At 56.7% G+C, this 107,259-nt stretch overlaps 4 protein-coding genes, 1 long non-coding RNA gene and 7 other non-coding genes across 15 annotated transcripts; 8 read left to right on the forward strand and 4 right to left on the reverse strand.

The window, feature by feature from the left end:
* Window positions 1-1,364: 1,364 nt before the first annotated feature.
* Window positions 1,365-29,573, reverse strand: AACS (acetoacetyl-CoA synthetase). 2 transcript variants are annotated; one of them, XM_037160981.2, is made up of 18 exons: window positions 29,331-29,571; window positions 23,354-23,457; window positions 22,066-22,186; window positions 20,992-21,105; window positions 18,020-18,117; window positions 15,802-15,916; window positions 15,570-15,651; window positions 13,914-14,061; window positions 11,835-11,915; window positions 11,191-11,315; window positions 10,176-10,240; window positions 9,922-10,044; window positions 9,391-9,504; window positions 8,665-8,790; window positions 6,475-6,544; window positions 5,927-5,985; window positions 5,017-5,219; window positions 1,365-2,709 (listed from the first exon to the last, which is right to left on the reverse strand). In XM_037160981.2, exons 1-18 carry the CDS (start codon window positions 29,464-29,466, stop codon window positions 2,572-2,574), a joined length of 2,022 nt encoding a protein of 673 aa, XP_037016876.1. In that variant the 5' UTR covers window positions 29,467-29,571; the 3' UTR covers window positions 1,365-2,571. The 2 variants fall into 2 exon arrangements, with proteins under 2 accessions (XP_037016876.1, XP_053525868.1); XM_053669893.1 differs by lacking the exons at window positions 5,017-5,219; window positions 9,922-10,044; window positions 10,176-10,240; window positions 11,191-11,315 and having other exon boundaries at window positions 29,331-29,573.
* Window positions 29,574-32,738: 3,165 nt separating this feature from the next.
* LOC119060773 (uncharacterized) lies at window positions 32,739-35,966 on the forward strand. The gene is made up of 3 exons (XR_005084657.2): window positions 32,739-33,306; window positions 33,859-33,994; window positions 35,208-35,966. It is a non-coding gene; the product is annotated as an uncharacterized LOC119060773 (long non-coding RNA).
* Window positions 35,967-38,753: 2,787 nt separating this feature from the next.
* Window positions 38,754-55,385, reverse strand: BRI3BP (BRI3 binding protein). Its single transcript, XM_037161055.2, has 3 exons — window positions 55,047-55,385; window positions 51,098-51,200; window positions 38,754-43,493 (listed from the first exon to the last, which is right to left on the reverse strand). The coding sequence occupies exons 1-3, from the start codon at window positions 55,245-55,247 to the stop codon at window positions 43,072-43,074; spliced, it is 726 nt and encodes a 241-aa protein (XP_037016950.2). The 5' UTR covers window positions 55,248-55,385; the 3' UTR covers window positions 38,754-43,071.
* Window positions 55,386-58,004: 2,619 nt separating this feature from the next.
* Window positions 58,005-76,671, forward strand: DHX37 (DEAH-box helicase 37). 3 transcript variants are annotated; one of them, XM_037161075.2, is made up of 27 exons: window positions 58,005-58,213; window positions 59,450-59,616; window positions 60,307-60,419; window positions 61,665-62,016; window positions 62,391-62,539; window positions 63,515-63,607; window positions 64,913-65,009; window positions 65,852-65,965; window positions 66,672-66,773; window positions 66,953-67,067; window positions 67,892-67,987; window positions 68,158-68,240; window positions 68,862-69,006; window positions 69,578-69,654; window positions 69,918-70,150; window positions 70,854-70,965; window positions 71,940-72,046; window positions 72,141-72,329; window positions 73,158-73,282; window positions 73,374-73,490; window positions 74,151-74,323; window positions 74,997-75,111; window positions 75,260-75,397; window positions 75,575-75,669; window positions 75,760-75,833; window positions 75,929-76,026; window positions 76,180-76,671. In XM_037161075.2, the coding sequence occupies exons 1-27, from the start codon at window positions 58,108-58,110 to the stop codon at window positions 76,263-76,265; spliced, it is 3,471 nt and encodes a 1,156-aa protein (XP_037016970.2). In that variant the 5' UTR covers window positions 58,005-58,107; the 3' UTR covers window positions 76,266-76,671. The 3 variants fall into 3 exon arrangements, with proteins under 3 accessions (XP_037016970.2, XP_037016971.2, XP_037016972.2); XM_037161076.2 differs by having other exon boundaries at window positions 61,668-62,016; XM_037161077.2 differs by lacking the exon at window positions 76,180-76,671 and having other exon boundaries at window positions 74,997-75,158; window positions 75,929-76,013.
* Window positions 76,672-77,558: 887 nt separating this feature from the next.
* On the reverse strand, window positions 77,559-77,630 carry TRNAA-UGC (transfer RNA alanine (anticodon UGC)). The gene has a single exon. It is a non-coding gene; the product is annotated as a tRNA-Ala (tRNA).
* A 215-nt stretch (window positions 77,631-77,845) lies between these two features.
* On the forward strand, window positions 77,846-77,917 carry TRNAD-GUC (transfer RNA aspartic acid (anticodon GUC)). The gene has a single exon. It is a non-coding gene; the product is annotated as a tRNA-Asp (tRNA).
* A 1,601-nt stretch (window positions 77,918-79,518) lies between these two features.
* Window positions 79,519-79,591, forward strand: TRNAF-GAA (transfer RNA phenylalanine (anticodon GAA)). The gene has a single exon. It is a non-coding gene; the product is annotated as a tRNA-Phe (tRNA).
* Window positions 79,592-80,033: 442 nt separating this feature from the next.
* Window positions 80,034-80,105, reverse strand: TRNAA-UGC (transfer RNA alanine (anticodon UGC)). Its single transcript has one exon. It is a non-coding gene; the product is annotated as a tRNA-Ala (tRNA).
* Window positions 80,106-80,334: 229 nt separating this feature from the next.
* TRNAD-GUC (transfer RNA aspartic acid (anticodon GUC)) lies at window positions 80,335-80,406 on the forward strand. Its single transcript has one exon. It is a non-coding gene; the product is annotated as a tRNA-Asp (tRNA).
* Window positions 80,407-83,526: 3,120 nt separating this feature from the next.
* On the forward strand, window positions 83,527-83,598 carry TRNAA-UGC (transfer RNA alanine (anticodon UGC)). The gene has a single exon. It is a non-coding gene; the product is annotated as a tRNA-Ala (tRNA).
* A 5,863-nt stretch (window positions 83,599-89,461) lies between these two features.
* UBC (ubiquitin C) lies at window positions 89,462-91,695 on the forward strand. Its single transcript, XM_037161152.2, is given in 4 exon segments — window positions 89,462-89,568; window positions 90,479-91,159; window positions 91,161-91,388; window positions 91,390-91,695. Coding segments are annotated over 3 exon segments (1,146 nt in total). The 5' UTR covers window positions 89,462-89,568; window positions 90,479-90,481; the 3' UTR covers window positions 91,630-91,695.
* A 2,610-nt stretch (window positions 91,696-94,305) lies between these two features.
* On the forward strand, window positions 94,306-94,412 carry LOC119060848 (U6 spliceosomal RNA). Its single transcript, XR_005084678.2, has one exon. It is a non-coding gene; the product is annotated as a U6 spliceosomal RNA (small nuclear RNA).
* The last annotated feature ends 12,847 nt before the right edge of the window (window positions 94,413-107,259 follow it).

A 107,259-nucleotide genomic window follows, 5' to 3' on the forward strand; every position in this document is an offset into this window, starting at 1 on the left:
AACCCGGCCTATTAATGGGGATGTGTAGGCGTGGTCGGCCTGGACATCTTGCCAGAACTAAAGGGCACCACACATACGCCTTAACAACTCCTCAGTCGACGTGAAAGGGTCCAGGCCTGGCCCCGGGAAGAGGACTGGCAGGCCAGTTAGTCCCATGGGGAGGATGAGTCGGGCCTGGGGGGCAGTCACCAACCAGGGTTCTTCCTGCTCAGGGTTCACACCTCCCCGACGACCACTCTGGTGCCCCGCGATGTCCACATCCCAACACCCAGAACCTGTGAACATGTCCAGTCACGGAGCAGGGGAGCGGGGGTTCCGGCTGCAGACAAAACTGAACTTGCTGGTCTGTAGATGGTGAAACTGGGAGACTAACCCGCATTCTTCGCCTGGGCCAGTGTCATCACGGGGTCCTAGTACATGGTCGGGGAGGGAGGATCAGACACCACGGGATGGAGGAAGGGGCCGGCAGCCAGGACGCAGGTGGCTGGAAAAGGCAAGGAGTCGATTCCCTCAGAACCTCTGGAAGGCACACAGCCCTGTTGGCCCTGTGGCTTTAGCCCAGTGAGACCCCTGTGGGCAGCTTCTACTCTCCAGGACTGTTAACAACTTGTGTGGGTTTAGACCACTATATTTGTGGTGTTTCGTTATAGCAGCAGCAGGAGACTAATACAAACAGGGAGTAAGTACTGTCTTAAAATACTCTGGCTGCTAGACTCCCTTGCAGCTAGGGGTGCTCTGTGGCCCGCTCTGGCCATGATGCAGAAGCAGGGGGGCACTAGGTGGGGTTTCCAGAAAAGACGTTGTTTTGCTAATAAAAAAGGGACAGAGGGGGATGGGCTTTTGTCCTCCCACCCAGCCCTTCTTCTGCCTGGAACACGTGGGACAGCAGAGGTAGGAGACAGAAGAGACCGGGCACTGTAGCAGCAACTCCGGGACAACGGTTGGCCTTCAGCTTCCTGGGACATGAGAAAAATCAATCCTATTGGGCTGAGCCTGGATTCTGTGATGTGCAGCCAGACACAACCCAAGGGACACGTGACTCTGGCAATGACGAGATAAGTGCTGTTGCCCAGAAACCAGCCACAAGGGAGCCCAGGTGAAGACATTACCGCCCTCTGGGGTGTGGCTTCCCACTGAGAAGCACTCTTGGGTCACTTGGTTACCAGGGACCCAGGAAATGCCCCAACCATTTGGACCTACCATCTCCCCCAGAGTACGGCACCCGGCTGGCCCACCAGCACAGCCAGCTTCCTGCCTGTGGAGCCAGGTGCCCCTCCAGAGAATGCATGTCAGCAAGCTGCGTGTGTGGTATGCACGCACACACACGCACACGCATTTTTGTTTACGGCATTAAATTCCTCATAGCAATTTCCCCATATGTTGTTTTATTTTTTTAAAGATTTTATTTATTTATTTATTTTTAGAGAGGAGAAGGGAGGAAGAGAAACATCAATGTGTGGTTGCCTCTCACATGCCCCCTACTGGGGACCTGGTCCACAACCCAGGCATGTGCCCTGACTGGGAATTGAACTAGCGACCCTTTGGTTTGCAATACAGTACTCAATCTACTAAGTCACACCAGCCTGGGCCCCAGGCTCACTTCAAAAAAGGATTTCATTGTGCTCCATTTTAAAAAATACAAAAACGAACATTAGGATTATAGGAATATGCTGAACGGAAGAGAACATACAATCCACTGGCTGTCAAACCCGTGACGTGGCTGTAACACCTTTCCCAGGTGCAGAGCCCTGGTGCGGAGAAGCTGCCTCCGAGGATCCATGGTGACCGCCGCTGGGGGGCGGGGAGGCTGCCAGCTCCCCGAGAGCAGCACCGCCCACAGGGTGGACATCCAGTTCTCCAAACACCCACACACCAGACGACTCACAGGAGAGGTTTCTAACCAGTCAGAGTCCACTGAGCAAGGCGCTCCTGTTACAGCAGGAGACCCACTCGCTCTCCCAAGGGCAATCGCTGTTCTCGGGCAGTGCCCACCGTTCCGCTGGGCAGACACGTGGCTCCACCAGGAATGGCACGTGTCCCGTCACCACACAGAGCACAGGGCGGGGGGTGGTCACATTGGGCCACGCCCTTGTGACAAGCGAGGAGCAAGGGAGGACGGCAGGCCCTGAGGGACAGTGGCCGGAGCCAGAGACCAGAGTAAAGGAAGGAGCCGATTTGCACCTTAAAGGTGCATAGTAGGCCCACAGAGGGGGCACTGAGGGCAAGATGGCCCCTTGTGCTGTGCTATTGCCAGAGGCCAGGCAGCGCCGTACACATGACCCGGCGTCTTCCGAGGCCACACACACACAGGCAGCCGCCAGCCCCTCTGTGCATGCATGCCGGAGCACATGTGCAAGGACATGCTCACACACACTGCCACACACACACACACACACACACACGTGTGCCCTGTCAGCCTCCAGGTCAGGATGGTGTGCTGCGTGCGGCAGCCCGGGCACCCCCACAAGGACCAGAGGCACGGGGCAAGCCCCCTGGAGAGCGCCGGGGCGTCTCAGGACCTTCCCGCGCACACCGGCACTGCGGCACTGACGCGCAGGGCGGGGAGGCGCATCAGAAGCCCTGCAGCTCGGGGACGTGCCGGTACAGATCCAGGGTCTCGGGGTTCGAGAAGGCCCCGCGGTGCTCCACAGCCTTCCCGGCGATGACCTGCTTTACGGCCACCTCCACCTTCTTGCCGTTGAGAGTGTACTGCCGGGGCAGGGAGAGTAGACAGAGAAACGTGTGAACCCGGAGGGGATGCACCCTCTGCTCTGTGCCCAGGCGCAGCCCACTGCTGGGGCCTGGGGACCAGTTCCTGCCCTGAACTCCTTTCTCAAACGCAAAATGGGGGTGACGGCACCTCCCCCAGGGCTGGAAGGGAGGGAGCACAGCTCTCAGGCATGCCTCGAAGCGTTTTGTCCTGATTTTACTATCTGCATTTACCTTGCTAGACTTTTGTAGGATAAAGACTTGTCATGACTTTGTCACTGACCGGCAACCGGAAACCCGGCTTCCTCCAAGATCCCCTCCGAACCCCTGTGACATGTTCTCAGAAGCGTTTGTCTGAGTGGGCGGGCGCGTGACTTTCTCTCGTCACACGGGGGCATTGGTGTATTTAGGGACCAGGAAGCTTCTAGAAAAACAGAGCCCTTTAATAAAGCCACTGGAACCCTGGTCCCTCCTCACCAGCAATATGCATATTTTTAACCGGTGGTGTAATTAAAACTCATTCGTTTGAAACATTCAGTCCAAGTGTGAACTAATTAAGGATCTGAGCGCTGGCTTCCGAGGGGCTGCCCATCACTGTGACGTCCTCAGCCCGCCGCCCGGGCGCAAGCGTCTCAGGTGCTCTCTTTGGGTCTGAGCTCCACCCAGAAGCTACAAGAACAGCTCGTGGGAACTAATAACTTATATCCTCCATCAGCGGACAAAATACACACAACGATGTTTTGGGGGAAATGCTGGTATTGTTTCCTCCAGGGAGAGGGGCTAGGGAGAGGCAGCAGCTCCTGAGAGAGTGGGGGGGGGGCAGGTGACTAAACTATGGCCCAGGACAAGGACACACTGGGTCGGGGAAGTCCTATCAGCCTGGCCGTGCCTCAGGGTCCCAGAGCCGGTCCCCTCAGCTGTGACCAACTCCAAGTCCCTGTGGCTGGGCCAGACCCTCCCCAGCTCAGCAACACACAGAGCAAATCCCCTCCCACGTGCTCCATTATCTCAGACCACGGGGGTCTGAAAACACCTGTAAGATTTCAGGTGACCTTCAGCATGACTTCCAGACCCAGCAGACAGTGGCTGGGGGAGGGCAGCTCGGAGCTGACCGGGCCCAGTGAGCTGACCACAGCGAGCTGAGGACGGAGACACAGCCCACAAAGCAGGTCCCTCGGAAGCCGCCCGCGTTCTCACCAGTAGACACCGTCTCAGAGAAACCACACTGCCAGCACCCGGTTGGCTCACGGCGGAGGAAAGCCGAGCGCACAAAACCGAAGTCCCCCGACTGCACCCGCCGCGGACAAAGGCCCCTCACTCAAGGAAGCCTGGACCCCCTCGGAGAGGCGGGAAGGGCTACGGACTCCAGGGGCTCCTCTCCCCAGAGAGCCAGCGAGTCGTGACCACAGGAAAAAGGAATGTGTGGGCACCGTCTAAAAAGCAGCAACCAGCCGTGAACATGTGGCCAGGGGAGCAAGGCCTCCGTGAGCACCGGCACACCATGGACCGGAGGGGGGGAGCACACCCCCAGTGCCCCCCAAAACTGAGACATGGTTTTGAAAATTTTGCTAAGCTTCAAGGCAGACAGAACTATCTCAGTGGCTCTAGAAGCTTCAGGGTCAAGGGCAGTGCGTCCCTCAGTGATTCCCAAGAGCCACGTCTGGAGTGAGGCCCGCCTGGAATTGCACCTCACATGGGCAGCTCGGAGCACGGCGCCACCTGCTGGCCCCGGTGAGCAGCCACTCCACAGGCTGGAGGGACAGCCCAGCTCATCTGTGTAGTGCTGTGTGCATGTGTGCACACGTGTGCACACACACACATACAGGGCACTTCCTTCTCTCAGCTGGCAGGTCGTTGTCCTGTGAGCAGAGCACAAGGAAGCTGCGGTCCCCTGGGCCCTCCCTTACCCTGGAACCCGAGCAAAGGCCACCAAGGACGCAGGGCCCGCAGGGCCCACAGGGCCTTTGCGTGGGTGCAAATGTTCCCACAGCAGAACCTACAGTGAAGAGGCAGGAGCCACCCACTGCGTCCAGCGGCTCTTTAAAGAGTTAGGTCAGCCTTCCCATCAACGACTTTGAGGCACACCACAACCGCACCAGGGCCAGACTGCCCTGTCCACCCCTCCCCTCCCACAGCAGCAGGAAGCCCTTTATAATGCAACTGAGTAAAGGTTTTAAAAAAGGGAGGGCAAGAAAAATGGGGCTTGTTGCCAGGCAACAGAGAGCACCGTAAGCAAAGCACAAGGGAGCCCGAGGTGAGGGGCCGGGTGTGGGGGCCGGGGGAGAGGAGGAGCCCACTGGGCCCTACCGGGATGCCTTCGGTCTCCAGGATGAGGCTGGGCACGTGCCGGGTGGACAGACCGACGCGGATGGCGTCCTGGATGCGCTTCACCAGGTCCGGCCCGAAGCTGTGCCCGGAGGCCATCTTCAGAAAGAGGACCACCCTCTCCTCCCCGTCCTTGTTGTGCTGGGGGACGCAGAGGCTGTCCGCCACCTCCACGAAGGCTTCCACTGCGGAGACAAGGGGAGGACATGCTCCTGCCGTCCAGCCTCAGCCCGTCCAACCCAGAGGAATGGAGGGGAGGCCTGTCTGCCCTCCCAGGAAGAGCGTCGGGGAGAGGGGGACAGGTGGAAGGTGACCCCCACCGGGAAGGCAGAGAGCTTCAGCTGGAGCTGGATGGACGTTCCACAAGGGGCTGCATGAGGCCCTTCCTGCACCAGTTCATTTAAACACACAAAGGAAGCGTGAACCCAGGGCAGGGCTGGTGGGAGGAGCGTAGACGCCAGGGCTGCAGCTGACTCGTGGCCTGAGCTGGGCACTTTGAAGGCCACGGGCAAGTCCACTGTGCAGCGGTGAGGCCCACAGGCCCGCACTGCACCCAGGGTCCTGCATGGTGCTGTGTGGCCTCCTGCCACCTGCGGCGCCTCCGTCTCTTCTCGTAAAGAGCAGACAGAATCGACCCACCTCCCAGGGCTCACCGAGAGCATGAAAAGGGACGGGGACGGGCCACATGACCTTAAGAATCCCCTCCTGGGGCTTCATGAGCTCCACGTGGACAAGGCGTGTCCTGACAGACGTGCTCACGAATGTCTGACTCACAGAGGGGCGTAGAGGCCCGTGTTCTGCCAAAGCCTTCGGAAAGCAGGCCCCGGGCTCCCCCAGGGCCCCCGCCCTTCCTGGGCGGCCTGACAATAACTGGGAGAGGGGGACCACGTACCGATGTTGTAGATCTCCGAGCTGCCGAACCGCACTCCGTTGGGGTTGAGCGTGCCGTCGCTGCAGAGACGAGGTCGTGAACACGGGGCAGCGCCCGAGCAACGCATGTTGCCGAGGGGGCCCCGGGGTGGCATCACCCCCTTTCCACCCGGCAACACTGGCACCCATCGCAGAAGGCTCATGTCCCCACTCGTGATCCCGACCAGCCACCCCGTCTCTGAACTCGAGACCAGAGGCCGAGGCAGAGCCCTTCACATGGACACACCTGTCACCTCCCTGTGACAGGGTCCCACCTGCACCTGGGTCCCTCCCTCCCAGCTGTGCTGTGGGCCCCCAAAACCCACAAACCCCCACTCTGTCCCGAAAGAGCTGTCACCCCTGGGGACGGTCACTGGCTTTGCCTTTGGCACGGCCCCCCCTCATGCCCTTGGCCCAGTTCGGGGCACAGAAACCTAAACAGGCCTTGGGAACTGACACAGGAAGTGCCCCCACGCCCCCCGGGGCCTCTGGAAGGGGGTCCAGGGAAGCGAAGCGGACCGTGCCCCTCACCTCCGGCCCAGCATGACGATGCCCCCGGTCTTGGGGTTGATCTGGCAGTAGTCACCGTGCGTCCAAACACCTGCAGGGGCAAAGGGGCAAAGCGCTCGGTCACCCTGGGAGACGGGGTCCTGGCAGCGGCCAGGCAGATGCCCACCGCAGACACAGCAGCAACAGGACGCTCATCAGTTGAGCACCACGAGGGCCACCAGCACACACAGCCGAGGGGGGGTCTCGTTTGGTATGGGGCGGGGCACGCACCGGAGCAGAAGTGACCCAGACAGCCCCGCCCACGAGGAGCACCCGGGCCAGCGGGGGCCTCCGTACACGGGCTCGGCGTGTGCCCGCTCCAGAAACGCGCCTCCTTCAGCCCCCAGCAGGGCCACGGGGACTCACGGGGGTGCCAGGCCAGACCCCACTGTGCAGATGGGAGGTGGGGTCTGCGGGCCAGTGGGGCTTTGGGGGAGGGCCCTCTGAGTGCCCTGTGGGGAGAAGGTGGTCTGGAGGGGCTGGGCTGAACCGGGACCAGCACGGCCAGAGCAGAGCCAGGCGAGGCAACTGCAGGCCCCGCACTGGAGGCTGGACCCATGGCACCGCCTCGTGGACAGAGGGCTGGGGGCAGGAGCAGCCCGGGGGACATGGAGGGCAGGGGGAGAGGGGCGAATCCGAGACGATGCTGACACGAAGCCATCCTGAGCCACCCCCACATGGCCCTTGTCCTGGACTCAGCACAGCTGGCACACCCACGAGGCCAGCCCCGCCTCGGATTGGACCCCACCCTACAGCGAACCTCCAGGGGAAGCCGTGCCTCACGCAGGAACCACCCAGGAGGAATTACGGCAGCCAGACCCCTGCCCTGCCCCACGAGCAAGGCTCCGTGGGCTCTGCAGCCATGTGACATCCTCAGCCACAGCGGCAGCCGGTCCACCCTGGGGTCACCCTGTCCTCACCCTGTCCACAATGCCATCAGCTGGTCTGCCTTTCTCTCTCCACAGCTGTTCCTATCTCCCACCCACCCCCAGAAAGTATCTGAGGAAACCACCCTCAGAGCCGACCCCACGAGGGGACTGCGTGGAGGACTGGAACCCTGCACAGGGGCGAGAGGACCGCAGCAACAAGGCAGTGACTTCAGCGCTGAGCTTCCTGGCAGCCAAGGCAAAAATGGAAAGAAAAAGTCACAAAGTATTTGTTTTCTCTAAAAAGGCCTATTTCAAGAAAAAGACTTATTCCGAAATCAACCCTAAGAGAACTTAATACATGAGCCGCGCCTGCCTAATGAAAAGTGACAGTTTCTGCAGAGCAGAGTCACAGAAGATGAAGACAGTCCTCAGGCGGGGCCCTGATCCTCGTGGCCTCTCTTTCTAAAACCGGAGCCCCTCCGTGAATGCACATATATTTCTCACTGTGCCTTCGTCGGTCTGGACAGTGCGGCGGGCACGCCGGGGCAGCCAGTCACACCCGGGGGCCGGGCAGCACCAGACACGATGGCTTCCGGGCAGGATTTGCAAACACGTAAGGCTGAGAGAAAATGGGAGGGACCCCGGCACACATGACTGCATGGGTCACCAGCCACATTCTGGTTTTGAGCATGTGGCGTATGAAAACCTATCACCCTGCTGGACAGTGCGAGAGCAACTGCTCCGTACAAGCCGCTCTGGGGCACAGGCTCGCTGACCCACGGACTCTGCGGCAGCCACGCTCGAGCTTGCTCATGGGAGGAGGGGCAGGGGCTGGGTCAGAGCTCTAAAGCGGAGTCCCCTGCCCTGGGGCTCGGCACCCACGGGGTGAGAGGGAAGGGCCTGGCTGGGAGCCGTCCAGTCCCACCACAAAGCGCTCTGCCCCCGACGTCTCTGAAGGAACCGGGTGACGGGCCAAGCGGCAGAAAGGCAGAGTCCCGGGCCAGACCCCTCGCTCTCACAGGCAGACGCAGCCCTGAGCCTGACAGCGGCCTTCCGGCCCCCCCCCACAGGCACACAGGTGTCTGGTCCCCCCACGGGCCGAAGGGGCTCTGGTTAGGATGAAACTAAGCCCAATCACGGCTTCCTATGACGGCCTTGAGCTAAAGTGACAAGGTGCCCCGGAGATCACGGTCACCCCACGGGCAGGATGAGCTGTGGGGGCCTCTCCAGACTTCAACAGGGAGTTGGAACTGGCCGCAGACGGCCCCACCCCCACACCCTGCTGGCCCGCGCCCCCGCGCACCTGGGAACCTGGAGAAGTAGGCCTTCCTGTACTTGCTGCCGCCCGGGTCGTTCCAGAAGTGCGTGGGCTGGCAGGGGAACGGCTTGGTGCACACCAGCTCGCCGCTCTCTCCCCACACGGCCTTTCCTGGTTTGGGAGGGGTTCAAAGGTCAGCGGCAAACACACCTCGGCCACCGGGCGTGGCCCTACTGTGGTCATTCCCTCTTCCTCCCGCCAGCAGGGGACCCATCACCTCCCTCCCCGTTCACGCCACGGGTGAGGGTCACGGCGGTGGAGGCAGAAAGAGGGCAAGTCCCTGAGCCTGTACAGTGCACATGCCACATGCCAGGCCCTGTTTGACCCTGGGGACACAAACAGGCTTTGCTCTTTTACAGCCGCCAGCCGAGACTGACTGACACCGAAGCTTGTCCTGAGCCAACAGAGAGGGCAGCAGGGGTCCTCGGTCAGGGCGGCAGGCCGGTGAGGCCACAGGGGTGCCTCGGCAGCACCGTGAGGCTCGGAGCCCGGGGGACACCTGCCCGCCCACCACTCCCAAGCACCCAGCTCTCTGTCTCCACTCCAGCCCAGTGCCCCCTCCTCAGGGGGCAGGCTGCAGGGGCTGGGGCCAGGGCGACCAGGGGCGTCGGTACACAAGACAGGGGCACAGGCACTGAGCAAAGGCGCACATCCACATCCTCCCAGCCGCCACGCACCCCCGGGTGCAGGCGGAGACGCGGTGGAGCGTACCTTCCTCGTCCCACGCCTCCACGGCCATGGCCAGGTTGCGGGCCTGGATCTCGCCCCTGTGCACAGGCAGGGAAGGGTTCTGGCCCATGAAGCAGGACACGATGTCGGTGCCGCCTGTGACAATGGCAGGAGGAGGCTCAGAGCTCGGAACCCAGACAGACTGCTTCTGCTTTCGTTCCTGAGCAAGGAGAGCGCCCCCAAGGGCAGGCACCCCCTGCTCTTTCAGGCAAACCCTGAAACTCCAGGGGGGAGGGGGCGGGGATTTAGACACTGGCACAGGCCTCACTTTCCATATCCTGGGGAGTGTTTGTGACCGAGGGCCCTGCTGGAGGACATGAAAGCCGAACACCTCCCATGGCCACACCAGAAGTCAAGACCCGGTTCACAGGAAATGGGCGCCTCACCCACCCGACCCACCCACAGGCATCGTGCAGCTGGAGGGCACGCACGTTCACGGGGACAACCGGGACCTGCCCTCGCCCCCGCCAAGTCCTGCGGGGCCCCCCCGGCACCTGTGCACAGCAGCCGTACCTGAGATGGAGCCCAGGAGGACGCTGCTCTTCACGCACCGGTACACGTAGTCGTAGCTCTGGGCCTTCAGCGGGGAGCCCGTGGACAGGACGGTGCGCAGTGTCTGCAGGCTGTGGGTGTCCACTGGGGCGAAGGGTCGGAAACATGAGCCCCGCGGGCACCCCAGGCGGGCCTGCCTTCAGGCGGGCGGTGTGTGCGGGGGGTGTGGCTCCCCTGGCCTGTGGCTGGGGACCAGCGCTGTGGGGCACACTCACCGGGCCTCATGTTCCTGTCTTCCAGAATAGCCAGCCACTTGGCACTCGTCCCAAGGATGGTGATGCTGAGGACACAGGAAGGACAGAAATCACCAGAAACGCCTCAGGTCCTTCCCAAGGCGAGTGGCCCGCTGCTGGTGAGCGCGTGTCACTTTTCTGAGTTGGACCGACTCTCAGCACGTGGCTGGGGGCGAGCCCAGGCCCTTCGGCTCCCGGCGCCCGGCATGCAGCGCCCGGCATGCAGCGCAGGCTCCTGAACAGTGGGCTCCTGAACAGCGGGCCCAGCTTCAAACAGCCGCTTCCACACAGGCCCCCGGTGCCCCAGGAAGGGCTGCTCCCTCACGGGGGACCAAAGGAGGCCGTGACACCACAGCCCTCGGATTCAAGACCCACACGCTCCTCTGGAGGTGAAGTGGGGTGACTGAGGGTCTTGGGGGCGGCGGCGCCATCCCTGGGATGCTTGACCCATCCAGTTCCTCGAATGTACTAACGCTTTCACCACACAAAGTTCTCAAGTGCCTACAGCTGCAGCCGCGCACACACACACACACACACACTCCCCATCCCGCCGCCGCCGGCACTGAGACAGCCGCACGGTGTTTCCTGGGGAGAGCGCTTTGTCGCGTTCTGTGTCCTTCCCCACGGCAGCCTCACCCGGCAGGCTGCCTTCCTAAGGGAGAGGGGTTCTGCTGGGGGCTCAGCAGAGGCTGGACAGCCAGGTGCCTCCCCGCCCTGCCGCCCAGGCAGTAAGACCTCCAACCGCCACCCCTGGCTGCAGGGTCAAGTGGCAGGTTCCAGCAGGGGCAGCGACACCGCTTTCCACTGGCTTCTGCCTCTGCTCCTCAGCATTCCCGTCGCTGACCCAGACGGGCTGGGCGGCGGGGCAGTCGGGAGGGCTCCAGGGCCCTGTGGAGATGCTGGCCAGCACTGGGGGGCCACTCGCAACAGGCCGGGCTCTCCTCCTGGCCGTCGGGCGCAGACAAGAAGGGGCGGGCAGCCCCAGCACGACACCTACCCGACCCTGTCGACCAGGTCCCAGAGCACGTTGGCCGTGGGCAGCAGCGGGGAGCCGTCGTACAGGACCACGGCCGCGCCCGTGGCCAGAGCGGACACCAGCCAGTTCCACATCATCCAGCCGACCTGCAGCGGACAGAGGGAGGTGCAGGGCGTCAACCCAGCCCCGTGGTCACAGGCTCCTGGCATCAGCATGTGGACGTCTTGGGGGCCGCTGTTCTCCCTCCCGCCCCAGACACCTGTCTTTCAGTGAATCCCCAGCGTCACGTCTCTCCCGGGACACCTGCCGCAAGCTCCTGCCCCGCTGGCTGGCGGCAGAGTTCGGTCATGTGATTCGGGCCCCTCGCCTCCAGAGGCTGCACTGTGCTCCTGGCTTCTCCAGACTCCCCTGGGCCCTGGGCCCTGGAGAGGTGGCGGGGGTGGCCGGGGAGGACCAGCCAGCTCAAGCTGCTCCAAGTGCAGCCAGAGGTCACGGGTGCTGCTTGCTGTTAACACGTGCCACCGGGAGAGGCCGAGAGGCCAGGAAAGACCACAGCGGAGCCCAGAGCCCCGCCTCCCTGGAGGAACACAGCCACTGAGGAGGGCGCAGAGGCAGGGGCCCCACCAAGCACAGCCCCGCCCCCGGTGCCCCTGGCGCCCACTCACCGTGGTGTAATACAAGATGGTGTCACTGCTGGTCATGTCCCCGTGCAGGAGGTGCTCCTTCAGGTGCTGGATGAGGGTGCCCTGGGGAGGAGAGGCCCGTGAGCCCTCCGGCTGCGGCAGTGGCTCTCACCCCCGGCCCTGAGGCTGGACTTCCGACGCCCCTCCTTGGCCCTGAGGGACCCAAGCCCACCCTTCAGTCAGGCCTGCAGACGGCAGCGCCTCATCCACAGCAATGGAGCCCCGGGGTTAGGAAATTCCGGGGATGAAGCTAGACCCACAGTTAGAACCGGCCTTTACAACAAGGGACCCTTGTCGGACCCAATAGGAAGGGAAAAGCAAGCCCACTGCAGGACCGATCCCTTTAAAGGCCCAACGCAAGCCATCCTGCCCCACAAATTCTGTAATTCAAGAGGCAGAGCCCCCACTGCAGAGCCCGCTCCAGACAGCTGCCCTTGGGACCTGCCGTGTAGGGCAGTGCAGAGACTGCTGGGAGGGACAGGCCCCCGCTGAGCACCCCAATGCCACCTGCAGCCCCCGGGGCCTCCGGGGTGCTTATGGAGAGTGCGTGGTCGGGTGAGCCAGGACGGACCCCCACTGGGCAGGCACTGGCTTCCGTACAAAGTCCCCAACACACCGTCCTCCCTGGGGGACAGAGAAGGGTTCAGGGACCCTCTGTCTACAGTAATGAGTCACACTAGAACCAGCAGCAGAGCCCGGGGCCCCAACTACCTGACCCTGCCCCAAATCCTTCCCCTTTTCATGTTTACTTAGCATCAGCGTTTGGCCGACACCTGTATCTCCCCCACCCGCTCTGCTCAGGCCTGGCCTTCTGCAGCCCAGGCCGTCTGACCCCGCCCTCCTCAGGGGCACGAAACAAGCCGGGCAGCTGCGATCTCAGAAGCTCTGCGTGGGGGCCACGACTCACAGGAGCAGTTCTCCGCTGGCCCCGTCTGGGGCAGGGACATGCGTGCAGCGTGCTGTCATGGGTCTCAAGCAGGAAGAATCGCTTCAAAGAAGGAAAAGGGGAGCTGCTTCCCGAGAAGCTTCACAGACTTGGAAAGAGAACCAGCAAACCTGGCGCAACCCACCCCTGCCCCGGGAAACCAGGGACCGGCCACCAACCACCGCCACAGCCTTCACCGGCCACTTTCAGGTCTCCGGCCCAGACGGCTCGAAAGCCTGCCCGCTGCTCAGTCGCCTCTGGGGGCACGGGAGCCCGGTGAAGACGGAGTAACTGCGTCCCGATTTTCCCATGCTCTAAGCACACCGGGCACGAAGATTTTATGAGCAGACGGTATCATATCTAACACGTTCTTCTGTCCCTGTCCTAAAAAGTGACGTTTCCAACGCAAAAAGCACTGAGAATGGAAGTGCAGCCATTCTCAGTTTCTCCCGAATGTCTGTGCTTCTGCCACACTCGGCCCCTGCCTGCAGCCTCTGACACGGCACCTCCACGGCCGCGCCCCGGACCCCGCCCAGGCGGCCAGGACGCCCCTCTGCTGGGGGCATGGGCCCCGCCAGCTGCGCTGAGCCACACCTCAGAGCCGGAGGCACACGCCTGGCCCAGCAACGAGGTCACTCGCTCCCACAGAAAGCTCCCCCAAAACAAGCCTTCGGCCCGACGCCCCCCTCCCCCTGCCCAGGGTGTCGAGAGAAGCCTCCGTTTCTGCCAAAGCTCCACAGCTCGTTCCCAAACAGCACAGCTCAGCAAGCGAGGGACGGGGGCTGTTAGAGCGCGGGGGGTGGGGGGGGACCCCATGCGGGCAGGACTCTTCTTGGTGGGGGCAGGGGGTATGGGGCGCAGGAGAAACAGCTAGGACAAGGTGTGACCAAGACGCTGCGGGACTCTCCCTCCTGCCCGCCAGGCCAGCAGAGAGAGCCGGGGGCTGGCTGTGGAGGGCACTGCCCAGCTGGCCGGTGCACAGGCCCGGGGCCATCCGAGAAGCAGCTCCACGGGCCTACAGGGCCACCCCGCCCTGTGGTGATGACCCCACAGTGGCACTGGGAACGCGGCACTCTACCACCGGCCCAGCCCGGATCTCCGGGCAGCACCCCGGTGCCACGTGGGCGGAGACCTACCCCGGCGGAGTGCACCATGCACTTGGGCGCCCCGGTCGTGCCCGAGGAGAACACAATGCAGAGCGGATGGCGGAAGGGCAGCTGCTCGAACTCCAGCTGGGGCTCTCGGTCCCCTTTCCCGGTGGCGAGGAAGTCATCCAGAAACACACTGCGGGCAGAAGGCGGGGGGTCAAACTGTGGGCACCCCCTCCTGGCTCAGACATGGTCCTCGCTGCCTCCGTCTGGCTGGGCCCCAGCCTGGGCTCCAGGGAACGAGCCGAGTGGCAGCCAGGGGTCGGGAGGTCTCCCCCCCAAACTCAGGCAGACTGAGGGGAAGCCCAGTGGAAACCAAGTCGCTTTAACAGTCCCATGGCCAGGGCGGGGCTGTCCCTTCCTCCAGCGCTTCAGGAAATAAACGGAGGCAGGGCTCTGAGAGCCGCCATGGTGCTGCCGGCACTCCCCCGCTGCGTGACTGACACCGGCTGTCACACACCCAGGTTGCCAGGGTTCCCAGGGGACAAGTCCCAGCCCCCAGGCCTGCACATCCCAACACAGGTGCTCCTGGGGACCCAACCCACTCCTGCCTGCAGCTGTCACCCTCTGTCACCATCACTGAGAGCTGACAAAAGCACTCTGCTCACAGCTGGACTGTGAGAAAAAGGACTGTTATCACCCCATTTTACAGATGGGTAAACCAAGGCACGGAGAGGCTGATCACCTGCACGAGGCTACACAGTGATACCTGAACCTGAGTGGTCTAGCTCAAGACCACGGCCCTGGGACCACTGCCCTGGGACCACGGTCCCTTCGCCTGCGGCACCCTTTGGCCACCGTGACCCTGGCACCCACAGCTGTCCCCAAGCCCTGCTCATCTCCCCGAGTCAGCTCAGGAGCCTCGTCGCCCAGACTCTACGAACAAGCAATGACACCCCCTTCTCTCGACAACCTGGAACTCCCTGCCCCCCAACAAGCCAGCCACGCAGGAGCCCGGCTGCACCTGTGTAACCGCCCCCTTCTCGGCCTCCAGGGGCTGCTCCCACAGCGGGGACAACGGGCTGGAGGGGAGGGCTTCCCGGCAAAGCAAACCAGACTCGACTTGGGGGCTCTCCCCACGGCTGTCCCAAGACCGAGGTCAGCAGTGGGACTCTGAGCAGGCGCAGTCCGCCTCCCCCATGTCCGTTAAAGACCGAGGTGCCCACAGCTCTACTCGGGGCTCGAGGCGGGTGGTGTATCAGCTTGTAAGTGTGAGGAAAGGGAAGGAAGACGCCATCCGCAAAGAGGACAAAAGTAGGTTCCAAAAGGAAAATGCAACGCACAGGCATTGACACATATATACACGTGTGTGCAGACATGTGTGCATGCCGATGTGTGTGGACATGTGTGTGCGTGTACACACATGTTAGTTACTTAGGTCACCGATCCCAGGAGTGGGGCCTGGCGTCCCCCCGAAAGGGATGCAGACAGCAGGAGAGGGTTCCTGGGACTGTCCCTGTTCTCACACTAACCCGCTCTGGGGCCTTGTGGGGCTCAGGCTGGGGCCTCGGGCGCCCGTCTACCAAACACCAATCTGCACGACAACCGCCTGCACGGCTGCCACAGAAAGTGAGAGAAGCCCCCGAACCCCAGGGGGGGCGGTGGGCCCCACCCGGGCCCAGGGTCAGCACGAGGCCGACTCACCTGTTTGGGATCTTGGAAATGTCTATCTCCTCTCGGGAGGTGACGTAAGGGATCACCACCACTTTTTCCAGGTCTGGCAGTCCTGAGGGAGAGGGGGGAGAACACGCCCGTCACAGCCTCCGGGCGCCAGGGCCACGCAGCGGCGTGTCCGTCTATCCCGTGGGCTTGTGCAGCCTGCAGCTGGCACGGCCCTTGGTGTCGCCAGGCCGGCGGGGACGGGGCAGCCACACACCTCTCACGACCCACTGCAGCTTGTCCAGGTGGGCGTGCTCCTTGCCGTTGTACACCACGGCCTCCACGGAGAACATGAGCTTCGGCTGGATCTGGGAAAACCGGTCCAGGACACCCTGGGAGCGGAGGGAGACATTCGTCACGGGTCACCCAAAAGGCGCCCCTCCACAGCCACGGGCCCACTGCCCCGTTCCTGTGTCTCCGTCACCTGGAGGCCAATAAACACAGTCGAGCAAAGCACGACATGCGCCCAAGGTTACCATCACTTTAAGGAAGGAGTCGGCAGGAAAAGAGGGCAAATCCGAGTTTCTCAAAGGGGAGAGCTCGGCGCGGCCGCACTGCCACGCAGGCCCCCCCACCTCCACCACACGCAGTGGGGGGCCCGCCTTCCTGACCGGGGGGGGGGCCCCCGACGCAAGCTGAGGGGGTGGCCTCAGGCACACATGCCACCACCTGAGAGCCGTCTGAGGGTGACACGTGGAAGCCTCCCCGACAGACCTTCCCTGCTCCCCTCCCAGCTGTTCCCCAGTGCAGACCCCAGAAGGGCCCCTGCAGAGACCGCCCCCAGAACAACGCCCCAGCTCCAGCCCGTCAGGCCAGTGCAGCTGGTGCCAGGTCAGCACCCGAGCTGCCCCAGGGCCCAGGCAGGGGAGGCCAGTGCCCCCTGCATGTCACAGCCACCCGAGATGGACCCAACAATTAAACTCATCGGTGCCTAATCGAGTGCTTGCGAGGGGCCAGGCGTTAGCACAGAGAGCAGAGCACCCATCTAAGGCAGCGTCTGCATCAGGGGAGGCCAGGGCCCCACAGAGGGGACCCCAGACCCACGGACTTGGGGACTCAGGGGAGGCACCCGGCAATCCAGGTGATTCTGAGCCACAACCCAACCTGAGACTCGGAGCTCCAGCTCCAGGGCTGCCGCTCTGCTCTTCTCGAGGGTTGTCTGGCTTCCCAGACCAGAAGCTGAGCTGGCAGAGGAGGGCCTGGGGGGGGAGGAGGGTCTGGGGGGGAGGGCCTGGGGCAGTGGAGGGCCTGGGGCGAGGAAAGTGACCGCTGGTCCAGTTGACTGGACCACACTCGCCCAGGGGACCGCAGGTGCGGGGCTGCTTCTCCCGGGAGTGCACACATATCACGGGAAAACCCAGGAAAATAATCACAAATGCTACTGTCTTCAATTCCCAATTATTTTCAGGGAACCGCGTAACTCACAGTTTAGGAAAAGAAGGAAGAAAGAAATTAAAGCTGAAAGGAAAATGTAATGATGGAATCAATCGATAAAATGCAAAATCGTCTTCCCAAAAAAAAACCAATAAAATAAACCTCCTGACAAACCTGACGAGAGAAAGACGGCAGTCCCGGCCGGCCCCCACGCAATCACTCGCTCCTCACTGACCAAGCCCTGCAGCCCCCGCAGCCAATGCATCTGCGCCCGGTGCAGATCGGCTATGGCATGAGCCCAGGAACCTGAGCCAGGAAGGAACCACCAAGATGCACAGCCACGGCTGCTGTGTCCTCCTGTACAGCAGGGCTGGGGACCAGAGGCGCTGGAGTGACATTGAGCGGAGACACTGGGCACAGGACATGCCACCCATGAGGCCCCCTGACTCTCCCCACCCGGCAGCCGGGGCGCACACAGTGGGTTCAGCACGTACTTCCTGCCCCAGCCTGAGCCGCTCTGGGCAGCTGGGTGACCGCTTGCTGGGTCCTCGGTCCCCACAGGGTTACAGGGATGAGGAGACCCTCGGCCTCACACAGAGCACAAAGCCCAGACCCCAAGTCTGAGATCAGAGACGGCAGCAAGGGCACCAGGTCTGGGGGAGGGGCTGCGGGCAAATCGGGAGAACTGTCTGCGCGGATACACATTCAGAACATCTCATGTGGTCCCAAAGTCACAGGAAGGTGACCAGGCCACCTCTCCACACCTCACCTGGCGCACAAAACACACACTGAAGTGGCCCTACACACAACGGGACAGCGCTCAACCTAAAACCATGCTTTCGGGTTCAAACACAAGACCCCCACCCCCTTGGGAGCCTGGTCTCCCGCTGTCCTCGTGTCCCCGGCTGGCGAACGGGGGGGCCATAGTGACGACACTTCCTCCCCGCCTTGGCCCCCCCCAGCTCCATCGGGAGTTCCACCCCACACGCCCCCACACAAGCCCCCGTGAACCCTGAGGCAACACGGCCCCATCACCACCTCCAGTGGGGCCCCCAACTCACGTTCACGCCAAAGTCGGGCGACGTGGAGCTCCAGATGGCGCCGATGCTCGCCGCAGCCAGCATGGCCTCCACGGCGTGCTCACCGTTGGGCAGGTAACCTGCAGGGGACACAGGGGAAAGGGCTTGGGCTCAGGGCATGTCAGGTGCATCGAACTCCCCAAGGGCAAGGGCATCCCCCACGAGTCAGGCAGGAGTAGGGAGAGGGGTTAGCTCTGCCCTCCCCGCACCCCCTCCCCAGAGGCTGTGACACCTCCCAGTTGGATGGCTGACCGGTGCTCCCCCAGCCACTCTCAGGGTCCAACCAGAGGGACCCCGCAGCCCTACTGCACGCTGCCCCGCCTCCTCTCCTGCCCCATCCAGCCACACGGGGCACGGTCGCAGCAGCCTTCCTTCCTCCGCTTCTGCTGCTGCTCCCAGCTCCCTCGCCTCGGCTGTGTGCACCGTCCCAGCACTTCCTGCTCAGGGTGCGCTCACCCCTCAGCTCCTGACTCAGAGGGGACTTCCTCAAGGAGGCCTTCTCTGCGGCCACCCCCCAAACTCAGGTGCCCGGGACAGTCACCCACAGAGCACACTGTATTCCTCCCTGACCAAGCTCACCGCAGTGATCCCCCATGTACAATGACCATGACGGGCTGGTCAGCACCTGGTTCTCAAGTGCGGCAGAGACCTCGTCCATCCCACTCTCTGCCGTACCATGCCCTGCCTATCCAGGCCTCACACATCAGCCTGCTGGCAGATGGATGAATGGACAGATGGATGGTTGGATGGACCGATGGACAGGTGAACAAACTGATGGGGAGACAGTTGGATAGATGGATGAATGGACAGATGAGTGGGTAGATGGATGAACAAACAGACGGATGGCAGATGATGGATGAGGGATGAGGGATGATAGATGGTGGATGAATGATGGATGGATGATGGATGATGGATGGACAGATGGCGGACTGAGGGAGAGGAAGGAGAGGGGAATGAAGAACACGAGCAGGACAGCAAGGACATACACAGGCCTATAAGGGGCAGAGGAAGGGCTCAGGCCTCCATCGGGTCAGAGGCTTGGCTTTTGACGAGAGACAGAACCTCTATGGCCAGAGAGACTACGATCAACTAAACGGATTGTCCTAAACATCCGGAGGAAAGGCTTTGCGCACAAGGCATCAGGGGCAGAAGGGCCAGGGCTGAAGGCCTCCCCTGAGCAGGGCCTCCACACCCACTGGGCTGCAGCCCTGAGAACCCTGGGGCACTCCCCCGGGCCTCCTTCTGCTGCTCTGAACCCCACCTGGCCAGGGCAGGGCCCTTCCATTACTTCAGGGCTACGCTGCCTCTGCCCTGCCTGGCCACAGTGCCCACCGGGTGGGGCTCCCCTGAGCATGTGGTGCATGGCGGGTACCGAATGTTTGCTTTGGAGGTGAGGACAAACCAACACCTCTCGATGGTGCACCAACCAGGGATGCCGTGTGGCCCAGCTGGCTGGGTGGGGACTGACCAACAGTGAGGAGGCGACACAGGCTGAGCCAGGAACAGCTCTGACTCTGTCAGTGACGCCTGGCAAGCATCTCCCCACCCAGTCGTCCTCCGGACCTGCTCCCTAGTGCCCTACCCCTGGGAAACGCCCAGTCTAGTCCTCCGACCATGGTCAGGGCAAGCCGGGGACCCAGCCACGGTGGTCAGAAGGGGCAGGCCACCAGGCACCAGCCTGGCTTGGAAGAATCCAGGGCACTGAAGCCTCTGGGGTCCCCCAAAGCCAGCACAGCCAAGAGGGGCTCCACAGTCTCCCCCAACACACCTGCCATTGGTGCACCTTCAGAACATGGGCTTCCAAGGAGGTGTTTGAGAATGAGAATCAGAGGGAAGAAAAAAGCTGGAGAAGGACCTTTCAAATGCCTTTTTTAGGCCTTGTAAGGGTACAGATTACACTGGCCCATGCTGCTGTGGGACGGCAGTGAGCTGGCCGGACGCGGCGCCTGGCCTCACGGGGTTCAGAGCTCAGTGGAGGGGCTGACAATCAATCGCAAACAGACACAGATAGGGACCACGCTATTACAGTGCTTGGCATCATGACTCGGGGCCAGGGATGTCACAGCACCCCACAGAGGGGCTTGGAGGGATACTCTGAGGAGGACGGGGCAGGAGGGAAGGAGGAGGACCTGTGGATGTGGGCTGACCGCGGTTCCCTCCCGGGCAGGCCGGGCAGGCCGGGCGGGCCGGGCGGGCAGTCACCCCGGACACAAGGCTCCTTCACTGCCAGGCTTCCCTGCGCCTTAGGCGGGCCCAGTCCCCTGTTCTGCGTGTCTGGGGGGAGCGCACCTTTGCGACGCCCCCTTTCGGGCCCCACCCTCTACCCGCTGACTACCTGTCAGACCCTCCCGCCAAAGCAAACAGCACATTATCTTAACTGTCCCGTAAGCAGGCCCCCGCCAGGCTCTCTCTGGCCTCCGCAAAACCTTGCTGACCCTCAAAGGCACAAAAGAAAAGAAACTGCAGACAGTTAGCCTCCTGCCGGGACCTTTGGCTTCAGGACAACATCTCATTTCGGATCCTGGGGCCTTACCCCGACCTCAGCAAAACGCACTCGAACCTCAGCCCCACCCTGGCCTGAAACCACCACCAGAAGCCCTCGGGGCCACTGCCACCCGTCCCACTTTGGATGCCGGGCCAGGCCAGGGCTGAGAAGGCAGCAGAACTTCTCTGCCCAGAAAAGATGCTCAACAAGCAGCCACTCCAGCCTCTCTGCCGTCCCAGGGACCAGTGAACAAAGTCAGGGCTCAGGTGCTGACAGGGGTCTCCTGGCCCCAGGGAGCTGCTGAAGAGGCCACACCTTGAGCCATCGCCTTCCTCGTCTACTTCTGCTGCACGAGCACCTCTGGAGGTAACCACGTGACTCCAGCCTTACTCCAAAGTTGCCCCAACCTCCCAAGACACTCCCCGGCAGTCCCTCCCTGCAAACTGTGACAAGTGCCCAGAGTGCTCACCGACAACACAGTCTCCTACTGTCACGCCCATTTTCCTCATTGCTGCTGCAAACAGAGCCACTTTTTGCCGCAACTCTTCAAAAGTCACCTTCCCAATTTCCTCTTTGCCTTCCCCTGGAAGAGAGAGAGGGGGGCAGGCTCCTTTCAGTGCCACCTCCTGTCCCACCAGAGTCTGCACAGGAGGGGTGGGCCCAGCTGGGATGGGCTGCCTGAGCGGCGGGGTGGGGGGGGTGGAAGCCGGAGCACCTGCACACAGTGGGGGGGGGCATGAGGACCCCATCGGAGAAACATGCAGAAATTGGGACAGGCATGCTCCGGTCCCCAACAAACAATCAGCCAGGGTAGGACCCTGCTCAAGAAGGCTCCCACGTGTAATCTCAATTTGATCCCTGGCTTGAGGGGACCTGGTCCCAGTGTGAATATGAGGGGGGGGTCATCACAAGAAGAGGCTCCACTATTTAAAAGAGAGGCTCTACAGGGGAGGAGGCAGGAGAGTGGGCAGGGGATCGGAGGGGAGGCGGGATGCAGACAAGGCTGACCCCGTTACCACCCTGCCTGGCTAGCAAGCGGGTGTATTGCCGTTTTCAGGCATATTTTGTGATTTGCTTGTTCAAGACGATTCATGTGTGACCTCCCCCTGTCCCTGGGGCGGGGGAGCACTGGGTGCCCCCCGAGGGCCTGACAGTGTGTGGAAGTGTACAGGGGCCAGGAGGGGAGAGAAGAGGGGACATTGGCATTTGAGCTCTTCAGGGTCACAGAAGCGCCGGCGGGCTCTGTGTGCCAAGTGAGGTTCGAGAAAGCGCCACCTCGCCGTGGGGGTTGGTGCGGAGGGTCAGCCCTTCACGGGCACAGAGTCTCGGTGCGGCCGGACGGAAAGCCTCCACAGGTCTGTCACACGGCAGTGTGAGTGCCCCTGACACCACTGAGCTGTGCTTAGAAGTGGTCGAAAAGATTTAACGTGACATGTGTTTTACCAAAGTCAAGGAGAACAGGAGAGGTGCTGAGACGCTGCCCGGAAGTCAGGCCAGAGCCCAGAGAGGAGAGCGGGAAGGCAGCACGGCCGCCAGGACTCACTGGCCACGTAGAGAGCGGCCTTGTCGTTCTCTCTGTGCTTCAGGAGGTTCTCCGCGTAGTTCAGACGGCTGCCTCTGAACCACTCGGGGACGTCCGCGACCCCTTTGGATGTGTCCACGACCTGGAGAAGGGGACAGCAGGACAAGAGGGGGCCACTCGTGAGATGGACACAGTGAGGAAGTAACCTCGGCCTCACCGACCGGGAAGCCCAGCGCATCCTCCACGTGTTTTACAGACTGAGCCCCGAACCAGCCTGAACAGACCGCAAGGCCCTCTGCTCAGCCAGGTGGCGCCACACACCTGAAGCTAGGAGGGTGGGCGTAAGCATTCCCGCCACAAAAAAAGGCAGGTCTCAACGGTGTGAGGTGATGGATGCACTGATTCCAAAACATTCATGCATATCAAATCATCCCGTTTTACACTTGAAATACATGCAATTGTATCTGTCCATTATTCCTCAACAAAGTTCTGAAAATGAATGCCAAGGGGAAACACCACGCTCATTAATTTATTTTTCAACAAATATTTAAGCACCTAATTTAGGAGAGATGCTGAAGGTAGAAAGTAAATAAGGCAGCCCTGGCTGGTGTGGCTCAGTGGATTGAGCACTGGCCTGCAAACCAAGGGGTCTCTGGTTCGATCCGCAATCAGGGCACATGCCTGGGTTGTGGGCCAGTCCCCAGTAGGGGGCGTGCGAGAGGCAACCACATGTTGATGTTTCTCTGCCTCTCTACCTCCCTTCCCTCTAAAAGTAAATAAATAAGTAAAATGTTTTTTAAAAAACCACAATAAATTACATTTTCAATATCAGGACTTCCTTCTCCAGCTACTTACTAATTTATAGCATAAGGACTTGGAAAAAATCTCTAAAATCCAGGTTAAAAAAAATAATGAAACTACTGATAATTTAAAAAACCAATAAGCTGGATGCACACACCGTAAAGTCACTGAACCGCACGCTTTAAAGTGGTCAAGATGATAAATTTTACGTTATGTGTATTTTATTGCCATTTTGCAACTTTTTAATCAAATAAACAGAACGATGGCCAACTGCATAGGGTGGTCGAGCCCCCAGACGCTCATCGAAGGGGCTGGAGCCGGCGTGGGGTTCATGACCCCGGCGTGGGGTTCATGACCCCGGCACGGCTTCCTGCCAGCGCTCCGGAGCACTGACGCCGCAGCGACGAGAGGTGGTAGAGGAAGGGAGGGTGCGGCGTTCCCAAACATCAACGCTGCGTTTCGGACCACAGCCAGAAAACGATGACCCAGAACGGAGAACCCTGCTCACCTCATCATACATGCGCGAAGAGACAATCCCACTGAACTTCCAGAATTCTGCCCAGAAGTCTGCATACGACTCAACCGACCACTGGTAGAGGTCGTGGTAATTTTCTAGAAGCAAAACAAAAGGGCGCAGAGCTCGGTGAGTCTCGGGGGGACAGTCCCAGAGGCCTGGCAGTCGGGCGGTGGCCCTGAGGAATCGTGGGTGTGCTGAGTGATGCACAGGCACCCGCAGAGAAACGTCAGGGTGGGGGGTCTGACGTCTCCGTGCCACCAACCCCCCCACTGCCCGTCCCCAAGGGGAGCGAAAGCCACGAGGCAGCGACTCCGTGTCTTGACCAGCGTGCCTACAAACAGGACCCGGGAGCTGTGGGGCCTGGGCTCCATCCAACCCTGGTTTGGCCATTTATCAACCGTGCAACCTCAGGCAAGCGGCTTCAGCCCACACCGTGACTCAGTTTCCCCATCTATCGAGTGGGGGTGATAAATAGAGCCCCTCTCCGCAGCACTACCGGGAGGCCTCGGTGAGCGTGCGCACAGAAGGCTGAGAGCGGGCCCTGGACGGAGTCAGACCGCGGGAAGGGTGTGCCACCCCCGCACCAGACAAAGTTCAAAACCGGAAGCTTGCTGAGGCCCTCTCACTCCAGGGCCGTGTGTGTGGGGGGGGGGAGTTGTCTACTTATCTGATTTGTGAGTAAGCAATCCAGTCCCGTGATTCAAAGTTACAGAAGTACAGAGGGCCGCGTGGAAAACGTGACTTTGCTGGCCCAGACGTCCCCGGTCGCCGAGCGCCGTCCGAGCGCCGTCCCCCGAGAGCTCGTGTGCGAGTAAACTCATCCCCAGCCCTGGCCCCGTGCTCAGTGTGTGCGGCATCTTCACGCCAGGCTCTGACCCCTCGACCTGCAGAGCGTCCGGCCCCCTCGGACCTTGTCCCCTCAGCAGGACAGGCTCTCACAGGGTGGTGCCCCAGCACAGGGTCACAGTGGGAGGGCGGCCTCATCCACTGGCTGAGCTGCACTAGGTCTCTGTCCTCGGCCGACTGCAGATCGCCCTCTCCTTGCTGTCCCCAACCCTGGGAGCACACACAGAGGAAGGGACACAAGGATCCCAGCCCTATGGCACTGTCACATCTCACTATGCTGCAGAAACTATCCCTAGTCATGCTGGACACGGGAGCAGACCCTGTGGGGGGTGCCCAGAGAAAGAGGGCTGGGGGAGCAGGATCAACCCAGAGGTCACATGACCAAGCTCTGGGGACAGTGTCTTCAGGGCTCAGAGCTCAAGCAAGAGGGGGAGACCGGCTCACAGAAGTGATGGCCTCACGTCCTCCAAGCCCCACGAGAGCACCTGACCCAGCCCCTCCCCGTCCACTCCGCCGGGGGCCACAGAGCAGGCCAACCAGGCAGGCAAGGAAAAACGCCAGGGACGGCACGTCTGCCAAGCGGGGGCAGCCCTGACTCTAGCCATCGTGCTTGGGGACCTCAGGCAGGCCACTCTGCTCCTCTGGGACTGAGTTCCTCTCAAGTGTCACCTTGATATCAGCTGGGGAAGGCCAGGGATCCTTCTACGATCATGCAGACTCAACCCTGAGTGTCAGGGCCGGGCTGGGTCACCTGCATTCGAATCTCAGCACTGCCACTTACTAGACACCAACCTTGGGCCGGGGCTGCACCTCTCAGAGCCTCAGCACTCCCATCTGTAAAATGGGGCAACAGCGACTCCTTTAAAGGACCGTGGCGAGGACAGACAGAGCACGTGGCCGGGAGACCGCAGGCTGTGAGCTGGACTGCCCCTCCCACTGAGGGGCTCCCACGAGTCAGTCAGGGGGCATCTCTGGGCCTCAGCCTCCCCAGCCATGGAAGGAAGATGGTGACGCTCATCACAGGCCACCGTGAGGGCTGAAGGACTCACACCATACACAGCACTGAGGGCAGCGCTTGGCAGGGCCACTCATCAGCCATTATCGTCGCTCCTGGTCACTTTGCAGGAGCGGGGCGTGCGACGGACCGTGTGATCGTTGTGTGAAAAGCTAAGATGTGGACACGGGGTGTGGAGTGCGTGGAAATGCCGGGTCCTCGGTCAAGAACAGGTGGGCCCAGCCTGGGTGGCCCAGGGAGAGGGGCCTCCGGGAGCTCCTCCCTCTCCTGGTCTCCTCGTTTGTTTTTAAGTCACCTCGGTCCCCGAAAATGAAAGAGCTCCGGCACCGACAACCCCTCCTAAGTGACACGAGAGAGGGACGGGGGGGCTGGGAATCCAGGGCCCCAGCGACTGCCTCGAGAGGCCCTCACAGTGGGACACTGTCTGCCTGCCCACCCGGGGGACACAATGGCACTCTAACAGCACAGGGACTCTGTGCAGGCAGTTCCCCCTGGTGACGACGGGGCCAAGTCGTCCAATACGATTCCTCAGGCTTCCACTTGCACCCACGGCTCCACCCGGGGGCCACAACCTGGGAGCCCAGAGGGCCAACCACAGGCACAGTGGGGGCTCCGTTCCCACGTGTTCATAAAGCGCTGAACCCGCTGCCAACACGAAAATCACGGCTTACAAAGGGAAGTTGGGGTTTCTGGCTTCTCGAGAGAAAACAGCCTCTCGGGCTGGGGCGGCCAGCCTGAGATTCTCAGCTTGGAAACTTCAGGTCCCTGGGCCATCCCCTCCCACACCGACAGGATGCCCGGAAAATGAGTGGGCGGGGCTCCTGAGGCTGGGTCATAAAAGACACTGCGGCTCCTGCCGCACTCTCTTGGATCTCTTGCTCTGCAGGAAGTCGGTGACTGTGCGGTGCAGACACAGGCAGTCCTGGGTGGCACTCCTGCCCCACGACCTGCACTGACCCACTGCCACTCGGCCCCTCCAGCCTCCATCCAGCCCTCAGATGACAGCAGCTTCCAGAGACCCAGCTCCTGAGACCCTCCCAGACGCCCGAGCCACACAGGCTGAAGGGCACCGAACATTTACTGCTGTTTTAGGCTGCTCTGTCTTGGGATGATTTGTTACGTACCACAGGTAACTAATACCCTCTGATGCCTTGCTGAGACTATCGGCTGGGGCGAGGTCCCAGCTGCCCCGCCTGGCCTTTCACCCCGATGTGGGAGGCAGCTAACACAGCAACGGAGAGCCCTGGTTCTAGAAACAGCTACAACTCCCACACTCACAGCTCCGAGGCCTCAACCGAGAGGCCTCAACCGAGACTGAGCTCCGTGTCCTCAGCTGGGGAATGGGGTGAAACCAGAGCGGGCTGGCCGGTTACTGAGGGCTGGGTGAGTTAACATGCAAAGTGCCGAAAGAGGCCTGACACACAGAACTCGCTCACCCAACAGGAACTGTCCTGAACACCTGTCACCTGTCCAGGCCCTACGGGCGTTCCGGCTTGCAAGCCTGCTTTCCTTCCACCCCTCCCCCCTCCCCACACGGTCAAATCTCAGCCCCAGACTCCGTGGGCCCTACGAAATGGCACTCGGAGAGACCTGGGGCGGGGGAGGTGCCAGAGGGTGGCCAGTGCTGCCCCCACAACTGGCACCCTGCGGCACGGCTACTTCTCCCTGCGGCCACACTCCAGCTACTGGAGAACGGGGACACAGCCTCCCACGGGCTGGCACATGGCACCAGCCTTCAAAGAGCACGTGCTCCAAAGCTGTGTGGCTCCCCTCGTCAGAGGGTGGCACATGCAGCATGTCCCCTGGGGCCTCGACAAAGAGCCTCGCATCCCATGCACACAGGCTGGCCGCTCCTGAGCAGGCCTGCCTGGGCATGCGGGGGGACCCAGGTGGGCTCTGCTAGGAGCAGTGGCCAGAACCGACCAACCGATAGCCCAGTGGCAGAAGAGAGATTCTGTGACTCCACCAAGGGTCTGCCCCTCCTGAAGTGCAGGGGTGGAAACGCCAGGCCAACCTTGATCTGAAAAGATGGGGCTGGTGGAAAGGCGGCCAGGTTGGCGACCCTGCCCCGCCAGCCACCTCAGGGCAGGAGAGAGGCTGAGGTGGCCCCAGAGAACATGCGCCCCGCTCTCTCTGTGAGTACAGTCAACAGCACGGCTCAGCACCACGCACCTGCTGCACAGCGCCACTGCTGGGGGCGCGGAGGGGACAAGGGCAAGGCTGCGGCTTCGAGCAATAAGAACGCGCACAAAGAAGGCAAGGCAGGGGGCAGGTCCAAATCACACGCACTTGGAGAACACAGGAAAGAAGAAACCGGGGGAAGAGGAGACAGCCTCTGGGCTGGGTCTCAAAGCGAAGCCCCAACCTCCAGGGCAGGGCCTGTGGGGAAAAAAGCCAAAGCAGAGAAAAACCCAAAACCAAGCTCTAAACGTACCCACTCAGAGGAAGGAGCCCCACCTGGCTTGGCTGACGGCTGTCACATGGCCACGCAGACCCAGCATCACAGGCTGTTGCCTTCTCCGAAGAAGCTGGAAATCTTGCTTTTCCTACATGGTCTCCCAGTGTGGAAGCCACCTGAACTAAGTCTGCAGGTCCAGTGTGGCCCACGGGCCACCAGGCCACCTCCCACGACCTCGCAATTCACCCTGTGGCCCAGGTGGCCCATTTCACAGATGAGGAAACAGAGGCTTGGGGTGATCCAGAGACTTCCCCCGATCACACAACTGGTGAGTGGTAGAGCCAGTTTGAACCCAGGTCGTCAAATTACAGCCTGGTCTCACCAGTGCAACAGGGCTGCCCGCAGGTAAAAACATTTTGCGAATCTCTCAGCTACAGCCTGAAAGGCCCAAGAGTAACAAGACCCATCTATCTCCAGCTGCTCAGTCTCCAGGGAGCGGGCAGGCAGGAGCAGAGGGGAGGGGCTGGGTGGAAGCTGCCAGCTGCACCCTTCGCAATCCATGGTCAGCAGGGAGCCGTTGAGAGCCTGGGAGCCAAGGAGTGACAGTCAGGCCCCTGCTCCCAGCCTGCTCTGGCAAGGTGAGCCGGGTGTACTGAAGGAGGGGGGGGAGGCAGGAAGCAGGAAGGCCAACCAGTGTTCCAGGGAGAGAAAACCGGGGCCCCAGGAGAGGTGCCGGCGCCAGGGTGGAGGGGGAATGGAAGAAACCAGTGTGGCTGGGGCGGACACCCTGCACAGGCCAGATGCCAGGTCACCACTTCTGTGAGGCTGGCTGAGGAAAAAGACGCCACCGACAGAATCCCAGAAGTTGCTGCGGGCAGCTGAGGGGGCAAGAGGACAGGAAAAGCCACGAAGAGCTGAAAGGTCCAGCAGGTAGCAGGACAAGCCGGCAAGAGCTGGGGCGAGCACATGCAAGCGCCTCTCAGAAACAGGGGCCCTTCGCTACCCTGCCCACACCCAGCCTGGTGGCTCCTGAGGCTAAGTGGTGGCTGGAAGGAGGGGGCCCTCCAGGTGTGCTTGGGGCTGGGAGGGAGCATGAGGGAAGGGCACCGTCAAAGGCAGGCTGCCACCAGACCATCCTTCTCCCTGGTGCCCTGAAATAACACGCTGGCCTTCTAGCAGGGTCAGCCCGGGGCGGGGCGGGGGGGGGGGGGGGGGGCTCTTAACAAGAAGCAGCATGAGGTGCGACCCCCACAAACGAAGGAGAGGAGCTGCAAGGCAGAAAGGCCTGTGTGCTCAGCAGGAAGCCCCAGGGGCTGGAGTGCAAGACCCCAGGGAGCACCTCAGCTCACAGAAAGGAACTCCTGAGCAAGAGACAGCTAGCTGTGCGTAGTGGGGAGCAGGGAGATGCTGCAGTCAGAAGTTCAGCACTCTGAGCGGGGAAGTGATGCCCCACACAGGCAAGGGAACTAACCCCCACAGTCCAAGGCGCCCCATCCCCTGGAGAGGGACACCAGTCCAGCGACTCCTCCAACCCCAGAAGTGGGAAACAACATCGGGAAGCCCTTCCAACAACTAGGAGGGGCCGCGAGAGCAACGTCCAGGAAAAGGGGACGCCTCAGGGCCCCAGGAGGCGAGCCCCTCCACCAGGTGGGCCTCTCGGATCCCGAGGGAGGTGGCCAGGGAGCCGCCTGGCAGCCACGCTCACTCACCGAGCGCCAGGCCGCAGGCAGCGCCCACGGCCGCCCGGAAGCGGTCCATCAACGTGATCTTCTTGCTGTCCGGCTCCCACATCACCTTGCCCTCCAGGATCTCGTCCGGCCCGGCCCGCGGCGGCTCCTTGGACATGGCTGCGGCGGGGGCGCGGCGAGAGCTGGATGGCTCGATGGCAGGTGGCTGCACACGCCGCGGAAAGCGCAACTGAACCAGCCGCGGCCGCGGCTAGTAAAACACGCGGGGAGCCCCGCCCACCGAAGCCCCGCCCGCTGCAGTCCACGCCCACGGACGTCTCCGCCCTTTTCATTCGTCTCCGCTCTCTCTTGTAACCCTCCGCGGATGCGGCGCGTTGCAAAGGAGTGCCAGCCGCCGAGCGCAGTTCGGCCGGGACTCTGACGTGCTCTCCCGGCGTTGATGGGGCGGCGCAGGCGCGTTGCGGGTAGAAGCAGCCCGGGAAGCCAGAGCCGCTGGTTCCATCCGGTGTTCCTACATTCACTCTTGTTTTTTTCCCAGCTGCGCGTCTTGACTGGGTGCCTGCTGGGTACTAGGCACTACTAGGGGTTTAAGGATTCAGCTGTAAACAAGGCAAAAGCCATGCTGTTCTCGGCAACACGTAAGGAGAGAGGGTCAGACCATGAACAAATAAATACATCCCATGTATGTCGTTCACAGGATAATGCTCACGGGGCCATACACAGCACACCAGTGAGCATCATGATATACAGAGTAGAGTATTACGTAGAATACTGTTCGCACGTGAAGAAATAAAGCAGGGAGAAAGGTAGGTAGTTATTATGGGAGGTTTCCATTTAAATAGAGGTGGCAGGGAAGATCCCATTGAGAAGGTGGCAGGGGTGAGCTGGCTGCCCCCGCCCCCTGCGATGAGAATTGGAAGGTTTTGAGCAGAGTAGGAACATGATCTGACTGTAGCTGTTTACTGATGGTATTCGTACCGTACCTTGGTGCCCAGAGCTAGGACCCGTCCCTATATTCCTGTCATAATTCATTCTCCCAGCGACCCCACCACTTCCCCCCAAGTGCAGTATTTTGTAGTGTTGAAGTTTTATGAAGCCAGCTCCCCTCTCCACCCCTGACACAGTTTCCATCTCCTAGTCACTACAAATAAGCACAGGTTCTCACTTAAAACAGGGTGCTTCCTCTATAAACGTGGCTTCCAGAAAAGCTCCATCCTCTGACCTCCCCGCCCTAGGGCCTGGGGCTAGCCCTTTGTCTCCAAGTTAATGCCTTGGTGGAGTTTCATCCCTTTAACTGGAGAATGCAAGTTCCAGAGGAGCAGTGCACTGGTTCACCACAAGGCTCTCAGCTGTGTTCATTTGTTCATTCATTCATTCATTCATTCAGAAATAGTTCATGCCGGCCTGCTGGGCACTAGGCTAGGGGGTTCCTATGTGTAAAGAATGAACCCAGCCCTCAGGAGGGCACGGAAGTCTGTAATCTGACCACCGGGTTGGCCAATTCTCATGGAACCAGGAAGGGCTGGGTTTATACATCCACCTGACAGCCACTTGATTCATTCTTAATCCTTTTGGCCCATTCAACCAGACTCAGGGGGTCCCAGGGAGAGTAGACGAGGTCAGTGAAGGAACTGGGTGCTTTGTCACCAGGCCTGGCACATGTCCCCTGGGCTCCACCTTGCTACCCCCATCCTTCCTAACAAGATCGGGGTGGTGGAGGGGGTGGAGAGGAACAGATTCCAGAAAGTGCTTCCCACTAAAAACAGGAATGGAGCTGGGAGGGCCCTGCTTTTCCAAGAACTTTGCATCATCCCCCCTTGGTTAACTGCAATCCCAGCTGGCACTTGTCCCCATTACTGGTTTTTGGTACGGATTCAGATGGACACCCTGCGTCCACCACACTCCCGACCTGTGCATCCCATCCCAAAAAAGGGAGAAGAGACTCAATTCTGTCCCCTCTGGAACTGCCTGCAGGGAACTGATTTAACCAGGCCCCCTATCAAACCTTTCCACCTGCTCAATCCACTGAGCTACACCAGCCAGGGCCCCATCACACTTTTCATAAATAGGGTAGAAATTTGCCAGGCTAAGGAGACAGACACTTCCCTAAGAGCACGGACCTCCTCATCATTCCTTGGAATTTGCCCTGCTCGCCCCTCCACGGAGAAGCCCACCCACGATGCTTCTTTCTCCCACTGGAGTGAGCGTTAAGTTACATTCCCGACATTTCAGAGTCCTCACTGTTCAGCTGGCCATTAACCAATACAGCAAACTGTGAGAACAGGCTGAGTCCTCTGGAGTCTGTTGAAAGCCTTTTCGTGGGCTGGGGCCTGGGTGTTCAGAAATAGCAAGGAGTTGCCCCAGAAAGGCCCACAGGGGTGGTCTGGAGAAGGCCAGGCAGCCCTAGAGGAGGGAGAAGCCGGGGCCATCTCAGGGGAGTTCATGTGCTTCTGACAGTGCAACTCTCCTCCTCTTCACAAAACATGCTGTGCTTTGTGCACCTAGAAACAGATGTCGCAACACGGGCATGGATGGGAAAACAACAAAGTTTTTGTCCTCGGGAGGGGGCTGGAAACCAGCCTGGTGGAAGGCCTGGTCTCTCCGCCCCCTCTGAGAATGCCACCTTCGGCGTGTCTCCTGGGAGGACGGTGCCGAGAATCGGCTTCTAGGAAGTTTTCTCATAGGCTTGCATGGCCATTTTTAAAAAAATTGAGCATTTGATAATAAAGTGAGACGAGGCTTTGCTATCATTGGAATGAATATGCCCCGATGTGATTAAATACGATATATCTTATTCATCTTACTGATTAACGCACACCAACTCGGAAAGAAACTGCATTTTAAAATATATTCTTCAATGTTCCTTAATGTATCTGGAAAAATTTTAAAGTCTTGGAAAGTCCTACGTTTTTAGTTAGAAGAATCAGTGTTAGTAAATGCCACAACTTTGGTTGTCCCAAAATTAGAACATTTCAACCCAAGGCAGACTTTCCGCTTGGGAGAAATGTCCAAGCCAGAGAAAGATGAGCCATTGGTGGGTGGTTATTAAAGGAGGCTTTGGGGTCGGGTTGCTGATTACGCCCAGGGCAAGTCCAGAACGGGGTGAGTTCCGAGTCAGCCTCTGCTGCCGTTAAGTGGCGAAGAACAATGAGCATACACATCATTTCCCTCATGATTGTAAGGGCCGAGGGCATGTGAGGTCAGGGATCTGTAAACTGAGTGCATTAAAAGCATCTGGATGCCCACACCCCTTAGAAATTCTGTATATACCCTCAGGGATCAATATGCCCCAATTTAAAGCGCCCCCCCCGCCAATCTAAGCCAATCACAGCGCTCCTTTTTCTCCTTTGCCAGTGATTGGCCCAGAGTCCTCACGAGACCGAATGCTAGCCAATGAGAGCGAAGGAGAGTGTTGTGGGGCGGGGGATTCTGGACCGGTTTTCCTCCAACGAGCCAGGTCCTTGTCAGCTGTGACAGATATTTAGCGACCCCTAGAAACAACGCTGCGGAAAGCTCAGGAATAGAGCGTCGGGGCAGAAGCGGGAAAAGCTTAGCCTCTCTGCTGGGCCACCAGTGCAAGCCAGTGACCGGCCCTGGGCTTCTGGCTGAAGGAACAGTAACTGCCATCCTGGCTTAAGCCGCTGGCCGCTGAGCTGTCGCAATTGCTGCCAAAGGCATCGTAACTGAAGCAATCACCAAAGGTCATTTTTCTTGCTCTCCCCTCCTCCCCCAAGGGACTCTCTTCCTTTTAGTAGTACACCCATCGCCCCTCAGACGCCCAAGCCAGGACCCCTGGATCAGCTTCTGTGTCTCAGGGTCCCATAGGCAGGGGAGCCAAAAACTGAAAACTCTCCACCCACGTGAGGTGAAGCGGCCAGCCCAGCACGGATCTCTAGGAAGAACCTTCCAGACAAAGGCATAGCAGGTGCCAAGGCCCTGGCACCTGCCACGTGAGGCCCCGGGAGGCCACGGGTAGAGACTTCCGGTTTTATTCAAGGTGTAGTTACAAGCCATTTGGAAAGTTTTGAGTGGGGTGTGTGTGGCTTAGATTTTTAAAGGATGGGCTTGGGGTGGGCAGGGCACAATCAGGGGACCTCTTAGGAAGTTTTTGCAAAAGTCCCCATGGGGTGTCATAGTCGCATGGACTAGGGTGGAAAGGTGGGGATGGTGAGAAGAGGGATGGATAGATGGATGGATGGACGGATGGATGGATAGATCTTTAAATATCTACGTGTACAGAGAGATACTTTGGAAAGCAGAGCCAAGCGGATCTGCGGCTGAGTTAGATAAGCAACCTTGGAGCCCACAGGGGAGAACAAATTCTAGCATAAAACTCATTTTCCCCAAGTCAGAACAAAAGGAGTAATGAAGTGGGGCTACAGGAAAAGGGAGAAGGCCAGACTGCAGGACGCTGCCATTTGCACAGCAGGCTCTGCAGGCCCGTCCAGAGGCAGGGGAGGGTATGACTCCCATCAGACACCCAGCCAGGTTCCCTGATGGTATCAGGCCAAAGGGCGTGTGAGGATTTCTGTCCCTGGTCCTCCTGCAGTGGCTGCCAAAACCCTCCCTGTCCACCCACAGGCTTGTGGCGATGGGGCACACGCCAGCTGCCGAGGGCCAGAAGTGCCTGGAGCAATGTGTCAGAGTTCAAGCTCCCCACCTCCTCTCCAGCCCCAAGGACAAAGGTGAGGAAAGAATGCAGCTGTCTAACCCCGCACCTTCAACAGAAGTCAGGCCAGGTAAAAGGTGGGGAGTCCCAGTGGAACACTATACAGCAGTGAAAAGGGTGCTCCAAAGATGAGCCAGCGTGACAAGGAGACTCCAAACCGTAATGCTGGACAAGAGCAAGTACCAGGCCACAGACGCACCCCAAGTGTCTGATTCCTTTCACAGCAAGGTCAGAAGCGGACAAAACCCAGGATATCTGGTTGAGGGACACATATGTTTTAGAAAAACAGAGAAGCAAAAAAAAAAAATACTCCACTTTCAGGGCACAGGTTTCTTCTAAGAGAAGAAAAGGGGGTGAATTTAGGGAGGGGCTTCCCAGGTACTGGCTGTGTCCTATCCGCTGGGTGGTAGGTACCTGGTATGCATGTACATTCTGTCACAAACCAGACACACATACCATATTCAGTCTTTCTGTACACGCTTCATGATTTAGGAAAAGCGGGGCCTCACACCTCTGATGACATTCAGGGTTGTTTCACTTCACAGCGGTTGCCCTGGAGCAAACACATAAAGGCTCACGGCGCACGTCAGCACTTCCAAAGGGGCAGCCTCCCGCTCCAAACTTTCTCCATCCTGATGCCGGGAAAGGAAGGTTTCCGTGCGCACAGTCTGGCCATGGGACTCAGTCATCCAACAAATTGTCCTTGATGGACAGGAGGGCCTAGAGCAGGTTGGGGACTATGACCTGAACAAGGCAGGCGTAGCATACCCCTCCCCACACCCCAGGCTCGCAAGCCGGGGACAGACCCTCCAAGGTGAGGACCCTCCAGGGTAATACCCAAGGTCCTCTGGTTGGATGTTCCTGAATCGCCTAAATCAAAGTATATCCATGAGGCGCATTTTATTATAGTCAAGGAAAAAATCAAAAGACTAGGCGGTTGTTTGACTCATTCAAGAAGACTAAGCCACCAAGGACTGGTTTTTGGTGAATTGTTCAGTCGGGCCAATTCTGCAAATCCAGTGAATTGATGATTTGACAAACTGGCTTTCAGCAGATTGGTTTTCGGTGTGTCAGACCCGTTCTGCGGGCATCGCCTGACACAGACATTTGTCATCAGGTCAAGCTCACCCCCTCTAACCGGACCATCCCTGGCCAGCCAACTTGTTAAGCATTCCTCCCACCGCCTACCCAGGCACTCGACCCACTGTCTCATTTTTTCCCCTTGACAGGGCAAGACAGTTATCCTGATCATCGTCTTCTGTCTCTAACCTTGACCTCGAAGTTCTGTGAAAGCAGGGGTAGGTGCCTCGTGAATGTACTCTCCCTGCAGCCCACTGGTACCTACCACCATGGGCTCAGCAGACACTCAGAGGAGGCGGCGCCTCACACCCTGCCTGCGTCTGGCTTCCTTCTCCTCTCTTTCTGCAGAAGACAGGCTTCCGGAGAAAAGGATCATGAAAAATAAGGGGTCTCCTGGGTGTTCATCCAACCCATATGGTGAAGAAAAGGGCTAGAGGGCGTGATAAGATGCAAAGAAACCTCATTTTCGCTCTCATACACACTTCCCTGTTTCGTGCTGTGCCCGCCCCACCCCATGCAATGCCCATAGTGAAAGGCCTCTGGAATGCTGCTCCTCCTCGGGAAACCAACCTCCCCCCCAAAAGGACGAAGCCAGAGGCAGCATGACCCCGCAGAGCATGACTGACTCCTCCATCCTCAGGACTAGAAAGTTATTGGAAGCGCCCTGAAGGCACAGAGGCTCGGAGAAATCTATGAAATTCAAAACTCCACCAGGCAGGCCGCAGGGGCAGGACCCCCGCGTCTACAGATAACATCTGAGCAAACTCAAGCCTAGAGTCCTGTGTCCACTGCTGTCACGTGACTGCAGTCCCTCCTTCTTTGCAATCCAGGGAAAGCTCAAAGTCCTAACCCCTCCCAGCTGGTGCCCTAACCCCTCAGGGCTGGTGCATTTCTCTGGAGCCTAGCCTCCTGCCTCCCTGAGAAAGCAAATTAAAATTTGCTCTCGGTTGTCATTGTGAATTCTTTCACAGCCCGCGTCGAGGGCCACCCTAATACCACCCCCACCCCATTTTACTGGGTGTGGGTGCAATTCAAAATCGCACCCAGATGGATCCTCCACCCATGACCCTGTTTGTACCCATAGCACTTATCAGTATCTGAAATAAGTCCTTGGTGAGCCTCCAGCAAGCCGCTCCACAGCACTTCATTCCCGCCCATCTGGTTGGTTCACCAGCCACTCCCGGGAGGTCCGGCGCACTGTAGCAGCCCAGTAGATGTTCATGGAAAGATTAGAGACCTCAGGGCGGAGAGAGTCGGAATTTGACCCTCTCGTCCATACTGCAAGTCTATACTGGGCATGTTTTTGGACATTTTGGGCAATTTAAGCCTTTCTTCTATTTTTACGAGCGTCCTTTTTATTTATCATATTTATTTGTATTCATGATTCTTTGGGTGTTGTTTCTTAATCCTTTTGGATGTTAAGCAAGAGTTTGAATTTTCCGGATGGGTCCTTCAAAGTAGGCAAGGACCGCCCGCTCTAATAAAGCCGCCCAACTCTGTTCATGTCTCCTCCACCTGGAAGGACAGAGTGCTCCTGGCCTTCGCCGGGTGCACCCCACCAGTTCCCGCGGGCTTCCGCCTGCCCCAGTCGGCTCTCAGCTGCGGCTTGCGCCTGGCGCCAGGGAAGGAGGCGTTGGCAGCGGAGGGATCTCGATCACACACGCGCCACACTTAACTCACACGCTGATTGGCTGGTGGAGCGCTGGTCCCACATCAGCTGCCACACCAAGGTTGAGAGCCAACCAATCGCTAGTCGCTCCGATGCAGGGGTCGCGCCTCTCAGCCAATCTAAAAGGAGAGGCGGATAAAGGCGTGCCCAATACGAGCTGGGCAGTGGGGCGGGGTCGTCCTTCAACCTCAAAGGCCCACGCGTTGTCACCTTGACAACCGGATGAGTACAGGACCAGTTATCCTATCCCAAATGCTGGTCTCCCCCAGTCTCGATAATAGTCACCCTTGCTGTCGCTGACTCACAGCCTAGAGCTTGGCTCCTGTGGGACAAAAGCGGGGATTTTCATTTGGGACACGGTTACTCTAACATTTGTATAACATTCATAACATTTAAACTCAGATGTGAGTACATTGGGCTCCTAGTGAAACCCAACGAAGTGCAGAGAGAAGGAAGTGACAAATAACCAGGGTCACAGAATACAAAGTGGCTGAACCAGGAAGCGGACTCTCACCCAACACCAAGTATCTGACACTTTGATCTTGGACTTCAGCCTCCAGAACTGTGATAAGTAAGTGTTCCTTGTTCAAACCCTCCAATATAGGGCATTTTTGTCATAGTAGATCAAATGGACTAAGGCAAGAACCTTTTTATACCCTTTTACTGAAGACCCGGAGCATTTGTTTCAGTGGGTTATATCTCCCGTTTAGAATTAATAATAAACTTAGAAATAATTACCAAATTAAAAATAAAACTTGAGCAACATATATATATATGGGGGAGATACACACACACACACACACACACACACATATATTCATTTAAAAATAACAATAATAAGCCCACTACAAGTTAACATACACATTTTTTATGAAAATAACTAAACCGATGATGGCTGTGACGGAGGCAGCTGGCGTGGTGGAAGCTGATGAAGCTCAAAGGGGGCTGGACTAGGGTGGGACGTCTGGCTCTCATTGTAGGGACATGCGTTGTCCCCTCGGCCAGCACGCATCGCCTGGTGAGGACTGGCTCCTGTTTCATTAATTCCTCTGGGTCCCCATCTTCCGTCCTAGCGTGCTGTTTCATTCCAATCTTTCTTTTCTGATGTATTCTTGCAAAAAATGGTTATTTTAACCTCATATTTACTTTGCTCATGGACAGTTTTCCTATCTCACTCTGGTTCCTACTTTCTCACCAGCACGGCTGCCGTGGCTAACTGTGGCCTTCTCTGCCCGCTCGCTCTCCCAGGGCTCTGTCTCTGGGCCGGCCAGGCAGCCTCCAAAGACGGTCACGGTGACTAGCCTCACACTGTCCCCTGGGGGCCCCTGCAAAACTCTCCTTGCAATATAAATGTATTCAGGAGCAATACTGTGGGTCTTAGTGGACTTGACTTTCTCTTGCTACATTTGTTCCTGAATGTTTGCTAGGAAAACCATTTTTAGCACCCACAAAGTATCTCTACAGTATCTTGGTTCGGGCGGGGCTGGAAGGGTGGTCATCAAAGCCCTGCTAGGGTGCCCCTAATTTGCATATAAAAATACAGGATGCCTGGTTAAATTTTTGTTTTCTATCCTCTCCCAAGGACATGCTTACTGATTTAGAGAGGAAAAGGAGGGGGAGAAACATCGATTGGTTGCCTCCCATGCACAACCTGACCGTGGACCAAACCTGCAACTCAGGCATGTGCCCTGACCGGGAATCGAACCTGTGACCTTTCCGACTATGGGACAGTGCTTCAACCAACTGAGCCACACCAGCCAGGGCAGGATGCCTGGTTACATTTGAATTTTAGATAAACAACAAATACATTTTTAGTGTAAGTACATCCCATGTACTATTTGGGAGATACGACCATCTCAGATGGGGGGCAGACTCACAGAATCACCCTTACGTGTCTGCATTGGGAAGACTCCACATGTTTGGCTGGAAGTGATCAAATATACTTAGGAAGTCCAAGCAGCAAAATTACAATAAACATTTATTAAGCTGTAATTTTCACAGTATTTTAATTCTGTTCTGAAATCAGTCTACAAATATCTCTACATATCACCAAAGCCAGTTATTCAATAAATAACAGGAATGTATCGCTTTGCCAAAAAAATTAAATTAAAAAAATAAGCCTTATACATTTATGTCTATACATGATATTTGTAGAATCAGTTTCTCAAAGCTCATGGGGCTGAACTGCGCACACCACGCATGTACACGCACACACACACACACACACACCACTATATTCAGATCAGATGGATTTATGTGAAGCGCCAAATTAAATGCTCTATCAAATTCATAGCCAGGTACACAAAATCAGAACCAAATCGTGAGTGCACGGCAGACAATGGGCAGCGTGCCTCACACGTATGATTTCCGGTTAGGAGGAGGGAAGTTGCTTCAGTGACTTCGAGCTGAGCGCTAGTCACCGTCACCATCACAAGGAATCAATTAATTTACAGTACTCAGAGATTCAAAACACATGCAGATACTCAATTAAACACTACAACCTTTAAATCTGCAAAAAGACATGGGAACATGTGGTCGCGAACGCCCCTAGCGGCCACGAGTGCTCATCACATGACGCAAGTGACAATCAGCTTAGATGCCATTATGAGGGAACATCTGGTCTCGGTGTACCTGCTGCGCGACAAGCTGTCATGGGAGAGGAGAGGGCAGAGTTCAAATGCAGACCGAAGCCTGTTTTTCTCAGATATTGTACATCGTATCCATGGCTGCCTAACACTAACTTTACAGGTACCGTGTTAGATCCTGCAAAAGATATAGAATTCTATTATTCACAAGTGAGGTGCAAAAGTCCAACTACTCCGGTGGCCATAAACAAAAACTCCACAGAATAGTGATCTGTCATTTAAAAGAAAAATAAAGCTGGGGCAGGTGACACCCGGGTGGCCGAGGGCTGCGTTTCTGATTGAGTCAGCCACTTCAAACCCCAGCAGGATGAAGGTGGCGGCACCGACCCCTAAGGCAGATGGATGTCAGTCATCAAACACATCTTAAGTAGCAGGCAGCGTGGGAATGAAGCCAGGTAGGATTCTGAGAGTCTGCATTGGCTGTTTGACATGTCATTCCCAATCTCTCCGTAAGGCTGCTGAATCAGAGACGGATTAACGGACAAAGTCCCTGTGGTCCCCGAGAGCCAGCCCTGGTGGATGCCCAAAAGTCCTGACCCTCCCAAATACAGACCCTGACCCACACGGGCACCCAGCAGAGGGTGCCAGCGCAGACCCCAGGGCCCCTCTCCCGGCTTAGCTGCCTGGGACAGGCTTCGTGGGGCCCTGAGTGGCTTCAGGGACCTGAGTATTAAAATCCTTCTTTCAGTGGCATTAACCCCTGTGTGTGTCACTGTGTGGTCACCTTTATAAGTTAAGACCCCGACACAATGCACAAGACAAGCTTTCAAGTTCTGTTGCCGTGCCTTCTTTTGTGGAAATGACATGTGGTACCCCTGCAACGTGAAGCAGAAGACCCCAGAAGGCGGGGAATGCTGACTGGTGTCCGGGAATGTATTTAAGGAATTAGAGCAGGCTTTGCCCCCCTGAAAGCATCTTTTTCTCGAGTGTCAGGTAAGACAACATTCTAGACATCGGTCCCCAAGCATCCCCACGAACCCAGCAATTGGGAGACAGTTGGTCCTTTCCTTTTCTGGACTAGTTTCTGTCCTTGGAATTCATTGTGATACTGAAATATCAGGAAATTAACACTGATTATTTAAAAAACTGAGTCTCACTTGGAACAGATCCATGGTAGCTCTTGCCAGGATGTTTTTGTATCCCACTAAATGGAATGTTACACTAATATATTCTACAGCCCTGAAGATTAAAAAAGGTCTCTTCAAGGTATGAGATAATGGTACAAAAATACATTTCTCCATGTACAAAAGAGAGAAAAAGAGAAAGAGGTGTGTGTGTGGGGGGAGGCCAAACACCCTCTGGGCTTCCATGGAATGGAGAAAGGAAATCCCCCAGCTCTGTGGACCCCCACAGAGAATAAGCCCCAACAAAAGTCAAGCTTCTGCATTAAAAAGCAAGAGTCCCTCAGCCCTAACACCAAGGATTTCCATCAGAATCTCAGACGAGGTCCTACCCTGAAGCGACCCCCATGAAGTGAGGCTCCTTCTGATGCAGACTGACAGACATCTGTCCCTGGAGCACTCCCTGACTGTAAAAAGGGCCTCCAGGGCCCACGTGGTAGGCAGGGAGCAAAGTCTCAACCTCAATTTTCAGTTATGCTGGTGGCTGGTCTGGGGGTGTGGAGAAGGCTCCCTCGGTTTTCCGAGAGCTAAAATGGCTTTCTTACCTGGACCTCAGGCCAGCGCAGGGCCCTTCAGGGTTCAGGTGCGAGGGCAGGACGGGGAATGGAGTGACCATCACACCCAGGCCAGTGAGAGTTTAAGACTTAAAAGTTTTCTGCAGACCTGGCTGGTGTGGCTCAGTGGACTGAGCACCGGCCTGTGAACCAAAGGGTCACCAGTTCGATTCCCAGTCAGGGCACATGCCTGGGCTGTGGTCCAGGTCCCCAGTAAGGGGCACGCAAGAGGCAACCACATGTTGATATTTCTCTCCTTCTCTTTCTCTCCACCTTCCCCTTTGCTCTAAAAATAAATAATATCTTTTAAAAAAAAGTTTTGTGCAGAATGTGCCAATCCCCTCCTGGTCAGCATACGCAAAGCCATGTTTTGTACCTAAGCAAGTTGAGTGCACACACAGAAATGGGGGGACCCGGTGGCCCCCCCCACCAAAGTCCTCCATGCTTGGTGCTAAAACACATTCACTCACAAGTATCTCAATGGCAAAACTGGGTGGGCAGCGGCAAGCCAGAGAGCCCAGGCTTCAAGTGCCGGGGAACCCACATCCGCCCAGCACACGGGAGGAGGGAGACCAAGGGCCCTCGCTGTGCACCTGTAGAAGAAACGTTTCCTAACGACCCCTCAGAAACACCTGCTTCTGTTTTCCAGCTAAAACCTCATGGGAGCACCGTCCCGGGGCTGGCCGGGGACTGAGTTACTGCAGCGTGGACCACAGGCCTTGCTTCTGCCTGACCAGACAGGGAGGGGGCTCGGGTGGGGGCTGACTGCTAGGGTGCGGAGGTGTGCCAGGGAGGGCTATGGAGACACTGGGGGTCCCCAGCAGCCTTCAAAACCACATTCGGCAACAGCGGGGCTTCCTTTCTGTGTCCTGTTCTCTGGGGAATGCCAACATGCCTGGGGGTCCTGGGAGGGGGCATTACCACCAGCCTCTGACCCGAGCCACGCAACCCCCGCCCACCCCCAAGCAAACGCCCACAGCTGTCCTGCTTGGACCTCTCTCTGCCCCTGGAGACCACCTCAAACCACAAAGACACCACAGACCCCTGACACAAAGCCCCTAGCACGGGTATCGTAACAATTTCAGAAGAAACAATTCACATCTCCTCCCAGGCTCATGTCTGCTGTTTACAATCCCGGAGGTGCTTTATGAGCATCGCGAGGCTTGGAAATGCTATCACCTGCTATGGTCCTTTTTCCCTCTGGGGTCCTGAGCCAACCAAAGACAAAAGGCAGCCAATAAGCACAAAAGCCCTCGAGAGCAGCAAGTCCTTCCCACACAGAACCAGCCAGCCAGCGGCAAGGTGAGAGCCGCCAAGAGATTCCTGAGGCAGGACAGCTGGGGACGGTTCTCTACCGAATGTGCAGCTCAAAATCCATCCAAGTGCAGGACGGGGGCTTGGCCAGGGTCCCTACGAGAGACGTTCGGTTCCACCCTCAAGCCCAACCGTCTACACTCAGAAGCCACAACGTTCATCAGCTCAGTCACCATCAGCCCAGAATTACCATGAAAATCCGCACTCACCTTGTAGGAACATGGAAACAGTGCACACAGACCTCCCCCCAACACCTACACTGCAAAAACACACACTTAACTCTTCTCAAGTGTCCAAGTTGCAGATTCTTTCCCCTCTACGTAAAGTTTTTAAGAAACTCGACTCAGGTCTGCCTTTATTAAAAAACCTTACAAAAGATGTATTTAAATGCTTGAAAAAATTAACTCTATGCTCTATGCAGATAAACTTCTCTGACTGTACAGCTAATATGGTTATATCCTTTGTTTAAAAAATATCTCTCCCACTAACAACACCTGGCAGGTAGCTCTACTCGGAGGAGTGCGTCCTTGCTCTCGGAATGTGTCCTGAGAGGCTGGGAGTGGCCGGAAACACCCTCACAGAGCGCCCCCTCTCTTGCTCAGGAACGTTTATTAAGATTGTTTGGGGTTCGCCGTCCTTTTCTTCCGCCTCTTCTTCTGTTTTCGGAGAGAGGGCGCCGGTGTGAGGGGACCCGGCCGGCTGGCTGGTTGTCACTTGCTGTTGGCGCGGTCGAGGCTCTCCAGCACGCGGCTGAGGCGGATGTTGAGGACCCGGACCTGGTTCTCCAGGTGCTCCAGCTTCTCCTCCACGCTGGGGCCGCCGGGGCCGCCCCGCCAGTAGCAGCCCACGGGCCCGGTCATGAAGTAGACGGCCACCACGAAGCACAGGGGCAGCACCGCGCTCTCGGGGTCCCCCTCGTACTTGTGCAGGATGTACACGCAGGACATGGAGAACAGGAGGACGCGCACGATCCAGAAGAAGCGGCCGAACACCCCGTGCAGGATGCTGAACGTGAAGGTCAAGGTGAGAGACAAGAACCAGTAGGCCAGGAGGACGACGCCGACCAGCATGATGGCGCGGGCTGGGCTGCTAGCCACCAAGGCGGGGTTGAAATACTGGGACATGTTCGAGACTGTGGGAGAGAGAAAAGAGGGACAGTGGCCAGTTACAGGGAGTCAAGTTTCTGTACAGGCTGAGCTCGGGCAGCTCAGCGCATCCACTGGGACTTCTCCACAGCCCCAGGAACTGAGGTGCGTCGCTGACCTCCACACACAGGCCCTGGAGAAGGCAGGGTCAACCTTTCAGCCCGCCCGATGGGTATAGGTCACCCATCAAGGCAGAGCCTGCAAACTGCCCTTCCGTTTCCTCCTTCCTTGCCTCCTGCAGCAACCAGCAGTGCCCACCATCAGGCTGGACACATGCTGCCCAGGATGAAGGCACTTCCCAGTCTCTTCCTTTATCGAGACATGACTAAGCTGCGGTCAAGGGCGGGAGAAACAGAAACATTTATCTGTGAAAGCTTCAAGTGTTTTTCTCAAGTGTAGCAGGATTGTGCTCTTTGCTTCTTCTTCTGCCTGATGGGATGTGGATGCGATGGCAGGAGTGGCAGCAGCTGTCTTGGGCCATGAGGGAAGAAATGCCATCTCCTGGGGAGCAGCAAGACGGAAGGTGCCTCGGTTCTAAGGGCGACAGGCTGCGAACCCTCCTACCTGCCTAACCACCTACCTGTGAACTTTCAAATACGAGAAATAAGCTTCCATCTTGTTTAAGCTGCTGTTATTTGGGGGTTTCTTACTGACAGCCAAACCTAATGGTAACTGGTACCCACACACAAAGTTCCGCCCTAAGCGTGGAGCGAACTGGAGGAGTTGCATCTTCTGTGTGCCTGACTTGAGAAAACTTTCAAACAGAAAGGTTGAAAGAGCAGTAAAATCAATACTCCTGTGGAAACCAGCTGGGTTTCACAATTCTTCACGTTTGGCCACATTTTGCTTCATGTCTCTAGTCATGTACACTTAAGATGTGCACTCCATACTTCAGCGTGCCCCCCTGCCCCGTTTTACTGAGATATGACTGACCTACAGCACTGCGCACGTTCACGGTGACAGCATGACGACTCAAACACACTGACTGGGTCACCTCGTGAGCTTAACTAACACCGTCCTCTCACATAGATACAAAAGAGGGAAAACCGTCTGCTGTCCTGAGAACTCCTAGGGTCTAGCACTCTCGTCACAGCCTCTCCACACAGCCTACGGCTGGCTGTGGCCTTGACATTGTACCTGACACCCGAGAACTTATTTGCCTAGAGCAGCAGGCGGTACCTTGTGACCATCTCCATCCAACTTCCCATCCCCGTCACCTGCCTCTGGTAACCGCACATCCGATCTCCTTTCCTGTGGGTTTGGGTGCCCCCCACCCCCCAGATTGCACATATAAGTGAGATCACACAGTACTTGTCTTTGTCTGGATCATCTCTCGGAGCACGAGACCCTCAGGGCCCACCCGCGTGGTCAGAAACGGCAGAATTTCCTTCCTGTGATGGCCGAATACCACCCCATCACGTAGCAACCACGCCTTCCCTGATGAACGCTTAGGCTGTTTCCACATCTGGGCCACTGATGGTCACGCTGCAATGAACGTGGGGTGCAGGAGCCTCTCAGACAGGGGGTCCTTGTTTCCTCTGGACACAATGCCAGAGGTGGAATGGCCGGGTCATCTGGCAGACCCATGTTTCATCTTCTGAGGAAGCTCCACGCTGTTTGCCACAGTGGCTGAACCAATTCACACTCCCAGTGACCAAGGACGAGGGTTCTCCTACCTCCTTGTGTTTGGGGAAATCGGTGTTCTGACAGGTGCAGGGTCTGATTTGACTCCCCTGCTGTCTAGTGGCACCAATTGGTGGCTTTTCACACACCTGTTGGCCATTCATTATCTTCTTTGCAAAAATGTCTCTTCTGGTCCTGAGCCCATTTTTAATAGAATTACCTGGGTTTTTCTTGCTACTGAGTTGTATGAATGCTTTATATATTTTAGAACGGTACACAAATACCTCTTCCCCACGTCGTAGGTTCTTTTCATTTTGTTGCTCATTTCTTCACCTGCGCAGAAGCTTCTGAGTTGGACTTACATTATTTATTTTTGCACTTGGCATCAAATCCCCCAAATCATCGCCAAGACCGATGTCAAGGAGCATACCGCCTATGTTTTCTTTCGGAAGTTTTACGGCTTCCAGTCTCACGTTCGAGTTTCCGGTCCATTTTGAGTGGATTTTTGAGTGGTGTCCGAGAGGGGTCTAGTCTCGTTCCTTTTCATGGGAGTACCCAATTTCCCCAGCAGCGCTGATCGAAGACCGTCTTTATTCCAGGGCACATTCTTGGCTCCCTCCTCCAATCCCAGTGGACCACACGTGTTGGGGTCAGCAAGTTCCTGGGGACACTGCTGCTGCTGCTCTGAGGGTCTCGCTTTAAGACCTGAGAGCCCAAGTGCAATCTCGTCTGTGCATAAGGGGAGGGCGGGGCCTGGGCTGACGCAGACCTGACAACTCCGGACGTGACGACTGGGCGTGGCTAAGTGTGCACCTAGACCAAGCTTGAGGCAGGAAGGCTGGAAACTGGGGCTTTCCGAGTCCCTAAAAGCGTCTGCACTGTGAACGTCTCGTCCCCTCCCTGCAACCCCACGTGTGGTGTGATGGTTGGGCACAAACTCGTGAACAGCAGCCTCCCCCAGGGCTGAGGGCACCCAGGGTTGCCCGGACATCCCCGAAAGTCACGATGACAAATGCCTTCATGGTGCCTCCTGGAGGCTTCAGGGGCACTTTGACTAAAGTGGCCTTGACTTTGGAGCTGAGCTGCACACTTAACCTCTGCGGAAGGACAGGCTCAGCCCAGCCTTGTGGTCTTGGACTCCTGTGAGCTTTTATTTACACCGGTTCCATCTATCGGTATTTACCACAATAGAAACTGACGTGATTTTCTTAAACTTTTTTCTTTAAATAGACAATTTTCAAGATCGAGGCTCATGGCGAAATTCAGCAGAACCCTCCAGCGGCTCTGAGGAAGCTCAGGTCCCGGCCTCCCCCAGCTCCTGGGGCTTTGCTGGCTGACGGTCTGGCTCACACCAGCTCTCACCCTGATCTGTCTTCTCCTTCTTCCTGTGTCTCTGGGTCCAAATGTCCCCTTCTCACGAGGCCACCAGGCATCCTGGAGTAGGGCCCTCCCTACTCCAGCTCGACCTCATTTTTAACCCCTGACATCTCCACTGAGCCTATTTCCAAATCGGGTCACATTCTGAGGTCCTGGGAGTTGGGGCTTGAATGTGTGACTTTTAGGGGCACACAATCCAACCCACAGCATGCACCACTCAAAGACAAGTGGATGTTTTCTTGGCGGACTTGCTTCTGGGTCAGGCCCTTGCTTCTGATGTCCGGGGGCTGACATCACTTCGCACCCGCTGAGTCCCCGTGGGAGGCATTGGGGAAGGCTGCGCAGGACGCCGCCGGACACAGGCAGCCCCATCCGCAGAGAGAATCGAGATTGGGCGGTTCCCGGAACCGCTGGATGACCTCCTTTTCCAACAGCAGCCCCTACGTAAGTGTCCCTGTGTTTCCTAGGCATTTACTGCGGGCCGGGCGCCGTCCTGAAAGCTCTGCAGGAGTGGTCCTCAATCCTCACGACTCGCCGATGAGACATGCAGCGTTTCCCACGTGAGGACTCAGGCACGCAGTGACTTGCCCAGAGTCCCCCAGCTAGGACAGGGCAGCACTGGAGTCGAAGGGCCTCCCGCGAAGGCTGTGCTGCGTGTCAGAGAGGCTGCTGGCCACGTGTCCCACGTACGTACTGCCAGTCCCAGCCGAGACGCACTGTGTCAAAGACAGACGAGACTCCGAAGACTGAACACCCCAAAATGCAAGACACCTCAATCATCATTTCCCATGTTGATGACAAGTTGAGAGGACAATGTTTTGGACCGAGGTAACTGAAATACCTTATTAAAGTTAATTTCACCAGTTTCCTTTTTCATTGTGACAGGAACATGTCACCTGACATAGGTAGCTGGCTGACTATTCCTGTCATACCGCTCTGGGCTAAGACATCTCCGTGTTAACAACACCTGGAATGTTCTGAAGGAGGAAGCTAGAGGACCATGCTCACCGAAGGCCTGTACCAGACCGTCCAACCTGTGAGCATTTCCTGTCGAGACTTTTATACACTTGAACTTCTAAGCCTAAGACACAAATCACAGAGGCCTTCGGATGCTTTGAAGCCGATGCACCAGATGAAAGGCAAGACACTGTGACACAGGGGTCTCCCCTCCGCAGTGCGGACGAAGGTGGGCATCTACTACCTCCAATTCTGTCCAGGTATGTGGACGGCTGTCTCCAGTCTGGTTTTTCAGCCTGAGAGGCAGGCAATTCCTTGCAACCAGGTTTGTCTCAGCAGGCTCACGGCTCAGGGAGGGACATGCCGAGAGCTGAGAGATCCGGGCAGGTGGAGAGCGCGGGTTCCGAGCGGGATTGCACACAGTTGCTGCATCTGAGTTCTGCATTGGCTCAGCCTCAGTCCCGGGGGGGCGTCGGCAGCCCCAGGGGCTGCGGGCTGCACAGCCTACTCTCAAAGGGCCACGGCCACAGATGGTTCCAAGTGGCTGAGGGGAAGGACAGCAGGTGTGACCCAGGGCTTTGGGCTCCACCTTCAGCCCAGGTCTCCCACGTGTAAGGCGGGAGTGTCAGGGGCCAGCAGGACGACTCTGCAGGGACAGAGCTGTACTGGTTTCCTGGGACTACTGGAACAAACAACAGCACTTAGTGGCTTAAAACAGAGTGTTTTTAAGAGAAAACAGAGTGATTTCTCTCCCCACTCTGGATCAAGGTCAGGTTGGGTCGGGGCTTCCACTGCAGGCTCTAGGGGAGGCCCCTGCCCTGTGTTGTCCAGCCTCTGATGGCTCCTGGCACCCTTGGCTGGTGGCCACGTCACTTCAGGCTCTGCCTCTCTTATCGTGAGGCTGTCTCCTCCGCCTGTTTCTTTCCGTCTCTGTGTCCAAACGTCCCTCTTCTTATAAAGACGGCAGGCGCTGGGTTCAGGACCCACCCTGATCCGGACGACAGCATCTTAACCCGACCCCATCCGCACAGACCCTACTCCTGGGTGAGGCCGCCTGTACCGGGACGGGGCCTTTCTGGAAGGACACGGTTAATCACACCAGCAGCGTAGCGGCAGGGTGACAGTCCTCCACCTGGAGCTAACACCAGGCCCCTCGGTGCCAGGGCAGACCAGGGTGAAGAGTGCAGCTGGAAGGTACAGGCGAGACCCCAGTCCCGGGAGCTGAGATTCCGGAGAGGAGACCACACCCCCCTCCGCACACACAGGAGGTTACAGCAGACCAGTGCATAAAGCAGGGGTCCCCAGGCTGCAGATCGGTCCTCCAAACATTAGGAACTGGGCTGAAAGTGAAGTTGCCTGAGACCCGCCTCCTATCTCTCCACCCCCCACCGTGGAAAAAATGGTCACTGGTGCCAAAAGGTTGGGGGCTGCTGCCATAAAGAGAACGAAGGGATGGTGTGAGAACAGATGCTGTGGCTTTATATGGGGTAATCAGGGTGGACCCCTTGGAGGAGGTGTCACATAGAACAGACCGAAAGATGAAAACAGCTGAGCAGACAAAGGGCTGGGGAATCGCTCCTGGCAGAAAACACCTAAAGGGACTCCTGGAAGGGGTGAAGGCCAAGCCAGGTCCAAGAACAGGGCAGAGGCAGAAGCCGGGAAGATCCTTGGAGCTCACAGTCCTCACGTAACCCCTGTGTCGATTCCAAGTGCAGCCGGAAGTCACTGGGCCATTTGGGAGAGTGATCTGAATTGATTTATGGGGGTTTTTTTAAATTATTTTATGCAATACAAATAGTAATAAAAAAATCACCCGGGCTGATGGCCGAGAGGGACCACGGACAGCCCGGGAAGAAATCCCACTAGGAGGCAGCTGACCATGCAGGGGACAGCCAACCGGCCGGCAGAGGCCGCCTGCTGGCAAGACCGGCCTTGGCTCGCGTCTGCGAACTTGGATTTCCAGAGTGCTGTGAATCACAACAAGAAATATCTATTTCAGCTTTGTCGCTGTTTCTGGCCCTGGGTTCCTAAAGCCCTTGGAATTTCCTCCGCAATAACAACAAAATTGTCTTGCTAATTCCTACCAAGTTCCTTTTGATCGCACCTAAGTTTGTGAATGAAGTGACTTTCAGAAGCCCCTAAAGGTGGGACTGGTTGCCAGGGAAAACACTGTGCGATTGGAGGGCTGGAACATTCCATCCACACTCCTGTGTTCAGCGAGGGGAGAGGGGCTGTCGGTGGGCGTGCCCACGTGATGAAGGCTCTGTAACAAGCCAGAGCAGGGGCTTCGGGGGGCTTTCCAGGGTGGTGAACTCAGAGAACAGAAGCTCCGAGCCCTTCTCCCTGACCGTCCCATGCATCTCTTCCATGGAGCTGTTCTTGAGTTAAGTCTTGTAATTAGCTAGTAATCTGGTGAGTAAACTCATTTCTTAAGTTCCATGAGATGATCCAGCAAAGTAATCAAAGCGGAGGAGGGGGTCACGGGGACCTCTGGACCATAGGTGGCTTCTATCAGAAGCCCCGGGACACCCTGACCTGTGACGGCACCAGCAGTGCGGCCGTCTCGCAGGACGGGGCCCTCGGCCTGTGGGATCCGATGCGTGTCCAGGTGGTCATGTCAGAACTGAGCTGCGTTTGCGGGACCGCGGTCAGCGTCCGGGGAGAATCGAGTCGGCTGCCTGGTGGTGCGGTGTTGGAGAAAGGGGCCCCGCTCCCCGATGACGGGGCTCCCTGTGTGCGTGGTTCAGGCTGACCCCTGCTCCCTTCCTTCCTTCAGGGAGTCCGGGATTCCGGGACCTGCTGGGCAGAGGGGGTGCACATGACCAGCCCATGATAACACCCTGAGTCTCTAGTGGGCTTCCCTGGTAGGTGACACTTCACGCAGGGAGTGTCACGGCTCGTCCCTGGGGAATGAAGTGTGTCCTGGGTGACCCCCCCAAGGAAAGCTCTTGAAGCTGCAGCCTGGTCCCCTCCGGACTCGTCTCGCCTGCCTTTTCCCTTCGTTGTTTCTGCCTCGTGTCCTTTCACTGGAGTAAGCACCAGACACAAGCACCACCCCATGCTGGGTCCTGTGAGCCTCCCTGGAGAGTCACCGAGCCTGGGGGAGGTCTTGGGGACCCCGACACGCCGCCAGACCTCCTGGAGGGACAGGCAGCAGCCTGGACCCGGGCTGTGTCCTTGACGTCCACAATCCCAGCAGCGGCCTCCCGGTGTCCAGATCAGGGCAAGGGCGGCAGCCCCCTGCGGGCAAGTCACCTGGGTCCGGGGTTCACATGTCACTCCTTCGGGCTCTCAGATGATTCCATGAGCACCTCACTCTCTGAATTAAACCCCTTCCTACTTAAGTGACCGGAGTAGTTTGATATGGGTCCCAGAGGAACCACCCGCCGCTCCGCGAGGTTGGCCTGGAGACAGGCACCAAGACACTGCCCTTGGCACCTGATCCTGAGTGGCATCTGTGAGTCTAGGCTCCAGTGGACCCTCTGTGTAAGCAACGATCACAACAGGTGTTTATCCCAATCCGCACTGCCCCCCGCAAGGCGTGTCACAAACCACCCACTGTGGGTACCCGTCGCACTCGAAGAAACCACCAGAACAAAACAGCGCCTTGGAGGAACACCCCCCCCATACCTACCGTCAAGTCCCAAAACATCCAGGATCTCCGTCCACACTTTCCACACAGTTTCCAAAAATATATCCACCCCCAGCACGAACCTCTCGGTCAGCCTGGTCAAGAACTGCAGAAACAAGAGGGAGGTCGTTACTCACTCGGCCGGCGTAGCCTTCTCCCAAGTTCACAGTTGACACGCCAGTGGAAAAACTGAACCGCCACTGCTGCCACCATGGCCGCCGGCCACCATGAGCGGCCGAGGAGCCCAGGGGACTGAGGAGCTGGGACCGATTGTCGGCAGGCCCAGATCTGAGCAAAACTTGAGCCAATGTCCCCCTTGCAGAACAAGCAACGCACCCACGGGAGACAGGAGCCTCTACGCGGCGCAGCTGCCTCGCTCCCAATCTAAGTGCTCCCAGAACCCCCTGCTCACCCCTCTGTCAAAGCCTCCGTCTGATTTCTCGTTTTTATTTCTACTTATTTATTTTTCAGTTACAGTTGGCATACAATGTATGTTAGTGTCAGGCGCACGGCATAGGAATTAGACGTCTACAAACCTTACGAAGCAACCCCCCCACTCATAAGCCTGGTGCCCACCCCCACACCATCCAAAGTCAGGACATTAGTGACTGTATTCCTTCCACTGTCCATCACGTCCCTGGCTCACTACTAGCATCGAAGCCATACCTCCCCGGCCCTCACAGACACGGAGCCCCTCCCACCACAGGGCCTTTGCACATGCTGTGCCCTCAGCCCCTTTCGCTTCTCCAGCGGCTCACTCCCCTGGCTACACCTCTCCGGTTACTTCCAGTTCCACAGGGGGTGGGATGAGTGTGGGCGCGCCAAGCTCCCTGCCACGGAGTAGCCCGACTGTGGGAGGAGAGCCGACCTCTGGCGCCTCGCGTCCCTCCTCTGTGAGACAGAGGTGCCAGCCACAGGCCAGGCTTCAGTGAGGGCCGCCCACCGTTCCTGTTATGGCATCCCATTTTTTCCTGCTTACCGACACGCGGCCCTCTGAAACCATCTCAACCTATCAAGGCTTCACGTCCGCACTCCGGGGCCAGGGAAGCTCCTCCGGAGAGGACGCTTCATCCACCTTGTGCTGCACGGAGTAGGTGCCCTTCGACTGTCGCCTCTGTCTGGCAACATCTGCATCCCCCCAAAAGAACCTTCGTCTCCAATGAGCAGTCACTCCCCGCCCCTCACCCCCTTAGCGGCCACACATCTGCTCCGTGTGTCTGCAGGTCTCTCGTCTGGGGGGCCGCCTGTTCTGGACGTGTCAGGTAAACGGAATCACACGGCACGCGGCCTTTGGGTCTTTCTGTTCATTCTCAAGGCTCACCCGTGTAGCAGAACTTCATTCCTGTTCACGGCTGAACCCGCCCCGCTGCGTGAGCAGACAGATCGCCGTTTGTTTACCCATCTGTCAGCCGACAGACATCTAGGCGGTTTTCCCACTTTCTAGCTAATGTGAAAGGTGCTTTTGTGAACCCTTGTGTACGAGGTGCTTAGCGATTTTTAAATGAATTCATGACTATGTCACTGTGTAGCCAGACGAATCCCTTTCCCATATAAACACCTCCTACCATTCGCTAGAGTCTCACTCAGTGCCTGGTGTCTTATGTCCCGGCCAATCGCATTCAACCCCCAAGTTATCTATCTCCTGTGCACAGCTGAGACCCAGAGAGGTCAAGCACAGGCCAAGGTCAGTGGGAAGCAGAGCCGGGGTCCCAATCTATGTCTGCCGGCCAGCAAGGCCCGTGCTCCAAGCCAGGAGGTCGTGGGTCTGTTTTAGACAAGTCCTGGACTGGCAAATAGGGCGCCGCTTCAAACACCTTCCACCTTCACAGCCCACCAGGCAGGTCTGGCGCGCTGGGAACTGCAGTTACCAGCCAACCCAGTTTTCCTTTCGTTAGGATTAACAACATGGTCGGTCCCCCACAAGCCTGGCTGGTCTGGGCTACGCTCAGCAGGAAGTAAAATAAGCCAGGTCAGCCTCATTTCTAGAAACTGCATGGTTGGGAGAAACCGGGAAAGGTCCCGAGGTGGGAAGACCGTGGGCGCCAGGCCCACGCTGCCTGGGTTCAAATCCTGGTTCTACCACTCAGCCTCAACTGCAGCCAGTCACTTCACTACCCCGTGCCTCAGTTTCCCCATCTGTAAAATGGAAACAGTAATAGCACCTACCTCCTAGGACTGTTCTAAGGACTGAGTTACTCTACTGATAAAAGCACTCAGCACACTTTAATCCAACAGCAGAAATTAGCCTTACAATGACCTCCACTGGCGGTGCGGAGCTCGGCTGACCCGATAGGATTCTGACCTCGAGCCTCCCAGAGTCCTTGCCAGCACACAGATGTCTTACCGAGGCCAACCCTGAGGGGAAGCCCTTAGGTAAATACTTTGTGTTTCTCAGCCCTGGGCCTCAGATTCCCTCAGAGAACCCTCTGCTGAGACACAGGTTGCTTCTGCTTGTCCTGCACGAAGAAGTCACACTTTTTGCTCCAAGACAAATGCTTTCTTCTTTCAAGAGGCTCAGGGCACAGACTCACCTTGCCCACACCCCTCAGGCCCAGGGAGACCCAAGGGCAGCCCGTCTGCACTCAGGTGTCTGATGGTGCGTTCCCCCCCCTCCAACCCCCTGCAGAGAGCTCACTTGCTCCAGAACCTCCAGCCTCCACACGGAGAGAAAGAAGGGTTAGAAGTTAGTTTTCCTAACAAATTAACCCGCCTTTCATTTCGCCTAAGGAGAAGGTCCAGCCAATCTGACTGACTGACTGACTGGGGTTTCATCGTTCTCCACCACCCCCCCCCCCCCCCAATCTCAAGTACCAGAGAACTTTTTTTTCAACCCTGAAAGCCCTTCCAGCCCAGTTAAGCAATGTCGGCTTGTGCCCTCGCTAAGCTATAACTGATAGCAGCTGATAACCAACTCAGCCATTACTCTGGGCCAGAAAAGTACTGACCGTCCACCATCACAAATTCGCCATGTTAGGGACATTAGCAACCCCACTTAACAGGATAAAGAAACTCAGACACTTTCCCAAAGCCATCCAGTCTGTAAGTGGTAGGGCCTGAACTTGAACCCAAACTTCTCTCCATTCCAAAGCCCCAGAACTAGGGCAGACAAAGCAATTAATAGTACGATGGCAAAGGAACCATATACCACAGGAACCTTCCCCACTCACTTCCTCTTTTTGGAGAATTACTGGTGAACTCTGGCCCCAATGGCGGCCTCATCCCACCCAGCTCCGAGGACAAAGTCCGGGCCGTTGGGGAGCCGGTAGACTCCCAGAGCTGCTCCCGAGCTCTCGACACCATTCCCGGGGCTGCAGGCTCCTAAACGGCTCCACAGTGCATGACACGCTCCCAGGGAAAGGCCCCACACACAGGAGGCGCTCAGGGGGGTTACAGTGCCAGGTGTCCAAAGCAACAGAACAGCCCGCATCTCTCCATTTTTCTTGTAAAGAAAATAAAAGCATAGATATCTTCAAATTACAAAAAAAAAGAGGGCTACAGGAGCCCAGAGCAAGTGGGTTGGGTGCGAGGCTACAGGACACCTGGGGTCGCTGGGGACAGTGCAGCAGCGTGGGGAGGGGCGCACGCGGGCAGGATGCCCCTGGGTACCCAGCACAGTGCCTGGCTCACAGTAGGTGCTCATTCAAACGTGTAGAATGAATGAATGAGAGGCGCGGCCGGCGTCAGCGCAGCCCAGGAGAGGCCCTGGCCGCGGCGCCCCAGGGGGCAAGGTCCAGGGAGAAGTCTGACGTGGAGTAGAAGGCGCCCCGAGGCCCTGAGCCCAGGCTCCTGACCCGACACTGGCAGGGCAAGCTCAGGGGTGCAGGCTGAGCACCCCTGTTCCCGACACCCCCCCACCCCACGCACCGGAGGCCGCGCTCGGCCCAGGCCAGCCCCGGCGCCAGGTGCGCGGCAGCCGGGGCAAGGTGACCGCGGGTGCTGGCCCAGAGCCCACCTTCTGAGCAACGCGCACATTATCCTCGCCGAACAGACTGCTGACGCTCTGCGAGAAGGTGTTGACAGTGCGGCGGTAGCTGTTCTTCTCCGTGCCTCCGCGGCCCCTCGCCCCCTGCGCGCTCGGGACCAGCAGCCCGAGCAGCAGCAGTAGCCATAGCCCAGCCCGGGCCCGGGGCCGGCCCGAGGCGCGCGCGCCCATCCTGGGGCCCGAGCGATGGGAGGACAAGAAGAAAGGTGAGGGCCGCACCGAGGGACGCCGCGACTCGGCGGGGACGCGTAGGCGCGCTAGAGCACCGCGTGCAGTGCCGTTGCCCGCCGCCGCCAATGCGCCACCTGCCCCGCCCCGCGCGCAGAGACGCGACCGCCCTGCCCACGCCTGGCCCCGCCCCCAGAGACCTGGACCCGCCAACCACCGGGCAGGAGCGGTCGCGACCCGTTTAAGGTCGCTTTGTCTCCCGGTACCCATCCTTCGCAAGCCCTCCCTGACCTGCTGGGGTCTCAACCTTTTACAGTTAATAAATACTTTTTTTTTTTCGGTAAAAAGCAACCCAAGCCTGGAAAACTGGCCTGCAGTTGATTGGAAAATATGAATTACTGTGGATATTATATATCACTGAGCTTAATAACTGTACCCACTAATTGGCCACGGTTGCCATTGGCAAGGGCACCTCCAGCTTCGTTCATTCATTCCGAAATGTTTACACAAAGGAAAAGCGTCTAGCAGTTTACCCCCTCCTGAACGAACTCTATTTCAGAGACGCAAAATAGCCAAAAGTTTTGTGGGTTTCGGTTTTTTTTTTTTTTTTAAAGCCCGGCTAGGAAATGAGGAAGGCGTGAGAGAATTCGACAGTCATTCTACAGCTCAGTGAAACGACCGATCCGGGAGAGGGTCATCCGGAGATGAAAACCAAGACGTTGGTAGCGAACTGGAAAATGAAGGGGCCCTCGTTGTCTTGACCTGGGCCCGCCAATCTTAGTAGCAGGAAGTGTCAGCACCGCCTATAATGGTTCCTGCCAAAACACTTTGAGCCATAATCTGATCTGGCCTCTACATAGAAGCAACAGTTAGCGGGAAACACGGGGAATGGAAAGGAAAATTTAGAAGGAGCAAAAGCAATCCGCCAACTCCAGAATGGGGAGCGCTGTAGAACAGCGCCAGTGACCCAGGTCATTCCATATGTTAATGGCACAGGAAGTGGAGAGACGGGAGGATTATTGGTATTTAAAGAGCTAAGAGCCATAGTAACCAAATGCAGTGCGAGGGCCTGTGTGCACCCTAAATCGAAGAAACCCTGTCGAACCAGACATTTTTTGAGACAACCCTGAAAATGAAACTTAACTTTTGCCAACCCAAAGTGTGAAAAACTGTACCATATTTCCGAACTTACATTTTTTTTCTGGATTCCTGGTGAGGTTTTCATATATTTATTGACCATATATTTTATCTTCTTTTTTAAAGTAAACTTTTTCATTGAAGTACAGCCTCTAGGAAAAACACACCAATCATAAGATGTCTCTCCACGAATTTAAACAGCACACAGTCACCAGCACGCATTTGGAGAAACGAACATTGGCACCTTCCCAGAAAGGCTCCTTCTGTCCTTTCCCATTCACTGTAACCCCCTCCAAAATTTAGGGGGCCCATCTCGCCTATTTATGAACTTTATGTAAATGGGATCACAAGTTCTGATTAGTTCCTTTTGCTCAGTGTTACGAGATACAAGTTGTTGTGTATGTCTTTTTCTTCTTGCAGAATACAATGCCTCTTCTCTTTTCTCTTCTCTTCTCTTCTCTCTCTTCTCTTTCTGAGAGAAGATAATGGAGGGAGAAAGGGGAAAACACATCAATGTGCCCTGACCGGGAATGGAACCAGAAGTTTGTCACTTTGCAGTAAAACACACAACCCACTGAGCCACACGGGCCAGGGCTAGAATGTTCTACATTTCTTCCGGAGATAATCTTTTGGTTTACATTATCTTAGAAGAAAATATAGGAGAATGTTCTATGACCTAATTAATAATTTAAAAACGGGCATACTTTTTACCTAATGAAATAAACATTTAAAGATTCTGGATTGTATCATCCTAAGCAATTAAAAACTGATGAGAATCCATTAAAATTAATATATAACCTTTACACGTGTTCATATGTATACCACCCAAATCCTTACGCATCACTGTGATTTTGTAGGGGTTCATTTTTGTTTTGGGGAAGGAGGGGAGTTTATCCAAACTCAGTCACACTCTTCATTCATTCATTCACTCATTCTTACATTGAACAACTATTTATCACATACCTACTCTGCCGCCAGATCTCATTCTCTAGTCCTCAGACGTTTTTCCTGGGAGTTTTTAAAAATAACTCTATTCTTCCCCAAATTCTAAAATAACTCCTAGAGCCCCCGCCTTTTTGTGTGATATCAAATATTTGCCCTTAACAAGTTAACGCTTTTAACAGGAAAAGAAAGTGGCCCGATATAACCGTTCTGTCTGCAAGATAATTACAGGATTCAGAAGACGTGTTATTTCTGAGTGCGCTGCAGACAGTGTGATGTGTAATGAGAGTTTTTAAAGCTAACAGATGCCTTCTCCTTCTATTCTTCTGTCCCTGCAATGGAAATATTTAGTGGCTTTTTACCACACAACTAATGTACGTTGCAAGAATGTCAGAACATGCAAATGAGAAACAAAAAGGAGTGAAGACATTTGTAATTAGGGGCAGGGTTATGTTCTTAAAGATGACAAAACACTCCGACTCCTAAGGAGTCAAATCAATAGTATTAAATAATTCAATTGAAGAGACTCAGACTACACCGAGGGAAAACAGCAGCTTGTTTAAATTGGCCCCACCCCGTCTCCAACCCGGCCCCGCCTTTCCACAGGGCCCCGCCTCCAGCCCCCGCTCCCCGAGGGCGGGTTGGTTCCAGCTCTCGCGAGCGCTCAGCCCGGAAGTTTTCAGGCTTGAGCGGCAGTCTACGAACCCACGTGGGCCGGGCCGTAGGGGTGCGCTGCTGGGCGTCCCAGGGCATCCCAGCCAGAGCTGAGCAGGGTCAGGGCGCCATGGGGAAGCTGCGCCGGCGGTACAATGTCAAGGGGCGCCAGCAGGCGGCCCCCGGCCCCTCGCAAGGCCCCCCAGAGCCGCCACCTGTGCTGCTGGAACTAGAGGGTAAGGCGTCCGGGGGCTGGGTTTCTGGAGAAGGGCCACCAAGGGTCTCGCATCCTGGGCCGGCTGGTGGGGGCTGAAAAGGTCTCCCGGACAGCAACAATCTTATTTTACCTGAATTTAGAACAATACCCGGGGTTTCTTTTGCTTAGAGACCAGCCCAACATAGAGAATTTGGGCAAGAAAGTAAGTTCACTGCATCCATCCCGATGGCTTCGATTATAATCTTGCCCTAAAGTCATATTTTGAGCCCAGACCTGCCTGCTCAACTCCAGGCTGCTCGACACTCCTGGTAGTAGGAGCACCTACAAAGTGCTAGGCGCTGGAAACATGACAGAAAAGGAGATTTAAGGGGAAAAAAACCCCGCCGTACCGAGCTTAGCTGCTCCTGGGAGAAGGCAGGAAGGCAAACACATAAACTGTACAAACCGTTGTATGGTTGTCAGTACTGAAGAGCTGAACAGAAGGGGTGATTGGGCAAGTTGTGATGTGGCGTAGGGTGGATGGGAAGGGCTTTCACGGAGAAAGCGTCATTTCAGGCAAGACCTGAAGGCGGCCAGAATGGCCAAGTGGAGGTGAAATTTAAAAATGGGCGCAGGGTCACCTAGGGCCTCCTGGGTCACAGTGTGGGCGATAGCCAACTTGCTTAAAATTGTCTCATTCTTAATGACGGTCACACAACCTCTCTTGCTGTTTACGTGAACATGGGAGCCTGAGCGGTTAATAATAGGATCAGACACTGCCCGTTTGGGGCACTGCAGTGAGCACCCCAGTGTTAGATGTCAGGCACAAAGGGTCATTCCCCAAGCCGCTGCAGTAGGTTGAGTTGAAGAGGGACGTGGTAGCTGAATGCTGGTCTGCGTCATATACTTTCAGAAGGTGACGTTTGGAAATAGGTACAACACAGACCCGGTATGTTGTAACGTTATTGTGAGAATAGCTTCTATCTCCCAGACCCACTGAGAGCAGGCCCCCGTGCCAAGGAACACCTCGTTATAATATATACCCCGTTTTTTTCTCCCCCCACACTGGGACGAGGGTGCCCTGGCTCACAGCAGATCCTGACCTGGGGGCAGGTGCTGGGTGGATGGGTCTGCACCCCCATTCCTGTGCGAGCATTCAGGGGGCTCCCACGGAGGGCTGGAGGGCCCCAGAGGAAACCAGCATTAAGGGGAACCCTAAGCACTGCCAGCATCTCCTGGCCCCTGGGCTGCAGGTCAGACAAGCGTGTCCTTGTAGATAGGGGCACATTGAAAGGAGTTGATGCCAGCAATGCCCTGGTCCTGCCGGGGAAGAAGAAAAAGAAGACCAAGGCCCCTCCACCTTCAAAGAAGAAGAAGCCTCTGACCAAGAAAGAACGGAAGATGCTGCAGAAAATCTTGGAACAGAAGGAGAAAAAGAGCCAGGTACACCTGCTGCCCCGTCAGGGTCTGCACATGGCTTTCCAGACTGGAGAAAGATGGGGAGGGGGGTAGGCGGGTCTGAGTTCCAAAATGCCAGCAGTGGGGAGACTGAGAAACCCGGTTGGTCTCTAGGCTTGCCAATTCACATTTGACGCTCTGTCAGGGTCCCCATGTGGGGCGCTGTGACTCCAGCAGGGGACAGTCCTACACTCATCCCCCAGAAGCACTCACTCTTCTGTGTGTCCTTTTAAAAGCTGGTGCAGCACTTTTCCCCACTGTTCTGTACCCTGTTTTCTTTTATTAATTGCAAAATCTATGTGTAGAAGCATATATAAAATACATATAACATTAAAGATAGTAAAAACTCACGACCTGCTCACCAGGGGAAAGAAGCCAAGGGGCACATTCCCACAGGCCACTTTTTGTTCAAGACAGTGTGCGGCCGAGTGAGGCAGAGAGAGCCTGTTTACCCAACCCGTACCCCACGAGGGGGCACGCAGCCACCCCAGCTCCCGCCCCTCGTCACGCATCTGCTGGTATAGGAACACCACGTGACGGAGTGATTACAAATGACTGTCAGTTTAAGAAGGCTATTGGCATCGGCCATGCTGAGTGTTGCGTAGACTCTCCCGTCCCTTCAAGGAGAGGGTTGTGACGCCATCCCACGTCTAACACCCCCATGTCCATCCCCAGCGTGCGCAGATGCTGCAAAAACTGAGTGAGGTCCAGGTCTCGGAAGCAGAGCTGAGACTCTACTATACCACGTCGAAGCTGGGCACCGGGGACCGCATGTACCACGCCAGAGAGTGAGTTGGCCAGCCCCTTCTGAAGCCTGTCCCTCACAGGTGACGGCGTCTTCCTGGGGCCGAGCATCAGGAGGAGATACATTTGCAGGGGCTTGTAATGCTCCCAGTGGGTAGAGGCCGCAGATGCTGCTAAACACCCTTATGAGACACCAGACATTGGTGTCAGCCGGGTGGTCCCTTCTGGAGGCTGGAGCATCTGTCCCATGCCTCCCTGCTGGCTTCTGGGGCCAGCCAGCAGTTCTTGCCAATGGCTGGCTTCTAGACATGCCTCTCCAGTCTCTGCCACTGTTGTCACATGGCGTCCTCACAGCGTGTCTGTGTCTCTTTTTTCTCCTTACGAGGACACCAGTCCCTGGGTGTAGGGCCCATCCTAGTCCAGTGCAACCCCATCTTAATCATACCTCCTGAGGCCCTAGTTCTAAATGAGCTCATGTTCTGAGTCTCCGGGGGACACCATTCAACCCAATGTAGTCAGCAGCTAAGAACTGGGAGAGCCCTGACCAGTGTGGCTCCGTGGGTTGGGTGTCGTCCCACAAAGAGAGAGTTCACCGGTTCATTTCCCAGTCAGGGCATGTGCTTGGGTTACAGGCCAGGTGCCCAGTGCGGGGCATGTAGGAGGCAACTGATCCATGTTTCTCTCCCTTTCTTCCTCCCTCCCCCCTCAAAATAAACAAAATCTCTTTTTAAAAAAGAAAGAAGAGGTTTCCTATTACAACCCGGATTCCCCCCGGTCTTGAGCTGTTGGACAATTCCAGCACACCACTGGTGGAGTTCCTGCAGGACCCCTGGCCTTGGGCGGAGCCCCCGGGGCCCTCCCCGAGACCCCCACTCACTGTGGTCTCCTCCCATCAGCTGGCTCTGTTCAGCTGGCATCTGTTGTGTGTGGGACAACTGTGTCCCAGGCTGTCCTTGGCCCAGGCACAGAGCAATGCCCCACACAAAATGCTGAACAAGCTTCCCTTCATGGCCGAGGGCGGGCAGGGGGTGGGCAGCAATCATATGAGTGCACCTCTGTCTAGCCCTGGTAAACACTAAGCAGAAGTGAAAGCTGGGGAAATGGGGAGGGCGATTCAGGAGAAGCCCCCCCTGAGAGGGTACATTTGAGTGAGGTGAGGGTGGGACCAAAAACAGCCTGTGCAAGGGCCCTGGGGCAGGCAGGCAGGGGCGTGGCCTCGGACATGGCTGGAGCCCAGAGCTGCCTGGGTCAGTCCTGGGGCCTTTGTGTCTGACCTCTGGCTCTCCCAGCAGGCAAGCCGGCGAGGTCACAGCCCCGGGTCAGGAGATCAACAGCCTCAGCGGGGCTGGCCGGAAGCGTCGTCTGCAGGAGGCAGAAGAAGAGTCAGAGTCCTCCATGGAGTCTGACCCCGACGAGGCCCCGGCCACTGAGCAAGTGGAGGCCGGAGCAGGGATGATGGTGCCATGTCTGCCGCCAGCTCTGCCAGGAGGCACGGGGGAGAGCCTGGTGCCCAGTGGCCCACCCCCTCCTGCTGAGACTCCTGCAATGTCTTCAGCCCCTGCGGCCGAGGCCTCCTCCCTGGCCAGGCCCCCCGCAAAGCCCGCCGTCTTCGTTCCTGTGAACCGCTCCCCGGAAATGCAGGTTTGAGGCTTCAGTGTCTGTGATGAGAACATGGGTCGTGTGGCAAGGGCCTGAGGGTGTGGAGGGGGCGTCACCCACCCTGTACGTGTCAACCCCTCTAGCAATGGCTGAGCTCCTGTGTCTCAGCAGCTGCCCCGCCCGAGCCGACCTGTCCCTGAGGCCAACGGGTCTCGCCTTTAGAAGGGCCCTGCTTGTGGCTCTGTCCCTGCCCCCAAGGCTCAAGGCTTCCACTCACCAGTAGACATGCTCAGTTCCCCGTGTCTGGGCGCTGGCCACCTTTGTGGAGACCACATCACCCAGCATAGTCCTTGAGCAAAGTCCCCTTGAGCTGCAGAGGCCCCGCCCCCACCCCAGCACCAACTTCCTCTCTGCAGCAAGAGCGCCTGAAGCTCCCGATTCTCTCTGAAGAGCAAGTGATCATGGAGGCGGTGGCCGAGCACCCTGTCGTCATCGTGTGCGGCGAGACCGGCAGCGGGAAGACCACACAGGTGCCCCAGTTTCTCTACGAAGCAGGCTACAGCAGGTGGGGGCCTAGGTGACTGTGGAGATGCTGTCCCCAAAAGTCCTTACCGGCACGGTCTCCCGAGGCCCAGTCCCGCGCTGCTGTGCCCTGGCGTCACAGCCACGGGCGAGCTGCTTCCCATCTCTGGGCCTCGTTCCCGGAACCGGGGGGCAGGGAGGGTGTCCTCCCACCTTCTCTCCAGGGTGGGTGTGTCCGTGAGGAGACCCAGCTTGTGTGAAGCACTTACATCAGTCCCTGGCACGTGGAGCAGGGACTGTGGGCACTTTGGACCCATGTGGCCAAGTCCCCAAGGCTGCCCCCGTTCAGCGATGGGCTGGGAGGGCTCTGCATGTTGTCGGAGTCAGAGTTGTGCTCGAGTCCAGCAAAGGACACAGAGCCAAGTCACAGAGGGACAGGCCCCGGGGTGGCATCTGGAGGACACAGGCTCCCAGCGGAGTCACCCCGGTCACACTTAACTTCTCCAGCTTCGAGCTGAGGGGACACCCATGACATGTCATCTATCCAGGAAGCCCATGAGAGACTCAGCACACAGGATGCTATTCGGGGGGCTGGTTGTCTAGGCCCCCTCTGCCCGAAGGTCCCCAAACCCTGGCTCCCCCCCCCCCCCCCCGAAGGACAGCAGGTATAGCCCCTCTTATCCGACAGGGACGGGGTGGGGAGGGAGCATGGGAGCCCTCCCAGAATCCAGGTCCTGGGCGCCAGCGCCCCCTGCAGTGGGCCAGCCTGTGCCCTTGGTAGTAGGCTCCATGCCTGGTTTCCACTGCACGGGTCCGTCGGACCTTTGTGTGCTGGCGCGTGGCCCGTTCCACAGTTGCTGCCAGGCGGTGCTGAGGTGCGCTGCCGGATGTGCACGTTCCCTCGCCCCGGTAAGGGCCACCTCTGCAGTGGATCCTGCCGTGGAACTGTGTGTGACTTTGGGACAGACAGTGTGGGGGGGAGGCACTGCTGACGTACTGCGTTCTCTGACCCCCTCAGCGATGGCAGCATCATCGGCGTCACGGAGCCCCGTCGTGTGGCCGCCATGGCCATGTCCCAGCGAGTGGCCAAGGAGATGAACCTGTCGCAGCGGTGAGGGTTTGGCTTCTAGGGGTGCATGGGGGGCTCCCCTGGTCCCGTCCAGGGTCAGCTGTCCCTGAGGATCTAAGCAGCATCGCGGGCCCTCATCCCTGCTGAGGGTGCTGGGTGGGAACATCACTCTGTCACTCCCGTACCTGAGACAGGGGTCTTCACTCCCGAGAAGGTTTTCTGCACGTTGGACAGCGGGGTACCCGCCGAGGCAGGGGGCGTGGAGCTGGGACAGGCCAGCCAGGCCCTTGGGCTCACATCACACACAGCGGACTGAGCAGACAAATCGGCCCTAACGGGCCCGGGGGCAGAGCAGAGCAGCAGTGGGCACACACAAGCGGGCAGCGGCTGGTTCTGAGCTTCGCCGGGTCTGTTGAAACTTCAGGTTCTGAGATGCAGGCCCTCTCCTGGCGATGGGGCCGTAGGACTCGCCCCTGAGAGTAGCTGGAGAGGAGCGGGTGCAGCCCTCGCCAGAGAACATGGGGCGTGTTGCTAGCGCAGGTGGCAGGCTTGGGCCCCCACCGGGGAACTCAGGTGTGCAGGGGTGGCTGTCCCCTGCCATCTGAAGTCAGAAGGCGCAGACGCTATGGATGGAACTCACCTCCAGCTGAGTTCTCTGAACGGCACCCGCCGGGCTCCAGGCTGCGTCAGGGCAGCCAGTTCCATTTGCACGTTTCGACTCCCCGCTGTGAAAAGGAGGCGCCCGTACAAGGGGAGGACGGCTAGGACCACGAGCCCCGTGTGCCCAAGGCCCCAGCTCAGGAACGATCATCTCGTGGCCAGTTTGGTTGCGTCTGTACCCGACTCCCGCCCCGGCTGCGGAGAAGTCCTGGGGTCACATCACGTCACCGTGGTGTTTCGCCGAGTGGGTTGGATGTGTCAATCAAGACTATCTGTTTATTTTCTTTTTTGACCAAGGCTTTTTAAAAAACAAGACTCTTTAAAACACAACTGCAGTGCCCTTCCGGCCACAGACTGTCACAACTCCTGTGTCCCGCAGCCCATGTTCAGGTCTTTCTGCCCAGACAGGCAAAAAGCTCTTAGAGGCAGCTGGTCAGGTGGGCTCCAGCCTGCGTCCCTGCCCCTGTTTGGCTGACGTGCTCTTCAGTGGGCCGTGACGGCTGCCCTCCCCTTGGCACTGGGGAGGGGTCATGGGTGGGCAGGTGTCTGGGCCTTGTTGGGGGCCCTGGCCCTTGGCCACCTGCCCACTGGGACCAGGCCTCCTCTGCGGCCCACCTTGAACTGGCCACGAGGCTGCAGCCCCAACCAGTGAGACCTCTGGGGGACTCACCTGCCCTGTGCCCACAGGGTCGTCTCCTATCAGATCCGATATGAAGGGAACGTGACCGAAGAGACCAGGATCAAGTTCATGACGGACGGTGTGCTGCTCAAGGAGATCCAGAAGGTGGGTTGCTCGTCCAGTCTCGGAGGGCGAGGCTGATGCGTGTAGGCAGCCTGGAGTGAGGGCGTCGCTGCACCTGTGAACAGCTGCCGTGCCAATGGCTGTGTGACCTTGGGCCAGTCACTTAACCTCTCTGGACCTCAGCGTCTCGATCTGCAGGCACGTACATGCCTTGTATAATTGTTTTGCAGAAGTTGCGTAGTGCGTGAGAGCCCTTTAGCACAGCGCCTAGCAGATCCTCGTTAAACGTTAGCTCAAGTTTGTATCGTGGTTGGGTTTGCAGGCGTGTGCGGTAGCCACGTACATACCGCTCCTCACTGGCTGTGTGACCTCCCCCTGCGCAGGGTCGGGAGGGCGGGGTGACTCCTCCCTCGGCCTCATGGACAGCCAGGGACACTCAGGGAGGTGGCTGTGAGCTCGGTTTGGGATCAGACGGCCCCCTTCTGTGCGGCCGGGTAGTTGCCCTTGGTTCCCACCCCACGCCTCACGTCCACTTCCTACCCTCTGTGGCTCACAGGCATCTGCACTTGGTACCTCCGATCGAATAAATAGTAGCTGCCCTTTCTCGGCCAGGCCCCGGCCACTGGGCACGTTACAGGCAGTCACATCACCGTCATTGAAACTCCCCCCGGACCCTGTGAGGTGGGCGCTGTTGACCCCGCTGTGCAGATGAAGGCACTGAGGCCTGGGGCAGCGGCGTCACGGCCAGGACCTCAGGCAGAGCGTTCCAGGACCCACGCCTGCTGTCAGAGGGCTCCCCAAGTGGGAGTTCGGGGGTGTGAAGTGACCCCAGGGTGGCTCAGGCCTGGGCTGGCCGGCCTCACGCCGCTGGTCTCCGCCCCCAGGACTTCCTGCTGCTGAAGTACAAGGTGGTGATCATCGACGAAGCCCACGAGCGTAGCGTGTACACAGACATCCTCATTGGCCTCCTGTCCCGCATCGTGTCTCTCCGGGAGAAGGTGAGGGGGGAGGGGCACCAGGAGCCCCTCATCCCAAGGCCCGGACTGTGGGTCTCGGTGTAGCAGCCTGTGCAGGAGTCCTGGGTCCAGGTTCAGAGACTGTCGTCCTTCCCTCCATCCAAAGTCAGAGGCTCCAGTGAGGAGTTCGTGGTTGGCCAGCCCCACCGGGATCCAGAGATGGGGCCACTGGCCACACCCTGTGCCCCCAAATCTGTGCCCAGTGCCCAGCCCGGGGTCTCCCCGCCACCCCCACCCCCCGGGGGGCCTGCTGGGTCAGGGAACGCCAGCCTGGGGTGGTGGCCTCCCAGTCCTGCTGGGAAGTGGACACGCTGCTCTGAGTCTCAAACACAGATAGCCCGTCACACAGATGGCAGTTCTGTGTGGGTGTGCCGGGCCGGCCTGTCCAGGCTTCATTTGAGGAGGCGCCATGAGCTGGTGTTGCAGGAAGCGGGGTGGTGGTAGGGTTGGAGGAAGTGAGGAGATGGGGCAAGGCTGGGAGGTTGCAGTGGGGGGACCCCAGGTTCATGCCACCGTTGCAGCTTAACTTTGGGGACGTTAAGGACCCCCTTGAAGGAGCTATCGCCCGGGAGAGGCGGTCCCGCTCTCAGCTTGCTTCTTCCACTTTGGGATCTCGGGCAACGAGGACAGAGGCCGAGGGCTGGCCCTGGGCCGCCCCAGGTCACCGAGCCTGTCGTCCATCCTGCAGAGGCTTAAGCCGCTGAAGCTGCTCATCATGTCGGCAACGCTGCGGGTGGAAGACTTCACCCAGAACCAGCGGCTCTTCTCTAAGCCGCCCCCCGTCATCAAGGTGACACTCTGGCCAGGGTCTCGGGCGGCAGGGTGGGCGGGACCCCATCAGCTTTGACAGCAAGGAAGCTGGTAGTGAGGAGGTACCCACCAGTGGACGGAGACCTGGTGGTCGGAGAGTCCAGGGAGGGAGAGGGACCCAGCCTGGGCTAGAGCTCGTCCCTTGGGCGTCTGTCGCAGGTGGAGTCCCGGCAGTTCCCGGTGACGGTGCATTTCAACAAGCGGACGCCGCTGGAAGACTACAGTGGCGAGTGCTTCCGGAAGGTGTGCAAGGTCCACCGCATGCTGCCTGCAGGTGAGGCCCCGCCCGGAGCAAGGCCAGGCCCTCCCTCTCCAGACCCGCCAGGTGGACGGTGAGGCTCCTGGCCTCCTCTGAGTGGCTCGAGGGTTACTTTCCTTGACGTGCCTCAGTTTCCTCCCGGGTTCCAGAGTGTTTACGGCGCCCGCCCTGCATGCAGTGAGGCTTCAGTGACTAACGGGGTGGCGCCTGCCCACACCCGAGCAGCAGGACGGTCCACAGGGCCCAAGACAGGTGGACAGCGTGTTCCACCTGAGTGGCACTCCTGAGCCGCAGGGCCCCTAGCACTTGCTCAGTCACAGTGTTTACCTGACGATGTTCCTGGAGCTGGCTTCACCTTCCCTGTCCCGCAGACATGCCTGTTCTGCGTGTTTCACGTACTAAATAGGAGCACACAGTGTGGCCTTTGGTGTCAGGTGTCTCTCTCAGTGTCCCGTTCTCAAGGTTCATCCGCGCTGTAGCTGGTTGGGGTCAGAGCTTTAGTCCTTTTCATGGAAGAACCACCCTCCATCTAGCCCTTCACCCCTCGAGGGGCACTGGGCCGCTCCTTCCTCTTTAGCTGCTGCACACAGGTTCTGGTTTGCGTCTCTCCTTCCTGATCTCCTGGGCGTGGAGCTGCCGGGTCGGGCCAGACGGTAGCTGTGGAATCCCTGTCCTGCAGCCCTCGGTCTGGGAGGTGGCTGCGGCGCCCGGCTGTGTCTCCCGGTTCGACGGGTCCTCCTCGAAGCCGGTGCTCAGTGCATGGCTGGGCAGGTGGCTGCGGCTCCGTTGGTGTTTGCCGTGCGGGGGAACAGCTAACGGAGGCCTCATTCTTCCTGCAGGCGGCATCCTGGTGTTCCTGACGGGACAAGCCGAGGTGCACGCGCTGTGTCGCAGGCTCCGGAGGGCCTTCCCACACGCCAGGCCCCGGCCACCAGGTACCTGGGAGGCTGGGCGCTCAGGGCCCCTGCATCCCTGTGTGAGAGCTGCCCCTTTGTCTGCCTGCCTGTCCCCCCATAAAGGCCGCCAGCTCGAGGAAGAGCAGAGTCCTGAACACCTGGCCTGGGCCACAGGGTGTCTTCCTCACTGATCAGCTCACATTTTCCAGAAAAGGACGACCAGAAGGACTCGGTGGAAGAAACGAGGAAGTTTAAGAAGTCTCGGGCGAGGGCGAGGAAGGTTCAGGCGGCGGTAGGTAGAGGGCAGCTGGGGGTTCTGAAGCCGCCTGGCCTGTGTGGTGGCCGCCACCCCCTCCCTGACCCCCTCAGGGCTGGCCGTGTACGTGGAAATTCGGTTGAAGAGAACAACATTAAGGTCCCCTCACCAGTAATTAGATTCATTGTGGGTGCCCAGGGGCGACCTGCGGATGCTGGGGACCCCGTCCGCCACCACGGGCCTGACCACTCCCTACCGTGGAAAAGTTTCTGTTGAAAGTGTGGCCCCAGAGGCTGTGGGGCCAGCTGAGACATGAGGCATCAAGACTCCCCGTGCTGTGGTCCCAGAGGAAGCTTCCAGAGGCCAGGCCCCGAGCACCTGAGCCATGGAGTCATTACTTACTCGTTGCTGACCTGCCTGTGCATGGTGGCATGCCAGGCGGGGTCCTGCGTCCTCTCCATGTGTCAGCAAATCACCCCGATGATCACCCCCAACTCTTAGATGAGGGGACTCAGGCAGGAAGAGGTTGCGTGATCTGCCGTGAGCATGTGGCTCACGGTGGCAGAGCTGGGCTTCCTCCTTGTGTTTCCTGCTCGTGCCAGACGTTTCCGCCTGGGGTCCGTGCAGCCCGTGGTCCTGACGTCTTGTTTTCCATAGACGTTGCCCCACATCAGCTTGGACAGCTACTCAGTGCTGCCAGCGGGCGAAGGGGACGAGGACCGGGAGGCGGAAATGGACGAGGAGGAGGCGGCCCTGGGCTCCGACCTGGACCTGGACCTGGGGGACGACGGAGCAGACGGAGGTGCAGCTCCCGCACACGTGCCTTCAGCTCGGGCACTCGGCGGGCGTCTGCCGAGCCCCAGGCTCTCTGACCCTCCCCCGGAGGCTCCGGGTCACGGGTGGAGCCCCGAGTTTCTGCCCATCCCCAGCACTGAGCCCCGCTGCTTCCTGGCAGCCGACAGGCCCTCGAGGACTTCTTGTGTGGGTTGTAACGAGGTGCCACCCGCGGGCTCAGCGTGGCTGGGGGGCGCACGCCTCCGTGCCCCCTGGGGGGGTGTCTACGCACTCCAGAGGGTGCGTCTATATGGAGGTGGCCCCAGTGCTGTCCCTGTCCAGCCTGAGTAGCACGAGGGCACCCCCATCCACAGTGGGCCAGGTGCTCCCCGTCTGGTGGAGCAGTGGGGCCGGGGAAGCCCTGGGGGCCTCTCAGCCCTCCGTCCACCCAGGCTTGGCCTCCCTGTCTGCCTCGCTGGGGTGGAGGGCAAGGGGCCTCTCCGGCAGAGGGGGCCAGGGCGCGGGCAGGCCGAGGCCAGGCCGAGGCCGGCCCCTGCCGTGGGTGCTGGGGTAGCAGCGGGCCTCTGCCTCCCCTGCAGGTGAGCAGCCGGATGCCTCGCTCCCCCTGCACGTGCTTCCGCTCTACTCTCTGCTGGCCCCAGAGAAGCAAGCCCAGGTAACGGGCCGGGGCAGGTACCTGGCCGGGGAGGCCCCAGTGGGCAGCGGGATGGGGGCAGAGCAGTTGCTGGGCCATCCAACTGGTCAGCTGGGTGGTCAGCATTTAGCTTAGGAGCACCATGGCTGGGGCCTGTCCCCCTGGTCACCTCCCGGCCGTGCGCAGCCTGACCGGCCTCTGGTGGGGGAGACTGCGGGTCCTGCCCCCACACAAACTCTCCCCTGATTCCTGTGGGGTCTTCGTGGCCTCTGCCGCTGTCATAGGTCTTCCAGCCGCCCCCAGAGGGGACTCGCCTGTGTGTCGTGGCTACCAATGTGGCCGAGACGTCCCTCACCATCCCAGGCATCAAGTACGTGGTGGACTGTGGGAAGGTGAAGAAGCGGCACTACGACCGAGTGACCGGCGTGTCCTCCTTCCGCGTCTCCTGGGTCTCCCAGGCCTCGGCGGACCAGCGGGCCGGCCGTGCGGGCCGCACAGAGCCCGGCCACTGCTACAGGTGAGGCGGCGCGGGTCCCGTGTCCCCGTGGAGACCGTCTTCAGGGGGCCCCACAAGCCTTTCTCTCTGGCCCCCAGGCCTTCCTGCTTTACTCTGCTTCTGCCGCCACAGTCCAGCCCTTTGCTTTTGTTTGTTTGTTTGTTTTAGGTTTTATTTAATTTTAGAGAAAGAGAGGGAAAACTGTGAGAGAAACACCGGTCGGTTGCCTCTCGCACGCCCCCAACTCGGGACCTGGCCCGTATCCTGACTGGGAATCGAACCGGTGACCTCTTAGTTCTCAAGCTGGTTGGTGCTCAGTCCACCGCAGCCAGGGCGGTTCTTTGGTTTTTATTGCCAAGTTGTGAGAGTTCTTGGCGTTGTGTGGGCGTCAGGTCCTTGTCGGAGTTAAATGTCCTTAGGGGTTTTCCCCACTCTGTGCGCTGTTACTCTTTAACAGCTTCGTCGCTGTTTTTTTCAACGTTGTCGTAAATCACAAAGACAGGGAGCTTGAGAAGCCACACGGAGAACACCAGTGCGGAGGCTGGTCACCACGCACCGAGCACCACGCACCAGGCCCCTCGTGTGCACCTGAAGCCCCCCTGCCGCCCGCAGCAGCCCGGGGTTCAGCCGGGGTCACGGACGAGTTCCCACGTGAGGGCGGGGCGGGCCTAGCGTCTGCGTCACCCACTCAGGGTTCCGAGCTGCCGGGTCCTGTCTTCCTCAGGCTCTATTCGTCCGCCGTTTTTGGGGACTTTGAGCCCTTCCCTCCCCCCGAGATCACCCGGAGGCCCGTCGAAGACCTGATCCTGCAGATGAAAGCTCTCGACATTGAAAAGGTCAGCCCAGCCCCCGGCCCTGCCGTCACCCCGCTGCGCACCCTGGTGTTGGGTGTGCTTGGCTAGGGCGGCCCTGGCCCCTCGTGGGCCAGCTCCCCTTCACTGTGGCCTGGGGGGCCTGGGAGCCCAGCCTGGTGGTCGAGCCCAGGCGCCTGGGGCAAGCAGACGGGGCCCAGCCTCTGCGTCACTGTTCCCATGTCACAGACTGTTCTGTCCTCGGAGTCCTGGGTGTGGGGGGCGGGACCACCTGCCCCCTCTGTGTGGTGCAGTCCCGGAGAGGAGTTTGTACCCCAGGGACACCCCACACCCATTAGGACGCATTCCCTGTTCGTTCTTCCCCAGCCCCGGGCGACCGCAGGCCTGCTTTACAGCTCTGCGTCTGTCCCTCCCGGACACTCCATGTCAGTAGAGCCACACAGGGCCTGTCCCCCTGTGACTGGCCTCCCGCCCAGCCTCGTGTTTTAGCGTCCCCAGGCCGCAGTGCAGGGCACTGCCTCGTTCCCGTCCCAGCGTGTGCACGGACCTCTTGTCTCCCTGCTCCCCAGCAGCAGGCGCTGGGCCACTGTGACTGGAGCTGCTGTGAGCAGCGGTGGCCGGGGGTCTACGAGAGCCTTGTTTTGAGTCGGTCGTTCTTTCTGAGGACACACCACCCCAGGCCCCTGCCTGGGGCTGCCTGCTCACGTCTGCAGCCCCTCCCGGTTGAGCGAGAGCTCGTCCTGCTTTCCTGCGTCTCCACTGCCCAGAGCAGCCCCTGCCGTCGTCCGGTGCTCGGACAGTGCTCTCGAGCACGTGCAGGACGTGATTAAGTGAAGGACGAGGACGGGGGCCTTCAGCCTTCCCCTGGCCAGAGGATTGAGAAAGCCCCGGGCCCCTTCGAGTGTCCAGCCCCCGAGTCCGGTTGGCTTGTGTGGTGCTCACGTGAGCATCGCTTCTTGGCATTCACTCCCATCTCCCGCCCCTGTCCCTGCGTCCAGGTGGTCAACTTCCCCTTCCCGACCCCGCCCTCCGTGGAGGCCCTCATGGCCGCCGAGGAGCTGCTGATCGCGCTGGGGGCCCTGCAGGCACCCCCGAAAACAGACAGGTAGCTGGGGGGAGGGTGGAGATCTAGTGTCTGCGCGTCCTCAGCCCCTCCCTCTCGCGAGCCAACCACCTGCCCGGCCTCCCCCGCGCCACAGGGTGAAGCAGCTGCAGAGGTCCCGGCTGAGCCGCCCCATCACCGTGCTGGGCAGGACCATGGCCACCTTCCCTGTGGCTCCTCGCTATGCCAAGATGCTGGCGCTGAGCCGGCAGCACGGCTGCCTGCCCTACGCCATCACCCTCGTGGCCGCCATGACCGTCCGGGAGCTGTTCGAGGAGCTGGACAGGTGGGGCTGGGCACTGGGGCCATGCCCAGGCCGAGTGGGGCCGCCCTCGGCTGACAGGCAGCCCAGCGCCTGGCCTGCGGGGCGATAACTGGCTCATTGGGTGGCCTTGCACAAGCCCCCCTCCCGTCCTCTCTGCACCAGCCGGTGTTCTGATCGCTACAGAATGATCGTTATTCCGACGATACTGATGTTAGGGCTCAGTAGCATGAGGGCTGAGAACCCCGACCCTGGGCCAGACCGCCAGGGTTCAGCCTCCCTCTGCCACTTGCGAGCTGTGTGACGCTGGAAAGGTGGCTTCACCTCTCTGTGCTCATCTTCCCTGTCTGGACGGAGGGTATGAGGTGTCAGTGATACTGGTGTTGTGTGCGTGGGATTAGTTAACACGAGCAAAGGACTCTAGACCGCGCCTGACTCACCCCTGAGCGTCAGCGGCTGTTTTTGGGTGTGGGGACCATGTCAGTGACTCCTCGTCCAGCCCACACCTGGGGGCGGAACAGCTGGGAGTCCGCAGCCGTCGGCTACTCCTCACTGCGGTTTATAAACAGCGCGGTGATGCGCAGCGTCATCCTTGGTTGGGTTGTTTCTTTGCATTGCCCCCGACATGCAGTTGCTGGGAGGGACACCTGCCCAGCGTTGACCTTGCTGGCTGCCAGAGGCGAACCTGGGGGTGAATTTTGAGCCGGAGCCTAAGGCCTCAATCATGTTAGTGGCGCCAGCGGGCAGTGTCTCTGTCCCCAAGTCTCCCAGCCTGCCCTGATGTTGGCAGACGTGGGCCCTGCCCCTGCGGCCCTCGGCCAGGGCAGTAGCTGGGGGTACCTTGTGTTGCAGGCCGGCCGCCAGCGACGAGGAGCTGGCCAGGCTGAAGAGCAAGCGGGCGCGGGTGGCCCAGATGAAGAGGGTCTGGGCCGGACGAGGGGCTTCCCTGAAACTCGGAGACCTCATGGTGTTGCTGGGTGTGTGTCAGGCATGGAGGGGGCAGGGAGGGCCCGCGGGGGGGCAGCCCAGGTGGGGGCCTTGAGTGAGTGCACCCCTCCCTCCTCCCAGGCGCGGTGGGGGCCTGCGAGTACGCGGGCTGCTCGCCCCAGTTCTGCGAGGCCAACGGGCTGCGGTACAAGGCCATGGCGGAGATCCGGCGCCTGCGGGGCCAGCTGACCACTGCAGGTGTGGCCCCAACGCCAGCATCGGGGACCCTCAGGCTCCCCGTCCACGGGCAGCCCCGGCAGAGAACGTAACCCTTTCGATGTTTAAAGTTGTGCACGTACGGCTCCGTGTTCACAAATTCACCTGCTCGCTAAAATGCATTCGCGACCCCGAACCGGTACTCAGTGCCTTGGAGGTCACCTCGGAGGGCACACACGCTCTTCCATCAGCCTGTCTCAGTCTTGTCCTCTTGCTCACATCCCTCTTGTCACCCTCTGTCCCTGGCTCTGGTCCAGACCAGCTGCCCCTGGCCCGCCCCATCCTGGGCTCCCACACTCCCGAGCAGGGCCCAGCCTTGGTTCACAGGGCCCACGTGTCTCTGGGCTACTGTCCTACCCCCGTGGCACGTGGTGTCCTTGACGCCGCCTCGTGGGCTGAGCTAGCAGAGCTTCAATCACATCCACTTTCCAGGCAGGTGGAAGGGGCAAGACTCGGCCAGAGAAACCCAGAGGGTTTGGGGTCTTGTCCTGAGTTGGGGGGGGCCCTGCGTGTGAGGCCTGTCTCCCTGCAGCCTCGGTGCGGAGGGCCAGTCAGCAGCTGCTGAGGGTGCAGGGCCTTCCAGGAGGTCGGGGTGTAGCCAGCCCCAGGCCCCCACATCCTCACACCTGGCACCCCCTGCAGTGAACGCCGTGTGCCCCGAAGCCGGGCTCTTCGTGGACCCCAAGATGCAGCCACCCTCCGAGAGCCAGGTGACTTACCTGCGGCAGATCGTGGTGGCCGGCCTGGGAGACCACCTGGCCCGCAAGGTCCAGAGCGAGGATCTGCTGGACGACAAGTGGAGGAACGCCTACAAGGTTGGGGGCCAGCTCGGGGGACAGGCAGCGTGGCGGTCGCTGCGCCCGGGGCTCCCACTCCTCCCCGCCCTCTGTCCTGAATCCTGCTGGCCTGGTGTCGGCTGTGGGCGTGGTCAGCACACCTGGGGTGGGCAGCAGGCGGTGCAGGGGGACCCTGGGGTCCAGGTGGGCCTGTCCTCAGCCTAGGTCCCCACCATGGAACAGAGCAGTGTGCGCGGTGTGGCCACAGCTTTATTTGAGCGTGAGCTTCGCCCCAACTTTACTTGCTATCCGCTTAACTGAGACCCAAGTCACATGCCGTACGGCCCGTTTTGTTCAAGTGCCGGCCGGCGGCGTTCAGTAGATTCACGGGATGGGCGGTCAGCGCACAGTCAGTCTCAAAACCTTGTTGTCACCCCATTTTCTCCGCGTCTCCCCGCCCTGTGAAGCCGCGTCCCTAGTATCCCCTGCAGACGGGATTGTACAACACACGCCTTCTCTGCCCGGGTTCTCTGGGTCAGTCCCCGTCCACATGTCCGTGTCTTCCCATGGTCGGACGCCGCTCCCTCGGTTGTGCGGCACGCACAGGCTGCCCCTCCGCTGTCCCGGCCGAGCATGCAGCTGGGCTCGCGTGGGCTCCCCTCACCAGCGCTTGAGTCTCCTGGACTCAGGCCCACTCACCCTCTCTCTGCAGACCCCTCTGCTCGACGACCCTGTCTTCATCCACCCCAGTTCCGTCCTTTTCAGAGAGCTCCCCGACTTTGTGGTCTACCAGGAAATCGTGGAGACCACCAAGATGTACATGAAAGGTAGCAAAGCTGGTGGCCGGCCGCTGGCCCGACCCACTGTGGCCCTGGTGAGCTGTGTCGCCGGGACCGTGGCGGGGAGAATGCCCGAGCCCTTCCTCGGCAGCAGGGCCCACTCTGACCCCCACCCTCCCGCCCCGCTCCGGCCCAGGTGTCTCGGCTGTGGAGGTCCAGTGGGTCCCAGTTCTGCTGCCTTCCTACTGCCAGTTTGACGCGCCCCTGGAGGAGCCGCCCCCCGCCTACTGCCCTGAGAAGGGGCGGGTGGTGTGTCACCGGGCCAGCCGGTTCTGTGAGTCGGGTGACTTCCTGGTGGCTTTGGCTCACACATGGTCCTGTGCCATGCACTAGGAGATGTGTGTGTCTCGGGGGGTGTCACCCCAAACTGCCCATCCTTCTCGTGGGAGGGAGCCCAGGGCTGGGGAGCCTGTGGGCTCCATCACGGCCCCTCACTGGCTCCTGCCTCCAGATCGCGTGGGCTGGCCGCTCCCTGCCGTCCAGGTGGACTTTCCAGAAGGCCTGGACTGCTACAAGCACTTCGCTCGCTTTCTGCTGGAAGGGCAGGTAGGCGGCGGGGTGGTTGCCCTCGCCCCTTCCGTGGTCGTGGGCGGGAGGTGAGTCTGGGACCTCTCCCTGGCTGTGTCCCCTCCTCAGGTCTTCCCCAAGCTGGCCTCCTACCAGGGCTGCCTGCTGTCCGGCCCCAACACAGTGCTGAAGACCTGGGCCAGGTACGGCCTCCCCCGGGGTGGCGGGTGGTGAAGGGGCCCTTCACCCTCCCGGGCAGGGCTGGCATGACGGCCCATACCCCATACCCCGCCCACAGGCTGCAGCCCAGGACCGAGAGTCTCCTGAGAGCCCTTGTTGCCGAGACAGCCGACTGCCGAGACGCCTTGCTGGCTGCTTGGAAGAAAAACCCCAAATGTGGGTTTGACCATGGCAGGCGGCCCCTGGCCAGGGGGTCGGGAGTGGGTGGGGTGGGGCCGGCCAGGGCAGCCCAGGCATGGTAGGAGGCGCTGCCCCGCAGCGGATGGCCGGACGCAGAGCCGCTCTCACACTGCCCTCCCGCCCCCGCAGACCTACTGGCCGAGTTCTGCGAGTGGCTGCCGCAGGCCATGCACGCCGATGTCGAGAAAGCCTGGCCGCCGACCTCTGACCGCTGACCTGATGCCGCAGGGCCGAGGACTGGTCTGGGGACCAAGGTGGGTGACAGCAGCCTGCTTCTGGCACCGTCACCCTGGCCTCCCTGGAAACCCTTGCTCATCTTGGCCCGAATCTGGACACGGCTTGCAGCCCCCCGGGCAGTCTGTCCCGGGGTGGCTTTCTTAGTGACTTTATTACGGGGCAGATGATGGTGTACCTCCCGTGCCGGTCCCCTTTCTAAATGTGCTCTGTGGACTACATTAGTCTTGTGCAGAGCAGCAGGGCCGGCGGGCAGAGCCGCGGAGAGCGCCCTCCCTACGGCTCGCAGGGCCCCCGGCTGCTCACCCTCCTGCGGAGGGGGGCGTGGGGAGGGGCGTCTCCCCCGTGGTCGGCTCCCCTCGGAATAATAAATCTTGGCGTACAAGTCTCGTGAGTGCTAGTGAACTGGAATGTGGGATGGTCAGGGCCGCCCGCCTCCCCCCACACGTGTGTTGAAGCTCGTCCACGGCCGCTCACCAGCCTGTGGCACTGGCCGCCTGGCACTGGGACCCTGCTGGGGCGGCTGGTTCCTCTCCCTTCCACTTGGGTGCTCTTTCTACACCAGTCTGCTGGTGTCACAGTCTAAATCCAAAGTGTAATAATGTAAGTACGTAAGGAAGGCAAAACAAAGATGACGGGTTTTAGTATCCCCAAACTACTCACCTCCCCAGCCTGGTGGCTAACCTCCATGTGCCCCCAGCTAGATCTCCTCTTGGCTCCTGCCTGGACCAGTCTTGGGCTTCCTGGCCAGTCTGGGGTCCCTCCTGTGGGCGCCTAAGGGAGCCCTTCAACCAAAACCTGATCATATCCTGGCACAGCGGGCTCTGGTGTCTGGGGAGATGCAAACCCTGCTTCCTTAGGTCTGTGTTCTCCACGCACCGGGCCTCCTTTCTGTCTCTGCCACAGCACGGTCGCCCCCGGAACCTTGGGGCCTTGGCACCTGCCATTTCCCCTGTTCACAGACGGGCGCCCGGGGCAGGGTGTCCCCAGCAGCGCCCCCATGCAGCCTTCCTCCGCTCCGGCCATCACCCTTAGTTCCCATGGGTCCCGTCACTGCTGCTGGACTCTGACCTGGAGGCCAGAGGAGCCCGGGGCTGTCCCACCCAGGGGCGCAGGGGCACTTTGAACTCCGCCTGGGCGCGTAGTAGGTGCTCCGTGCATGCACAAAGGAGTCACGGGATGGCCAGTTCCCCGGCTTGATGACACGAATAACGAGTGTTACTGGCTTAAATGGGCCCGGGGCCCACCGAGTAACAGGGTCAGGGCGTAAAAAGTGGAGATGCCGGGGATTGAACCCGGGGCCTCATACATGCAAAGCATGCGCTCTACCACTGAGCTACATCCCCCCGTTTTAATAGCTGCAGGAATATAGAAATCCACAGCTTTTCTCGCCTGCAGAAATGCCTTTCTAAATGCTCGGCGTCTTCATGGATGCACACGGGGCTTTCTGCGGCCCCCCAGAACCCGCTAGACCTGCAAAGGCCTGGCCTGCGGTGGTGGGAGCGGTGGGAAGAGAACACTATCTATAAAGACCCACTTGGAGGAGGACAAGCACAGCACGTCCTCGTTAGTATAGTGGTGAGTATCCCCGCCTGTCACGCGGGAGACCGGGGTTCGATTCCCCGACGGGGAGGCTAGACAAACTTTTAAATGCTCTGTGATAGACACGCAGGGGGACGTGGCCCCGCAGCTGCGTAAAGGGAACCGGGTGCGCCCCAGTGGGCCTGATGGTTACCCACCAGGGACGGAATGTCTCGAGTGTTTTCGTATTTCTACCCCTGACCCAGAGCTAACGATTACAGCGCCTTCGTCACGGAGCCCGCAGTATCCGTCTTACAACAGCCTTACCGGTAGGGGCTGCTGTGTCCCATTGGACAGATGGCGTAACTTGGTCCAGGTCACCTAAATTGCAATCTATTCCAGACACTGGCCACCTTTTGGGGACGAGGACGGGGAGAAGGTGGGAGCGACCCCTTGGCTTTCCGTTCTTATCTTTCTGGACCGTTTGATTTTGTTTTTCTTTCTCCCTCCCTCCTTCCTCTTCCTCCCTTTCTCCATTTCCTCCCACCCTCCCTTCCTTTGTTTCCTTCCTTTCTGCCTTATTCTATTTTTATCAGAACGATGCACTTCATAGTTTTTAAAGAACGTCTGTGCCTCGGCGAAGAGCAGCGGTAGCAGGCGCTGCAGCCCCCAACTTGCTCCGCTGCCGAGAGAGTTCAGAACATGTCACTTCAGAATATGCCACTTGGGCGTTTAGGTTATTTTGAGCTGCAGGCCCTTGACAAACAGCAAATGCAGGGAGAGGCTTTAGGTGAAGTCCCCTTTATCTGCCTAATGACAGATCCGTGAAGGGAACTCGGCTGTCCCACAGCCCTTGCCCAGGGATGACGGAATTGTCACAGGACAGGAGACCAGGAGTGGACGACACACCCAGACGAACTCGGTGGCAAACGGTCATACTTCCCATATGCAATCAGAAGAACATCCAAGCCCTTCACCTCGGAGGCTGGAGACATCTGGCCTCCGCCCGCGTCTTTGTCCTTGCCTCGGCCCCTGCCCCCTCCTCACCTCTTCCACGCTGACTCTTGTACCTTCGTGGCCGACCTCGTCCCAGCCTCAGGGCTTCACACTGGCTATCCTTTCTGTCTGAGAGCCTTTCATTCCTCGGGTCTTCTCACTGCCCCAGAGAAAGCCACGTTCAGGCCTGTGCGTCATCCCACGGGCCTCGGAATGAACGGCATCCCTGACCCGCTTGGGCTGCTCGGGGAGCTGAACCCGAGGGCGACCTTTTTCTTTTGCACAGAGACGAGAGCTTGAGACACCGGACTCAGCCGGGTACGATTCATCCACTTGTTCCTTTGTTTATTAATTCAATAAATAGGTATAAATATGTATGTGTCCTGAGCCCTGAGGGACACAGCAGTGACGCGGACAGATGGCTTCTCCTGGGTTTGTCTTTCTAGCCGGGACCCAGAGCAAGGACAGGGAAACGATGCAATACCCGAGCTAACAATAAACATTAAGAGGCTGGGGTCCTGTTGGAAGGCGTGATCACGGAGGGCTTCTCGGAGGCGGTGGCCCTGGAAGACGCGAGGAGGCACTGCGCGCAGCTGCGGCGCGAGCCCGGCGGGAGTGGACTGCGGCTGATTGTAGCCTCTTGGCCCGGCGCCCTCGGCGGGTGAGTCAGGGCTGCTCAGTGAAGTTGGGGCAAAGGAGAGACGCTTTGCCACGGCCGCCGAAATAGCTCAGTTGGGAGAGCGTTAGACTGAAGATCTAAAGGTCCCTGGTTCGATCCCGGGTTTCGGCAGCTCCAGCTTTTTACCCCCTCCGAAGACGAGGGGAAGGAATAAGTAAATGATTTTTTTTTTTTTTTGTCCAAAAGGTTTCCCTTTCTTTGTTTGAAACAGCTCAGAGCGGTGTCCCCCGGGGGCCCGAAGGCATGAGGTCTTCCTCATGGCTCCCCATCCGCGGAAGTCCAGCAGGGGCGAGTGTTTCTTTGCCTCCGTTTCTTTCATTTCGATTCGTCTGCCCCACGCGTGTTGGGTGCGTGGTCCTTTTTGCCTTCTGTGCATTCACGTCTGCGCCCTGGACGCCCGCAGCTAAATCAAAGAACCGGGCGGGAACTACGGCCCTTTCAGGACGGAATGAGTGGGACTCCTCGATCTTTAACTACTGCAGATCGGGGTCTGCTAGCGGCTAGTACAAGTTCAAGGGCTGTCCAAAAAAAGGGGCTGGACCAGCCCGAGAGGTGGAGGTGCCGGGGATCGAACCCGGGGCCTCATACATGCAAAGCATGCGCTCTACCACTGAGCTACACCCCCCACCCCAGGCGGGCCCGCGGATGCGGGAAGTCGCGCCTTTCCTCCGACAGCTCGCTTCTTCCTCTTCCGGGGTTCGGAGTCGCCCAGGTTCCGGCAGGTCTCTGTGCGCGCCCGGGAAGCCGGCCGCCGGGCCCTGCGCGCCTGCGCGGTCCCCGCTTAGCGGTTCGGCCGCAGCCCCGAGAGCGCCAACTCCATATGGACGAATCAGGAGAAAGCCTTGTAGAGCTTGTCCTCGTTAGTATAGTGGTGAGTATCCCCGCCTGTCACGCGGGAGACCGGGGTTCGATTCCCCGACGGGGAGGCTTCCTGCATCTCTTTTATTGCTTCTCTGTATTTTCCATCACTCTTGAACAGATCGAGCTTCTCCATACTTTTTCATCTCTGTGACACAGATCGAATTCATGTTCCTCTTCTTTCAATTTTATTTTGTAGCCCTGGCTGGTGTGGCTCAGTGGATTGAGCGCGGGCCTGCAAACCACACGCTGGGGTTCGATTCCCAGTCAGGGCACATACCTGGGTTGCAGGCCAGTTCCCAGCAGGGGACGCACAAGAGGCAACCACACATTGATGTTTCTCTCCTTCCCTTCCCCTCTAAAGATAAATAAATAAAGGCTTTATTTATTTATTTATTTATTTTGTACAGATCGAGGTCTTTAACTCACATAGGCCTGACAGTCAAGAGATGTTCGTCAGGCCCCTGTCTGTCGACTGCTTGGTTGCGCCCAGGCCCCAGCTTCCAGTGCCACCAGGTGACCAGGAAAGCCGTGCTTTCTCCCCCCGACCCGTCGGTTTCCCTGGGCCGCGTGCCCACAGCGCTGCTGGACGCCGTCTGGTCCACGCGGTGCTTTCCCGGAACAAAGCTGTCGACTGCGAAGGCCAGGAGTGGCCTCCTCTGCCCCAGGCCGTCCCCGCGTCTGTCCTGCTCCGGCTCGGAGGCTGCAAAGGTGGGCAGGTCGTGGCTGGGTGGGGGCCCCCAGACGGTGCTGGTGGGTCTGGGCCGGGCAGTGGGGCGACGCTCAGCCCAGGCTTCCCTGAGTTGCAGACTCGGCTTCCTGAATACGGGTCTCCTCCTTCTGTTTCCTGTTCTTTCGTTTTGTTTATCGGTGTGTTTGTTTTTTTGCATTCGTCCCACAAATATTAAACCAAGCACTTCGGGGCCATGTGCTGCTGTGGGCACTGGGGACAAGGCAGACGAGACCCTGCCCTCCCGAGTGGACCGGCTGGCGAGGGACACAGACCAACAGTGCAAAGCAGGCTTCCAGCGGGACAGAGGCGTGAAGATGAACAAGACACATCAGAGGGCGGGACCGGCAACGTGGGAGTCTCCGGCCCCTGGGGAGATGCGCCAGGAAGGCCTGTCTCAGGACCTGGGCGGGAAGGGGGAGCAAGCCGGGGGGGATCTGGGGAATGGCTCCGGAGCAGAGGGGGTGGCACGTGCAAAGGCCCCGAGGTGATGAGGAACCTGACCTGCCTGAGGAACAGCCAGGGAGCAGGTGTGGCTGGGGCGCCCTGAGGAGGAAGGAGAAGAGGACATTAGCAGGATCCACAGAGGCCAGATCACGGAGGGCCTTAAAGGCCAAGAGTTTTATGCGAGAGGCAAAATAATCGAGTTTGTTTTGAGCACAATAATCTGGCAAGAGAGCAAGCAGGGGTACCTGCTGAACTGAGTACAATCCCCTTAGCTCCTCCCAGACCGCGTCCCAAAGAGGGCCACCTATGGCACCCTCCTCCTCTCCAGGCCAAGGAGAGGCCACCTCCTAAGGCCCGGGGAGGGCTTGCACGGGAGCCCCGGGCTGCACCTGACCCCGTGCCCTTGTTCGTCCCTTGCGGTGCCAGCAAAGCGTCAGTGCGCTCCCAGGGGAACGACGGGAACGTCTGCCCTTCACTGGAGTTCACGGAACAAGAGCGTTGATGATAATAGGAACTAGAGTCTCAGAGCTCAGCCTTGTCCCTACCAGGCATTGTTCTGACCCTTCCACGTGTCAATTGTTCGGTGTCACTCCCACCCCGTGGAGAAGGCACTAGAAAACCCTCCACTTCACAGAGGAGGCCCCCGAGGTTCGGAAATAAAATGATTGCGGCAGAACCCAGCGTCCTGTGCGAGGCCTTTCGCCCTGAAATGTCAGGCATCTGCAGGCTGTGAGGACCAGAATGAGGACCGCTGGGTAGTTTGGGGGTGTTCTCCCCGACGTAGTAGGTGATTCTGGTTCCTCCCGAGAGGAGGTGTGGCCTCGGCTTTCCGGCCCCTCCTCACCTCTCCCTCGTCCCTTCCCCACTGAGTGGCACCTGGATGACCAGCCAGACACTAACACACTGTGACATCTGTCCCCTGGGGTGCTGGCCCAGCTCTCCAGAGGAGAGGCTGGCTCGGTGGCAGTTCACGGTGGCTCTTTTTGGTGCGCAACTGCGAAGAGCTTCCTTCCCCTGAGTCGAAGCCGTGATTCTGGGGGCGGGATCTGTTTCTTTTTGGTTGGCCTCTTTTTATATTCAGAAACGTTCTTCTGGGAGGAAAACAAGTCTTCGAGCAGATGTACAGACCTTAAAGTCGCTGAAGGTTGAAATGGTTTTAAAAGACGGGAAACTAGAGATTTCGGGATAGAGGTGCAATGAGACGACACCCTTCTTTATTGAAAAGAAATTCATTTCCCTTCCCTTCTCATCTGAGAGAAGCCACATGCAAGAATAGGTCTGTTTCTTCTTTAAAAATAAAAATAAAAATAAAAATAAAAACAAAAACCCTGCAGCAGTTCTGACTGGTGTGGCTCAGTGGATTGAGCACCAGACAGCGAAGCTAAGGGTCAGTGGTTCAATTCCCAGTCAGGGCACATGCCTGGATTGCAGGCCAGTTCCCAGTAGGGGGCGTGTGAGAGGCAACCACACACTGATGTTTCTCTGCCTTTCTCCCTCCCTTCACCTATCTGAAAATAAACAAAATATTTGTAATAGGTCTTTTTCCAACAGTACCCGTGGTTGGCAGAGGGGCAGGCGGGTGGGGAGGATGAAGAGGGCGAAGGGGTCAAATGTACGGTAGCAGGAGGAGACCAGACTTGCGGTGGTGGCGCGCGCACAGTACGCAGGTGGGTATTACAAAGTTGTACACGTGAAACTTGTACAGTGTCGTTGACCAGAGCTACCTCCCACAAATTTAACTTAAAAAAGATTCCACCAAAAAAAACAAACAAAAAAGAATAGTTCTATTTCCCTTTTGTTCTTTGGTTCCAGTGCTAGAATTTTGGCTGTAAGTTTACAAAAAAAAAACAACAAAAAAAACCCAGACCTATTTGGGAGAAACACATGTTTTAATTTGGCTTGCTTTTTATAAACCTTAACACTCATTTAAATATACCAAGCTTATTTAGAAAGAAAGCAATTTAAGATTAGAATCTAGCAGAGAATTTCAGAAAATAAGTGTCATGGGATGGGGGATGTAGCTCAGTGGTAGAGCGCATGCTTTGCATGTATGAGGCCCCGGGTTCGATCCCCGGCATCTCCACTGTACTTTTGTTCCTCATCGTTAAAGAGCTGTGAGTGCAATTTTAACAAGCGTCGCCCCTCCAGTCCCTACTCAGAGGCGTGATTTTTCTCAATAGTCGTGATCTGCCCCTTCCAGAGTCTTGAACATTCCAAATGCACTTTTGCCAGAAGAGGCGACCAGGAGAAGTCTGCAGGGAAATGTAAAGGAGGCAAAATCAGACAGTAGGACTCAAACCACAGCCAGCCCAGCAGAACGATCACACTGCGGGGTCACCGCCCGGTCCCCGGTCCTGTGACGCATTCCTGGGGTCAGCGGGTGAGTGTGTGAGTCAAAGGCCCAGCCTGCCCTTCCTGCTCCAGAAGGATCCATCCCAGAGGGAGTCACCCAAAAGGCATCTGCATTCCCAGCAGGTGCGTTTGGTTTCCTGCTGCATCAGCAAGATTGGGGGAGGGGAGGGGGGAGGGCAGGGGAGGGAGGATGAAGTGCACGTGCTATATATATCCTCTGCATTTTATCACTAAAAATAAACGCTCCATTGTATTGAAAGAAGGGGTCCCGTTGCATCCTGTGGGTTCTTTGTCTGCAGTCTTAATGGAGCCTCATCCACCAGCCTCGGCTCCTTTGACTCCGCCTCTTGTTTTAAACCATAGAAACATCTCAGCTCCCATCTGGAGGGACTCTCGGCCAAGCCTTGATTTTTCAGGTGGAACCGAACTTCCTGGAATGACTCACACCAGTCGGGGGAGTGGAATATGGTGACAGACGCTGTTGGTCACTAGCCGGACCTTCTGGGAGGGTTCCGTCTCCCTCAGTACCAGAGAGGTTTTGCGAGGAAAAACAAAAGTTGAAATTTTTTAAATCACGAGGCCCAACACAAAACTAATGATATGCTTCTGTTTTATTTTGTGTCTTATAGTTACATATTTCTCTTTTAAAAGATTTTATTTTTAGAGAGACAGGGGGAGGGAGGAAGACAGGGAGAGAAACGTCAATGTGCGGTTGCCCCTCACACGACCCCAACTGAGGGATGGGCTCCGAACCCAGGCAGGTGCCCTGACTGGGAATAGACCGGAGACCCTTTGGCTCACAGGCCGGCACTCAGTCCACTGAGCCACCCCAGCCAGGGATATAATTAAACATTTCTAAGAACACAATGACCAGGAAGCAATACCATAAGGAAAATAACAACATGAGGCTTGTGTCGGGAAATGGAACTTCCCAGAAAAGCTGTTGTGAATCTTTGAAAAATATATATTTTAACAAGGACATTTTATTTTACATTAAAAACAAAACAAAGCAAAACAAAACGAAACCCATTATATGAGCTACCTACAGTAGTCACACTCACAGAGGCAGAGAGTGGAATGGGGGTTGCCGTGGGCTGGGCAGATGGGGCGATAGAGTTGTTTAATTATCGGGGATAGAGTTTCAGTTTTGCAAGATGAAAATAGTTCTGGAGATGGAAGGTAGTCATGGTTGCATAGCAACGCGAATGTTGAAGGGTAGCAGACTATGCTGCCCCAAAATAGTCTACTTTGATATTATTTTGAGCTGAAGGCACTGGAAAAGCAGCAAATGCAGGGACAGCCCTTCACCAAATCCCTTTATCTGCCCAGTGACAGATCCTTCAAAAGGAGCCCAGTGGTCAGGGCTCCCTCCTGGGTTTCACCAACCGGGGAAGCCTGGGTCTCCTCACAGGAGGGAGACCAGGAGTGGACACTAAATTTGTCACAAACCATCACATATCCCATCTACTCTATTGTCCCATTTGTCTTTCCTAAAAATTATTTACTGTCTCCTAAGAGGCCTATATCCCTCTCCCCCTTTCCCTGTGGTATTTAAGCCTAAAATCTAAACCAAGTCCTTGAGTTGCTCGTTTCCCCAGGGTGTCTCCCAAGTGTCCGTGAAGTTAGACAGGTTAGCAAACGTCTGGGTTTTCTTCCTCTTTTTATCTGTTACCACCGGGGTCTCCAGGAAATCAGAAATGGCAAATTATTTCTCCTCCCTGCCAATACTCAGCACTACTGCGCTGCACAGTTAAAAACAGTTAAGCTGGTAAACTTCGTTCTGTGTACTCTGCCACGATTTTTTTTTAACAGCCCAAATAGGTTAGGGTTTAAGCTGCAGCAGTTCGTGTTCGGCCCCGTGATGCAAACGCACAAACGTAAACAGGAAACAGAACAGAGTCCTTGGGATCTGCGGTGCTTTTCCCCCCTGAAGCTGCGGACGCCCTTGACTACCTTTTACGGTTATATAACAGATGACAGAGCAGGACAAACCTTTCCCTTCCGGCTCTCCAGGGGGAAAGGCCTGCCAGTCTTTGTGTTCTGGAACATTCTCCCGGTGCTGAGTTAAGTCCCATATGAGGCTGTGACCTTCAGGGAAACTAAAGTCTTTGGGGGGGGGGGGGGGGGGAGGAAGAAAAGCAGACAAACAGGTATGAGTCCGACCGCTGCCTTGCAGCCTCCGCAGCCCAACACCCAGGCCTTTGTGAGCTCAGCACGTCACGTGCTCCGTCGGCCGGCCAATCCGGGGGTGTTGCTGGGCTTCTGTCCCTCTCCCATTGGTAGCCGCTCTGAAGCAATTTTTTTCTGGGGCGCCTGCAAAGGACCGGCCTGGTAGGAAGGGACTGAAAATGGATCCAATGACTCATCCTGCTTCTGGCACCTTCTAGCACATTGCATTCTAGGTCAAAGGATTTCAGGGTTAGGAGCTTGACCTGAAACCTGATTCCTGAGACCCAGTGGGACATGCAGACTTTGGGAGCCCTTCTCGGGAAACAGAAAAGCAGTAGCCAGGACAAGAAGCCTCTGTAGACCAGGGTTTCTGAACCTCAGCATTACTGACATTTGGGGCCAGGTAACTGTGTTGTGGGGGACTGTCCCATTATAGGGTGTTGGGCAGCACCCCGGCCTCTACCACCAGCCGCTAGTAGCACCGTGACCCGCAGCACTCTCCCGCCCCGCACCCAGTTATGACAACCAAAATAGTATCTCCAGATCCCGCCAGATGTCCACTGGGGGACCAGCTCACTCCCGGTTGAGACCCACAGTTTTAGAGAAACACTGGCCACCTTGAAATGGATAGAATAAAATGGTTCCCCGAAATTGCTCTGTTGGGACAATCCCTGCGTGAACTTTGGCAGTATGAATATGTTGCTGTAAATCAATGGTCCAGGAAACTACCCTGACTTCTTTTAAGTTTGTTTTTCCAGATCCCAAGCCAAGCCGCAAGCCCTGGAGACAAACTCAATACCTCGCTGGGAAACTCCCTCCCTGCATCCCATAATAAGTCTTGCACAATCCCAGAGTGCCTTGCTTTGCCGATGGTAGCACCCAGGACCCCAGCATTCCGAAGAAGGAAAAAGCCAGCCAACCTACACTGAGATTGGATAACCCCAACCCTTTCTGAGTTCCCGAGGAATAAACACTCCTAGGCCTCACATTTGGGGTGCAGAACCTGAGGCCCTGTCTCCATTTTTGCCCTCTGCGGAGCCTCAATAAATGTGCCTTTGCTTGGATCAGTGTCCCTGGCCTAAACCCTTTTCCGTCAGGTGAGAATCCCAAAGCACCTGGAACAACCTCTCTTTGGGGGAGGTCATGTTTCTCATACCTCAGTGCCCTTACATGTTTACATCTATCGACTGGAGCAAAACACCAAGTTGGACTTCGGTTTTAGGGAACGCAGGGGTATCTCGGGTTTTTGTTTTCCCTGCTAGGGACAGCATGGGTCGTGTGTGTGTGTGTGTGTGTGTGTGTGTGTGTCCCAGGAGTGTCATCTCTTCAGCCGTAGCTCTGGGCCCACTCCCCGCCCTCCCAGACTGGGTGTTTCCTCCTGTCCAAGGCTGTTTTTTTCTCTGCACCTTTGCACCGACCACAGCCGAGTCTCTGAGCCCGAGTGACTCAGCCTTTAAGCCATGCGAGTCACGAGTCACGAGGCTTGTGGAGGCCGAAAGCAAACAGGGTGTGCCTGGGAGTCAGGCCTGGTCCCTCTGGCGGAACCTCCGCGTTGGTGGCTGTGAACAATGTCCTCCTGAAGTTCAGGAAGAAATACCCTTATGAAGAGTCTCCAGGTTTTGTGCCTGTAGCACCACCTCTTCGCAGACATTTGGAAAGAATCTTTACAGACATCTGTACGGGAAGACCCTGGGGGTCTCCTGCTAACGCGAAAAAGGACATATTCTAGATTTTATTTTCCCAATAATGAATTTATTCTCTTTGAAAGGTGTTAAAAAAACAACAAAGGGTAAAATCTATTTTGATCTGCTCAAGGCGTTTTCAGACCGCATATATCCGTTACCAAACAGAAAATCCATCCCCAGATTCACAGTTTAGGTATATTTTAATAAGATAATTTTTAAAGTTCAAAAACAGTAGCCTTTTCCTGATAGCACAGCTTTTTTTAGTGATTTAGGGAACAGACCCAGGGAAACGGGCTGAGGGTTAGTCACATTTCTGGCAACTTCTTAGGGTTTTTTTTTTTTTTCCTTGAGAGGTCTTAACAGGGTAGAAATTAAAAACCTCCTCCATTACCAATTTTCAGAGACAGGGAGTTTTTCTAGAAGAGTCCAGCAGGAAGTGACTGCATAATTAAGGGCACGAGCAAAGCTTTTTCCCGGAAAACTTTTAAAAGTTTTTCACCATATTCAAATATTTTTAAAACACTTAAAAAACATGCTGACGAAATGACACAGCAAAAAGATCTGACTGGTGATCTTTTTTCTCCTCTTTGACTCCCCGCCCCCCATGGAATTCACCTGTAGAATTAAACTTCATATTGGGGATATCAAACCCGCTTTTTCCTTTTCTCTGCACAAATACACAGAGCTGAGAGTGCCTTGGACAACCTCAGGGGTGCAAACAGGCTCGATTCCTGAGTTCAGTGCAATTGGGGGGCGGCACCATGAAGCCCTAACATCAGGTGCCCCCAGGCTGCCCGCAGACCCAACTGGAAGGGTAAACAAGTCTAGAAAGTTCTACTGGAGTCAGCTTTCGGGTCCAGCTCAGCGCCGTTTACAGAGCTGTTGCAGTTTCCCCCTTTCTTTTCAAAGTCCGATACAGGCCCACCCGCGGCATTTCCCGGGCAGCAAGGGATTTTTCGCGCATTTGTTCGGAGACGTTCCTGCCGGGCTGCAGCGGGGGTTAGGCCTCGCGCGGGTGTCCAGGCCCCGAGCTGAGAATTGCCGAGTCATTCGCCTTGTCCCAGTGCCCGCGCCGTGGGGGGGGGGGGGGATGGGCGCAGCCGCCGCAAATTGGTGGAAACGGCTGAGGCTGGGGGTTGGGTGTACCTCGCGACCGGTCTCGGAGTGGAGGGAAGTTTAGGGGAACAGAAACATGTCATTATTTTAAACGTGACCCCAAAATGAAGACCCCTCTGTTTCGAGGGGGGAGGGGCGGGCGCGGCGCCCGTGAAGGGAGCCGAACCCCGACTCTGCGCGAGGTTCTGGGCCTGATCCCTGTCCGCCAACGGTGGGACCCCAGAACGGCGGGGGCCGTTAGGGCTGAGGACAGGGGGCGTCAGCCCTTGACCAGGGGACGCGGGGTTCCCACCCGCTCCGGGAGTCCAAAGATTCCATGCCGGGCTTTCGCAACCTCCACCCTCGCTGGCGTGCCCCCGCCAATCAAGTCCAGCGCTGGCCACGTCCGCAAATGTAGCGCGCAGAGAACGCGCTGATCCCTCCGCCCTGTGTGGAGACACTATGACACTGAAGAGAGCGGCCCACTAACCATCGGATTCAGCACAAAATTCCAGACTTCACAGGAGAACTTTTTAAGAAAGGCTTTATATAACGCCGAGAACTGGCTGTCTCCTCAGACAGCGGAAGAGCTGAGAAAAGTAGTCCCTTCTCGACGTTTCTGCGGAGGGATCCATCTTGCGCGGCACTACCGATTGCTATATAAGGAGGCGCCGGGCGTGGCGCAGGCAGTTCGGTGCACAGCCAGGCTTCTGTCGCTGTACTTCTCTCCGTGTAGCTGCCGCCGTCACTTGGTGAGGAGGGTTAGCTACGCTGGCCGGGCCTTTTGTGGTTGCCCCGGTGCTTGCGGGGCGGGGGAACGGGGAGCTGGTAGCGAAGCAGTCCTTCGCGGGTGAAGGGCAGCCGAGGCTTTTAGTCGCTCGGAGCTTGGGAGCCGAGCGGCCCTGAGTGGTGGGGGTGGGGAACGCCGCAAAATGGCGGCCGGCTCCGTTCCGCCGCCGGCCTGTGAAGCGGCCTCTGAGGGCTGAGAGGATACGAGGGGGCTGCGGGTGGAGAAGAAAGAGCGAAGATTTTGGCTCCTTAGCGGGGGGAGAGCGCAGTTTTAGGGCTGGTCTGTGTCGGGGTTTCGAGTGTGAAGTCTGTCACGTAACCTTCCCGGTTAGAAATCTCGGTTTCTCGACGCCGCGAGCGGGGCACCGGCCAGGTCGGTGCCCCTCAGGCCGCCCTGCCCCCGCGGCGGGGGCGCGCGCTGGCGTGACGTCACCCGGGCGCGGGCGCACAGTGCAGGGTGGGGCCCCCTGGCGGTGTGCGCGGTGGGGGCGGGTCGGCTCCAGGCGCAGGGCTCCGGCCTGGCTTCCGCTGGTGGCGTGCGCGGGACAGACGGCCGCAGGGGGCTTGGGCTGGTTTCGCAGCTCTTCGGGTGTGAGTGACTGAAGCTCGGGTGTTTTACTTGGTCAAGGGAGTTTTGGTCCGCATCTTGGGGCATGATAGTATATTGGGTATTGGGGTGACTTTGGTTAAATAAGGTCACGTTGGTTTCAAGTGTAACAATACGTGATGTGGGTAGTGCGCTGTGTTAGGCAAGGTTCTGTGTTACGTAGCAGTGCAAAATGACATTTCATTTGTAGCCTTAGAACTGTTGAAATGTGACTTGACTGCTAAACTGTTGGGGGGTTTGTTTGTTTCATTTTCTCCTTCTATCAGACAATGCAGATCTTCGTGAAGACCTTGACCGGCAAGACCATCACCCTGGAGGTCGAGCCCAGTGACACCATCGAGAATGTCAAGGCCAAGATCCAAGACAAGGAGGGCATCCCCCCTGACCAGCAGCGGCTGATCTTTGCCGGGAAGCAGCTGGAGGATGGGCGCACCCTGTCCGACTACAACATCCAGAAAGAGTCCACCCTGCACCTGGTCCTGCGCCTCAGAGGGGGGATGCAGATCTTCGTGAAGACCCTGACCGGCAAGACCATCACCCTGGAGGTCGAGCCCAGTGACACCATCGAGAATGTCAAGGCCAAGATCCAAGACAAGGAGGGCATCCCCCCTGACCAGCAGCGGCTGATCTTTGCCGGGAAGCAGCTGGAGGATGGGCGCACCCTGTCCGACTACAACATCCAGAAAGAGTCCACCCTGCACCTGGTCCTGCGCCTCAGAGGGGGGATGCAGATCTTCGTGAAGACCCTGACTGGCAAGACCATCACCCTGGAGGTCGAGCCCAGTGACACCATCGAGAATGTCAAGGCCAAGATCCAAGACAAGGAGGGCATCCCCCCTGACCAGCAGCGGCTGATCTTTGCCGGGAAGCAGCTGGAGGATGGGCGCACCCTGTCCGACTACAACATCCAGAAAGAGTCCACCCTGCACCTGGTCCTGCGCCTCAGAGGGGGGGATGCAGATCTTCGTGAAGACCCTGACCGGCAAGACCATCACCCTGGAGGTCGAGCCCAGTGACACCATCGAGAATGTCAAGGCCAAGATCCAAGACAAGGAGGGCATCCCCCCTGACCAGCAGCGGCTGATCTTTGCCGGGAAGCAGCTGGAGGATGGGCGCACCCTGTCCGACTACAACATCCAGAAAGAGTCCACCCTGCACCTGGTCCTGCGCCTCAGAGGGGGGGATGCAGATCTTCGTGAAGACCCTGACCGGCAAGACCATCACCCTGGAGGTCGAGCCCAGTGACACCATCGAGAATGTCAAGGCCAAGATCCAAGACAAGGAGGGCATCCCCCCTGACCAGCAGCGGCTGATCTTTGCCGGGAAGCAGCTGGAGGATGGGCGCACCCTGTCCGACTACAACATCCAGAAAGAATCCACCCTGCACCTGGTCCTGCGCTTGAGGGGAGGTTTCTAAGTTTCCCCTTTTAAGCTTTCAACGCATATAATTGCACTTTGTTTCAATAAAGTTGTTGCATTCCAATGTAGTGTGATTTTTTTTTTCCTCCTTTGCCAGTGTTAAGTAAGGTTTTTAAAAAACTTATAATGGGATTTGAGGGGTAAAGGGTTTAAGTAACATCCTGTGGTAATAGGTTAGAATTGCCAGTGGGGGGTGGCCTAAATTTAGAACTGCATTTGGGTAAGAAAAAATAAATTGGATGTTGTAGTTAAGACTTCCCCTGTGTGCAGGTAAATGTAGATTTATTAGTAAAGTACTGACTTGAAAAGTACTGAGGTTGGTCATGTCATGAGGTATCTCGGAGTGGGAAGGTTTTCTGGGAATACCAGAACAGAATTGTGATTTTTTTAAAGGGTGGGGGTGGTTGTAAGGAACATACAGAAGAACCAACTTTAATAACAGCGCTCAAAGTCACAGGTGCATAGAAAATCATTTGGCCTGGTCAGACTTAATGGGTGGTTGGTATTTAAGTCTCTACTTGTGCATCATTTAGTGGTTATTTAAGAAAAGAAAGCTGATAGGAATATATTTGGTAAAGGCTCAAGATTTCTCAATTTTATGTGACTTTAGATACAGGATTTCTATATAACTTAATTGGTGGTGGGTGAAGCTAACTTAATTGGTGGTGGGTGAAGCACTTGGCCTTCCCTCTTCATTTTGCAGAAGTTCACAGTAGTGGCACTTACACAATCATAATGCTGGTAAGGAATTCTGTATTTCATAAGGGGAGCCCAAGGACATTTGCAGGGAAGCTGGCTTAATATAAGGAATAGGCACCCGGAAATCAGGCCTGTTGGAGGACTTAAGGTTGTACCAGCCCCTTCACTGCTTCCTTCCACTCTTGAGTTTTAGGGTATCCCTTTGTAGCATCATGTAAGGGTTTTCACTAGTTCTAAAATACTTGAACTCAGCAGATTGACCACTGTAGGATAGGAAGGAATTACTGCAAATTTCTTACGTGATGAGTCCTTCAGTGTTCCAAGTATAAGAAGTTCAGTGGCTAGTTAACAGTTGAAAATAAGGGGCTGGGTCATCTCAGTTACACCTGATGTTCTGGGATATGAGATGGGAGGCAAATGGAGACCTTGCTTGCATTTTGCAGAGCTGGCAGGATCTTGGGTGCACTAGAGAGCCTGGGTGTTGCAGAGGTGGGGGAGCTCCAAAGTCCACTGAACTTTTGGCTCCTTGAACTAGCATGCTGCTGTTAAGTGTGAAATTGATAATCACAAATAAGCACATAAACAGATGTAGCCCTGAAGGGTAGTTCTGTGGGCAGACCAAAAAGTCGCTGGGTTGATTCCTGATCAAAACTTGTCTGGGTTACAGGGGCCTGAAAGGCAAGCAGTCTCTTACCCTCAAAGAAAGTTGCATTCAAGCTTATTCCCAGGAAAAAAATGAGTTAGGCATGTATTTCTCTCATAGTACATATGTTGTGTTTTATAAAAGGTAATCCACCTAAATTCCTAATTGCCTGTTTTTACTTCCCTGTGATAACTTTTTTTAAATTGATTTTGGAGAGAGAGGAACATCGATTTGCTCCACTTAATGCATTCATTGGTTGATTCTTTTATCTGGGATTGAACCTAGATAACAAGTTCAAGCTCTGATCTGGGATTGAACTACAACCTTGGCCTATTGGCCCAGTACTCCAACCAACTCCAGGGTGATGACTTTTAGTTAAAATTGCATTTTTGGACTTTTGGTGTAATACACATGCCATATGCATACATGTAGACACAAATAGAGCCATTCACAGCACAGTTTCTCAGCTTAGTCCAAGAAAAGGGGTATGTTTCTATTTTCATGCACTTTTAAGTTCCAACTTGAAATCACAGTAAATTCGATTCTTGGTCATAAAGGCTTGCTTTACACATTCACATGTCGCCAAAGTCTGCAGCCATGTAAGACATCACAAGGATTTAACTCCGATTTTCCATCAGCTTTTTTTTTTCCATTTATTCAAGCACAGTTACCTTCATTTTTCTGCCACCGCTTTCCTCTGCCGCCACCTCCCACCCAGTCCTACCCCTTTTGCTTTGTCCATGGGTCCGTTACACACACTGCCTCACTCTTGGTAATGCTTTTGCTAGTATTCCACGGTACGGGTGTGGTGTGATCTGTTTAACCTTGTATACCCGCGTTTGTTCCCAGGTGATGGCTGTTACTGTGCTGCTGCCAGGGGTACATCCTTATTTTGAAAGGATAGTTTAGATACGAGAGGCCTACTTAATAAGGTTGCTGGGCAAGATTAAAAGTCACCAACCTACAGGAACAAATATAAAGGACACATGGACAAAAACTGGAGGGGGGGGGATGGAAATGGTAAGGAGGTGGGGAGGGCTGGGGGGTGTAGGTGGGAATGGGAGGAAAAGACAGGAAAGTACTTGGACAACAATTAAATTTTTTTAGAGTGCCCTGGCTGGTGTAGCTCAGTGGCTTGACGTAGGCCTGTGAACCAAAGAATTGCAGTTCATTCCCAGTCAGGGCACATGCCTGGGTTGCAGGCCAGTTCCCAGCAGAAGACGTACAAGAGGCAACCATACATTGATATTTCTCTCCCTCTTTCTTTCCCTTCCCCTCTAAAGATAAATATTTTTTTAATTAAAAAAATTTTTTTTAAAGTCACCAACCTCAGTGCTCCCTCCGGTAGCACATTTATTAAAATTGGAACGGTACAGAGAACAGTAGGGTGGCTTCTGAGCAAGGACAACATGCAAATCTGTGAAGCTTACGTACTTTTTTATTTAAAGCGTTAGAACTTATTTTTGTAATTTAATTTGTGACTACTATATTTGTTACTGCCCCCTATCTTTTGATTCTTCTAATAGGTAACACGTCCGTGTGCTTCAGACGTGGGAAAAGCGTAAAAGCGTGTGGCAAGAAGACGCCCATCCGGTCTCCCGCCCACCCACTGTGCCCTTCGCAGTTCCCCAGTGCACACGCAAACAGCGGTGACTCCCCCTTCACACAGAAGGTAGCACCCCGCACCTTGCTGCTTTGCTTTATATCTTCCATACATCCTTTCATTTTGAATAAAGGAAAAATACCTTTTATGTAATTGTCTCAAGAACAAAGAACGCCACCAGGGCAACACAACCCATAGGGAGCAATCACAACTCTCTCCAAGAAATACAAGCGTGTCCGGAGTTACAGTGACTGAGTGGTGGATGGCAGGCTCCCGGCACCAAGGAGTCCTCAGTCCAGGGAGATGCGGGGCTTGATTGGGTCTATTGAATGACCGTGAAGCCTGCAAATACCCCAAAGTTTGGTTTCACATCATGTAAGGGTTCATCGGTATAGATGCAAGTGTGTGAGCCTTGAATACAAGGGGGGAAAATGTGTGCCTTGTAGATTTAGTAGATTTATTGTCCCTTTTTACGTTTTCTCTGAAGGTACAACAAGATCCTCACCAAATTACAAATACAGCTTTCAAAGAAGTATTGTTTACAGAGGGCAAGGCCTTTGGATCAAAAGATGGCATTTTCGTCTGCAGTGCTCATTTCTGCCAGAAGAGGGAGGAGCTGGGACAGATGCGTGTAGTTGGGAAGCCTGCAGCGTCCCCAAGTGGTGGTGGCTGATCAGGTAATTTATGTGTTTACCTATCTTGCCGTACAGAGGCTTGTTTACTCTCACCAGTCAGATGTTTTATTCTTTCCCGTTTCCCCAGTTCTGTAGCCCCCTCCGTTGCCACCCCAGCTGGAATTACTCCGTAACATGTAATGGGGCCGTCACTGGACACAGACCCTCTCTGTCTTACCTTCTTCCATCAGATCTAACCCTTCCACGTGTTCTTCTCCCTGTTGCCCTTGTCTGCCGGCTGCTTTCTTCCCAGGCCTTCCCAGACATTTTGCACGTCCCTCCTCCGCGCAGGTTGCTTCTGCTTTCTGAAGTACCACCATGCCCACCTCAGCAAATCAAATTCTACCCAATGTCAAGATCTGACTCAGAGATTCCCCAACACCTCCCCTGACTGTGCCGCCTGGAAGTGGTCTGTCTTCCCTGAAACCTTCCAGCCCTTGCTGTTTTACTGAAGTTCTTGATTCAAATGGGATAGCTCTGTTCCTTTTTTTTTGTTATTATTACTATTATGTATTTGGATTCATTGGGGTGATATTGGGTAATACAGTTACACAGGTCTCAGGGGTATGGTTCTCTAAGACATCATCTGCATATTGTGTATGTTCACGGCCCCCGGCCCTATTCCTTTCTTTGGTGATAAACAGCAATTGCACACAGCAGCTGAGACAAGCAGTTGAATGAGAGAGGGCTGCGGTCCCATCTGCGATCAGATGGGCAGGAAAAACGGGTGGATGCGGCCTTGCTGAACGGGGTGAGGGTGGGGGGCAGCAGAGTAATGCAGGAGCCTTGGGACCGGCAAAGAGCTGGGCATGTTTGAGAATCAGAGAGCTACCAGCCTGGGCGAGGTGGGGCCGCGGGGCTTTCGGTGGGTTTTCGGTGGCTGGTCTGGAGGGGCCCAGGCGCTGGGGCGTTTGTAAAGGTGGGAGCCACTGTCTCACACTCTCACTGTCACTAAACAGGTGAAACAGTTTCTAACCCAACCAGTACCAAAGAATTGTACTGAAGAAAAGTGCGTTCAAATATATTTTAAAAAAATAATAACTTACCCCAGTTCCCACTTGCAGTCTTATTTGTAGCAAATACAGGTTTCCGTTTACTCAAAGCCCTGGAGCCCCTGCTGCATCAGGATGCTCTGAGTAGCAGGGAATTCAGCCCACGGCCTGACTCCTCTGGCATGTGCGTCATCTTTGCATCAGGACACTGAGGGCTCCCGGGCTTGGCCTCCGCCCGGTGGTCCGTTTTCCCTCAGGCTGTGAGCGTGTGACGGGGCCCTTCCAGACATCACGCAGACCCAGAAATATCCAGAAGGAGGAAAGAAAACATCTCTCTCCTGTGACTCTCAGTAAGAGCAGGAAAGTTTCTCCCAGAAGTGCCCTCCGCCAGCGTGCCCTCGTCAGCTGAAACTGGGCCACATGTACGCTCATTTTATTGTCCCAACTGCAGGCTCTATTTAAAATATTTTAAAAACTTTTCCCTATTGCTCCCCCCTTATGGTTATAACACAAGTTTTGACAGGAAACAATAATTAGGACACATTTGTTTCTTTCTCAGAGATGGTTATGCTAAAACAGGGCATACTTAGAAACCCTCAAGGTAGCCTTGTATTTGGGTGCGGGCTGTGAACCAAAGGTCCTGGGTTCAATTCCCAGTCAGGGCACATCCCTGGGTTGCGGGCCAGGTCTCCAGTGGGAGGCGTGTGAGAGACAACCACTCATCAGTGTTTCTCTCCCTCTCTTAACTCCCTCCCTTCCCTTCTCTCTAAAAAGAAATAAAGTCTTTTAAAAAGAAAACCTCAAATGAATCTTAAAATGTGTTGAAAACCCTAACTCTAGGAGAGAAGGGTGAACCCCAGCAGGGTGGACCATGGCAGGGGCGTGCCCAGCTCTCCCGTGGGCAGGAGGGAGCTAGGAAGGGTGTGGGGCCAGTGGGGAAGGGCCAGCATGTCCTTGGAAGCCCATATGACGGCCGTATGTTTCTGTATTTTGTGTGACTTAAATGCTTTCCACGAATCTGTGCTGGTAAGTCACTTGTTACACAGCCAGCTCGCTGTTCCAGGAGATCTTTCCAGTGGCTGGAAAGATCATCACTGTTGGCTTCTCAGTGCTGCTGGTGCTCTCGAGTATGCAGGGAACAAAGCAAATGGCAATGCAGAGAAGAGGTCACAATCCTGTGCTGTGGCTACTAAGGCTCCATGGTTGACCGCCCCTCCCTGTCCCGGAGGACTCCGACAGTCCGTCTTTCTCCTTGGCCCTGACCTGACGTCCTCCTTTGGCCCCCGTCTATGTCTCCCAAATTCAGAGGCGAAGCCCACTTTCTTTGGGGCCAAGTATAAGAAAATAGTGAATTAGAGAAATATTGAAAGTTTTAAGATAACAGCTTTCCTCATGTTTACAGACATGAAGCAAATGATTGTTCTTGAGCCATTTGCCCGAAAAGAGAACGGGGTGGTGACCACTGACAGAGCCCAGCCGGGGTCTTCTCCTGGGGATGGGACCACCCCCCCCCCCGAATCAAGGGGGCACCGAGGCTCCGGAAGGACAGAGGGCAGGCCAGAAGTGGCCGCCTACCCCTGACACCTCCGTGCTCACTGATCACTGACCGTAAGTGCCCGATGTAGCAGTTACGTAGGGCTGCGTAGCAGACCACCCCCGGCGTAGCAGCTGAACCCGAGAGCCCGTGCGTCGGGGGCTGGAGCGCAGTTTAGCTGGGTGCTTCTGGTTTGGGTGTCTGATGAAGGCTGGGTGAGGGCTGGCCCAGGTGGGGGGCACCCCCACCTGGCTGGCATAACGGTGCTGTCCTTTCCACGGGGCTGCTGCAGCGACCTCCCAGCGTGACAGCTGCCTTGCCCAAAGCGAGTAATAGAGCGAGCACAGGGTGGAAGGCGCAATGTCCTTCAGGGGCCAGCCTTGGAAGTCACACGCGCCCGGTCCCACAGTACCCTACTGTTGCACAGGCCCATCCTGCTCATTTGGGAGGAGACCACGTGAACACCAGGTGGGGGAGCCCTGGAGTCGTCTCAGGGCTGCGGTTGTCCCCCCTCCTCTGCAGTTCTGCTCTCTGTGGTTTCAGTGACAGCAGTCGGCCTTAGTCCAAAAACACTGAGGTCCAGGAATCAACCATTCGTAAGGTTTTAAAAATGGATTTTCGAGAGAGAGAGGAAGGGAGAGAGAGAAAACATCAATCTCTTGTTCCACTCATTTATGCATTCACTGGGTCCCTCGTTTATGTGCCCTGACTGGGGATCGAACCCACCACCCTGGTGTATCAGGATGATGCTCTAAACAGCTGAGCTACCCGGCCAGGGCAAGGTGGCTTATGCCTCCAGATCTTTGCCCCCATGTGCATCTGAAAGATAAACTTCTCAAAGGGAACTTGCCAGGTCAAAGGGCATAGGCATTTTAAATCGAGGCAGGCTTTGCCAAATTCCTGTCCAAAGAGGTTACCCAACTTTACACTTCTGCCCAGCGGGAGCCAGCAAAGCCCGTCTCCCCACACCCTCGTCGCCACGTGGGCTTCTCCAGCTTCCGCCTCTGCTCATCTGCTAAGTGGACAAGGTTGCTTGTCGTGGTTATAATTTGAAAGTTATTCCAAGTTTCCCCTAACAAAGTAGGGGCCCCGTTCATGGTTTCATTTGACAAAATCACTTTCCACCTGAAAAAGCATCTCCCGGAGCTTTCTGTCTCACATGGGGGAGACTTTGCCCCCAGGGGTGCGTCTCTTGTTGACCTCGGCACCCATCGCCTCCTCCTGTCCCTGACTGTCACCGGTGTGGAGCTGCGCACTGCTGATTATCAGCTATGGCTGATGCGGAGGGAAGGGCAGAATCGTATACGCAGGGCCCCTGGCTCTGACACATGGTGACAACATGCCTCTATTTTAGAAAGTAAAGGCGCCACGCATCTCTCAGGACACTCAGCTATGGGTACAGCTTGTTCGTTTGCCCAGACAAGTGAGGGCTGTCACCCACCCTCCTCATCAGCGGCCGGTTCACCGATTTTCTCTCGGGAACCAGGACGGGTGCAGGAGCAGACCATGGCCTGAGCTGAAGTGTGCGAGGGGCGGCTAAACAAAGTGTGGTCCGTGCCCACAGTGGACGATTATTCAGCCATAAAAAGGCAAGTCTGACCCAGGCGACACCACGGATGGGTCTTGAGGATGTCATGCTGAGTACAATAGGCCAGTCACTCGAGGACAAATGCCACATGATCCCAATTACCTGAGGTTTGCAGAGGAGTTAAAATCACAGAGACAGCACGTAGGAGGGCAGGGTCGGGGAGTCAGTGTTAACGGGGCGGGGTTTCGGCCTGGGAAGGCGGGAAAGTCCCGGAGGCAGATGGCAGTGACGATTGTACAACAGTGTACTTAACGCCTTGGAGCTGTGCGCTTGGAAAATGGCTAAAAAAGCACGTGCAGGGTGGCAAGGCCTGGCAAGTGTGTAGGAAGTAGGAGGACAAACAGAAGAAGGCCCGAGAGTCCCCGGGGAGGTTTTTCAGCGTCTACAGGACGGGCCACCCATGGCCAGCCCAGCGCACACGGGCCTCTCCGCGCTCCAGGGTGTGAGGGTGCGTGGGGGCGGGGAGAGGACCCTGGTTAACAGCTAGACAGTCCAAGGGGAGGCTCCATGACTCGAACCCCATGTTATCTGCCACCTGTAGGCAGGAGAGTCTTAGCACCCCAATCCTCTCCAAAGCTTCCCCAGAAGTTTACCAGCCACAAGGGGGCGAGAGGAGGTGGCCGCCCCCCTCTTCCTCCCTCCTCCCTCCTCCCCTCTGTCTCTCCCTTCCTCCATCTCATCCTTCCCTCCCTTTTTTGTTTTGTTTTTTAAAAAAATAAACTTTATTTTTTAGAGCCATTTTTGGTTCACAGAAAAACTGAGGGGCAGGTGCAGAGATTTCCCGTGTCCACGCTGGCCCACACGGGCGTGCCCACCCCTCTGTCAGCACCCCCCACCTGGGGGGCAGCCCTCCTTTTAGAAAATCGTGGCCAAATTCATGTGGCATCAGTCACCATTCAGTCTATGTTGAAGTGCACCGGCACTTGGCTCCCTGGCAATGTGGCGTGACTGCCACCTCTGTCACGTTCCAGGACTTATTACTACCACCGAAGGGGGCCCCAGGCCCATCTATCGGTCCCCTCCCAGTCCCCGGGGCAGCCGCTGATCTGCTTCTGGCCCCTGGGGATTTACCTACTGTGGACGTTCCCTACTAACAGGGTCACTCAGCCGGGGTCTTTGGTATCTGGCGTCTCTCACGCAGCATCATGTTCTCAGGGTCCGTCCACGTTGTGGCAGGTGTCTGGGCTTTGTTCCTTTTCATGGCCGAGTCACAGTCCCCTGTGGGGACGGACCACACTTTGTTTCCCCCTTCCTCTGTTGGGGGACACTGGGCTGTTTCCCCAACACGGAACCGCGTGTTGTGTGTGTGTTTACTGTTGGCACAGCGCTGTGTGGAGTGGGCGTGCACCCGCCGGGATGTCCGTCCGCACCCCCTCGGGCGTCCGTCTCAGAGCAGCACTGCGGGTGGGCTGCCGACTCTGCACTCTCCTCGCTGAGCACCTGCCAGGCCGTCTTCTCCTTCCTCTTTGATTCTGACGGGCAGACTTCATTTTAAAAGGCTTTCAGCTCACATTTGAAACTCCACAGAGCCACCAGGGATTCCTTTAGAACATTCCCCGGATTCCTGCCCCTCCCGGCATCCAGCCCCCGAAGGCGTCTTCCTAGCACACAGATAAAATTCAACCTCCTCGGCAGCCCACAAGGACCCAGAAGGTGCGGCCCACGGTCTTTTTACCTCGTCTCCCCCCTGCCCCTGCCCCACCATTCATCTCTGTGTCAGAGAGGTTTCCTCTGAGACACTTCTGGGGCCTCTGCCATCTTCCTGTGACCCTCATGCTGCTCCGTCATCACCCGTATCTCATCGCTGTTCCTTTAACTAATCTCAAGGGCATTCCATCCTCCCAAGGTTTGATGTTTGCACGCTGTGTCCTCTGCCCGCCAGGCTCTGCCCGGCCTTTGAGCCACAGCCCCCCTGCCCTTCCAGTTCAGGCTGTCAGACAGGCCTGCCCTGGCCTCCTATCCTAAAGTGGCCATCGGGTCACTCCTGGCTATCCCTGTGCTGTCAGTATCTCGCACTTTTGCTGTTTACTCATTGTTTGCCTCCCCCCCCCCTTTCCAAAGCAGGGAACCTGGCTTTTCACTGCTGTCCGCTCGTGCCTAGAACAAGCCTTGACAATAGCAGGTGTTCAATAAATATTTGTGAAATAAAGAAGAAATGAAGAAGAATAATTTTTTTTGTATCTTAGGGAGACAGTTCTTTGACAATGTTGAGTCTTAATACTTCCCTAAAACATCCTTCTTTATTTCAAAAAATTATTATTTCTGGGCATAGAAAGGAATGGGGGTATAGTTCAGTCTTCAGGTGTCTCTGTGATACTTCATTTCTTTTTTTTTTTTTTAATATTTTATTTATTTATTTATTTATCTTTAGAGGGGAAGGAGAGAGGGAGAGAAACATCAATGTATGGTTGCCTTTCATGCGTCCCCTGCTGGGAACTGGCCTGCAGGGAACCAGCCTGCAACCCAGGCATGTGCCCTGACTTGGAGTCGAACCACGATCCTCTGGTTCGTAGGCCCACGCTCAATCCACTGAGCTACACCAGCCAGGGCGATACTTCATTTCTTAAAAGCAAGCAGAGACACAAAATATCACATAATTCCATTTCTATGAAGTGTCCAGAACTGTCAAATCTATAGAGACAGGAAGCAGGTTGGTGGGTGCCAGGGGCTGGGAGCGGAATGGGCGGTAACTGTTAAACGGGGACAGGGTTTCATTTTGGGTGATAAAAATGTTCTGGGTCCTGCCTGGTATGGCAAGTGGACTGAGGGCCAGCCTCCAAACCAAAGGGTGACTGGTTCGATTCCCAGTCACAGGCCAGCCTGGGATGTGGGCCATTTCCCCAGTAGGGGGCATTCGGGAGGCAGCCACACATTGATGTTTCTTTCCCTCTCTCCCTTCTCCTCTGTCTATAAATAAAGAAATAAATAAATCTTGAAAAAAAAAAAAGTTTGGGAACCAGAAAAGGCGATTGCATAACATTGTGAGGGACACGAACACTGCTGACCTGCTCAGTTTTGAACAGTTGGGTTACGTCATTTCACCTCGGTTCAGAAAGAGAAACACGCCCATCACCAAACACACATCCTGGAGGCCCCACAGCTGTGAGGCGTCTAAAGGAATCGGGTTCGCAGAGACAGAGCGGGGACGGTGGCCGCCAGGCCTGGGGGCGGGGGCGGTTTCGCTTCTGCAGGACTCCTGTTGCACAACCGTGTAAGTGTGTCTGACACTCCCAGGCTGCACACGTACAGCTGGTGAAGATAGTGACTTTCCTTATGTTTTCTATTTCACCACAATTTTTTTAAAAAATTAAGCATTGAGGAAGAAACCAGCAGAGTGGACATGTCGCTGTGATAAGTCTGGGGGAGCCGGACACTCGGTCCACGGTGCCCCTCTCACTGTTCGCTGTGGTTTCGTGAACACTTGAAATATTTCTCAATCGGGAAAACATTCTGGACGCAGTTCCTCGGGATACATGGGCAAAAAAAACTGTGATCTGGAATTGTTTTTAGCTTTTATGTAAATCTTGGAAAGACTTTTTCAAAGTGGCAAAGAGGCCTTGATTACCTTAAGCCTATCTTATATATATAATCATATATACAATCACATATATTTACACACGAACATATATATACATATGATTGTAGAAATGGAATGGAATTGTTTTGTCTTGCTGCTTCTGCATCATTCCGTGCGTCATGGTGGACAACTGATGGGAAGCATTCTGCTTGGTTGTAACCGCCCCCCCTCCCCGTGGATAAGGCTGAGTGAGCAACCTTCGGACTGTGAGCCACTGAAGAGACAAAGCTCGTCTCCCAGGCAGCAGCACTGCTTCTGCTTCACCCCCAGCCCCCAGTGTTTGGTCTGTTAGTCAATGACCAGTATGACCCCTGGGGGGGGCAACCTAAGCCAGACACAATCACTTAGGAGGCCCTCTAGAAAGGACTCGGGGGGCTGCAGCAAAGAGGGGGTGTGATGGACCCTCGCCCCCAGGCTATTCTGACGTAGCCTGAGTCCCCATTTCCGCCTGGGAGAAGCACTTCCTGGCTCTAATCCACTTAAGCCTGGGAATCTATGACTGGGAAGGCAGTGCAGACCTCTCCTGGCTAGAGCGAGTTCCCATCAGAAAGAATTCACAAAGTCCTGTGGAGCCTACTTTGCTAAGAGCACTTTCATTCCTATGATAAGGGTTCGAGCAGGAAATGAGTATGTCTCCCAAAGTTTTTGCAACCCCCTTACCTTGCAGACACTGACTCAGATTAAGCCCTCAGATGTCTTTGAGATGTTATCTACTGTTTGATCCTTGCTGCCTGACATTGATTGATGAGCTTTACCCGTATCCCTGTGTGTTCTGAACCTAATAAAAGCCCTTGAGGAAGGGGCTCTTGGTCTTTCTCCTCTGAGAGAATGACCACCTCTCCTCCCCAAGCAGGTCATGTCTTGGAAGTTTCATTTTCATCTGTGGTGGACGGGGGGACTTGTGGGCCAAGTGACCCCCACAGATAACCTCTGATGGTCACTTCACAATTCTGGGGCTACGGGATTCAGCAAGGCAGTTTTGGGTCGTTCACGGGTTTGGGGGCAGGTATGGGTGGGGGCGTCAGGAGGCGTCCTCACTCCCACTTTGAGTGGCTGGAGCCGGCTTTGCCTGGGTCCTCGTGGGTCCAGAACGCCACACACGGCACCTTCCCGGGGTCCGGCAGCCCTCCTTGCGCGATGGCTGGGCTCCCAGGGCGAGCGTGCCACCAGAGCTCGGTGGACACCCCGTGGATCTGCCTACTCTGGACATTTCGTTCTGTGCCTTAGAAGCCAGTACAGCCACAAGGTGCAACTTGAAGGTCACGTTGTTAAAAAAGAACCTGGCTGTCCTCCATTCTCTTTTTCCCTGTTCCCTTGCTCAGGAATGTGGACAGTGAACCAGCTGAGACCCAGGGTGGGGTGGGGTGGCGGGGGCAGTAGGGAGCCATAGGAAAGGAGACAGCCACCCACATTCAAAGGGAAGAGGATTCGGTTCCACATTACTGTTTTGCTTTTTCCTTTTTAAAAAAGTGGTGAACAACACGTAACATCCAATGCACTCTGTGAGCCATTCGGACGTGCGCCGGCCAGCGGCGTTAAGCAAACGTGGGTGTTGACCGCCCACCAGGTCTCCAGAACTGTCCCATCTTGCAAGACTAAAGCTCTTTACATGCCAGCTCAGGTTCGTGGACATCTGGTCTTGCCTTGAAAGGTGATCTTAAAGGAGAAAACGTGTGCTCTGGACCGGGCCTGGGTTGCTGGTCTGCAGGACGGCAGAGTTGGTTGAGTTCCTTTTGTCAGATCTGTGGCGGCCAAGCTCTGATTTCTGTTCCTTATTTTTCAGAAGTTACAACTAATGCGGAAGGTGGGAACAGGACAATAACAAAACAGCTGCCTGGGCCTAGGGTCCCTCTTCAGTCCCAAGTCCACGTCCGCATGCTGTCGGCCATCGGCGGGAAAGAGGCCTGAGGTGCAGCAGCACGGCGGGGTGGGGGGTTTGAATGCTCCCAAGTACTGTTCGACCCCTTTTCCCTTTAGTTTGGAGGCCCCGGAGCCCCAGCAAGCACGTGGCCACCCCGCGTCTCCAGGCTCAGTGAAGTGGGCAGGCCCTCCCGGCGAGGTTCTGGCCCGCAGCACAGAGGTGGAGGGTCTGCATCTAGCCGCCTTGTCAACGCGGGAGCTGGTTGTCCTGCTTCCTTTGCCTTGGAATGGCCGTCTGTTTGTCCTGGGCCACCAGCCACCTCCGGACTTTTGGGACAGGAGAGTGAAAATTCTAAAGGCCCTAATTTCCCTTCAAATGGAAGAGAAATATATTTATAATTTGTTAGAGTCACTATAGTTTGTTTGGGGTTTCTTTGTTAACTTAAACCCTGACACAGGGGGCTTTCTCCTTTTTAACTTGTACATTTTTGAACAGTGTTCTTTTTTTGTTTTTGTTTTTTATTGAATTTATTGGGGTGTCATTGGTTGATAACATTATATAGTTCTTGCATCACCAATTATCCCCCTGTGTTTTTTTGTTTGTTTGTTTTATCAATGTATGGTTGCCTCTGGTGCATCCCCTGCTGGGAATTGGCCCCTGCTGGGAACTGGCCTGCAACCCAGGCATGTGCCCTGACGGGGAATCGAACCACCATCTTTTGGTTCGCAGGCCCGTGCTCAATCTGCTGAGTTACACCAGCCAGGGCTCAAACAGTGTGTTTTGTATTTTCTTTTTAAACTGACATAGGAATTCTGCAAGAAAAAAATTACGGGCCCCCTTTCAGCTTTGTATTCCAGTGCCTGCCGGGCAGGAGCGGTTGAATGAAAATGGCCCTCTACCTCTGTGGGCGCGGGGATGAGCCATACACGGCTTAGCAATGCAGAGAGTTCTGGGGTCTCCACCCAGACCTGCTCCATCAGTCTGGCTCTGGTTCTACACATTCAACTTTACATATCACGGGAGAAAAGTCTCAGTTTACACAAGCAACCATAACAATAAATCTTTAGCAGCAACTTCCGCAGGAATGTGGAGAAGGGTGAGTAGAAGTATTGAAATTTTATTAAATATAAAAGGAAGTTTGGGTGAGTGACCAACCATCTTTGTTCTTGGAGAGGACAGATCAGTTTGGGGAAAATGCCAGTTCCCTTGAGTGACCCAGAAATCAACGAGACCCCAGTCAAATAACCCGCAGGAAATTTGGGGAAATTTGGGGAAATCCTGATGAAGTACATGAAGAAAAAAAAAAGAATACATGAACATTTGCAGGAAAATTATGAAAATAAAGAACAGTGTGGGAAGCATTGCCCGGTTTGGCTCAGTCGGTTGGAGCTTCATCCTGTAACCGAGGGGTTATGGGTGTGATCCCTGCTCTGGGTGTGTATGGGGGCAACCAATCGATGTTTCTCTCTCTCCCTTCTTCTCTCTCTAAAAGCAATGAAAAAAATATGTCCTTACATGAGGATGAAAAAGAAGAGTGAGTGAAGAATAGCTTTATATAATGCATTATATATAAAGTCGGTGTGTAACATGTAGCCGGCCCTAGAGAAGGAATGGGCAGAGAAGAAAAATCTAGAAAGAGACCGAAGTGTAGGGAGAAACTGGGCTGTGAAAAAGAGTCACTTCATGTCGTGGGGAAAGAGCTGGAAGTCCACTGGGCCGGGATAACTGGATTTTTTGTGTATTGCATAGCTGAAAATAAAAAACACCTACAAGATCCTAGAAGAGAATGGAAAAAACGTCTTAGCCTGGGAGGCTTTTCAGGACGTGACATGATACTTCTCAGTCAAAGGCAAAGTACGTCTGACTGCAGGAAAAGTCAAAGTTCACCTTCACAAAATATCAAAAGCAAAGCACATTTGGAAAAAATGCATGTTTGCCACTCCTGTGCCAGGCAAAGAATTGCTGTCCCCACAGGCAGAGTGCGGGCAGCAGGAGGAGTGGCCGCAGGCGGCCAGTGAGACGCACACAGAAGAAAAACGCAGTCGCCCCGAAATCTATGCAAAGCCGTTCAGCCTCCCCGATGGTGAAAAGAAGTGCAAAGCGAAGCGACAAGCAACTTTCACCTATCCGCTTTGCAAAAATTAGGAGTTTGAACTTGAAACCTATACTATTTATTAACTACTGTCACCCCAATAAATCCACTTAAAAGACAAAATGAGAGAATTACACTCCTAGATGGACAGAGACAGGGCTCTGGTTTTGGTGGCCGAGAGGCATTTGTAACAGGTGGCGGCCGCTCTTGCGCGTCTTCAGGAAAACCATCGGAGTCCGCACGTGGTCAGAGCCCAGAGAGGCTCTTAAAACCCCAGGTCCCTAACGTGGGCTTTACATGAAAATGCTCTTTACCCTCGTCCTGCTTTGTAGAAGGACAAAACCTTTCTCTCTCTTTTCAAACAC

Source organism: Artibeus jamaicensis, unplaced genomic scaffold (genome assembly GCF_021234435.1).
Source record: "Artibeus jamaicensis isolate MK-2021 breed Jamaican fruit bat unplaced genomic scaffold, CSHL_Jam_final contig_525, whole genome shotgun sequence".
Lineage (NCBI taxonomy): Eukaryota > Metazoa > Chordata > Mammalia > Chiroptera > Phyllostomidae > Artibeus > Artibeus jamaicensis.

Excerpts from the sequence above, each read along its gene's own strand:
- AACS (XM_037160981.2), bottom strand. The coding sequence starts at position 29,466 with ATGTCCAAGGAGCCGCCGCGGGCCGGGCCGGACGAGATCCTGGAGGGC. Across the intron at positions 21,106-22,065 it reads GGCCGCTCTCTACGTGGCCA|GGGAAGGCAAAGAGGAAATT; the intron begins GTGAGTCCTGGC and ends TCTCTCTTCCAG. Across the intron at positions 11,316-11,834 it reads CCATCTTGTATTACACCACG|GTCGGCTGGATGATGTGGAA; the intron begins GTGAGTGGGCGC and ends TGTCCGCTGCAG.
- DHX37 (XM_037161075.2), top strand. The coding sequence starts at position 58,108 with ATGGGGAAGCTGCGCCGGCGGTACAATGTCAAGGGGCGCCAGCAGGCG. Across the intron at positions 62,540-63,514 it reads TACGAAGCAGGCTACAGCAG|CGATGGCAGCATCATCGGCG; the intron begins GTGGGGGCCTAG and ends TGACCCCCTCAG. Across the intron at positions 68,241-68,861 it reads CGAGGAAGGTTCAGGCGGCG|ACGTTGCCCCACATCAGCTT; the intron begins GTAGGTAGAGGG and ends TGTTTTCCATAG.
- BRI3BP (XM_037161055.2), bottom strand. The coding sequence starts at position 55,247 with ATGGGCGCGCGCGCCTCGGGCCGGCCCCGGGCCCGGGCTGGGCTATGG. Across the intron at positions 51,201-55,046 it reads ATGTGCGCGTTGCTCAGAAG|TTCTTGACCAGGCTGACCGA; the intron begins GTGGGCTCTGGG and ends TTGTTTCTGCAG. Across the intron at positions 43,494-51,097 it reads GGATGTTTTGGGACTTGACG|TCTCGAACATGTCCCAGTAT; the intron begins GTAGGTATGGGG and ends TCTCTCCCACAG.